At 37.7% G+C, this 134,262-nt stretch overlaps 7 protein-coding genes, 1 long non-coding RNA gene, 2 other non-coding genes and 1 pseudogene across 10 annotated transcripts; 7 read left to right on the top strand and 4 right to left on the bottom strand.

The window, feature by feature from the left end:
- The first annotated feature begins 9,211 nt into the window (after nucleotides 1–9,211).
- Nucleotides 9,212–14,623, top strand: LOC136281222 (uncharacterized). The gene is made up of 3 exons (XR_010717610.1): nucleotides 9,212–9,359; nucleotides 13,706–13,820; nucleotides 14,483–14,623. It is a non-coding gene; the product is annotated as an uncharacterized lncRNA (long non-coding RNA).
- Nucleotides 14,624–33,260: 18,637 nt separating this feature from the next.
- On the top strand, nucleotides 33,261–51,163 carry LOC136280712 (fibrillin-1-like). Its single transcript, XM_066166378.1, has 12 exons — nucleotides 33,261–33,419; nucleotides 35,751–36,013; nucleotides 36,996–37,110; nucleotides 37,776–37,898; nucleotides 39,107–39,229; nucleotides 39,481–39,606; nucleotides 40,469–40,714; nucleotides 44,464–44,878; nucleotides 45,128–45,394; nucleotides 49,336–49,442; nucleotides 49,734–49,859; nucleotides 50,790–51,163. Exons 1-12 carry the CDS (start codon nucleotides 33,347–33,349, stop codon nucleotides 51,161–51,163), a joined length of 2,358 nt encoding a protein of 785 aa, XP_066022475.1. The 5' UTR covers nucleotides 33,261–33,346.
- Nucleotides 51,164–62,576: 11,413 nt separating this feature from the next.
- On the top strand, nucleotides 62,577–73,742 carry LOC131786038 (uncharacterized). The gene is made up of 3 exons (XM_059103014.2): nucleotides 62,577–62,838; nucleotides 71,832–71,856; nucleotides 72,198–73,742. The coding sequence occupies exons 2-3, from the start codon at nucleotides 71,835–71,837 to the stop codon at nucleotides 73,280–73,282; spliced, it is 1,107 nt and encodes a 368-aa protein (XP_058958997.2). The 5' UTR covers nucleotides 62,577–62,838; nucleotides 71,832–71,834; the 3' UTR covers nucleotides 73,283–73,742.
- On the top strand, nucleotides 62,866–71,837 carry LOC131771700 (uncharacterized). The gene is given in 3 exon segments (XM_066167127.1): nucleotides 62,866–68,900; nucleotides 68,903–69,701; nucleotides 71,273–71,837. Coding segments are annotated over 3 exon segments (6,222 nt in total). The 5' UTR covers nucleotides 62,866–63,844; the 3' UTR covers nucleotides 71,640–71,837.
- On the bottom strand, nucleotides 70,329–71,020 carry LOC131785288 (uncharacterized; annotated as a pseudogene).
- Nucleotides 73,743–74,397: 655 nt separating the features above from the next.
- Trnai-gau (transfer RNA isoleucine (anticodon GAU)) lies at nucleotides 74,398–74,470 on the bottom strand. The gene has a single exon. It is a non-coding gene; the product is annotated as a tRNA-Ile (tRNA).
- A 278-nt stretch (nucleotides 74,471–74,748) lies between these two features.
- Nucleotides 74,749–77,577, top strand: LOC131799969 (uromodulin-like). The gene is made up of 4 exons (XM_066166377.1): nucleotides 74,749–74,760; nucleotides 75,123–75,237; nucleotides 75,876–75,998; nucleotides 77,191–77,577. Exons 1-4 carry the CDS (start codon nucleotides 74,749–74,751, stop codon nucleotides 77,562–77,564), a joined length of 624 nt encoding a protein of 207 aa, XP_066022474.1. The 3' UTR covers nucleotides 77,565–77,577.
- Nucleotides 77,578–97,982: 20,405 nt separating this feature from the next.
- On the top strand, nucleotides 97,983–105,907 carry LOC136281188 (uromodulin-like). The gene is made up of 7 exons (XM_066167442.1): nucleotides 97,983–98,075; nucleotides 98,487–98,661; nucleotides 100,561–100,823; nucleotides 101,762–101,876; nucleotides 102,529–102,651; nucleotides 102,917–103,042; nucleotides 103,965–105,907. The coding sequence occupies exons 1-7, from the start codon at nucleotides 98,070–98,072 to the stop codon at nucleotides 104,336–104,338; spliced, it is 1,182 nt and encodes a 393-aa protein (XP_066023539.1). The 5' UTR covers nucleotides 97,983–98,069; the 3' UTR covers nucleotides 104,339–105,907.
- A 2,189-nt stretch (nucleotides 105,908–108,096) lies between these two features.
- Nucleotides 108,097–109,692, top strand: LOC136281177 (uncharacterized). The gene has a single exon (XM_066167420.1). The coding sequence runs from the start codon at nucleotides 108,291–108,293 to the stop codon at nucleotides 108,981–108,983; it is 693 nt and encodes a 230-aa protein (XP_066023517.1). The 5' UTR covers nucleotides 108,097–108,290; the 3' UTR covers nucleotides 108,984–109,692.
- On the bottom strand, nucleotides 109,669–111,249 carry LOC131787485 (uncharacterized). Its single transcript, XM_066166376.1, has 2 exons — nucleotides 111,100–111,249; nucleotides 109,669–110,679 (listed from the first exon to the last, which is right to left on the bottom strand). The coding sequence occupies exons 1-2, from the start codon at nucleotides 111,247–111,249 to the stop codon at nucleotides 109,669–109,671; spliced, it is 1,161 nt and encodes a 386-aa protein (XP_066022473.1).
- A 13,778-nt stretch (nucleotides 111,250–125,027) lies between these two features.
- On the bottom strand, nucleotides 125,028–125,100 carry Trnaf-gaa (transfer RNA phenylalanine (anticodon GAA)). The gene has a single exon. It is a non-coding gene; the product is annotated as a tRNA-Phe (tRNA).
- Nucleotides 125,101–134,262: the final 9,162 nt, after the last annotated feature.

Below are 134,262 nucleotides of genomic sequence, written 5' to 3'. Positions count from 1 at the left end.
GCAAGACAAAGTCAAGCCAGCGATGTTTCCTACATAGAGCAGTCAACATTTGGAACAATTTAGACAAAGACTTTAAACAGCTATCTTTAACATCATTTAAAAAAAGTTGAAAACGCACATGCCAGAGAATTATTTCAATTGACCGCTTTTTATAATTTTATTAATGTTTTATTACAATGTTCTTTGCTGTTTGGTATTGGGAATACTAATAAAGTATGGGGAATACTTATAAAGTATGTAATGGAATGTAGTTGTGTTTTGTAAACAGACCCTTCCACGATATAAGGCAGGATGTAGTACCTTCAACACGTGGTTGATGCCATCTCTGCAAGGTTGAGATGCATGTTGCTGAACGGTATTCATCTGCCTCAAGTTGCAGTTCTGTGACACTTTTACAGTTATAAAGAGTGTAATTGTACACCTTTCACATCAAAGCTAGAACGTGTTTGCAAAATCCGGATCTCCAGGAAGTATACGAGGGGTCACAATTTGCAAAAACAACCTCTCTAGAAATTATACATAGAGCAACATTTAAATTGTGAGGACTTTCGTTCGTTTTAAAGCTATGAAAGTACTATTTTATTTATTTTATTTAATGGATTCGTACAAGCACAAGTACAGGTGCGTAACAATAGGACATAAGTCCCCTACTTGGTTAATACACCCACACCCAGCCCCGTAAAAAATATCCCGAAAAGAAATATCCCGAAAAGAGATCCCTTCCCTGATCCGACTAAACTACAATTCAAATAATCTAAATCACACACAACATTCTAAAGTATACAAATTAACAACTTAACTTAACTTAACTTAGCTTAACAAGTACAGACAGAAGAAGTATTTACACAGCGACACTTAGGACAAATTAATTTAAAAGAACGAAAATTGTCACCATCAAAAGCATTCAACAGTCTAGTAAAATAAAACGACTTGAGTTTACTTTTAAAAGAGCTTATAGTGTCTGAATCCTTGATATTTTGAAGTAAACTGTTCCACATCAAAGTTATTCTGTTGAAGTAAAAGTCTCGAAAGGAAGACGTACGACAGGCATTTAACTTTAAATGCAGCCCTGATGAAGCACGGCGCGTGTTGCCCTTTAGAAAAGAAAAACAATAACTAAATTCACGAGTGAAATCTATAAGCCCATCAAGGCACTTAAAAAAAGAAAACTAAGTCGAGATATTCTAACCAGTAACTTAGCGGTAATAACTTAAGCTTGATTTAACGAGTAGCTCTCCTTTGTACGTTTTCAACAAGGATTAAATTGCTGGTACTTGACTGGGGGGCTCATAACTGAGAGCAAAAACAAAAATGAGAGCGCACTAAAGAGCAGTAAAGACGCAAAAGAACAATACTACCAACAATACCCTAAATCCCCTGAAGCAATAACAGAGTAGTAGCGACCAAACACCAAGGACTTCATAAAATCAGAGAAATGACCAACAAACTGATCGTTGTTTGGAGGACGATAACAATTAATTAATAAAATGCTGCGGTCGTATTTGAAGTTATTAATTTCGACAACAACCATCTCCAAGCTTGAGAAGTCGGACGGTACTTTAAGTTGAAATGAAGAAAGTGAGCTTTTGATTGCAGTCATAACGCCACCGCCAGTTCGACCAACACGATCGCGTCTGTAGATGTTGTAAGCCGTAGGAAGAATCTCATGATCAGTAATTGCTTCATTCAACCAGGTTTCCGTCAAACAAATAACATCGAGATCATATCCATACGCTATGTCACGCAGGATACCAAGTTTAGATTCGTATGAAGATCCATCAACTAATTGAAAGGCCTTTAAACTTCTGACATTTTGCTTAAGGCAACTTAAGGTTTTCTGATGCGGTCCAGGATTAGAAGACACGTCGCCACAGCGTAAGAGGATCAGTCTATCCAGAGAAATAGCCAAACATAGACCGCCATGCTTGACAAACTTTACGAGTGGTCTGTTCAGCCTCGAAGATCCCTCTCTCGCAACGACAGCGTCATATAACTTAACTTGTAGAGTCAAGTGAAGTCCCGATGTATTTAGACTTGATTCTTGCCTTAAGAAAGATATATACAGTAAAATTAAGTACAATAACAAGCAAAGTGAACGGAGCTTTGCTTTGAACGGAGCTTTAACTGAGAATAATAAAAGTACTGATGGTCATAGTTTGTTTGAATATCGTGCAAATATTCATCTTCAAGGTAGTTTTTATCCTTTTTTTAAGCTTTGGGAACAGAACGATATGCACGTTTATCTCCACTGGTACGCTTCCCAGACTTTCCAATATGTCTGTCCATCTCTGCCCTTGTCAAAAGAGGCACTTTTTCAAAAGATGACCCCTAGCCGTCTGATGGAATTTTCAGTTTCCATTGTGTCCAAGCATTTATGTCGCCCACTGACTTTCCTAATTAAGAATTTGTTCATGGTTAGCGTGCGTATATCGAGTTCTGGATCACGCAGGAAGTTTGGAGATCACGAAAAATGCGTAAGAGTAGCTCGAGGCGCAGCCGAGAGCAACTCTAGCTTTTTGAGTGCTCTCCAAACTTCCCAAGTGCATCCATAACTCGATATGCGCACAGCTAAAAGCATGAGCAAATTCTTTTCTAACAGAGCAACAACAAGAATCTACGCGAAGAAGCCTTTTATTGTGATAGAGTGCAATTGTGATTGTTTTGGTTTTGGTAAATTCTCAATTAACAACTGCGTATTTTATTCCCCAGGTTGAACAAATTTAAAAACGACAGTAAAAACGGAAATTTTACCTTTAAATGTTGTTAATGACCAATTGGTTACTTTTTTTGTTCCCAGTGAATGTCTGTCTTTCGGCCAAAATTTGCTGCAGCTGGTCTTCCGACAAATTTTCGAAACGTGCAACTTGAGAGTTTTTTTTCGGCTTCATTTTTGTTCCTTGTTGGATCAGGACCTAAAAGGGCTCAACAGGACTTATATAGGGCAAGCACGCGCGCTATGTTGTAAATATGATTTTCATATATTTACAACCATTATTCACCACTTGGGAGGTTTAACTTGGCATGAAGAAGTTGTCTTAGCACCACGGGTGCCAAGTTACAATGGGGTCCCCGGCGAGGCTCAGTTTTAAAAGGAGGCAAAGGTTGATGTGGACGCGGGCTGTTAGAAACCTCTAAATTGGAAATTTTTTAAACAAACTGCGGCTTAGCATCGGTTTCACGGGGATGATTGAGTTTGTAGTGAATTGAAATGAAACTAAAGAATATGTGCTTGGATTCTTCGTTGGATTTGTGGCCGCCCGGTCATTTTGCGCTGGAATTTTTCGCTTCTCCAATCGGGCGTTCGGAAATGGAGTGTTCAGCCTTGAGTTTTTCTTATGTACGTTGAAAACCAAGAAATGCACGACTCGCTGAAATGCACTCTTTTCATCAAAGTAAGGGGTCAGATAACGTAAGGTGAGGTATTTTTTTTTGAGAACTTGACGTATTTTTTATTCCTTAAAGCGGTCGTATATATTCCCATACAAACTCTTATAATTCCGCCATGACTGTTCGTGCGCAAGATGATCATCTCATAGCTGGAACTTGGGCCGCCTGTGGAGAAATCAGGAATGTTGTACATATCAAGTGCGAATCCTTCAAAGTTTTATGTAGCTATATAATTTTTATCTTTTCGAAACTATTCTATTTTAAGAATTATTCGTTTCCTAGATGGAACCTCATTTGGTTTAATCCGATAAACATATATACTGTATTCTGTGGTAAGGATTTATGGTTCCCTAATTCAAAACACATTTTGGCTTAGTCTAAAATGAGTTTTTGATAATTTCTCATGTCCAAACATATTTACAGTACTCTGGTTAAGAATTTATGGTTCCTTGTTTCAAAACACATTTTGGCTTAGTGTGTAATAAGTTTTTGACAATTTATTATGTCAAAACATATTTACTGTATTGAAAAAGCGAATTTAATCAACGCTGCTGCGCTAGTTTCGGCGCTTTCTTCTCCAATTTGGGCTTTTCAAGGCGCGAGTGCATTCAAATCACCCTCTTCAATGTTAATGAATAATTAATGATGTCCAGGCATTCTGTGCGATGATTCTGTGCTGTTTAAAAAGTAACAGGAAGTAAATTTTCCCTTAGAATAATGGTGCGATATTTTCTCGTTCCATTTCTTAAATTTCGAGCTAGTGTTAGACCCTAACTATTTACACTTACAGCGACAAAAACACTGTAGTCGAACTTCTGTAATACAAAAGAACTTATGGACGAAGTAAAATGTCAGGATAAGAGATTTGTCCGTTTCATTACTAAGTTCAGTACGGTGTAACTCTTAAGATTGCAGTGTCTATAGAAACATAAACAGGAATGCTCGTGCTTCTTTTCTCTGGGTATCAAGAGACCATGATTGTCTGGGATTCAGCGTACGTTGTCCTTATTAGAGAGGGTCCATATCAGGATGGTTCCTTATTATAAGAAGAAGATATCAGAATTTGATCTGGATCTAAAAAAATTTCAGAGGTGTCCGTAAGGAAAAGTTCAACTATATCATAAGTGCTTTTGTATTTAACAAAAGTTCAAAAACTCTAGGTCCCCACGTGTTAGGTAAGTCAGTCTTCAATTTGTAGATTATTTCATCTGTTATTCTGATCCCTCACCATAAGTTCAACGCTTCAACTAATTTTTTGGAGGATTGCTAAAATGACTGAAAAAAAACGTGGTGGACAAAACTAAACTTATATTCTGTCAGACGAGGAGAGCAAAATGTAAAAGATTCGTTGAGATTTACATTGTACAATAAGGTAGCAACCCCAATTGTGTATATCAGTTTTCCGTAAATGGTTGGAGTAGTTTGATGCATAATTTTAAGACAAAGGGTAATTTCAGCAAATACTTGAGCTTGACGAACTTATTTCGACTGAAAATAAGTTACAACCGCGATTTGGTTGTCGGCCTGGAAAAAGTGGTGATTAGAGGAGGGAGTTGCCAAGGAAATCGAAAATTAGGAGCACAATTAGAACACTCTGCTCGAGCGATTCTACGCCGAAGTTAAAAACAAACATGGTTAAACCTCGCAAACGACGATTTCATTCAATCGAAAGTGACTCGGACACGGACTGAACAATTCCTTGAACTGTTTAGCCGGACTTTGAACTTTTTTGCGCCTTAAAGATGTGAAAACATCTAAGTATTTTATTGTTTAGATCGTACGCAATTGTTTTGACCGAACGCACAATGTCATTTGCAGGGTTTGAATAAATTGTTTTTGAAGTTGATGCGCGCGCTTTGCTTCTGCATAATTATGATAAGCTATCTCGTAGTTTTTCATGTGTATTATTAATACGTATCACATTATTTTTCTCGTAAATAAGCACTTGTAAATTTTGTACATTTTTTCAAAGACCGCAAAATTCAGTCGCCCTACGGGCTCGTGCAATTTTGTTAGTCTTTAAAAAAATTTACTCCTGCCTTTTATTCAAAATTGCACTCGAAATCATATGATTACCTATACTAATATAATAACTTTACTTGCATGACTGATCCTACTTGAATAATGAGGATTAATTGAAAAGCCATCATAATAAAACTTCTAACAATATACACCCACAGCTTGCTTACTGATATACACTGGCCTAAATGACTAAATCATGAAAATCATATATGTGAACTGCGGTGGAAGAGATAAGTATTGAAGTGACCTTCGCAGCATTGAACACTACTTAAGCAGTGGTGAAATTAAGGTCTGAAAAAAAGCCAGAATATCTCCATAAGGTGTCTGACGTCTACCATAACAATTACTTAATGCAATGCCTAAAGGTAATTTACGCAGATGGAAATAGATCTCTAATTCATAAACGTGAATTGTCTCCGTGGTACATCACACAGAGTCTTGTTCCAGGCGAGAAGCGTCTTACATTCTAGTAACGCGGTGCACGATTTTACACTTTGGTAAATTTGCAGGAGCAGTTTGGCAACATGTCTGGCATCTTGTTTCTTGGTACCTTCACTGTGCCGTGCTCTCTGATGTGTGTTGTGAAATGTAAAGAAGATGGGTAGATTTTTTATTAATATCAGGGAAAATTTTTAAAACTGGAAATTTATAATGCGTTTGAAGCAGGAATAAACGAAAGTAATTCACTTCGAATGCTCTATTGTTACTATTACCAAAATTCCCAAGTTTTCAAAATGTTCTACCTTCTAATAGGAGAGTACATTGTTTATAAAGCCATTATGAGGATATGTAAATCTCCTAAAAGACAGGTGGGATTTACCTCACGCAAGCTGTTTTAGGCAGGCGGTTGGGATAAAAGGATCACGAGGTTTAGGCTATAAATTCGGCACAAATTCATGTTGCACTCTTTTAGATTTGTTAGTATGCTTTGACGCTAAAGAAAAAACTCTCTACGTGCCGCTCACAAAATTTCATAGTATGACTATGGAATTTAGTCAGCTAAAGTGAAGCTTAATCATCCGTTGTTCTCTCAGCATATTAACACAAGGAAATAATTAAATAAATATAAAATTTCAAAAACCGCCCCCGGACTTCTAATTAGTCCTTTAACTGTTGTTTTGAAAATGATTTTCGATTAGGATCAGAAGCAAATATGTAGAATTGTAAAAACGGTCGAAATGTCGACACGACCTTTTTATCGCGTGAACTTCCGTCGAATACACTTAAATCTAAATATAGAAAAAGCTCCTTCTGAAAAAAATTTAAACGTTTTATGGCTTCAAATTTGTGGGTAAAGAATAAGTTTCGATTAAACAACGAAATAACTTTCAGTTATTTAGAGACTGGAATTCTGTATTCTGCACTGACATAATGAACTTGGAAAAACACTGGGCCTTTTATGAAAGTTGCCCACTAAATTTTTCTCCAATCTACATCCTAGATCCTAAATTGCTCGTCTCGATACTAACTTTTCGTGTCTTGAAATGCCAATTCTTCAACAAAATTTGCATCTTTCCAATTTGACAGGTACAGAATTGAAAATTCACTTATCAATTATTTTCAAAACAAATACACTTATGCTTAAATTAAAATCAACCCCAAAACTTTGTTGACTTCTGCGAAGTAGTTGAAAACACGAGCTTAAATGATCCCATAACTCATCACTGAGATACAAAAGGCAAAAGTCTCCCAAAATAAAAACTAAAACAAAACAAAACATAACAAAAACAAGATTATAAATTTCACCCCGCAAACATATAAATAAACTCTTTCAATAGGATAAGTGTCGATATTTATTTAAATAGAAGACAAAACAGGAAGCTTTAAACCTCTCCTGGGAAACCGTACAGGTTACACCTGCAGCCACTTCAAAAACAATATACTTCATTGTGGTACATACAACACAATCTAAGAACAGCAAACCTCGTGAGAATTTCGCAATTCTAAAGAAGTGCCCTAGAAAGCTCGAATATCTTATATTCGAGGTCCTCCTTATTAAAAAAGAAAAGACAAGAAAGTAACCTCACAGAACATACTCGATATCGTAGTATTCAGTCATGGCTTGTAGTTTTCATTGATCTCAAGTTCTGTTTACAAAATGACGGTAAATTAAATGCATCGTTTTTCTTGATGCTTTTTTTCTTCATTTATATTCTAACTTTTCTTGCAACATTAACATTAATACCAATATACACCCACAGCTTGCTTACTGATATACACTGACATAAATGACTAAATATATGAAAATCATATATGTGAACTGCAGTGAAATTGATAAATATGCAAGCGACCTTCGAAATATTGAACACTACTTAAGCAGTAGTGAAATTAAGGCCCGAAAAAAGTCAGAATATCTCAATAAGGTGTCTGACGTCTATCATAATAATTACTTAATGCAATGCCTAAAGTTAATTTACGTAGATGGAAATATATCTATAATTCATCAACGTTAATTGTCTCCGTGGCACATCACACTGAGTCTTCAGGAGCTCCAGGCGAGAAGCGTCTTGCATGCAAGTAACGCGGTGCACAATCTTACATTTTGGTAATTTTGCAGGAGTAGTTTGGAAAGATGCCTCGTATCGTGTCTCGCGGTACCTTCATTATGCTGTGCTCTCTGATGTGTGCTATGAACTGCAAAGAAGGTGGGTAGATTTTTTAATCAGTATAAGGAGAAAAAATGTCGACACAACCTTTTTATCGCGTGAACTTCCGTCGAATACACCTCAATCTAAATTTGAAGATAGCTCCTTCTGAAAGAAATTTACACGTTTTATGGCTTCAAATTCACGGGTAAGGAATTAGCTTCGATAAAACAACTTAATATCCTTTGGTTATCTTAAGACTGGAATTCAAAAGGAACACAATCATCTCGAAAGAAATAACCGAATTTAGTTTTGTCTCATATTTTTATCATCATTATCTGTATTCTACACTGACATAGTGAACTTGGAAAAATACCGTGACTTTCATGAAAGCTGCCCACTAAAATTTTCTCCAATCTACATCCTAGATCCTAAATTGTTCGTCTCGATACTAACTTTTCGTGTTTTGAAATATCAATTCTTCAACAAAATTTCCATCTTTCCCCTTTGACAGTTACAGAACTGAATTATCACCTCTCAATTATTTACAAAATAAATACACTTATGCCTTAATTAAAATCAGCCCCTTGTCAAAACTTGGGTGACTTCTGCGAAGTAGTTGAAAACACGAGCTCAAATTATCCCATAACTCATCAGATACAAAAGGCGACGCTTTAAGGACAAACGTGAAAATTATAAAATGAAACGAAACTTTTTTCAAGGCAACGTCTGTCGCAATCCTGCTTGTTTAAGTCTCTGAAAATAAAAACAAAGAAAAAAGAAAACATAACACAACAAAACTATAAATTTCACCCCCTAAACATATCAATAAACTGTCTCAATGTGATAAGTTTCGATATTTATTTGAAAAGAAGACAAAACATCACAGAGGGTCAAGAAAGAAGAAATTTTGAATGCATGCGTACACTCTTTGTATTCCGTCATTGCAGTTTCCTTTACCAATTTTTCTACTCCATCGCTTCCTTATTATTTATTTCTACCACTAAATCCGGTGTCCTTGTCAAATAGAGCATTTCCTTGTAACCAGTGGTATCATGTTCTTCCTATCGGAAAATACAATATTTATCATTCTTCTCTATAGACCAATGTCGTCAACTGGAGTTCAGTGCTGCCCTTGCATTTAGAGGAAAACGGCTGCTTAACCGCAAGATAAAAGAGATTGACAACGTCGCAAAGGACTTCTGTGGAGCATTGTGTTTCATGGAACCCAACTGTATCAGCTATAATATATTGGTATCCAATGATTCTCCCTCGATCACCAAATGTGAGATGAATAACGCTACACATTTTGAACAGCCGAGTGTTCTGGTGTCATTTCCAAACAGCACCTATCGTGGATCCAAGGTGTGTTTATAGCTGCAATGATTCAATTACAATTACAATTACAATACTTTATTCAAGAGAAGGAAAATAAAAATTGTAAAAGTATCTCTCGAAAGGGGATATTCTAGAGGTTAACCCTATATAAAAGATTCCCCGAATAAAAAGATCAAAACATTATATACAGATAATTAAAAACTATTTACCATCATCTCAATCAATATTCATGTAAATCTTTAGTCTGTTACGAAATAAAGTCAATGATCCTGCGTGTACAATATCTTTAGGCAAATTATTCCACATATTAACGATCCGTACAAAAAAAGAAAACTTGTAGCAATTTACGATAGCTATTTTTACGTAGAGCTTATAATCGTGATTGGCTCTAGTTCGATTACATTTAGTAAGTTCAAAAAAGTCCGAAAAATGAAGACTATCTATTTCCAGAACTATCTTGTAGCACTGGATCAGAGATAAAAACTCTCTTCGTTTCTCCAAAGTTTGCCAATTCAGTAGGCGGCAGCGGTCTTCATAGCTCATTTCTCCGCGTTTTTGCTTTAATGCCAACCGAGATGCCCTTCTTTGGACTTTTTCCAAGGATTCGATATCCTTTTTTTGGTAGGGGCTCCAGACGGGGACAGCGTATTCGAGTATAGGTCTTACTAACGACTTAAAGAGGCAGGAAAACGCATAGCGATTATCGTTTCCAAGTGATCGCCTAATTATACCCAACACTTTGTTCGCCTTGTTTACTATGTAGGAAACGTGTTTACCCCAAGATAGATCGTAGTTTATTGTGACCCCTAGGTCCTTGGCACTGTCGACAGATTTTAGTTGGGTACCAAGGGAATAACTAGGCTTGGATCTGTCTCTACTGTGCGTTACACGCATAACTTCACATTTTTCAGGATTAAAGCGCAACTGCCACTTGTTAGCCCAATGGCTTAATTTGTTCAAGTCCAGCTGTAAGGCTGGTATATCCTTATCAGGCTCCATGATCTTGCGATAGATTTTAGTATCATCAGCGTAGATTTTCACGGTTGATGCAATGTTTGCCGAAATATCATTTATATAAATAATGAATAGGATTGGGCCGAGTACTGTTCCTTGAGGCACACCTGAAATCACGGGTGACCAGTCTGAACAATTGCCCCTTAACACTACACGCTGCCTTCTATTCGTCAAAAAATTTCTAATCCACAGTAGTAGAGAGCCGTCTATCCCATACCGTTGTAGTTTCAGCAGCAAGCGCTCGTGTGGCACGCTGTCGAAAGCCTTGGAGAGATCTAAGAAGATGATATCCGTTTGTTGCGAGCAATTCCTAGCCTTTGCCCAGTCATTGTAACATGTAAGTAATTGTGCCAACGTCGATTTACCCCTTAGATACGCAAATTGGTCTGGATTAAAAAGATTGAGGTCTGACCAAAAGTCGACCACACGGGACTTTACCACAGCTTCTGCAATCTTGCAAACAATAAAAGTCAGTGATATTTGGCGGTAGTTCTCCATGAGATTTTTGCTCCCTTTCTTATGGACTGGAGTGATGTGGGCCGACTTCCATATACTTGGTAGTTGACCTTGAGAGAAGGATGTATTCAAAAATAAAGCCAGTGGAGATGACAACACTTGAGCACATTCTCTTAGGATGCGAGGTGATATGTAGTCGGGCCCGGGGGACTTGTAAATATTCAAATTTCTTAGCAATTTCTCAACTTCCGTGGCAGAACAAAAGATGTTACATAATTTCTCATCTGTAATATATTCAAGGTCGGGAAAGTTTTCGTGATCCTCAACAGTAAACACCGATGAGAAATAAGAATTCATACAATTGGCAATGCTCAGGTCGTCGTTAAGATACGAATCGTTCACCTTTAAGGACGCTAAATCACATTTGACTTTTCTCTTTGATTGAACAAAGTTCCAAAAAGGCTTTGAACTGTTTCCGGTCTTTAGTTCATCTGCCAGATTGTTTATAAATTGCCTACGTGCAGAGTTGCACTCCTTCTTCACATAGTTGTTGAATTTACGATATTTGTTCCAATCAGAAAGAGCACAGGTTTTTTTTTGCCCTTTTATAAAGCACTTTCTTTCTTCTACACAACTTAATTAGATCCCCGCTTATCCATGGTGCATTCGAAGTTCTCTTCACTGTCCGCCTTGGGATACACTCGTTGACAGCAGATAAAAACATATCAGACCATGCAGCCCAAATACAATCAATGTCAGTATCCATAAAGGCACAATGCCATGGAGTGTAATGTAAAAGATTCCTGAGGTGATTCCAATCCGCCTTCTTAAATGAATAGCTCAACTTCTGCGATTTCCTTTCAGAGAATGATTTTCTTGATAGTAGCATAGAGATCGAGTTATGGTCAGAGAAGGGAAGGCCAACTTTTAGATCGTAGACTAGGTCAAGAGACGTGACGAATACCAAGTCTAAGATATTTCCGTTGCGAGTTGGGTCTTTGACCAGCTGGAATAGAAAATTGTCGTGTATGATATCCGACAAAAAAGTAGCGTTAGGTGAATCCACAGAAGTGCAGTCGGTGTTCCAGTCGAATTCGGGAATATTAAAGTCGCCAACAAGGACCATCTCTGGGTTTTGTGATGAAGAAAGCACAGTATCAAGAGCCGTTTGTAGATCCAACAGGCAGTTAATGCTACTGTTAGGCGGCCTATAGAAGACACCTAGACTAATTTTTCTATTCGCCGGGAATAAAATATCGACAAATAATAATTCGGAATCGAAATTAACATCTTCTCTCACAGACGCACGCAACGTATCGCGTACAGCTATCAAAATACCGCCACCGCGTCGACCATTTTGAACACGATCACGCCTGAAAACCGTATAAATAGAAGGGAAGAGTTCACTATCCAAAATAGAGCTGTCCAAGTGAGTCTCCGTAAATACCATGAGATCATATTGATAGGTAGCAATCTCTAGTTCCAGCTGATTCATCTTGTTAACCAAACTCCTTGAGTTGGCGTAAAAGACAGATACATCTGACCTAGGATTTACATACGCCATGTTGTTCCCCTCACTGCTAACTCTCAAATTCCGATGACCAGTCTGTGGACCTGGATGGGGATGGATATCGCCGTGGCAGCAAATAAACTCGATGTTAAAGGTTGAAACATGGTTACTGTAATAAGGTAACCGGCTGTAGGTGTAACCTTTCTTCTTTCTTCGTATAAATCGATCGAAGTAACGAAGATGGCGGGCGATGCAGAGTTGTTCGGTACAAATTGTCTCCGTGAACAGCGAATGTCGCATTGAAAAGCTTCTAAAACCAGGCCTAACGTCCATACCACATTCGTGGCCGTAACAACTATGTTTCAGAGATAATACAGAGAAACCGCTAGCGCAAAAAAGGAAAAATATTACACAGGCGTGTCGTGAACGTCCGGTCGCATACATAATTGAACTTTTTGTGTTTTGTGTGATTCGGATAATACAGGTCTTCTTTTGGCCTATCCGTATGTCTTTGTTACAATTCATTTTTCTACTGGTTTATTCACATCTTTTTAATTTTGACTGTAAGTATATAAAAACCATATTTGTGAACTGCTAACGGTTAAAGAAAAAATTTGAAGGCGATCATCGCATTAAAGAACACTACTTAAGCTGTAGTGAAAATAAGGCCTGAAAAAATTCAGGCTCGTACGGGATTTGAACTCATGACCTTTGCGATACGGAGCTAACAAGCTACATGAGAGCTGGTCCGCAGTTCATAGATATGATTTTCATAAATTTACAGTTAATTATTCTTCCCTTCACGGGTTTGTTTGGAACAAACATAATGACTAGCTCCCAGTTGTGATACACGACAGTTAGGTTAAGTGCTCTCAACCATCATTGTTTGCAATTAACGTGATTGGTACAGAGACGTAGCTTACAAAATAACGCTTATGGTTACCTCACCGAACGTCAGATACGTTTACAAGCATGACTCAATTGCAACCTTGATTGATTCGATTGCTCTTTGAATAGGGAGAGTGTGGTACTAGGAAACACAGTTTATGCATTGGATGAAAAAAACACAAGTCATGAGCTGCTGTAATTTTAATTCCTAATCTACGAATTTATTTCAATTATTTGCCTTTCCTTCATTAGCTTTTAATTATTTGTGACCGATTTATTCACAAAGCAAGTACATGTTTATTTAATTTATTTTATTGTAAAAAAACCTTTACTGTTAAAGTTTCCTGGAAGTATTGCCAACACTTGATTATCATTTTAAACTCTCGTTGCCGCATTTATCTGTCCTCAGAATGGCTATGTTCATTTATCTCCCTACCCTCCCCTTCCCGCCTTGTAAGTTGCGTAGACATAGCCCTAACTTGTCCTGTTTTGTTTCTTTGTAAAGAACGCTAGCATAAAGAAGCCATGCCCAAGTAATGCGATCTGCCAGGCTGGTTTTTCCAGTGAGGGGTATAGATGTGTCTGCGTACCGGGTTACAAGGGTAAAGATTGCACAGAAGGTGAGGCAGATATGTGTCTTCAATATCTAAGTGTTAGCAGTCACTTAACGAGTAGGAAAGTCGGTGACCGTTTGTTTAATTTAAATTGTTTCGAACTCTCGTCGTGCATTTATTTTCTCGTCGAGGATAAAGAAGGATCAGCAGTAAGCTGTGAGAAAAACCTGAGGAAACGTCAGGGGAGGGGGGCGGGGGGAATGTTGGCTACAGGTGGAAAAACATTTATCGATGGAATAGCCTCATTGCCGCTTTCCGCAATGGAGACCTCGGTGAACCCCAGGTGCAACGCAATCCAGGCAGTAACTCGACGCGTTTACTCTTGCTGACGGTGCGACATCTTCCCTTGAGTTCAAAGTAAAACGTGATTACATTGCTGTGGAGGTTTCCCCGCTCGGAGGACGTGAACGTTAGTTATTTCACGTTTTTTTTTTTTCTTGTATGGGACAGCTAAGAAAAGTACAAGTTTTATAACGCACGTGCTACGTTATTTTTTTGCTCATTAGCTCTTTGGTTCGCTACGTCTACGGTCTACGTTCTGAAAATCCCTGGTAAAAATAAGAAATAGCGGACCCTCACTCCATGTAAGATATGAGTTATTAGTTGTCTGTGCATGGTAGAAAATCGATACCTTAGTAATTGAATTACTTCAAAATTTTTCCTTTAAGACGTTGATGAGTGCAGTCTGGGAGAACACAAATGTGATTCAAATGCTGAATGTAGAAATAACGTTGGATCCTACAGCTGCAAATGTAAAGAGGGATTTTCAGGGGATGGCCAAACGTGCTCAGTCGCTTCTGAGTTCCCGGATTTCAGTGATCTGGTGCCGAAATTACGGCGTGAGAACGAGGCTAAGTGCGAAGTCGCCCTCATCGGTATACAGATTAAAGAACTGCGTTAGTAAAAATGAGCGGAAATTTATCGAAATTCGATGTTGGAGAGTGAAAAATTATTCATGAGGAAAGAATCATTCAGCTTAGTGATGGCGGCAAATTAAAAAAATTAAAAAACCCGAACTGTTCAATTTAACCAATAAAACAGATCGAACAAGCCGCTGCTGACCAACTCGCATCAAACGAGAGACACTTTGTATGCGCAACTTACTTCCACTTTTGATAATTTTTCAAGCCGTTTTTATATGACCTGAGCGATAATTTTCCCCGTTTCGCTCTCGTTTAAACGCCCTAACCAAAATATGGGTCATCGCCAGAATTCATTTTCGATTCTGGTATGCCTTCAATACAAGGGTGGCGGGATTCTCGTTGTAAAAAATAATTTAGGGGACTGGCGCTCGCTCTATAGTTAATCTATTCTTCCAAGAAAAGAAAATAATTGGAAAGTCAGTGCCGAGCTGGTTCAAAATTTTCCGTATGTTTTACACAACATCGTTGCTGTAATGTGTCATGTGCCTGCTTTAATAAAAAAAAATGGAGGTAATAATGGATAAATAATCTTGACGATAAATGATGATGAGGTCTTGCAATCAAGGTCAAACTAAATACAATTTGATTATCATTTCCTTTTTGAATTACAATTAACTTTGCAGCCGACAGTTGTTATAACTACTCAACTCTGAGCGAAGGTGACCGAAAGAGAACTTACCTTACACCCACCGGAAGCGAAGGTGTGTGCGACAAGTTGCCACCTCTGGGATGGTATCGTTTTCAGGGAGCTGCAGGGACAAAAATGCCAATAACGGAAGTGCATGGTTTTCACTGTAATACAGTCTACCCAGGCTGGTTGAGTGGTGATGAACCTACCGTTGGAGATGGTGCAGTAGATAGGAAGGTCTGCTTCGCCAAACGTTCTACCACTTGCTCGCATTCAACACATGAAAAACTGTGGATCCTACTTTATCTACAAACTGGTTCCAACTTTAAAGTGTAATTCTCGCTACTGTGGCACAGACTAAACATGAAGTAGATAAATAGGAAAAAAGTTGCAAATGAAAAACCCAGCGGGCATTATTTGTTGTTTCTAATTCTTCTAAAATTTAAACTAGTTCTGTTGCGTTGCTATGTGCAGTAACTTCAGAATGACACTCTGATTTACTCCAATTTAGCACCATTTAAGCTGACGTAGACTACAATACATTGTGTAAATTATCAATTCATTGTATGTTATTATTGTGTTCGCCATCCCGAGCGAAGTCATATTTTTCTTTAAACTTTCGCCTGAGCCGCTTTTCAACGTACATGGTCATATGTGGTTATTTAATTACCTGCACTGAAAATGAAATTAAGCTAATTTGTGTTAAAAAGACACGATGGACATACCGAATCGTTCTCGAACATTGAAGAAGACGCGAAGACCTCGGCATTTACATTTATTTTAAAAGAAAAAGAGGTCATAAGAGATTGCGATGAGATTGCTTTGGTATAAATGAGTGTTTTTATCCAGTATTTAAGAGGGAAAAAGACTGTTCCTTTGACATCGTATGTGCTACAAAAAGAGCACATAAAAATGTCCCAACAACAATCGTTCACTCATGGTGCCTCTTAATGGCGAGATATTCTGCTTTGCTTAGAACTTTAGCGAGAAATAGTTTTCACTGACTTAGGCTAGTACAGTTCCGATATCTGACTCTTTGAGTCAGTTCTATGTATTCACATGCAAGACAAGTTTCTTTGAGTCAATTCTATGTGTTTGGGTTTTTTCTGCTATCCTGACCCCTCTTCTGTAAGTTCAACGTTTTAAACAGTTTTCCAAAGGATTGCTGGGATCTCGAATACTGCGGCCTACGTGAATAAAAATCGTAGCGGACAGATCTAAACTTGAGCGAGATTCCCTCTCTTTTAAAAGAGGAAAAAATGCAACCGGCCAGTTGACGTGTACGTTAAGATAACACCTCACATGCGTTGATCTTCAAATATTCGTATACGGTTGGAGTATTTTGAGGCATAATTTTAAGACTCATTTCGAGCATGCATTTCATTTCACGATAACATTTCGCTTTCAGCTATGTTGAAGAATACAAAAATTAATTTAATCCATGGCTCAAATAATTTATTTAGACTTTATCTGGGCAGAACATTAAACACATACCACATACGTTAACTCTGAAGGCCCTGTTTACGTAAGTTCAGGCTGCATTTCAGCAATGAATGGGTCAAAAAACTTTAAAAAATTTAAAGAAGTGAAACTCGTTATTTCTCTTTATTACAACAGATTTCAGACAAAACCTTATTGATTTATTATACAAAATAAATTTTCTGAAAGGATATAAAAGTGAAAGGCTTAAATATACAGGTACAGAAATAAGGTGATGTTTGTCATTTACACGTTTTTAAGGTACTTCAAGTAACATATACCATTCTGATTAAACGCTGTGCCTTCTAAGTACCCTACTTAGTTATAACTCATTTTTAGCAATAAAATCTTGTGGTCACTCAACTCGTTTTCCCCTTTTTTTATACCATAGTAACTTGTTTGGAAAAGTACTTAATATGTTTTGGCGAATATTGACCCGTGCTTAAACCCTTTATAACCTGAGATCGGGGTATATATTCTCCATACTGGTATCTATAGATCTCCAATGGCACTGATATAGAAAATTTGTTTAACTAGTTCGAGCTTCTCTGTTTGGGATCATCTTCCTTTATTCTCATGACTATATACTTGATTCAACAGTGTTGCTGTGAGGAGATATAAGATGTCCATCACTCCTAGGGATTAAAGGGTTAAGAGCAACCGATACCGAGTAGAATTATAAACAATTATTGGATGAGGTTTTCGTGATATCCAGAATAATCAAGGTCGAGGTAGGGGTTATTTGCCGAAGCCGAAGGCTGATAACCTTGATTATTATGGTTACCACGTACAAAAACCGAAACTAACAATTGTTTTATAATATATGGAACGAAAAAAAGATGGTAACAATAGTGAGACAGTATTTTTAAACGTAAAAAAATATACAAACCGGCAAGGAACACAAAGCGCGAGAACTTGACATAATTACTCATAGAAGTCACGCACCACGGTCATACATGACATGATTACCCGTGACCTTGAATGTCCTTGATACAATTATTGTATAATCGGTTAGATGACGTCCCAGGTGCTGATTTCGAAAATTCACTGGACTCTTTCGGCCAATCAGAAAAGAGATAAATGTAGTAGAAGACTCATGGAAGTAAAAGAAAATAGTGACTGCATCGCTTTTTTTCTTCACTTAGACAAAATTAATAATGATAAAGGGACTGACATTAATAGCATAGCACTTAAAAACCAAAAAAACTGCTAAGTAAGTTCATTTGTTCTCCTGGAAAATTGGCTGTGAAATCAAATTCCTACGGAATATGGAAGCGATCTTCGCAAGAAAAAACATTAAGTACGAATAATGAAAATAAGGCCTGAAAAAAATTCAGGCCTGTACAGGATTTAAACCCATGACCTCTGCGATACGGTGCAGCGCTCTACCAACTCAGCTAACAAACCAACTGGGAGCTTGTCATTAAGTTGATTCCAAATGAACCCGTGAAGTGATGAATGAATGACTGTAAATATAGGAAATCATATCTGTGAACTGCAGAGATGGAAATGTATATGGATGAGTTCAAATCCTGCACAGGCCTGAAATTTTTTCTGGCGTTATTTTTCACTGATGCTTAAGTAGTGTTCATTACTACGGAGGTTGCCTTTCAAATTCATACTATGGCATGGTTGCTGCAGCCATCGGTTTTTGAAATTCCCTACTAATGTAAAAGTATCCTGACTAGCTGAGGTAACAGGTTCACGTATCAGTCCTGATAATGGCTTCCAATCTCCCCCAACACAGCCATATTCTCTATCCATGCTTTCAGCAGATCACTCATAGTGTGCGTCAATTATAATGGTTCCTTCCACAAAATCATCTAGTTTTTATTTCCTGTTAACTCTTTTTGCTTCATAAAGGTGACACGTAATACCACAATGTTTGTGCTCACCCTCTAATTGTGGTGGCAAGATGCGCCACGATGCGTTGAATGACCAGCTGCTTAGTTTCTTAGGTCCTTTAAATTTTGTTTTATTACTGCTCTAGCTGTCATTTTCAATTTCAAGACCTATCAGATTCTCGTAAGAGCCTGGAAATTTGAATGATGTCACTATATTCAAGAAATTTTCTCCTATCGATGCGCTTTTCCCGTGCGATGTGGAAGTCAACTCACGCGTAACAGGGAGGGAACTTTAAAACCACTTTCTTGGTCAGTCTTCGAAGCATTAAAAACCGTCAGAATACTACGTCGATTCCGTGGACAACGAGGCGGACAACTGAAAAGTTCTTCCCGTTTTTCTACATCGTTTTCTTCATCGAAATTTAAAGTTTCAGCAAATGTAGTCGATGTGCACAAAACCTCTTCTGTCTCATCAAATATTCAAGTTCACACCTATGATGTCATCATGGAAACAATTCCTAATGCTGTTTCGCCTTATCCTTCTACCTCATCGAGCGGCAGGTCGACGTTTGAGTCTAGAACCATAAACGTAGCTTCTACGCCTCGAAGTCAACCTTCTAGTAGTTCTGCCCAGCGTAATTGTACAACATCAAAGCTCAAGATTGTCCACTTGAATATTCGTTCCCTCCGTAGTCCATCGCATTTAACTGAGCTCAGGGATTGGGCTGCAACAAATAAAACCGATGTGATTACCATCTCGGAAACTTGGCTGAATACCCCCGTTACCAACTCTGAGGTTAGTATTGACGGCTATAAGCTCTACAGACAGGATCGGTTACGTAAACGCGGCGGGGGAGTCTGTGCTTATATTTGCAAAGACATTACTGTGACTGTACTGAAGGACATTTCCCATTTATCTAAGAATTATTTCTATCAGTTTTGGCTAAATCTGCAATACAGGAATTGCGACCAATCGTGATTTGCATATCCTTCAGATCGCCTGATTGTCCTTTGTCCTGTTTTGATGAGTTGCTGAAACCGAGTTCATTCAAGCACTTACCATGAACAAGCCCATTACAGTCTTAGAGAGATCTTAACTGTAACGTCTTAAAGGAGAGCCCAGAGAGCAAACCTTTGTCTAATTTCTTGTCTGAGACTAACCTGAAGCAGATAATTATAACACCAACAAGGATAACAGACACTTTCGAATCTCTGGTTGATGTTATTTTAGTCTCATCTCCTGACCTCGTCCACGCGCGTGGCGTTATTAACACTTCTATTAGTGATCATTTACCTGTATACGTAGAGTTAGACCTGAAACTCCCTAAACCTCTACCTCCTTGTTATATCTCAACAAGGAGTTACAAGCATCATAACCCCGATCTGTTAACCGCAGACCTAGCAACTAAGTCAGACAAATTTCTTTCGATTTTTTCAGAGGAAGAAACTAGAACTAATTATAAACTCGCAACGTTTAATGACACTTTTCTTTCCACACAAGACGCTCATGCACCAATTAAGTCGATCAGAATTCGCAGTCGTCCCTGCCCTTACGTAACACCTGAAATTAAGGATCAGATGACCTTTAGAGATCAGCTCTTTCGTCGTTACCGACAAAGCTGATATGCAGACGCCTGGAAGGCCTACAAGGAAGCCCGGAGATGTATAAAACAACTTTTTAAGAATGCCCACATCCGCACAGAAGCCCAGTCACACAAAGATAACCCTGGATCTCTGAGGAAAATAATCAATACTTGTATTCCATCTAAAGAAAAAGGAACTCCGGTCTATAGTAGAAACACTGAGCTAGTTGCTTACGATTTCAACCAATTTTTCTCCTTTGTTGGAAGAAACGTTGCTCAAACTACTGCACAGCTGACCGTAGACAACAACATCAATATTTCAGATACATGCCTAATTTCACCACCAGCGACCAGAAACTCATCCGAGGAACTCTTTAATTTCAATCCTGTTACCTGTACACAGGTCGAACGTATTGTATCATCTATGCCTTCTAATAAGTCTCCAGGCCCCGACAAAGTCAGCATGCTCATCATCAAAGACTGCCTTCCCGTCATCCCTGGCCCGTTGACAGACATTATCAACTGTTCTTTCGCAACCTCTACATTTCCAAACTCCTGGAAAGCGTCTAAGGTCATACCACAGGGTGCCATACTGTCACCATTTTTGTTTTGCATTTATATCAGTGATCTTCCTCTCGCTCCACAAGCATGCAATCTCTAGTCCTACGTAGACGACTCTAAGATCTTCTTATCCTTTCCAGTCAAAGATACCGAATCTGCAGAACGTGCTCTTAAAGATTTAAGACGAGTGGCTGCCTGGTGCAGTAAAAATCAACCATTAATCAACCCTGAAAAGACAAGTTCCTTATGGTCGGGACACAACAACTACTGCGCAGGCTTCCTAACGAAATCAAGATCCCTTTCTTGGGGAAAGAGATCATACCTGTCTCCAGTGCCAAAGATCTCGGAATAATTCTACATAACAACTTAACCTATGATCAGCACATCCATCAACTTACCTCATCGTGCATGACCAAAATTTGTCAAATAAACAGGGTAAAGAACAGTTTTGATAGGGACACTCTACGCGCGATCATCTTGACTCTAGTCCTAAGCAAATTTTACTATTGCTCTACAGTTTGGTCAAACACAACTGCCACAAACATTAAGAAGCTTCAAGCTGTTCAGAACTTCGCGTGCAGAATCATCACAAAAACCAAGAAATTTGAGCACATAACACCTGCATTACGCGAGATCAAATGACTACCGGTAAGTGAGCATCTCCACTACAGAGACAATGTAATGACGTTTAGGTGCACGAAGGGCCTGGCCCCCACATACTTGAGTGGGTCTTTCCGAAGACGCAAGTCTATTCACCATTATAACACTAGAATTAGCGAATCCCTTGATATTCCTCCGAGCAAGACAAAGTCAGGTCAGCGATGTTTCCTCCATGGAGTAGTCAACATTTGGAACAATTTAGACCAAGACTTTAAACAGTTATCATTAACATCATTTTAAAAAAAAGTTGAAAACGCACATGCTAGAGTATTATTTTAATTGACCGCTTTTTATAATTTTATTCATTTTTTATTTACTATGCTGTTTTGTATTGAAAAACCCCCTGAGGAATACTAATAAAGTATGTGATGTAATGTAGTTGTATTTTATAAACAGACCCTTCCATGATATAGGGCAGGATGTAGTACCTTCAACCCGTGATTGATACCATCTCTGCAAGGTTGAGGTGCATCTTGCGGAACGGTTTTATCTGCCTCATGTTGTAGTTCTGTGACACTTTTACAGTTGTAAAGAGTGTAATTGTACACCTTTCACATCAAAGCTAGACCGTGTTTGCAAAATCCGGATTTTGTGGCCCCTCCGACACGAGGGGCCACAATTTGCAAAAACAATCTCTCTAGAAATTATACATAGAGCAACAATTAAATTTTGAGGACTTTTGTTCGTTTTAAAGCCATGAAAGTGCTAATGATAATAAAAGTACTGATGGTCATAGTTTGTTTGAATATCGTGTAAATATTCATTTTCAAGGTGGTTTTCATTCTTTTTTTAATGCTGTGGGAACAGAACAATATGCATGTTTATCTCCACTGATATACTTCCGAGACTTTCCAATATGTCTATCCATCTCTGACCTTGTCAAAAGAGGCGCTTTTTCAAGAGATGACCCCTAACCGTCCGATTGAATTTTCAGTTTCCACTGTGTCCAAGCATTCAGTCGCCCACTGATTTCCTAAATTGGTACGCAAACGGTGAAGTTTTCGTTTAGTGTAAATCATCTCGAGATCTGGATCGACAATATTTTGATCCAAACTTCTTGTTCCATATTCCTCCACCCTGAAATGAAAGAATTAAAACCTTAATTCGGTATAACTCATACGGCAAACATTTCTGGTGAATAAATCAGCCTTAACTTTAACGAGCTGAGCTTTGGTTGACAGTCCTTTGCACGAGTCACCCCAACAGCGTAACCAGAACTTTCTTTCGGTGTCCTTCTGTGTTGACGGTTTTCTTCCGGCAAGAGCACTTCCCCAGAATATCTTCTTTGATTAGTAAATGGGGACCATACAAGGCATGTTGCGATGTTTTCTCTTCCTTGTCGTAAGAGGTTTGTACTTTTGCCCGAAACATTTTCGGAGAAACTGTAAATATTTCAGATTTGGCCCTCATGACCTCGTTTCCGTGACTCGTCCCACTTTTTACCGGACGGCGGCCTTTTCGGAATAAAGTGTATTATTCAATTATTTTTACGAGTCCTTAGGGGTAAACACGGTTTTTGAATCAAGAGAAAGATATTGCAACAATTTTTCATTTACTGCACCGTTCCACTAACACTCTTCGTCAGTATAGCATCACTGAAAGGATTCAGAGACTGAGAACCAGAATCACTTTGTTTTCTTCACATTTATAAATAAGCGGATGATAACGATAGAATGATAAAACTAATAGGACTGGTGCTTATGTTAAGAAAATTTCCTCCGTCCTCCTGTCTCCATGTAGCTCAGATCCATCTGAGAGGGAAACAAATGTCTCATCTCCCTTAGTAGAGGTGTCTTCTCCCTGCATATTCACAAAATATCTTGAGGAAATAAAGCGCTATCCGCTCTATATTTTAAATGCGGCGGGAAACAAAGCAATTTCAGCCGGTATCTCGTGGGTGCTGTATCCTTGCACAAGCAAGATTAAATCCCAGTGCGTTGCTTCATGATTTTATCGTAGAGTGCAGAGACATAACCCATGTAGCACTGGTGAACTTCTTTAGCCACAAGAACCAAAACCTTAAAGAAAATGGCAAAAAAAACATACTCATTATGAACCAAACATTTATATTTTACGACGCATCTAAATGAAGTTGAACGTATGTTGCACACTTTTGAAGGAAACTTTATCGAAGGAAAACAATCCCTTGAGAAATTTCTGGTCATTTTCAAAGGCAAATATTTACCTTAAACGGTTATTTAGCTCAAAAGTAATTCATAAATCAGTTTTTGGACTTGCCAATAGAGAACAATCACCTTTAATAACTCAGATAACCTTAACGACTGGATTAAAAAATCACCAAACGCCGAAAAAGGTAAGAGCTAGAGGGGAGGGGATTACCTTTATCACAATTAGGCCTACCTCACGTGGCGAAAGGGGTTCGTGTGGACACAACCGATTTCCAAAAGTTATCTACGGATTAAATCTCACAGCACAAAAGCCTGTATGTACACATAAATAGCAGCAGTTGATGCTCTAAAATTGGCGTCAAGCATGCGTCGTTTTGAACTTGATCAGAATTTTTGATACAACTCTTTCCACTCACAAGCGGGATTAAATATCTCTGAAACCATGCATATTATCTGGAAATGGTCCTTCCCAAATTCATGTCAACGAGCTATATCAGTTAAAAACTTTTCACCGAGGCTTGGTAAATACCCACCGCCAGTCACCGAAACTGAGATAAATATTTTTTTAGTGTAGATTAAAACAGTGAAATAATAGAACAAAACAAGGGGATTTTAACTCATTTATTCCTGCGACGATTACAATTTTTTCGGACGCAAAGGATATTCGGAGATTGAGTAGCCAATCAGAGCACGCCTTCGACGAAACAAATTTTATACTTTGCTAAATGTCAGTTGATAAAATATAAACAGTGTACTTTAGAAATACACTGAAAGCATCTTTATCTTACTGGCAGAAGTTTTGATCTGAAACCATTCCATCTTTAAGGGCTACAGGTATATCCTAATTATCTGTCATATCCGTCTATTCTTGTGATTTTTCACTCGAATTGAAATGCAGTATCTTCAACTGACCAGCATACTGGTCCACTGGCTCTATACTCAGCGTCGCTGAGTGTCAGTGGGACCCTGATTTTCGCCGGCTCCGGCAGCTTCACATCATTCCAGCAGGAAATATTAAGGATAGGACCCAAAATCAATGCTTATAAAGTGTGTTTAATGCTTGGCGCTTCTTGGTCCTCAAGTTTAGAGAAAAGACAATCACATCAGATGGTTGAGTTGATAGAATGCGCTTTTGGTGGCCAGCAGTGGTTTTCCAAATGAAATAAGAACATTAAAAAAAAAAAAAAAAGAATTACGAGAGTTTAGCCTAAGGAGCAGAAATTGTGTATTTGATTTTTGTTGACCTTCCACACTTTTTAAGAACAAAATGACAGCTCAGCATCTACAAATTTTATTCTACGGCCGTTATAAGTTTTATGCTTATCCACCATACTGAGACAAGGGGGATCTCACTCTATGCAAAATTACACAATATTTGCGATACGAAGTTTAGCATATATTTGTATTGTGTGGGTTTTTGGATCCGTTCATCAGTAGATGTCGTATCAGGATGGGCGTTAACTAGTATGGTATGTAGTCTCTTGGGTTTTTCTTATTAGTGAGTATTTAAGGAGTGTTTCGTCTTAAATTTTTCTCTCAGCATGTTACCAGCACTGATTTAGTTTACTTTTCCTGTTTTCGCAAATGTTTCTTTTCCTTTTTAGTGTTGGGATTTTGACCATTTAACGCGTAATTGTCCAAAATCTGTGTCCAATTCTTCATCTTCGGACGTCCGCCCAGCTTGTTTTGACCATCTATGGGCACTGTTTCTGAAATGGATGTGGGCATTGTAAAGACTGATAAGTACCCGTTCATTATTGAGTATTTGATTAGTGAGGCCGAGTTTATCGAAGGCCCCCCTAGGATGAAAGGCCGCCTGAAACAGTGTGTTATTTATTGGAAGTCTGCCATTGGTGCCCCCCGTTTTGTGCTTGATGTGATTTCTGAGCGTTATAAGTTACCTTTCATTACAGTTCCTGACCCATGCCTTATTAGAAATAATCGTTCAGCCGAACTCCATCCCAGCTTTATTAAAGAAGCCATCATCAAGCTGTTGGCTGCTGATTGCATCGAGGAGCATTTAGAGCCGCCTTACTGTGTGAATCCGTTGTCAGTAGCTGAGGGTAAAAAGTTAAGGCCGGTGATTGACCTTCGGCATGTTAACCCGTGAAATTCATAGGCATTCATTTAAGTAGGAGGATTTACATAGCCTTTCCAGAGTTTTCGAGCAGAACTTTTGGTTTTTTACCTGGGACCTTGAGTCAGGGTACCAGTGGGCATCAGAAGTTCTCAGGGTTTTCCTGGCTCTTTAGCGGTAAGATTCGTTTTTTCACTTTCAGGGTCCTTCCATTCGGTTTGAATTCTGCTTGTTCTTGTTTTATGAAGTTGCTAAGGCCTTTAGTTAAGCTTACGCGTTCAATGGACCATTGTTGTTTTTTGTATTTGGACGACGGTATCTCGAGGCTTCCAAAGAGGATTTCTGCGTTCGCAGAGATAGTTGGGTCTATCAAAAGGACTTGAAATCGTGTGGCTTAACATTGAACAGGGAAAAGTCGAAGTTGGAGCCTATGCAAGTCGGGCTGTGGTTGGGCTTCGTTACTGACACAGTTAGGATGCAGTTTAGAGTTCCTCCTAAGAAATTCGCCAAGCTTAAGAGCAATCTCGATTTCATTATTTCGTCGCGTACCGTTACTTTTTAGAGATCTCGCTCGGGTAGCCGGTTTCATCAAATCGCTATTTGTAGCAGTGCGCTTGAATAGCAGACTCATTCTGCTATTCAAGTGCACTCTGGCTGGGACTGTTCATTTCCTATTTCTGTTAATCTACTGGAGGAGTTGCGTTTTTGGTTTCCTTATATTGAGGCCTTTAACGTTTATGGGACTCAGCTAAAGTTCTCCCCCGGAGCAGTTATTTTTTGCAACGCCAGCGACTATGCTTTCGGCGGTTTCCAAGTTGGGTTCAACGATCAGCCTGTCAGTGGAATGTTTACTCCTTTCGAGAGGTAGCAGAGTTCCACTTTTAGGGAACTCAAGGCCATTTTCTACGTCATTCAAGCTCATGTTGTTTCTGTAAGGCGAAAGAAAGTAAAAGTTTTCACTGATAATGAGAACGCTTCCAGAATTGTTGAAAATAGGCCCTGAAAAAATTCAGGCCCGTACGGGATTTGAACCCATGACCTCTGCGATACCGGTGCAGCGCTCTACCAACTGAGCCTACAAGCCAACTGGGAGCTGGTCGATAAAACTTCCAAGTGGTGAATAATGGCTGTAAATATATAAAAATCATCACTGCGAGGATCGATTCTATATTCGTTTCTTCAACCGCACTGAATATTTAAGAATTTGTTCATGCTTAGCGTACGTATATCGAGTTTTGGATGCACACGGGAAGTTTGGATAGCACGAAAAATGCGTAAGATTAGCTCGAGGCGCAGCCGAGAGCAACTCTAGCTTTTTGAGAGCTCTCCAAACTTCCCAAGTGCATCCATAACTCGATATACGCACAGCTAAAAGCATGAGCAAATTCTTTTATAATAGAGCGACAACAAGGATCTGCGCGAAGAAGCCTTTTATTACGATTGTTTTGGTTTTGGTAAATTCTCAATTAACAACTGAGTACTTTATTCCCGAGGTTCAACAAATTTAAGAATAACAATTAAAACGGAAATTTTACCTTTAAATGTTGTTAAGGACCAATTGGTGACTTTTTTTGTTCCCAGTGAATGTCTTTCGGCCAAAATTTGTTGCAGTTAGTCTTCCGACAAATTTGCGAAACGTGCAAATTGAGAGTTTTTTCGGCTTTATTTTTGTTGCTTGTTGGATCAGGACCTTAAAGGTCAACGCCAAAAGGAAAATTGGCCAGTTCTTCTCTGGTTTCTTCCATATTTCAAAGAGAAAGAAAACTGCACTGCAGCTTAACAGGACGGAGACTCTGAAGCCAGGTAAATAAAATGCTCACGTCATCTTATTTACGCACGTGCGTGCGTAAATGAAGACTTTGTTCATAGCGGCTCAATAGGACTTATATAGGGCAAGCACGCGCGCTATGATTTTCATATATTTACAGCCATTATTCACCACTTGGGAGGTTTATTTGGATCCAACATAATGACCAGCTCCCAGTTGGCTTGAAGGCTCAGTTGGTAGAGCGCTGCACCGGTATCGCAGAGGTCATGGGTTCAAATCCCGTACGGACCTGAATTTTTTTCAGGCGATTTTTCAACTACCAGTTCATAAGTGCGAGGTTAATTCTATATTTGTATCTTCAACCGCACTGCACATATATGATTTTCATATATTTACAACCATTATTAACCCTCTGAGGTGTTTCATCTCAGGAAAAAAAAATAAACGGCTTCTCTAGAAGCCACCAAATCAAAGAAAGTCTTTGTCTGCGAGTTGTCTTGTGAATGATAAAAATCTGCGATTATTTTTCCATCCCAACCAGTTGACAAGTTATTTTCAAATATTTCTTATGATTATTTATCACAACCCACCCCCAGTCTGGGCCAACGTGAGCCAGCGTTTTCTCATGCGCAATATTGCCCATCTACCGCTGATCGGGTTGTTAGTCTGTTTTTAAACAAGGATATACACTTGGAAAGATTTCCAGTCTTTTCAAGAAAGATCTTGAGAAATCACAGGCGGCCCAAGCTCCAGCTGTGAGATGATAATCTTGCGCAATAACAGTCATGGCGGAATTATAAGAGCTTGTAGGGGATTATTTACGACCGCTCTAAGGAATAAAAAGATACGTCATATTCTCAAAAAAAAATCTCACCTTACTTCCATAGCGTATTGCTTGTTATCTGACCACTTACTTTGATGAAAAGAACACATTTTAGCGAGTTGTCCATTTCGAGGTTTCCAACGTACATAAGAAAAGCCCAAGGCTGAACTTGGCAGGAAGAAATTGTCTTGGCACCACGGGTGCCAAGTTACAGTGGGGTCCCCGGCGAGGCTCAGTTTTAAAAGGAGGCAAGGTTACCTAACTGGTTTTCAACGGTCGTGTGTCAAGGTTGATGTGGACGCGGGCTGTTAGAAACCTCTGAACTGGAAATTTTTGAAGCAAACTGCAGCTTAGCGTCTGTTGCACGGAAAAGATTGAGTTTGTAGTGAATTGAAATGAAACTACAGAATATGTGCTTGGATTCTGCGTTGAATTTGTGGCCGCCCGGTCATTTTGCGCTGGAATTTTTCGCTTCTCAGATCGGGCGTTCGGAAATGGAGTGTTCAGCCTTGGGCTTTTCTTATGTACGTTGAAAACCTAGAAATGCACAACTCGCTGAAATGCGCTCTTTCCATCAAAGTAAGCGATCAGATAGCAATCAATACGTTGTGGAAGTAAGGTGAGGTATTTTTTTTTGAGAATTTGACGTATTTTCTTATTCCTTAAAGCGGTCGTAAATATTCCCATACAAACTCTTATAATTCCGCCATGACTGTTAGTGCGCAAGATGATCATCTCATAGCTGGAGCTTGCGCCGCCTGTGGAGAAATCAGGAATCTTGTACATATCAAGTGCGAATCCTTTATAGTTTTATGTAGCTACATAATTTTTATCTTTTCTGAAACTATTCTATTTTAAGTTAAAGAATTATTCGTCTCCTCGATGGAACCTCATCTGGTTTAATCCGATAAACATATATACCGTATTCTGTGGTAAGGATTTATGGTTCCCTAACTCAAAACACATTTTGGCTTAGTCTAAAATAAGTTTTTGATAATTTCTCATGTCAAAACATATTTGCTGTACTCTGGTTAAGAATTTATGGTTCCTTGTTTCAAAACACATTTTGGCTTAGTGTGTAATAAGTTTTTGACAATTTATTATGTCAAAACATATTTACTGTACTGAAAAAGCGAATTTTATCAACGCTGCTGCGCTAGTTTCGGCCCTTTCTTCTCCAATTTGGGCTTTTCAAGGCGCGAGTGCATTCAAATCTCCCTCTTCAATGCTAATGAATAATTAATGATGTCCAGGCATTCTGTGTGATGATTCTGTGCTGTTTAAAAAGTAACAGGAAGTAAATTTTCCCTTAATGGTGTGATATTTTCTCGTTCCATTTCTTAAATTTCGAGGTAGTGTTAGACCCTAACTATTCACACTTACAGCGGAAAAAACACTGCAGTCGAACTTCTGTAATACAAAAGAACTTATGGACGAAGTAAAATGTCAGTATAAGAGATTTGTCCGTTTCATTATTAAGTTCAGTACGGTGTAACTCTTAAGATTGAAATGTCTATAGAAACATGAACAGACATACTTGTGCTTCTTTTCTCTGGGTATCAAGAGACCATGATTGTCGGAGATTCAGCGTGCGTTGTCCTTATTAGAGAGGGTCCATATCAGGAAGGTTCCTTATTATAAGAAGAAGATATCAGAATTTGATCTGGATCTAAAAAAATTTCAGAGGTGTCCGTAAGGAAAAGTTCAACTATATCATAAGTGCTTTTGTATTTAACAAAAGTTCAAAAACTCTAGGTCCCCACGTGTTAGGTAATTCAGTCTTCAATTTGTAGATTATTTCATCTGTTATTCTGATCCCTCACCATAAGTTCAACGTTTCAACTAATTTTTTGGAGGATTGCTAAAATGACTGAAAAAAAACGTGGTGGACAAACCTAAACTTATATTCTGTCAGACGAGGAGAGCACCACCATAAACTGAATAGCCACCATAAACACTCTGCTCGAGCGATTCTACGCCGAAATTAAAAACAAACATGGTTAAACCTCGCAAACGACGATTTCATTCAATCGAAAGTGACTCGGACACGGACTGAACAATTCCTTTAACTATTTAGCCGGACTTTGAACTTTTGTGCGCCTTAAAGATGTGAAAACATCTTTGTATTTTATTGTTTAGATCGTACGCGATTGTTTTGACCGAACGCACAATGTCATTTGCAGGGTTTGAATAAATTATTTTTGCTTTTGATGCGCGCGCTTTGCTTCTGCATAATTATGATAAGTTATCTCGTAGTTTTTCATGTGTATTATTAATGCGTATCACATTATTTTTCTCGTAAATAAGCACTTGTAAATTTTGTACACTTTTTCAAAGACCGCAAAATTCATTCGCCCTACGGGCTCGAGCAATTTTCTTAGTCTTTAAAAAAATTTACTCCTGCCTATTTATTCAAAATTGCACTCGAAATCATATGATTATCTATACTAATATAATAACTTTACTTGCATGACTGATCCTACTTGAATAATGAGGATTAATTGAAAAGCCACCATAATAAAACTTCTAACAATATACACCCACAGCTTGCTTACTGATATACACTGGCCTAAATGACTAAATCATGAAAATCATATATGTGAAATGCGGTGGAAGAGATAAGTATTGAAGCGACCTTCGCAGCATTGAACACTACTTAAGCAGTGGTGAAATTAAGGTCTGAAAAAAAGCCAGAATATCTCCATAAGGTGTCTGACGTCTACCATAACAATTACTTAATGCGATGCCTAAAGGTAATTTATGCAGATGGAAATAGATCTCTAATTCATAAACGTGAATTGTCTCCGTGATACATCACACAGAGTCTTGTTCCAGGCGAGAAGCGTCTTACATTCTAGTAACGCAGTGCACGATTTTACACTTTGATAATTTTGCAGGAGCAGTTTGGCAACATGTCTGGCATCTTGTCTCTTGGTACCTTCACCTGCTGTGCTCTCTGATGTGTGTTGTGAAATGTAAAGAAGATGGTTAGATTTTTTATTAATATCAGGGAAAATTTTTAAAACTGGAAATTTATAATGCGTTTGAAGCAGGAATAAACGAAAGTAATTCACTTCGAATGCTCTATTGTTACTATTACCAAAATTCCCAAGTTTTCAAAATGTTCTACCTTCTAATAGGAGAGTAAAATGTTTATAAAGCCATTATGAGAATATGTAAATCTCCTAAAAGACAGGTGGGATCTACCTCACGCAAGCTGTTTTACGCAGGTGGTTGGGATAGAAGGATCATAAGGTTTAGGCTAAAAATTCGGCACAAATTCATGTTGCACTCTTTTTAATTTGTTAGTATGCTTTGACGCTGAAGAAAAAACTCCCTACGTGCCGCTCACAAAATTTCATAGTATGACTATGGAATTTAGTCAGCTAAAGTGAAGCTTAATCATCCATTGTTCTCTCAGCATATTTACACAACGAAATAATTAAATAAATATAAAATTTCAAAAACCGCCCCCGGACATCTAATTAGTCCTTTAACAGTTGTTTTGAAAATGATTTTCGATTAGGATCAGAAGCAAATATGTAGAATTGTAAAAACGGTCGAAATGTCGACACGACCTTTTTATCGCGTGAACTTCCGTCGAATACACTTAAATCTATATATAGAGATAGCTCCTTCTGAAAAAAATTTAAACGTTTTATGGCTTTAAATTCGTGGGTAAAGAATAAGTTTCGATTAAACAACGAAATAACTTTCAGTTATTTAGAGACTGGAATTCTAAAGGAACACAATCATCTCGAAAGAAATAGCCAAATTTAGTTTTGTCTCATCTATTTATCATCATTATCTGTATTCTGCACTGACACAGTGAACTTGGAAAAACACTGGGCCTTTTATGAAAGTTGCCCACTAAATTTTTCTCCAATCTTCATCCTAGATCCTAAATTGCTCGTCTCGATACTAACTTTTCGTGTCTTGAAATGCCAATTCTTCGACAAAATTTGCATCTTTCCAATTTGACAGGTACAGAATTGAAAATTCACCTATCAATTATTTTCAAAACAAATACACTTATGCTTAAATTAAAATCAACCCCAAAACTTTGTTGACTTCTGCGAAGTAGTTGAAAACACGAGCTTAAATGATCCCATAACTCATCACTAAGTCTCCGAAAATAAAAACTAAAACAAAACAAAACATAACAAAAACAAGATTATAAATTTCACCTCGCAAACATATAAATAAACTCTTTCAATAGGACATATTTGTTTAAATAGAAGACAAAACAGAAAGCTTTAAACCTCTCCTGGGAAACCATACAGGTTACACCTGCAGCCACTTCAAAAACAATATACTGCATAGTGGTACATACAACACAATCTAAGAACTGCAAACCTCGTGAATATTTCGCAATTCTAAAGAAGTGCCCTAGAAAGCTCGAATATCTTATATTCGAGATCCTCCTTATTAAAAAAGAAAAGACCAGAAAGTAACCTCACAGAACGCACTCGATATCGTGGTATTCAGTCATGGCTTGTAGTTTTCATTGATCTCAAGTTCTGTTTAGAAAATGACGATAAATTAAATGCACCGTTTTTCTTGTTGCTTTTTTCTTCATTTATATTCTAACTTTTCTTGCAACGATGAAACTACTTGAGTAATGAGAATCAATTGAAAAGCCGCCATAATAAAACTTCTAACATTAATACCAATATACACCCACAGCTTGCTTACTGATATACACTGACAGAAATGACTAAATATATGAAAATCATATATGTGAACTGCGGTGAAAGAAATAACTATGCGAGCGACCTTCGAAATATTGAACACTACTTAAGCAGTAGTGAAATTAAGGCCTGAAAAAAGTCAGAATATCTCCATAAGGTGTCTGACATCTACCATAACAATTACTTAATGCGATGCCTAAAGTTAATTTACGTAGATGGAAATAGATCTCTAATTCATCAAAGTTAATTGTCTCCGTGGCACATCACACTGAGTCTTCAGAAGCTCCAGGCGAGAAGCGTCTTGCATGCAAGTAACGCGGTGCACAATCTTACATTTTGGTTATTTGGCGGGAGTAGTTTTGCAACATGTCTCGCATCGTGTCTCTCGGTACCTTCATTATGCTGTGCTCTCTGATGTGTGCTATGAACTGCAAAGAAGGTGGGTAGATTTTTTAATCAGTATAAGGAGAAAGTTTTTAAAACTGTTATTTTATAATGTGTTGGAATCGGGAATGAACAAAACAATTCATTGCGAGTGTTCTATTGTGACCATTACAAAAATTCCAAGGTTTTCAAAATGTTCTACCTTCTTATGGGAGAGTAAAATGTTTATAAAGCTATTATGAGGAGACGTTAATCTTCAAAGACAGGTGGGATCTACCTCACACAAGTTTTTTTAAGCAGGCGGTTGGGATGAAAGGCACAAATTTCATGAGTATGACTATGAATTTAGTCAGCTAAAGTGAAGCTTAATCATCCATTTTTCTCTCAGCATATTTACAAAACGAAATATATAAGTAGAAATTTCAAAAACCTCCCCGAAAGTCTAATTAGTCCTTTAACTTTCGCTTTAAAAATGATTATCGATTAGCATCAGAAGCAAATATGTAGAATCATAAAAATGGTGGAAATGTCGACGCAACCTTTTTATCGCGTGAACTTCCGTCAAATACACCTAAATCTAAATTTAATCGTTTTATGGCTTCAAATTCACGGGTAAGGAATTAGTTTCGATAAAACAACTTAATATTCTTTAGTTATCTAAAGACTGGAATTTAAAAAGGAACACAATCATCTCGAAAAAAATAACCGAATTTAGTTTTGTCTCATCTTTTTATCATCATTATCCGTATTCTGCACTGACATATTGGACTTGGAAAAACACTAGGACTTTCTTGAAAGCTGCCCACTAAAATTTTCTACAATCTACATCCTAGATCCTAAATTGTTCGTCTCGATACTAACTTTTCGTGTTTTGAAATATCAATTCTTCAACAAAATTTGCATCTTCCCCTTTGACAGGTACAGAACTGAAATATCAACTATCAATTATTTACAAAATAAATACACTTATGCCTTAATTGAAATTAGCCCCATGTCAAAACTTGGTCGACTTCTGCAAAGTAGTTGAAAACACGAGCTAAAATTATCCCATAACTCATCAGATACAATAGGCGACGCTTTAAGGACAAAGGTGAAAATTATAAAATGAAACGAAACTTTTTCAAGGCAACGTGTGTCGCAATCCTACTTGTTTAAGTCTCTGAAAATAAAAACAAAAACAAAAACAGAAAACAGAACACAACAAGACTATAAATTTCTCCCCCTAAACATATCAATAAACTCTTTCGATGTGACAAGTTTCGATATTTATTTGAAAAGAAGACAAAACCGAAAGCTCTAAGCCTCTCCTGGGAAACTATACAGGTTACACCTGCAGCCACTTCCAAAACAACACACTGCATAGTGGTACGTACAACACAATCTAAGAACAGCGAACCTAGTGAGAATTTCACCATTCTAAAGAAGTGCCCTATAAAGCTCGACTATCTTATATTCGAGATCCTCCTTATGAAAAAGAAAAGACCAGACATTAACCTTACAGAACATTACTCAATATCGTGGTATTCAGTCATGGCTTGTAGTTTTGATTGATTCTAGGTTAACTTTACCAATTCATGTAAGACCATAAAGTCTTGGGAGGGCCATCCACCCTCGTTAAGTTTATGCAACGACATGATTTCGAGTGCAATTTGGTGTAAATAAGCACGAGTATATATTTTTCAAAGACAACAAAATTGCACGAGCCCGTAGGGCAAGTGCGATTTGTAGTCTGAAAAATTTACAAGTGCTTATTACACCAAATTGCAGGAGGAATCATGTTATAACTTGTTACAATGTACATTACAATGTACATTACAAGTGCTTATTACACCAAATTGCAGGGGGAATCATGTTATTACTTGTTGCAATGTACATCGTGTTACAACTATGCACCTGCGTTATAACGTTGCGGTCGTGTTACATAAGAATGTACTCGTTTTCAGCCAATCAGAAGCACGTAATTTTTTTATGTACATTATTAATAAAGTTATTTATTTGGAACACTTACTCAGACTCCATTCGTGTGAAATTGTTTGTATGAATACAAAGTTCACTTTTAAGTTCTGTTCTCATTGAAGAAATCATTTATGTACCTTAGCATTTCTATACATATTTACACATAGTACATCAATTATGCCAATCCCTTTCAATTTTGACAATGATAACAGGATATAATCGAAACCTCATGTTACGGTTTTTTCGTTGATTTAAATTCGTCCCCTTTTTGTATGACGTTGACTGCAGTTTCCTTTACCAATTTCTCTACCTCCATCCCTTCCCTATTATTTACCTTTACTACTAGATCCAGTGTCTGTCAAATAGAGCATTCCCTTGTAACCAGTGGTATTATGTTCTTCCTATCGGAAAATATCCTTCTTTTCTATAGACCAATGTCGTCAATTGGAGTTCAGTGCTGCCCTTGCATTTAGAGGAAAACGGCTGCTTCACCACAAGATAAAAGAAGTCGACAACGTCGCAAAGGACTTCTGTGGAGCATTGTGTTTTATGGAACCCAACTGTGTGAGCTATAATATATTAGCATCCAATGATTCTCCCTCGATCACCAAATGCGAGATGAATAACGCTACACATTTTGAACATCCGAGTGATCTGGTGTCATTTCCAAACAGCACCTATCGTGGAACCAAGGTGTGTTTATAGCTGCAATGATTAGGATAACAGAGGTCTTCTTTTGGACAATCCTTATGTCTTTGTTACAATTCAACTTTTTACTGGTTTATTCACATCTTTTTAATTTTGACTGTAAATATATAAAAACCATATATGTGAACTGCGGTTAACGAAAAAAATTTGAAAGCGATCTTCGCTTTAATGAACACTACTTAAACTGTAGTGAAAATAAGGCCTGAAAAAAATTCAGGCTTGTACGGAATTTGAACCCATGACCTTTGCGATATCGGTGCAGCGCTCCATCCACTGAGCTAACAAGCCATGTGGGAGCTGTTCCGCAGTTCATATATATGATTTTCATAAATTTACAGTTATTTATTCTTCCCTTCACGGGTTTATTTGGAACCAACATAATGACCAGCACCCAGTTGGCATACAGGACAGTTAGGTTAAGTGCTTTCAATTATCATTGTTTGCAATTAACGCGATTGGTTCTGAGACGTAGCTTACAAAATATCGCTTATCGTTATCTCACCGAAGTTTCGATATTTGCCGAACGTCAAAGATACAATTATAATCATGAGTCAATTGGAACCTTGATTGAATTCGATTGCCCTTTGAATATGGAGAGTATGGTTTTAGTAAACGCAGTTTGAGCGCCGGATGAAAAAAACACAAGTTTTGGGCTGCTGTAATTTTAATTGCTAATCTACGAATTTATTTCAATTATTTGCCTTTCCTTCATTAGCTTTTAATCACTTGTGACCGATTTATTCACAAAATACATGTACATTTAATTTATTTTATTGTAAAAAAAAGCATGCAATATTAAAGTTTCCTGGAAGTATTGCCAACACTTGATGATCATTTTAAACCGCTCTAGTTCTTTCATTTATCCACCCTCAGAATGGCTATGTCAATGTACCTCCTTACCCTTCCCTCCCCGCCTTGTAATTGCGTAGATAAGCCTTGACTTGTCCTTTTTTGCATCTTTGTAAAGAACGCTTGCATAAAGAAGCCATGCCCGAGTAATGCGATCTGCCAGGCCGGTTTTTCCAGTGAGGGGTATAGATGTGTCTACGTACCGGGTTACACAGGTGAAGATTGCACAGAAGGTGAGGCAGATATATGTGTTCAATATCTAAGTATTAGCAGTCACTTAACGATAAGGAAAGTCGGTGACCGTTGTTTTGAATAAATTCTTTAGTACTCTCCTCGTGCACTTTTTTTTTTTTCTTTGAGGATGAAGAAAGAGCAACGGTCAACTATGAGAGAAAACTAGGGAAGGAAGTATTGGGGGAAGTAGGAGGGGAGGGGGGGGGGAGGTAGGTAACGATAGGTCGAAAGGCGTTTATCCGGAGGAGGATATCCTTATTGCCGCTTCTAGCAATGGAGAACGCGATGAACCCTCTCTGCAATGCAACCCTGCCAGTAGCTCGATGCGTTTACCATTCCTGACGGTGCGACTTCTTTCATTAAGTTCAAAATAAAAAGTGACGTAATTGCTAAGAGGACGTTAAAGTTGGCGATTTCACAATTTTTTTCTGTATGAGGTGGCTAAGAAAGGTACAAATTTTTATAACGCACGTGTTGCACAGTTGCTTTGCTCATTAGAACTTTTGTTCCGCTACGTTTTATTTACTGTCGTCGTCAAGGTTTTCTTTAAGTCCCTAATAAATTAAAGATATGCAGATCCTAACTCATTGTGTTCCGTGCTTTACTAGAAGTCTGTGGTCTCGAAATCTCTGTAATTGAATTTCTACATGTTCTTTTCTCTAAGACGTTGATGAGTGTAATCTAGGAGAAAACAAATGTGATTCAAATGCTGAATGTATAAATACCCGTGGATCCTACGACTGCAAATGTAAAGAAGGATTCACAGGAGATGGCCAGACGTGCACAGGTGGGTGTTAACTGATAATCACCAAATAAAAAGTACATTATCCATCAGCCATTCTACATGCAGGCCGGGCCTCATTCCTGCCGCAACACAAGCAGGGCTATGAGCCCTATTATTCAGCTTTTTACATACTAGTGCATGTGGCATTTACTGTATGGTTTAAATGACTGTTAGAAATAAAGGAGTCTTTCTTTTTATTTTTCAGTCTGTTTCTCCCTCTCCCTCTCTCTCTTCCCCTTTTTCCCTTTTTCTCTCCCTCTCTTCTTAGTCCAATGCTCTCTCTCTGTCATAATCCCTATCATTAGACTGTCTGTGTGTCTGTCTTTTTGTCTGTCTGTCTGATTATTTGCACGTTCATTTTGTTCGTCTATTTTTTCTAACTGCTTGTAATTCTTTATTAACATTAAAACGTAAAAATCGGAATTCAGTTTCATTTTCATTCTATGATAAGAACAGTAACGGAAATAACTGACAAGGGCATGTTTTCTGACAAAAGGATTAATTTTCTGCAATCTGAGCCTTAATTTGATCGACGATATTCGTTACTCCTGAGCTACTTCTAGCGCCAATATTAGCAAAAACTACCAAAAGTGAGAGGTACTCAAATTCATAATTTGCCGTTGAAAAGTTATTTCATGTTAGCTTATTTAAACTTTTTTGAGGTGAATCCTTAGCTGTGAATTCAAGTTCCTAGTTCCTTTAAACGTCCTTTTTAAGTTTGAAACTGTGATCGCCGAAAAAAGAAAAAAAATATTATTCTTGTGCGCCTTTCGGAAAGAAGCGAAAATCACAGGGTACGAAATTTGCATACCCGTAAAGCATTAAGAATCTTGAACTTCAATCAATTCTTGAAAGTTCTAAATTGTTTCTGACGGTGCGACATCTTCCCTTGAGTTCAAAATAAAACGTGATCAAATTGCTGCGGAGGTTTCCCCGCTAGGAGGACTTGAAAGTTAGTTATTTTCACGTTTTTTTTTTTCTTGTATGGGACAGCTAAGAAAAGTAAAAGTTTTATAATGCACGTGCTACGTTATTTTTTTGCTCCTTAGCTCTTTGGTTCGCTACGTCTACGGTCTACGTTCTGAAAATCCCTGGTAAAAATAAAAAATAGCGGACCCTCACTCATTGTAAGATATGAATTATTAGTTGTCTGTGCATGGTAGAAAATCGAAACCTTAGTAATTGAATTACTTCAAAATTTTTCCTTTAAGACGTGGATGAGTGCAGTCTGGTAGAACACAAATGTGATTCAAATGCTGAATGTAGAAATGGCGTTGGATCCTACAGCTGCAAATGTAAAGAGGGATTTTCAGGGGATGGCCAAACGTGCTCAGGTGAGTGTTGACTATTATCCATCAGCAATTCTATACAAAAGCCGCACCCCATTCCTGTTGTAACACAAAAATGTCTATATATGAGTCCTTTTCCTGTTCATGTGCCATCTATTTTATAGTTTGAATGACGGGTAGAGCTTTATTTATAAACAGCGACGAAATTAGCTATTTGAAAATAAAAACCGTGTAGAAGCTAATGTGTGTTATCCATTCCACCAGGCCTCTAATCAATGTCTTTCTGTTATTTTCAGATATCGACGAGTGTGCTTTGTATGATAATAATTGTACCAAGGGTGGCGCCAATTGTTCCAACACTGTGGGGTCATTCAACTGCACCTGCCAAATTCACTATTTCTGGAATGGAATTGAATGTGAAGGTTTGTTTTCTTTACCTCTATCTTGCTCTATGGAAATGTCATTTCATGGAGTTTCATTGCTAAAATTTTTAAACCAATCTTTCTGGTTGTCTGTCTGGTTGTCTGAGCCTTCATTTCTTCGTCTTTTTGTGTGTCCATATGTTCGTCATTTTGCATTTCTTTTGAAACGTTGGAAAAGGCCACTTCCGAGGTCTTGGACTTCAGTGATCTGGTGCGAAATTGCGGCTTGAGAACAAGCGAAGAGCGAAGTCGCCCTCATCAGTATACAGAATAAAGAGCCGTGCTAATGAGCGAAAATTTCCCGAAATTCGGTGTTGGAGAGTGAAAAATTATTTGTGGGAGAGAAGCATTTAGCGTAGTGATGGCGGAAAGCCGAACTGTTCAATTTAAGCAAGAAAACAGATGAAACTAGCCGCTTCTTCCAAACGCCTCGCAGTAAACGAGAAACACTTTTAAATGCACAACTTACTTCCACTTTTGATAATTTTTCATGCCAACTTTATTTGACCTGAGTGATGATTTCCTCGTTTCGCCCTCGTTTAAACGCCCTAATCTACATATGGGTCGTCGCCAAAATTCATTTTCGATTCTGGTGTGCCTTTAATACAAGGGTGGCGGGATTCTAGCTCGTTGTAAAAAATAATTTAGCGGACTGGCGCTCGCCCTATAGCGAATCTATTCTTTGAAGAAAGAAGGTAATTGGAAAGTCAATGTCGAGCTGGTTCAAAAACTTCTGTATGTTTTACACAACATCGTCGCTTTTATGTGTCAAGTGCCTGCTTATATGAATGATGATGCAATCAAGGTCAAATTGAAACCATGTGATTACCATTTCCTTTTTGAATTGCAATTAACTTTCCAGCCGACGGTTGTTATAACTACTCAATTCTGAACGACGGTAACAGAAAGAATAGTTACGAGACGTCCCCGGGAAGAGAAGTGTGTGACAGCGTGCTATCTGAGGGATGGTATCGTTTTGAGGGAGCTGCAGGGACAAAAATGCCAACAGAGCGTGTGCCAGCATACAGATGTGGTACAGATTGGTCAGGTTGGTTGGATGGTGCTCATCCTACAGTGGAGGATGGTGAAGTTCGCAGGGATGTCTGCGGTAGCGATCGTTCTACCGGTTGCAAACATGAATTCAAAATTTCAGTCAAAAATTGTGGATTCTACTTTATCTACAAACTGTTTCAACCACCAGGTTGTCCTATGCGCTACTGTGGGACTGATTAAATGAGGGGCTAAAAGTTTAAAAAAATAATTGAAAATGAAGGATCTATGAATTCCTTTGTAAATAAATCTGTTATTTTATATTCGTATAAATTTTAGCTGGTCTTGTTAGCGTGCAATGATTGAATGTTTATGTTTTCCTCTTATTTACCGCCCTTCAAATTGAGATTGACTTAAAGTCATTTTATTTTTAATCATTTCATTGCATGTTATTTTCTCGTTTGCAAGTCTCTCCCGAAGTCACAGTTCTCTTCGAAGTTTCCCCTAGACGACTCTTCAATGATGGTGCGTCTTAATATCGAGATAATTCTGTGCTGTTAACAGAAAGCAAATTTCCTCTTTGAATAATGGTTCGATGACTTCTCGTTCCATTTCTTTATTTCCGAGCTAGTGTTCGACCCTAACTCTTTACACTTACGGCGGCAAAAACACTGCAGTCGAACCTCTGTAATGCAAAAACCTTATGGACAAAGCAAAATGTCCGTATAAGAGATTTTTTCGTTTAATTAAGTTCAGTACGGTGTAACTTTTAAAATCATTTGAAGAGTCTATAGAAACATGAACAGCATACTCGTGCTTCTTCTCTCTGTGTACAAGAGACCATGATTGTCTGAGATTCAGCGTGCGTTTTCCTTATTGAGGAGGGTCTATATCAGGAAGGTTCCTTATAAAAAAGAGAATACATCAGAATTTTGATCTGGATATAGAAAATTGTCCACCGTACTTATTGGCGAGGTGTCGGTATTGCAGAGGTGTCCGTCAAGAAAGGTTCAACTGTACCATAAGTGCTTTTGTATGTAACAAAAGTAAACTTTTCCTCGATATTTTTATAACATCAAAAAATGTAGGTCCTCACGTGTTAGGTAAGTCAGTTTTTAAGTTGCAGATTATTTCATCTGTTATCCTGATCCCTCGCCATAAGTTCAACGTTTCAACCGATTTTTTCAGAGGACTGCTAAAGTGACTGAAAAAATCGTGGTGGACAAACCTAAACTTAAATTCTGTCTATACAGACAAGGAAAGAAAAATGCTAAAGATTCGTTGAGGTTTACATTATACGACAAGGTAGCATCTCAATTGTATATATCAGTTTTCCGTAAACGGTTGGAGTAGTTTGATGCATAATTTTAAGAAAAACGGTAATTTCGGCAAATACTTGAGCTTGACGTACTTATTTCGACTAAAAATAAATTACAATGATTCACTTTCAGCTATGTTTAAGAAAATTCAAGAATTGAATCATTCCATGGCTAAAATTTTCCACACAGACTCTATCAGGGCCAAGAATTAAACACATATTAAAAAAAATTAATTCATTAATACCATTTTTTAAAAACATAATTGAGATAATGGTTTTTAAACTATTATGAATAAATAAATTTTCTGGAAAGATTAAAAAAAGTGCAGGGCTTAAATGAATATGGTGATTTTCGTAGTTTATTCATTCAGATGGTCATTCTAGTAACTCTACCAATTCTGATTAAACTTTACGCTTTCCAAATACCCTAAATCTAGCAATCACCGAAATCATTTTTATGTTTAAACTTGTTTTACATCATTGGATCGGTTTCCATATTCTCTATACTGATCTCTACACATTTACAATGGTATTTATATGGAGAATTTTTCCACCAATTCGGCTTTCCCGGTGGCGGATCATTTCCCTGATTTCATGACCTTTACGAGTGACCATTTTTCTTATTCTCATGACGTTAACTTTTGACTCAAAGTGTTACTCTCAGGAAAATAGGATGTCAATCACTCTTAGGGATTAAAAGGTTGAGAGAAACCGATACAGAGTAGAATAAATAATGATAATTGAATTGAGTGGAGTGCAATTTTTATAGGTAATCACATAATTTCGAGTGCAATTTGGAATAAATAAGCACGAGTAAATTTTTTCAAAGACTAACAAAATTGCACTCGCCCTACGGGTTCGTGCAATTTGTGGTCTTTGAAAAAATTAACAAGTGCTTATTTATTCCACATTGCACGAGAAAAATCATGTGATTACGAATAACAATGTACATGAAAAAATACGAGATAGCTTATCATAATTATGCAGAAGCAAAGCGCGCGCTTCAAGTGCAAAAATAATTTATTCAAACCCTGCAAGTGACTTTTGCGATTTCAAAACGGATGTAAGAAAGTGGTAATTGAACCTCGTGCCTTGCAATTTTGGTCTGAAATCATACTTGTGATTTCAAATCGAACTGGAGCTGCGCACTTGTTCAATTTTGAAATTACGCGTATGATTTTAGCCCTAATAATAGACATAAAAAAAATTACTCAGTTCTGATTGGTTAAGATAAATGCAGTTTTCAGGTAATACAATGCAGAAGAGGGTTAATTCAGTGCAAAAAAAGTAAAAAACAAGACATTCTGATTGGCCAACAATCAAAGAAACTCACAGATAGCCAATCAAATGTGAACAAAGGATGTCGCAACATTTGGATACGCTGAAAATTTGCGAGCAAAACAATGGCCGACAATTCAATAAGGTTTCCTTTCGCCACCGTCACAACAATACAGCAGCTGAGAAACAGCTCTAACAATGAAGACACTGTAAAAAGCATTGCTCTTTGGTTGTCGGTTTGGTAAAAGTGGTGTTCAGAGATGGGAACTGCGAAGGTAATCGAAAATTACGAGCCGACCCAGCTTAACACTTTGTTAGAGCGATTCTACGCCGACATTAAAAACAAACATGGCTAAACCCGCAAACGACGATTTCATTCTATCGAAAGTGATTCGAACACAGACTGAACAATTCCTTGAACTGTTTAGCCGGAATTTGAACTTTTTTGTGCCTTAAAGATGTGAAAACATCATTTTATTTTATTGTTTAGATCGTGCGCGGTTGTTTTGACCAAGCGCACAATGTCATTTGCAGGGTTTGAATAAATTATATTTGAACTTGACGTGCGCGCTTTGCTTCTGCATAATTATGATAAGCTATCTCGTAGTTTTTCATGAATATTATTTATACGTAACCACATGTTTTTTCTCGTGCAATTTGGAATAAACAAGCACTTGAAAATTGTTTCAAAGACCACCAATTGCACTCACCCTATAGGCTCGTTCAATTTTGTTAGTCTTTGAAAAAAATTAACTCATGCACATTTGTTCCAAATTGCGCTCGAAATCATTTGATTACCTATACTTATATACCAGCTTTACTTGCAACACTGACTCTACTTGAATAATGAGGATCAATTGAAAAGCCACCATAATACAACTTTTAGCATTAATACTAATATACACCCACAACTTGCTTACTAATATACACTGGCATAAATGACTAAATACATGAAAATCATATATGTGAACTTCGGTGAAAGAGATAAGTATGGAAGCGACCTTCGCAGTATTGAATATTACTCAAGCAGTAGTGAAATTAAGGCCTATAAAAAAGTCAGAAAATCTCCATTAGATGTCTGACGTCTACCATAACAATTACTTAATGCAATGCCTAAAGGTAATTTACGCAGATGGAAATAGATCTCTAATTCATTAACGTCAGTTGTCTCCGTGGTACAACACACAAGAGGGGAAACCGGGTCAGCGGCGCCAATATGGCGGCCACGAGGATTTTAGCTCCTCTTCTTCTGTTACTATGTCTCCATTTAGAAAAACCTATAATCCAAGAAAGTTTGCCTAGCTTCTTGCTAAGCGTTCGAAAGGCCTGTTGTGGGGATTCTGGAGTTAGAGATGACGCGGTGTTTCGGCATGGTCCTTGTTCATGTGTAAGATTCGTAACTCGGCGCTCGCGACATGCCCGTCTTCGGTATTCTGTATTGGTATGGCACAAACATGGCTTGTTAACCATCGCTTCAATTGAACAGGATATCTATCTGGACATATGCATTTGTATGGACCTGGAGTCGAATCCAGGGCCAGACAACCGCTTCGAGTGTGAGAGTCATACGACTCGACTTATTACGTATACGAAACAAGACCTTCTGAGACTCCGCAAATTTCCAGCAAGCCGATTGAAACCTATGCCTTCTGTGGTTCAGAAACTGAAGATGTTTAATCTTTATCGGTATAGAGGCTGTCGGGGAGGCAGCTGACGACGTGAACTGGGAGTGGACGTGGGTAAGGTATCTTCTGGTGAAAGCCGTGATGAGAAATCTATTCCGGTCATTTTTAGTATTCGAGGAGATGTGAGCTCATCTATCAGGGCCAGGGATATGAAGAACCTTGTCCCAATCCCTAAACGGAAGCAGAACCCCATCTCGCGAACTGTTTCTGAATTTGCAATACCAAAGTTTTTATTTACAAATATATGCAGTCTGGCCAAAACCAAGAACAGAGTTCGAGCGGCAGTGGCGCTGGAAGCCGATTTCAATAATAAGGTCGTTGATGTCTGTAATGTATCAGAGACACATTTAAAACCAGAAATGCCGGATGCTATCGTCAACATTCCTGGCTATTCTATTTTCAGACGGGATAGAAACTGGTCGGGACTGGATAAAAGAAGTAAGGGAGGGATTGCTATCTACGCCAGGAGTAACTTAAACATCATCGATGTTTACAGATCAAAGCTTTACGAGCTCCTGTATGTGATTCTTAAATTACCCTCGGGACATTTGTTATTAACGGTGGTATTGATTAGTAAGAACAGATTAGTAAGAACGGAAGAACACTCGCAAAGGCACCTGTCGGATCCAGAGAATGGTGGAAGCACGTAGATAACTTGTCCCAACAACGCAGCATTTCTGCTAACGTGACATTGGACATTAAATCACATTGGACATTAAATTGTGGATAAGAGCTTAGAAGCCCCTCAGATATCAGAAAGACACGTGTGGAATTTCTCACAACATCTGAAGAACACCGCTATGGGATCAGACCTCATTCCCTTTTGGATTTGGAGGGATCACGCTGCGATCTTCACAAGTGTCATTCATAAGATCTGGAATGTTTCCCTGAAAACTGGCAAGTGGCCCTCCTCGTGGAAAAGGGCCCACGTGACGCCCCTCCCTAAGATCGACATCAAGCAGGACTTCAGAGGAATTAAGATCACGCCTGTAATTGCACGCGCGTTCGAGAAATCTGTGTATAACACCCATGCACGAGACATTGTCGAACAGCATCTGAGTTCAACACAGTTTGCTTATATGACAGGGGAGAGTTGCACTGATGCGCTCTTGAGCATGCAGCATATACCATCTACAGCTATTCAGACGAGCAAGACTGCAAAGCCGTCCGAGTATTTGCAATGGATTTTAGTAAAGCATTTGACTGTGTCAATCATGAACTCCTGTCATCTAAGCTTAGGCAGTTTCCATTGAATCCCCTTAATGTGAACTGGTATTTAAGCTTTCTCGAGAAACGCCAGCAGCGAGTTGTTTATAATGGTTTTGAGGGACAGTGGCGTGAGGTTAATAGGGGTACGACACAAGGTAGTGTTAGTGGGCCATATCTTTTCAACGTGTTTATTAATGACTTGGAGATCAATCTAGAAGGTCGCTGAGCCTTGTTTAAATATGCTGATGATTCTACAATTATCGTCGCTTTTTGGGGAAACGGCCAGTGTTGCACTGACTTGGTGGATCAGTTTCTTAGCTGGTCCAGCCGCAATCGCATGACATGCAATCCAACAAAATGCAAGGAGATTATTTTCCGTAAGAAAGGTTTCAGTCAGGACATCGCGCCAGTTATTAATATAAACAAACCTTTTTGAAGGCAACGTCTGTCGCAATCCTGGTTGTTTAAGTCTCTGAAAGTAAAAAAATTTTGAAAAGCGTGCGCACGCTATTTGTAATTTGCTCTCGTGTTACAACTATGCACCTGCGTTATAACTTTGCACTCGTGTTACATAAGAATGCACTCGTTTTCGGCCAATCAGAAGCGCGTAATTATTTCATGTGCATTATTGATAAAATTATTTACTTATAACACTTACCCGGACTACATTCGGGTGAAATTATTTGTATGAATACAGAGCACACTTTCAAGCTTTGTTCTCGTAAGAAATCATTTATGTGCCTTAAAATTTCTATACATATTTACATGTAGTACATCAATTATGTCGATCTCTTTCAATTTTTACAATGATAACAGGATGCAATCGAAACGTCATGTTATGCTTTTTTCGTTGATTTAAATTCGTACACTGTTTGTACACATTTTGCTGTTCAAGGTGCAATTGATTGTGCGTCTCTATGCAAATTGTATTATTGCATGTCTCTAATACGCAACTGATTGTCAGACCATACATTTGATTTCTATTAGTGTTCATGATCAACCATTGCGCGAGATTGAAAGTATATATTTGTTATGTTTTATTATCCAAAGGTGCAACTGTTCATCCGTTAATGCTATTGAATGTTAATACACCTGCAATTAGCGTTATTGAAGTTTGTTCGCGTTCACGAAGTTCATGGAAGTGCTAATGAATTTATATTTGCCGTGCGGTTTCAACTGTTGACGTAAATGAATGAGCATTTTGCGTTAATGAACAGCAAAAGGTGTATTACGTTGATTGCAGTTTCCTTTACCAATTTCTCTACCTCCATCCCTTCCCTATTATTTACCTCTACCAAAAAATCCGGTGTCCTTGTCAAATAGGGCATTCCCTTGTAACCAGTGGTATCATATTCTTCATCGGAAAATAAATTATTCATCATTCTTTTCTATAGACCAATGTCGTCAACTGGAGTTCAGAGCTGCCCTTGCATTTAGAGGAAAACGGCTGCTCAACCACAAGATAAAAGAAGTTGACAACGTCGCAAAGGACTTTTGTGGAGCATTGTGTTTCATGGAACCCAACTGTGTCAGCTATAATATACTAGCATCCAATGATTCCCAAATGCGAGATAAATGACGCTACACACTTTGAACGCCCGAGTGATCTGGTGTCATTCCAAACAGCACCTATCGTGGATCCAAGATGTGCCTATAGCTGCAATGATTAGGATAATAGATGTCTTCTTTTGACCTATCCCCAAGTCTTTGTTACCATTCAAATTTTTACTGGTTTATTCGCATCTTTTTTTATTTTGACTGTAAGTGTATAAAAACCATATATGTGAACTGCGGTTAGGAAATAAATTTGAAAGCGATCTTCGCATTAATGAACTCTACTTAAGCAATAGTGAAAATAAGGTCTGAAAAAAATTCAGGCTTCTACGGGATTTGAACCCATGACCTTTGCGATACTGAGCTAACAATCCGACTGGGAGCTGGTCCGCAGTTAATAGATATGATTTTCATAAATTTACAGTTATTTATTCTTCCCTTCACGGTTTTATTTGAAACAAACATAATGACCAGCTCCCAGTTGGCATACACGACGGTAAGGTTAAGTGCTTTCAACTATCATTACTTGCAATTAACGCGATTGGTACAGAGACGTAGCTTAAAAAATAACGCTTATGGATACCTCACCGAGCGTCAAAGATACGTTTATAAGCATGACTCAATTGCAACATTGATTGATTCGATTGCCCTTTGAATATGGAGAGTATGGTACTAGGAAACACAATTTAAGCACCGGATGAAAAAAAAGACAAGTCTTGCGCTTCCGTAATCTTAATTCCTAATCTACGACCTTATTTCAGTTATTTGCCTTCCTTCATTAGCTTTTAATTACTTGTAACTGATTTATTCACAAAGCAAGTACATGTATATTTCATTTATTTTATTGTAAAAAAACCTTTACTGTTAAAGTTTCCTGGATATGGCTATGTTCATTTATCTCCTTACCCTCCCCTTCCCACCTCGTAAGTTGCGTAGACATAGCCTTAACTTGTCCCTTTTTGCTTCTTTGTAAAGAACGCTTGCATAAAGAAGCCATGCCCGAGTAATGCGATCTGCCAGGCTGGTTTTTCCAGTGAGGGGTATAGATGTGTCTGCGTACTGGGTTACACGGGTGAAGATTGCAGAGAAGGTGAGGCAGATATACGTGTTTAATATCTAAGTTTTAGCAGTCACTTAAAGATTGGGAAAGTCGGTGACCGTTTGTTTTATTTAAAGTCTATATTACCTGAGGAAACGTTGGGGGGGGGGGGGAATGTTGGCTACAGGTGGAAAAACATTTATCAAGAAGGGAATAGCCTCATTGCCGCTTTCCGCAATGGAGACCTCGATGAACCCCTGCTGCAACGCAATCCAGCCAGTAACTCGACGCGTTTACTGTTTCTAACGGTGCGACATCTTCACTTGAGTTCAAAGTAAAACGTGGTTACATTGCTGCGGAGGTTTCCCTGCGAGGAGGACGTGAAAGTTAGTTTTTTCACGATTTTTTTTTTCTTGTATAGGACAGCTAAGAAAAGTACAAGTTTTATAACGCACGTGTTACGTTATTTTTTTTCTCATTAGCTCTTTTTTTTCGCTACGTCTACGGTCTACGTTCCGAAAATCCCTGGCAAAAATAAAATGTGCAGACCCTCACTCATTGTAAAATATGAATTATTAGTTGTCTGTGCATGGTAGAAAATCGAAACCTTGGTGACTGAATTCAAAATTTTTTCTTTACGACGTTGATGAGTGCAGTCTAGGAGAACACATATGTGATTCAAATGCTGAATGTAATAATAACGTTGGATCCTACAGCTACAAATGTAAAAAGGGATTTTCAGGAGATGGCCAAAAGTGCTCAGGTGAGTGTTGACTATTATTCATCAGCAATTCTATACAAAAGCCGCTCCGTATTCCTGTCGTTGCATAAAAAGGTCTACATGTGAGTTCTTTTCTTCAACTTATGCATGCTTGTTCATGTGCCATTTATTTTATAGCCATTTATTTTATAGTTTGAATGACAAGTAGAGCTTAGATTATAAACAGCGACGAAATTAGCTATTTGAAAATAAAAACCGTGTAGAAGCTCATGTAATCTTTTAGTGTTATCCATTTCACCAGACCTCTTATCAATGTCTTTCTGTTATGTTCAGATATCGACGAGTGTGCTTTGGTTGATAATAATTGTAGCAAGGGTGGCGCCCATTGTACAAACACTGTGGGGTCATTCAACTGCGCCTGCCAAACTCAATATATCTGGAATGGAATTGAATGTGAAGGTTTGTTTTCTGTAACTCTATCTTGCTCTGTGGGAGTATCATTTCATGAAGTTTCATTGATAAAATTTTACAACCATTTAGAAATAACCGGCTGTTTGGCTGTCTTTCTGGTTTTCTGAGCCTTCATTTTTTCGTGTGTTTGTGAGTCCATATGTTCGTCATTCTACATTTCCTTTGAAACGTTGGAATAGGCCATTTCCGAGTTCTCGGACTACAGCGATCTGGTGCCGAATTTACGGCGTAAGAACGAGGCTAAGAGCGAAGTCGCCCTCATGGGTGTACAGAATAAAGAGCCGTGCCAGTGAGCGAAAATTTCCAGAAATTGGGTGTCAGAGAGTGAAAAATTGTAGGAGAGAAGCATTTAGCTTAGTGTTGGCGGCAAAGTGAGAAAATAAAAAGCCGAACTGTTCAATTGAAGCAAGAAAACAGATAAAAAACAAGCCGCTTCTCCCAAACACCTCGCAATAAACGAGAGACACTTTCAAATGCACAACTTACTTCCACTTTTGATTATTTTTCAAGCCAACTTTATTTGACCTGACTAATGACTTCCCCGTTTCGCCCTCGTCTAAACGCCCTAATCTACATATGGGTCATTGCCAAAATTCATTTTCGATTCTAGTGTGCTCTTAATACATGGGTGGCGGGATTTTAGCCCGGTAAAAAATAATTTAGCGGACTGGCACTCGCCCTATAGCGAATCTATTTCTTGAAGAAAGAAGGCAATTGGAAAGTCAATGCCGAGCTGGTTCAAAAATTTCCGTATGTTTTTACACAACATCGTCGCTGTAAAGTAACAAGTGCCTGTTTATATTAAAAGAGGGTGGTAATGATGCATCAATAATGCTGATGATGAATAATGATGCAATCAAGGTCAAATTAAAATCATGTGATTATCATTTCCTTTTTGAATTGCAATTAACTTTCCAGCCGACGGTTGTTATAACTACTCAATTCTGAACGACAGTGACAGAAAGAATACTTACAATACACCCACCAATGGTGAAGTTTTGTGTGATAACTTGCTACCTAAGGGATGGTATCGTTTTGTGGGAGCTGCAGGGACAAAAATGCCAACAACGCGTCTGCCAGCATACAGATGTGGTACAGACTGGTCAGGCTGGTTGAAAGGTGCTCATCCTACAGTGGAAGATGGTGAAGTAAAAAGAAAGGTCTGCTTTAGTGGTCGTAGAACAGGTTGCACAGGAAAGAGAAATATTCTAGTGAAAAACTGTGGATCCTTCTATATCTACTATCTCCATGAAACACCACAATGTAGTTGGCGCTACTGTGGGACTAAATAATGAGGGGCTAAAAAGTTGAAAAAAAATTGAATGTGAAGGATTTATGAATTCCTTTGTAAATACAACTGTAATTTTATAACTGGTCTTGTTAGCGTGCAGTGATTCTGAATGAATTTTTATGATTTGCTCTTATTTACCGCTCTTCAAGTTGAGATGGACTAAAAGTCATTGTATTTTTTATCATTTCTTTACATGTTATTTTCTCGTTTGCAAGTCTCTCCCATAATCAGATTTCTCTTCGAAGTTTCGCCTAGACTGCTCTTCATTGTGCATGGTTATCAATCTGGTCATATGCAGGCATTTAAAATTTACTTTTCCTAATTTGTGTCGAAAAGACATGATTGACATTATCGCATATAATCGATCGCGAAAGAAGACGCGAAGACCTCGACATTTTACTTTACTTTCAAAAATCGGAGACCAAGTGTTGCAACGAGATTGCCTAGGTGACTAATTGGTGTTGGCCAGCATTTGAGCGGAAAAGATTATAATTGTTTTTGGCGTAAGGGCGCAGCATAAGGGCTCAGCATAATAATATCCTTATAACAATTATTTACTGATGGTACGTCTTAATGTCGAGATAATTGTGTGCTGTTTAAAAAGTTACAGAAAGTAAATTTTCTCTTTGAATAATGGTTCATTAACTGCTCGTTCCATTTCTTTATTTTCGAACTTGTATCGGACCCTAACTGTTTACATGTACAGCGGAAAAAACACTGCAGACGAAGTTCTGTAATACAAAAACCTTATTGACAAAGCAAAGTGTCCGTATAAGGGATATGTCTGTTTCATTAAGTTCAATACGGTGTAACTCTCAAGATTGAAGTGTCCATAGGAACATGAGCAGGCACACGAGTGCTTCTTTTCTCCGAGTATAAAGAGACCATAATTGTCTAACGCTCAGGGTGCGTTGTCCTTATTGTCCTCTATATCAGTAAGGTTCCTTATTAATGAAGAGAATATAGCAGAATCTGATCTAGATATAGAAGATTGTCCGCCGTTCTTATTGGCGAGGTGTCGGTATTGCAGAGGTGTTCGTATGGAAAAGGTTCAACTGTAACATAAGTGGTTTTGTATTTCCCAAAAATTAAACTTTTTCGCAATATATTAATAGCATAAAAAAAATCTAGGTCCCTACCTCTTAGGTAAGTCAGTTTTAATTTGTAGATTATTTCCTCTTTTATCCTGATCCCTCGCCCTAAGTTCAACGTTTCAACCAATTTTTCAGAGGATTGCTAAAGTGACTGAAAAAATCGTGGCGGAGAAACCTAAAATTAAATTATTTCTATGTAGACAAGGAAAGAAAAATGTGAAAGATTCGTTGTCATAATTGGATTCTTTACATTGTATGATAGGGAAGCATATCTATTGTGTATATCAGTTTTCCGTCAACGGTTGGAGTAGTTTGCTGCATAATTATAAGACGCACTGGAATTTCAGCAAATGCTTGGGCTTGCATGCTCATTTGGAATCAAAATAAATTACAAAGATTCGTTTTCAGCTAAGTTTAAAATAAAATTAAAAAGTGCATTAAATCCATGGCTCAAATTGTTTATTCCGACTTTATCAGGGCCAAGAATTAAACACATACTTTTAACTTTAAAGGCTCTCTGTTTACGTAAATTCAGGCAGTATATTTCTGCAATTACTGGATAGAAAAAATCAGAACGTATTAACTCCATTTTTTAACAACAGAATTGAGATAATGGTTTTAAAACTATTATGAACAAATAAATTTTCTGGAAAGATATGAAAAGTGCAAGGCCTAAATGAATAAGTACAAAAATAAGGTGATTTTCGTCTTTTTATGTTTGTAAGGTAATTCAATTAACACATGGAGTTCTGATTAAAATTTTACGCTCTCTAAGTACCCTAAATCTGGCAGTTATCGAAATCGTTTTTACGCTTGAACTTGTCTAGACAAGTGTACTATGTCTGAAGAAAATGGAACCATTCTTAAACCCCTCACATCATTGGATCAGTATGCATATTCTCTATACTAAATGAATAAAGGGGTACGTTTCTAAAGAAACTGTGCTACTGCGTCGGTGGGGGAGTATAGCAGGTAATTTAGTGTTAACAACTGAGTTGAAAACGTAAATTAGCCATCGTAAAGGGTAAAAAAGCTCACGTTTCGAGCGTTAGCCCTTCGTCAGAGCGATAGGAAGGGCTAACGCCCGAAACGTCAGCTTTTGTACCCTTTACAGTGGCTAATTTACGTTTTCAACTCAGTTGTTAACACTAAATTACCTGCTATTCTCTGTACTGATCTCTACACATTTACAATGGTATTTATATAGAGAATTTGTCCACCAATTCAGAGCCTTTCCGGTGGCGGATCATTACCCTGATTTCATGACCTTTATGAGTGATAACTTTCTTTATTCCCATGACATCAACGTTTGATTCAAAGTGTTACTATAAAGAGAAATAAGATGTCAATCACTCTTAGGGATTAAAAGGTGAAGAGAAACCGATACAGAGGATAATCAAATGCGGTAGATGATTCATCGTACCAGTCAGTGCTGCAAGAGTTTGCGAGTCATCCCAAGTTCTTTTAAAAATAATGGTAAATAAAATGTATAGTTTTTCATGTTGCCTCTTTTCTTCCATTGTATACTAACTTAACTTGCATTACTGCCACTACTTGAATGCTTGACGAACAACTGAAAATGAACCATAGCTTACACTTAGAAATAGACACCCACAGCTTGCTTACTGAGATACATTGGCATAAATGACTGTAAATATATGAAAATCATATATGTGAACTGTGGAGAAAGCAATAAGTATGGAACCGACCTTCTCAGTATTGAACACATCTTATGCAGTTGTGAAACTACGGCCTAAAAAAAAAAATCAGGTCTGCACAGGACTTCAACCCTTTAACTATGCGATAACTCTCAACACTTTACCAACTGAGCTTAAGAACCAACTGGGAGCTGAGCATTACGTCGGTTTCAAATAAATCCGTGAAGTATAAATATATGAAAATCATTTATGTGAACTGCGGAGAAAGAAATGAATATGCATGAGTTCAATTCCCGTATGGGCTTGAATTTTTTCGAGCCTTATTTTCACTACTACTTAAGTAGTGTTCATTACTGCGAAGATCGCTTTCATATTCATACATTAACATGGTTGCGGCAGCCATAGGTTTTTTAATTTCCCTACTAATGTAAAAGTACCCTGACCAAGTTCACGTATCAGTCTTGATAATGGTTTCCAATCTCCCCCAACACAGCCATCTTCTCTATTAATGCTTTCAGCAAATCATTTACAGTGTGCATCAATTATAATGGTTCCTTTCACAAAATCATTTAGTTTTTTTTTCCTGGCCTTACTTCACAAAGGTGACATGTAATACCACAACTTTTGTGCTCACCCTCTAGTTGTGTTTTGGAAACAGACCCTTCCATAACATGTGGCAAGGTGAAGTGCCTTCAACCCGTGGTTGATGCCACCTCTGCAAGGTTGAGGTGCATGTTGCTGAACAGTTTTCATCTGCCTCGTGTTGTAGTTCTGTGACATTTTTATAATTATAAAGAGTGTAATTGCACACCTTTGGCATCATAGCTAAAACGTGTTTGCAAATTCCGGATTGCAGTCTAACTAAGCGCCTTTAAAACTCGGACTGTCCATTTTCGTTTTCTCTTTGAGGATTTTCGTCTCTGCTCACGTTTTAATAACGTAAATTACGACACCTAGAATGTTTATAAACCTTTGTTTGGTTTTTCTGTTGCTACTTTCCGAAATTTCACTTTCAGTTATCGGAAAAAGCTAGAGAATAGTCCCGGAGAAGGTCGGACATAGTACAATTTGGCAGATGACGTGACAGCTTTAGCTCAGGTCTGTGCTCTATACTATCATAGAGCACGCTCTTTCAACCAATGACAGCGCGTGTTTTATCCGTACTTTATTATAATATGTACTCATCGTTTATATCTAAATTAAAAACAGTGTACACCGAAAACATCTGTATATTACGCGCAGAAATTTTTGAACTGAAACGTCACTTTTCTATCGTTAAGGACTGCAGGCATATCCAAATCATCTGTGATATCCGTCGATTCTTGTGATTTTACACTCGAGTTGAAGTGCATTATCTTCAACTGACGAGCATACAGGTCCATTGGCTCTATACCACCGTCGCTGAGTGTCAGTGGGACCCTAATTTTCGCCGGCTCCGACAGCTTAACATCATGCGAACAGGAAATATTAAGAATCGGACTCAAAATCAATGCTTCTACAGTTTGGACAATGCTTGGCGCTTCTTGGTCCTCAAGTTTAGAGAAAAGACAATCACATCAGACGGCTGAGTTGATAAAATGTGCTTTTGATAGCCAGCAGTGGTTTCCCAAATGAAATAAGAACATTTAAAAAAAAAAAAGAGTTATGGGAGTTTAGCCTAAGGAGCAGAAATTGTGTATTTTATTTTTGTTGACCTTTCACAATTTCTAAGAACAAAATGACAGGTCAGCATCTACAAATTTTATTCTAAGGCCGTAACAAATTTTATGCTTATCCACCACACTAAGACAAAGTGAATCTCACGTTATGCAAAATTACGCTGTTACTTCAAGCTAACCACAAACGATTAATTCAACTCAAACAGTGTCTAGCATCTAATTTCTCCTTACAGTGTCCTGAATCAAAAATCAAGAATAATAGCACAATATTTGTGAAACGAAGTTTAGGATATATTTGTATTCTGTGCGTTTTTGGATCCGTTCATTATTTGGTGTCGTATCGGGTTGGGCGTTAACTAGTATGGTATGTAGTCTCTTGGGTTTTTCTCACTAGTGAGTATTAAAGGAGTGTTTCTTCCTTACTTTTTTTCTCTCAGCGTGTTACCAGCCCTGATTTAGTTTACTTTTTCTGTTTTCACTAATGTTTCTTTTCTTTTTTTAGTGCTGGGATTTTGGCCATTTAACGCGTAATTGTCCAAAATCTGTGTCCAGTTCTTCGTCTTCGGACCGTCCGCCCAACCAGTTTTGACTATCTGTGGGCACTGTTCCTGACAAGGATGTGGGCATTGTGGAAACTGATGAGTACCCGTTGATTATTGATTATTTGAGTAGTGGGGCCGAGTTTATCGAGTGCTCCCTTGACGTGAAAGACCGCCTGAAACAGTGTGTTAATTATTAGGAATCTGCCACTGGTGCCCCCCGTTTTGTGCTTGATGTGATTTCTAAGGGTTTTAAGTTACCTTTCATTAGAGTTCCTGACCCATGCCTTATTAGAAATAATCGTTCAGCCGAACTCCATGCATCCCAGCTTTGTTGAAGAAGCCGTTATCGAGCTGTTGGCTGCTGATTGCATCGAGGAGCATCTAGAGCTGCCTTACTGTGTGAATCCGTTGTCAGTAGCTGAGGGTAAAAAGTTAAAGCCGGTGATTGACCTCCGGTATATTAACCCGTGCCATTTTAGGCTTTCGGGTAAGTACGAGTGTTACTGCGACATTCCCATTTAGTGATTTCTTTCCTCTTACGTTCCTAATTACATTTTTTTGCTTTTGCACGCACATTTTTCTTATTGTTTTCGCGTTCTTTTCACTCACGGCAATTTGTATTCTGTTAGATTTTTCGCATAATTCTGCTTTGTTTAATTTCATTCGTAAAAGTTTCTCAGAAAAACAATTGAACATTGGAGTGTCAGAGTGCATTAGATTAACATCGATTCCTTCACTGCAATGTAGTTTTTCCGTCCTTCGGAAAAGAGAGGGTCTATATCAGGAAGGTTCCTTACTATAAGAAAAAAAAAATGTCCGCCGTATTTACAAGCGAGGTGTTGGTATTTCAGAGGTGTCCGCAAGGAAAGGTTCAACTGTATCATAAGTGCTTTTGTATTTAACAAAAATTTAAAAACTTTAGGTCCCCACGTGTTAGGTAAGTCAGTCTTCAATTTGTAGACTTTTTCATCTATTACTCTGATCCCTCGCCATAGGTTTAACGTTTCAATCAATATTTTAGAGGATTGCTAAAATGACTGAAAAAGTCGTGGTGGACAAACCTTAACTTAAATTCTGTTTATATATACAGACGAGGAAAGAAAATTGCAAAATATTCGTTGAGATTTACATTGTACGATAAGGTAGCACCTCAATTGTGAATATCAGTTTTCCGTAAACGGTTGGAGTAGTTTGGAGAATAATTTCAAGACGAATGGTAATTTCAGCAAATACTTGAGTCTGACGAACTCATTTCGACTGAAAATAAATTACAATGATTTGCTTTCAGCTATGTTAAAAAAAAATACAAGAATTTATTCAATCCATGGCTCAAATTGTTTATACAGACTCTATCAGGGCCAAGAATTAAACACGTATTTAAAAAATAAAGATTAATTCATTAATTCCAATTTTTAAAAACGTAATTGACGTGATGGTTTTTAAGCTATTATGAAAAAATTAAATTATTTGGAATGATATAAAAAAAGCTAGGCTTAAATGAATAAGGTGATTTTCGTAGTTTTTACATTAACATGGTAATTCAAGTATAACTCATTCAATTCTGATTATACTTTACGCTTTCTAAATACCCTAAATCTAGCGTTTGAACTTGTTTACATCATTGGATCGGTATGTATATTCTCAATACTGACTTCTACACATTTACAATGGTATTCATGACCTTTATGAGTGATCATTTTCTTTATTCTCATGACCTTCACGTTTGATTCAAAGTGTTACTGTAAGCGATTCTACGCCGAAATTAAAAACAAACGTGGTTAAACCTCGCAAACGACGATTTCATTTCATCGAAAGTGATTTGGACGTAGATTGAACAATTCCTAGAACTGTTTAGCCGGACTTTGAACTTTGTTTGTGCCTTGAAGATGTGAAAACATCATTGTATTTTATTATTTAGATCGTAAGCGGTTGTTCTGACCGAACTCACAATGTCATTTGCAGGGTTTGAATGAATTGTTTTTGCACTTGATGCGCGCGCTTTGCTTCTACATAATTATGATAAGCTATCTCGTAGTTTTTCATGTATATTATTAACATGTGATCACATGATTTTTCTCGTGCAATATGGAAAAAATAAGCACCTGTAAATTTTGACCGCAAATTACACTCTCCCTACGGGCTTGTGCAATTTTGTCAGTTTTTGAAAAAATTTACTCGTGCTTAGTTGTTCCAAATTGCACTCGTTTGATTACCTATATTTATATACTAGCTCTACTTGTTATACAGTAGAGCTAGTATATAAATATAGGTAATCAAACTTTACTTGCAACACTGACACTACTTGAATAATGAGGATCAATTGAAAAGCTACCATAATAAAACTTCTAACATTAATACCAATATACACCCACAGCAGCTTGCTTACTGATATATACTGGCTATATATAATTGACTAAATACGTGAAAATCATATATGTGAACTGCGGTGAAAGTATGGAAGCGACCTTCGCAGTAGTGAACACTACTTAAGCAGTAGTGAAATTGAGGCCTACGACGTCTACCATAACAATTACTTAATGCAATACCTAAAGGTAATTTACGCAGATGGAAATAGATCTCTAACTCATTAACGTCAATTTGTCTCCGTAGTACATCACACAGAGTCTTCAGTAGTTCCAGGCGAGAAGAGTCTTACATTCTAGTAAGGCAGTGCACGATTTTACATTTTGGTAATTTTGCAGGAGCAGTTTGGCAAGATGCCTCGCATCTTGTCTCTTGGTACCTTTACTGTGCTGTGCTCTCTCTTGTGTGTTGTGAAATGCAAAGAAGGTGGGTAAATTTTTTTTTATTTATATCAGGGAAAATTTTTATTTTATTTTTTAATTTATAATGCGTTTGAAGCGGGAATAAACGAAAGTTATTCGTTTCGAATGCTCTATTGTGACTATTACAAAAATTCTTGAGTTGTCAAAATTTTCTGCCTTCCCATAGGAGAGTATATAAAATGTTTATAAAGCTATTAAGAGGAGATGTGAATCTTTAAAGACAGGTTGGATCTACCTCACGCAAGCTGTTTTAAGCAGGCGGTTGGGATAAAAGGATCATAAAGTTTAGGCTATAAATTGGGCACAAATTCATGTTGCACTCTCTTTAATTTGCAAGTATGCTTTAACGCTGAAGAAAAAACTCCCTACGTGCCGCTATTATTATGAGTATGACTATGAAATTTGGTGAGCTCAAGTGAAGCTTAATCATCCATTTTTCTCTCAGCATATTTACACAACGAAATAAATATGTAGAAAATTTCAAAAGCCTCCCCCGAAAGTCTTATTAGTCCTTTAACTGTCGTTTTGAAAACGATTATCGACTAGTAGAGTTGTAAAAAGAGTCGAAATGTCGACACAACCTCTTTACGCGTGAACTTTCGTCCAATACACCTAAATCTAAATTTAGAGATAACTCCTTCTGAAAGAAATTTAATCGTTTTATGGCTTCAAATTAACGGGTAAGGAATTAGTTTCAATTAAACAACGGAATATCATTCAGTTATCCTTTAGTTATTCTCAAGGAACACAATCATCTCGAAAGAAATAGCCGAATTTAGTTTTGTCTTATCTTTTTAGCATCATTATCCGTATTCTACACTGATATAATGAACTTGAAAAAACAGTGGGCCTTTAATGAAAGCTTTCCACTAAATTTTTCTCCAATCTTCATCCCAGATCTTAGATCCTGAATTGTTCGTCTCGATACTACCTTTTCGTGTTTTGAAATGCCAATTCTTCAACAAAATTTGCATCTCTTCCCCTTTGACAGGTACAGAACTGAAAAATCACCTATCGATTATTTCCAAAAAAAATTAAATTTATGCCTTAATCACATCAAACTTTTTTTTTTTCACTCACCTAATGCGACTATGAAGATTTTGTTTGAGAATTTTTGGCTAAGAATAAAATCACTGAAATGGAAAAAAGTGCGAAAATCGCACCTTTTGTTTTGCCTTCAACGGCGATGTTTACTTGCTTCAATAGACCAAAAAACAAAAACGCGAGGCCTGACAATAGTCTAAGCAAACCCGCCTCTTCACGCACTCTCGACATCGAGCGCTGTCTTCATTCCTTTTTTTTTTTTTTCTTTTCTTTTCTTTTCTTTTCTTCTGTTAGCAGTGGAACAATTAGCCAAAAGCGAAATCATTTAAACGTAAAAAGGTGCAAAAGACAAAATAGTCTTCTTGCCGATCAATGTAGATCCAGGCGCAATTGGTCAAATAATTATTAAGCCATGCACGAAGTAAATTTAAACAGAAGTCATTTTCAAAGAAGCATAACGCATAAGGCGTATTAAACTGAGATAATGCATAGCAGCCGCCCGTTCTCATCGCTTCCAGCTACTCACCGCCGCTTGCTTGCGAAAACATGAGCTAAAACATAAACTTACACGGATATAATACAACAAGCTGTATTCTAAGTGTTAATTATTTTACTTGACGACTGAAATAAAAGTACAGTACAGTTAGGCTGAGTAAGGCCGAAACATACGCGCGCGGTATGACAAAAGTTTAGTCAAAGCAGTTGGCGTACTCTTGAAATTTACTGACTCACCCCCTGTTGGTTTGTCTTTGGTTTCCAAAGTAGGCTACCGTTGGGAAAAAATGTAATCAGTGACACTTTGCCGACTGAATCTGATTTGACTCGAGTATAATTTCGCGAAACCGGACAAAAAAATCCCTAAGGCCAGACAACAAAAGGATCATTGTCTTAAAAAATTTAAACCATAACAATAGGTAAAGTTTGAGATGTCGAAATCAGTCCCATGTCAAAAGTTTGGTGACTTCTGCGAAGTAGTTGAAAACGCGAGCTTAATTTATCCTATAACTCATCTCTGAGATACAAAAGGCGACTCTTTAAGAACGTACGTGAAAATTATATAATGGAACAAATGTTTTTCAGGGCAACATCTGTCGCAATCCTGCTTGTTCAAGTCTCTGAAAATAAAAACAAAAACAAAAGAAGCCAGAAAATAACAAACTTATAAATTTCTCCCCCTGAACATATTAATAAACTGTTTCAATGGGGTAAGTTTCGATATTTATTTGAGAAGACAAAACAGAAACCTTTAAGCCTCCTGGGAAACCATACAGGTTACACCTGCAGCCACTTCAAAAACAACACACTGCATGGTGGTACATATAACACAATGTAAGAACAGCAAGCCTTCGTGAGAATTTCGCAATTTTAAAGAAGTGCCCAAGAAAGCTCGATTATCTTACATTCCAGATCCTCCTTATAAAAAAAAAAAGACCAGACATAAACTTTACAGAACATTACTCAATATCGTAGTATTCAGTCATGGCTTGTAGTTTTGATTGATTCTCGGTTAACTTTATCAATTCATGTAAGACCATAAAGTCTAGGGAGAGCCATCCACCCTCGTTAAGTTTAGGCAACGACATGATTTTGAGTGCAATTTGGTGTAAATAAGCACGAGTATACTTTTCAAAGACAACAAAATTGCACGAGCCCATAGGGCAAGTGCAATTTGTAGTCTGAAAAATTTACAAGTACTTATTACAACAAATTGCAGGGGGAATCATGTTATTACTTGTTATAATGTACATGAAAAAACACTGCAGAAGGTCAAGACAGACGAAATTTTAAAAGCGTGCGCGAACTATTTGTATTTTGCGCTCGCGTTACAACTATGCACCTGCGTTATGACTTTGCATTCGCGTTACATGAGAATGCACTCGTTTTCAGCTAATCAAAAGCGCGTAATTTTTTTCATGTGCATTATTAATAAAGCTATTTTTTTATAACACCTACCCAGACTCCATTCGGGTGAAATTACTTGTATGAATACAAAGCACACTTTTAGGCTTTGTTTTCATTGAAGAAATCATCTATGTACCTTAGCATTTCTATACATATTTACATATAGTACATCAATTATGCCAATCCCTTTCAATTTTGACAATGATAACGGGATATAATTGAAACCTCATGTTCTGGTTTTTTCGTTGATTTAAATTCACACACTTTTTGCATGACGTTGATTGCAGTTTCCTCCACCAATTTCTCTACCTCCATCCCTTCCCTATTATTTACCTCTACCACTAAATCCGGTGTCTTTGTCAAATGGAGCATTCCCTTGCAACCAGTGGTATTATGTTCTTCCTATCGGAAAATATAATTCTTTTCTATAGACCAATGTCGTCAACTGGGGTTCAGTGCTGCCCTTGCATTTAGAGGAAAACGGCTGCTTAACCACAAGATAAAAGAAGTTGACAACGTCGCAAAGGACTTCTTTGGAGCATTGTGTTTTATGGAACCCAACTGTGTGAGCTATAATATATTAGTATCAAATGATTCTCCCTCGATCACCAAATGCGAGATGAATAACGCTACACATTTTGAACATCCGAGTGATCTGGTGTCATTTCCAAACAGCACCTATCGTGGATCCAAGGTGTGTTTATAGCTGCAATAATTGCCAACGAGCCAGCCGAGCGAAGACGCGAGGCTGGCGAGGCGGCAGCATTATAGAGCCGTGCGAGAGTATTGTACAGGCGGAAAAAATCTCGAGTGATTGTAAGATGTCTGTAAGGTAAGATTCCTGAGATTCCAATGACGTAATGTGAATAGGCTTTGTTTTGCAACGGACCAATGGTAGCGCGCAAAGATCGTGACGTCAAGTCCACATGGTGCTTATCGTGGACGCTTAGCAGCTTTGTCATTTATCGAGCGGAGGAGCGAGCAAGTTTGAGGTAAGAAAATTGTATTTTTCACCTACCTTTGTAAGTTTTATTTCCAATTCTGCGTGAGTGCACTTAAGTTAAGTGCCTTTGTGGTATAATTATCGAGTTAGCAAGCTCAGTAACCGGCCAGTGTGCCAAAGTCGGCCAGTGTGCCAAGTTGACGAGTGTGTCAAAGTCGGCAAGCGTGCCAAATGTAGACAACGCCAGCAGGCATAGAGCAATCAAAGAAACTGAGAAACCACCGAATTAAACAAAACAAAGCTCAAACAAACGATAATCGTAGCAAACTAGCGGCCAGTAAGCCAACTTTGACACCATTAGCGAGCAGAAAGCAATCAAAGTTGTAGCAAACTAGCGGCGGCGAACGAGCCACACGTGAGAGTGCCAAAGTCGGCAAGGGTGCCAAATCTAGACAACGCCAGCAGGCATAAAGCAATCAAAGAAAGTGAGAAACCGCTTGAAACTGTATTCAAACAAAACAAACGATAGTTTTAGCAAACTAGTGGCCAATGAGGCAACTTTGTCACCATTAATAGCGAGCAGTTAGACAACGCCAGCAGGCATAAAGCAATCAAAGAAACTGAGAAACCGCTTGAAACTGTATTCAAACAAAACAAACGATAGTTTTAGCAAACTAGTGGCCAGTGAGGCAACTTTGTCACCATTAATAGCGAGCAGAAAGCAATTAAAGTTGTAGCAAACTAGCGGCGAGCTAGCCACGAAAGAGTGCACTCGTCATTGGCCACTGAACCAACTTTGTCACCCCACAAACAAGCTGAAAACAATCGAAGCAACTGAGATTCAACTTAACTTAAGCTTGAGTTAAATTCAAAGGAAACCTAACGCGGCGGAAGTGCATTGGAGAGCGAGCAAGCTGCAATAATCAACTGTCAGCTCGATCAATTCTTTCGACTGTTATTAATATCAAGCGTATCACGAATTTTTGAAGCACAGACTTTTTGCCCACTAAAATACAAGGTACACCTAGAGCAATAAACCGCACAAAAGTTTGAAAATGATGTGGCTATTGTTTATGTTGCTACTCTTTCCCAATCGTACTGCCCACAATAATCTGTTAGAATTGGGGAGTGTGTGCCCAAAATGCAGCATGATCTATTTCAGATTTAGGGGGAGATACTTGTCAAGGCGAATAGCTTATCCTTCTAATGGTAGTTTTAATCCCTTCGTTATTTCAAACAAGGAGGCACACATTGTGAATGGGAACATAAATTCAGAAGTGTTGGAAGAAAAACGCAATGCAATATGTAATAGCACTGATAGTAATTCTACATACATGTGTGAAGGATCAAATGTAAGAGATCACTTTCGTAATTATTGTTTGACCAACGTAGGGAAGTTTTCTTGTGCAGTTGATTGCTTTCTTGAGCTATGTTATTTTGTTTTTCGCAATCATCTTCAAAACATTACATGCAATGATTTTTTTCAAGTTATCTCTGAGGCGTGCAATCAAAGGGCAATTGTTGGTGCTGTTGATGTTGTGCGAGAGCCTATATGGTCACTGATCAGAGGTCATTGCCCATCATTTTCTTCAATGACTGCAAATGCTGTTTTTAGTGACATATTTACCATGCAAGCATTTGGGGATTTAACCAGTGATTTGAAATCATTATTTCTTATTCAACAATGTAATCAGACTTGCTGCACCCTGTGTAACAATCAAATATTGAAAACTACTAGCACTATTGTCTTGTATATTACTTGTCCAAATATTCTGCCCACTGAATTTGAAAACTGTGTTTCAGAAGCTGCTTTGCCTAATAGCAGCCCACTTTTTTGTGATGCATGTCAAAGGCATTCTGGTGATATTTCAGGTTTGCAACATTTTGTTACCATGCCAAAATTTTTACACATTGAATTATCATCAATTTCTTTTGGTCAAACTGTTCTACCAGCAAGTATGGAACTCTTAGGTACATTTTACTTATTAAAAGCTGTTGTGCGGTGTGCAAGCCACCATTTCACTATTGCTATAAACAATGGTCGTTATTGGTTTTATTATGATGATCTCTGTAGTGCAGTTCAGCAATATGCTACATTTCAAGATATTTTGAATGTTTACGCCAATGGATGGTATTTTGCTGTTTATGAAAGCTCTGTTGATAACATTATTAATATACATCAAGGCATTGATTCCTGTACATTAATGCCAGACCATTCTTATTCAAAATTAGAGGATAAAGAACGCCAAGCCTGTGATGATTTTGGGAAAGAAGTTTGCACACCCAGAAAACGACAAAGACCAGAAACAAATACTGACAAATTGATAGATAGAAAAAGAAAGCTGAACTTAAATGTAGTAAATCCACATTTGAAGAATTACAAAATTGCTAAAAAAGCCAAAGAGACAGAGAGTGAAAAACTTTCTAGACAAAAAAAGCAAAAAGAATATATGAGGGCATACAGAAGGAAAATAAAGGATTATGAGACAGGGGAGGAGAAGCAAGCACGATTGATAAAACAAAATGTGCAAAAGTGGAACTCTAGACAGAAAAAGGAAGACAATACATTTGATGTAATTAAACCAGTAGGAAAATTTACAGCTAAAAAAGCCAAAGAGACAGAGAGTGAAAAACTTTCTAGACAAAAAAACCAAAAAGAATATATGAGGGCATACAGAAGGAAAATAAAGGATTATGAGACAGGGGAGGAAAAGCAAGCACAATTGATAAAACAAACTGTGCAATTTAAGTGGAACTCTAGACAGAAAAAGGAAGACAATACATTTGATGTAATTAAACCAGTAGGAAAATTTACAGCATGGCAAAAAGTAGATAAACCACTGCATAATGTTGACAAAGAAGCATATTTATCTCAATTTGACAGTATAAACACTGGACCAATTCATGTACAGAAGTGGGCTATCAAAAACATGGAAGACTTTCATAATTCACTTAAATTCAAAATTTATATGTGTGAAGTTTGCCATGAGGCATGGCCATTATCATCAAAAGGCAAAAAGAGATCTCCTTATATGTGTTCAAGATGTTCACGTGACAAGAATGGAGTGAAAAAATTTTCATCTCAGAATGGAATGATTCCTTCACAAGTCCCAAATGAATTGCAAGGTTTAACGCAATTAGAGGAAATGTTAATAGCTCGTGTTTTCCCAGTAATTTCTGTTTATACAAAACCAGGTGGACAAAAAGCATATAAAGGTCATTGTATTAACTTCTCTCAAGATATCCAAGAGTTAGCCAATTCATTGCCAAGAAACCTAAGTGAAATGCCAGTAATAGTTGTGTCAGTCAAAGGCAAAGATAATACTTATAAAGATCTCACTGTGAGACGTGAAAAGGTCAGCTGTGCTCTGCACTGGTTAGTTCAACATAACCCTGTATATAAGGATATCACTATTGATTATGAATTGTTGGCTTTCTTGCCTTCTGATGGCATTCCCACTGAGCTGCGTAAAATTTATTGTACTGAGAACAGTAAAGATGATGAAATTGATCCAGACAGAGGTCCTCTTGATGAAATACCTTTCAATGAAGACACAGAATTGAGTAGCACAATTCTTAACCCTGTACAACTAAAGCCACAGAAGCAGCTGATAAAAGATGAGTTATTACAAAACAGTAAAATCAATTGGCCTAATAGGAATTCAAGTCCTCTCAATGAGTTTAAAATTGAATATTTAGCTACTATGGCATTTCCTACTTTGTTCCCAGATGGTAAAGGAGATCCTACTAACAGTGCTACAATGCGTGATGTGACCCTTGGAGATAAAATAAAACATTTGATTAAATTTGCTGAATATAATAATGGTAAATGGGCTTATAGGTTTGCAAGTCACCCACGGTTTGCTTATTGGGCATTCAACATGATTCAGAGGCACAGACTCCTTAGTCAGGGAAATATTTTTTTAAAGCAAAACCCTGGTGAAGCTAAGTTAACTGTAGAACAACTTCAACAAATGCTTCAAACAAATACGTATTCTACTTTAATGTCAAAACTTATGCATTATGCTAAAAATGTTACTGGTAGCAATAGCTATTGGCACAAAGCTAAAGAGGATTTGCGAGCAACCATTGCTCAAGTAGGACCGCCTACTATATTTTTTACTTTATCTTGTGCTGAGTACCATTGGCCTGAATTTCATGAACTCTTTTGTGACCCTCACTCTGAAACACTTCAACCAGCAATCAGGCAGCAAAATGTTCTTCAAAATCCACATATCTTGGATTGGTTTTTTACTGAGCGAACAGATCGTTTTGTCAAGTTTTGGTTAAAAGAGTCATTAGGGGCTTCTTGGCATTGGTACAGATACGAGTATGCAGTTCAGAGAGGTTCAATTCATTGTCATGGAGTTGCAAAATTGAAAAATGATCCAGGACTTTGCGAACTGACAGAAATTGCATTGCAAGGTTTTTTAGCATCAAAGCATATCAATGAGAACAAAGGAAATTTGTCAGAAGAAGAAATATTAGAACTGGAGACTAAGATAAATCAAGGTATACAAGCAGAGTCTGTTGTTTGTCAGTATGTTGACTTTATACTAACAACTTGGAATCCATGTTCCCCAGAAGAAGGGTGGTCCAAACCAGATTCTCATCCATGTCAAACCCAGTATCTGTCTTTGAATGGCAAACAAAAAGAGGAAGACTATGTGAATTTATTAAACTCTGTTGAGAGACATACAATGTGCAGTACTAAGTATTGTCTAAGGGAAACTAGCAAAAATGAATTAGCCTGTAGATTCAAATTTCCTTTTGAAAATTGCCCAAAGACAAGAATAGATTTTGAACCAATAAACACTAAATCAGGCCAAACCAAGTATAGAGCAACCATTGTTACTAAGCGAAATGATTCAAGATTAAATCGTCACCAACCACTGCAGCTCCAAGGATGGAGGGCAAATTGTGATATTCAAATTATTATAGATTATGTGGCATGTTTGGAATATCTTGTGAAATACACATCAAAAGGAGAAAAAGCTTCTTCAGTTCTAAATAATGCATTCACCAATGTAATTAGTAAAGCATCGGACGAAAGTGACATTCATAACATTTTGAAGCAAATTATGATCAAAAGTGTCGGACAACGAGATTATTCAATCCAAGAAGTTATGCATCATTTACTCTCACTCAAATGTGTAAGTGCAACACATGAAGTAATAAATACATCTCTTGATGGTTCACGAAGAGTACAGGTGTCCAAAAATAAGGATTTTTGTACAATCCCATCCATGTTGGATATTTATGCTGAACGAGAGAAGTTTATTAAGACATTTCCAGACATACTGACATATAATTTTTTGCAATTTACCTCCACATTTGTAAGCAAAAACTCAAAACTGGAGAAAAGGAAGCAAGCTGTAATAGTTAAAACTTATCCCAAATTTTCTTCAAATCCTCAAAATCAGCAGTATGGGCTGTTCTGTAAATATCAACTGCTAAAATATAAACCTTGGCAACATGTAGCAGACAATGCATGGGACAATCTTGAACAGTGTGATGAAACTTATAAAGCATGTTGGATGAACTTTTTGTGTAGTGATTGTGGGAAGAACAGTGTTCCTGACTGGGAATTGCAATTGAGCAGCTTAAAAGCAGCCATTAATCTGGAAAATGAAAATGAAAACATGGAAATTATAGAGGAAGAAAAGGAAGAGTGGATGTTTATGTCAGAACTGAATTTACAGGAGTTGAGCACAGATACTGAATATAACTCGACGTTAGCTCCTGAAGGATATTGGCACAATGTTAGTGAACATTTTGACGATGTTGATCTACTTTCTGTTACTTCTTGGTTAAATACTCAGAAAAATAAAAATGAACCAAGTTGGCACATATCATCAAGAGTAATAGATATTTCAAGTTTTAGTAGCGATCAATTGTTGGCATACCATATCATTCTAAATCACTTCAACAGCAGTAATGAACTGCCTTTGCATCTACTTGTTAAAGGAATTGCAGGTTCAGGAAAAAGCTATGTTATTGATGCTGTAAGAAATGTTCTTAAGGAAAAATGTCAAGTACTAGCATATACTGGAAAGGCCTCTTTTAATGTCAAGGGTGTAACACTGCATTCTTTCCTCAAACTACCAATTGGTTCAAAAGACTCTTCGAATTGAAAGGAATAGCTTTGCAACAACTTCAAACTAATTTACAAAACATTCAGTATTTGATTATAGACGAATATTCATTTGTTGGCCAGAGCTTATTTGGGTGGATAGATTGTAGATGCAGGCAAGCTACAGGTTTAGCTGATCAAGCTTTTGGTGGTCTTTCTGTTATTCTGGTCGGTGATATAGCACAGTTATCCCCAGTTGGTGATAAACCACTTTTCCATTCTTTGCCAAAATCAGAAAAACAGATTCAGGGTCACCTCATATATAAAGAGTTCAAACAAGTCGTCACATTGTCAGTGAATCATAGAGTTGATGGCAAAACTAATGCCCACAGCTGCTTTAGAGATCTCCTCATTAGAGCACGAAATGGAGAATCCACTTTGGCAGATTGGCAGACATTGTTATCTAGAACTCCTGAAAATGTAACAAATATTGAAGAATTCCTAACATCATCTGTAAGGCTATCCTATCTGAAGGCAAAAGTTGCAGAAATGAACTTGATCAAATTAAAAAATCTAAACCAGCCAATAGCAACAATCAAAGCCCGTCATTCTGGTGGTGCTCAAACACTTAGCTCTGATGAAATGGGAGGATTAGAACCTGTCATATATTTAGCTAAAGGTGCTAGAGTTATGCTCACTATGAACATGTGGACAGAAGTTGGTCTTTGTAATGGTGCACTAGGAACTGTATTAGATTTTGTATATGCTGATGGGCAAACTCCTCCAGCCCTGCCTATTTGTGTTCTTGTACAGTTTGATGAACAATATAATGGACCTTCTTTAACCCATTGAGCCCCACACCTTAGAGCTCAGACCACCCCCTGAAATTCCAGAGAAAATGGCTGCCACAGTGAACACACAGACCACTGCCAAAATAATTTAAGATTTTAAGGTCTTCATTTCACTCTACTGAAGGGAAACTGCACAAAGTTGCATATTAAATAATATACTTTCCCCTGTCAAATTTTATTTTCAATTTGAGCATCAGGCTCTCTCAAAAAAAATTCTAAAGCTAGAGAACGGATTCAACTTCATGATGTACAGCGAGTCATTGGCAAGGTTGCCTTCAGCTTTGAAAGTATTTATCAGTATGATGACTCTCTTTTGCACTCTTATTCCATCAGAATTATGTAAAAAGGTTTCCCTCAAATACAACACCAAAAGACAGATCGGAAATTCCTCCTCAACAAAAGGAATCCTAAACTTTCTAACGCAGGTCAATTTTGAATTTGCCCGCCATAGCGACATCGCGACATGTCACAAGGCGCAGCTATAAAATTACTTTTTGCGAGTCATGAGCAAGAACAAACCAATTTTTACGCCTAGATGAAAAGTTTCACTTTGAACAATGCATATATTTTCTTCGCTTAGGCAAACTTTTGCTCCAAGCGAGTTACAAGGGGGCAAACTTTGCAGAGGAGATCGTTTCGGTCTTCTGCAGTCGGGTCAGCAAGATGTAAATATTTCCCGAGAGTCATGAAGCGGTGCTCTGGGATCGTTTTTTTAAGCAATCAACTCCAACAAACTCGTCAGAATCCCAGTACATTGCCAGCTGAGGAAGTTGATGGATTCCAATGAGAATGTTTAGCCCGAGATACGCTGAAATTTTCGCTTGGGTAGATGTGAACGATCGATCCCCTTTCGAACGAGCGTACGCGACGGTGTATCGGACGTCTTCGTCAATGTAAGCATCGTCGATAAATACATTAAAGAAATCTTTGGCAGTTGCATTTTCTCCGAGATCTGGTCGGGCCACGACGAATGGAGAATTCCTCAACATTAATTTGTCGCAATTAGCTAGACCATTGAAGAGCATTTGGTCGGCTTTCTTCTGCGGCAGATTCTTCATCACTACTAGCGTCGCTTTCTTCTTACTCTTCACTAGCGTATAGCTCAACATCGGAATCGCTTCCCATTTCTTGCGACCATAGGTCGAAAAAGTCTTCCATCTCGTCATCCACATTTCGAAGCAAGTTTTGTTCATGCTGTGCTTGACGAGCTTGTCGCTTTTTTCAATTTCTTCGATGATAAATCCAGCGAAGACTTCTTGCTCTTCATCGGATGAAAATTAACTTTCATCAATTCTTCCAGAAGCCATGTCTAAGACCACGACATATTTTTGAAAAATTTGGAAAAAATCGCACGGTAAACGTGTAATAGTGAGTTTGGTCTCAAACGAAAGCTTATTTTTTGCATGTCACGTTTCACTGCTTTTCAATACCCAGGGGAGTTTTGTTTCTAAGCTACAGCCAATCAAAACAAGCCAATTTTGACAGGGCGCATGAGGGCGCATTGGAATTTCAGAGGGGTTTTATTTCTGGGCGCATGAGGGCGCATCGGATGTCAATGGGTTAACTGCAAGTGTTCCAAGATGCGTTCCAATTTGTCCAATAACCCAAATTTCACAAAACATAGGTCACACATGTGAAAGACAACAACTTCCTTTAAAGCTAGCATGGGCTATGACTATTCACAAAAGCCAAGGTCTGACTCTTAAAAAAGCATGGATAGATCTCGGCCCTTCAGAGAATTCACCTGGTATGACATATGTGGCTCTTAGTAGAGTAAAAAGACTCCAAGATCTCATAATTGAGCCAATGACATTTGAAAGGTTGCAAGCTTACAAAAAATCAAATTTTTTGAAATATAGGTTAATTGAAGAAAAGAGACTTGATTCTTTATCTCTAAATGCTTCTAAAAATGGTCATCATGAGTAACTTTGACTTAATACAGTAAGCATGTTCTCCAAAAGCTAAACAAGACATCCAAATACCAATTATTGTGTTCCCCTGTTTTTCTTTGTTTGACTTGATTTAATTATTGTCTTTGAAAAGCCTCTGGAGGAAAGTCAATAAAATATGTATCTATGTGTGATGTATTTTTAATTTGTAAAACATTTTTTGTTGCAGACGATGGCAAGCAAAAGGACTTATTGTAAGTACTGAATATAATTATTTTATCTTATAAATACAGAATTCATGCCCCTTTAAGTAGTCTAAGACTAAACAGGGACAACTGGTGTCCCTGTTATTTTGCAGCAACTCAGCCCCTAGCACCTGACTACTGTATCTGTGAAAGGTAGAGGCAATTTTGTTCTTGGTTATTGTTGTTCACTCATAATAATGAGTACATGCTGACTCCTTTATATTTCAAGCTTTACCTGCAATGTGTCATTTTCTTGAAATATCCAACCCCCCAAATTATTTGACATTACCATGCCAATCAAACATAATTCTCTTATGCATATTCTAACCATCTTAATTGTTTACTTGCAGCAAACGACCATGGGTTTATTCACAACCTCAGTCCAATTAAGAAGTCCCTTAAGTCAAAGCATCAGTGGTATGAATTTCAGCTTCAAACTTCACCCACTAAAGTGAAACGTTTGGTAGGATTTAATCTCTATGTCCATGATTCCTTAAAACATTTTGAGGAAACCAAGAGCCCAGTACAGCTCAAGAACATTATTGTAAAAGACGACAATGAATGTATTTTCAATCAACAATCTGCCGTACATAAAGCAGGCTTGTCAGATGTATCATTTTGTTACACCGAGCAGCCAAAGCTTGAAAGTGCAGGTGAATCAAGTGCTGCAAAGTCAGTTACTGTGTCGAATGTAAAAGGTTTGCACCCAAACCAAAAAGTCAATGTCAGTGGTTCCCTCACTATGGGAAAAGAAGACCTCAAGGCTGTTGTTCTCAGATCCACTGGAGCAACAGCCCATGTGAAGGAAGATTGCGTGTTGGAGGACAACACTGGGTCATCAATGATTCACATTTGGGAACCCCTTGTCCATACCTTGACAACGGGTAAATCATACTGCTTCACCAACCTGACAGTAAAGAATTTCCAAGGGTCGACGTATCTAAGTACATCGCCAAACACAACAGCAAACCTTACAACACAAACAGTGCAAACCCTGACTGGACCAGATATGCTCAAAAGTCCAGAAAAGGAAGTAACTGCTTCAGAATTCAATTTGGTGTCAAAGCTAAACATCTTTTGTTCCTGCAAAGTGTGCAGAAAACGCTTAAATGATGTTGAATCATTCACTTGCACCACACTGAAGTGTAAAAACTGTGGTACACGTCAAAGATCAAGAGATATCAAACTGCAGGCTTCAGCAAAAATTTCTATCACTGAATCAGAAGGTGACAACAGCAAAGAGATGTGGATCCAGGCTTTCACTGAGCAACTAGAAACCCTGCTGGCAGGATCAACCTTATCCCTAAAGGATAAAATCGATGACATTGAAGTTTATCTTATGTCTCTGGAAGACATTTGTTTGGTATACAATGTCCAAACAACAAACATTACAAAGATTCTCTCCTTTAAACGTCCAGAAGTACACTCTGATTAGCACATTGTCTGTGAACAGTCCAATACCCTTGTGTGATTGTCTCGGAGGACGTTGGAAAGTTAAAATTGTTGTTTAATACTGATGTAACATGTGTAGTCTCGGACTGGCCCATGCATCCCAAAGCTAAAAGATGTGCATCTGCTTTCCCAGGTGTTTGACTTTGAGGAACGTTATAGCAGTGAATGAAAAATATTTTGTTACAGTTTAGATTCATGTGTTAGAGATTTCGCTCTATACATCCCTTAATTAAGGATAAAATTAATGACGTTGAAGTTTATCTTATATTGTCTCGAAGAAAATATTTGTTTGGTCAACAATGTCCAAACAATGAACAATACAAAGTTCTTTCCTTTAAACGTCCAGAAGTAAACTCTGATTAGTTCATTCTGTGTGAACAGTCCAATAACATTGTGTGACTGTCTCGAACGATGTTGGAAAATTAAAATTATTGTTTAATACTGATGTAGCATGTGTTATCTCAGACTGGCCCATGCATCCCAAACTTAATAGTTGTGCTATCCCAGTTGAATGACTGTGAAGAAAAAATTTATTTAGTGATTCAGAAATATTTTGTTACAGTTCATATACAATTAAGAGTTGTTATTGTGGGTTCATTTTTGTTCTGTATTACCTTATATTATTCAGTTTTACACATAATTTTTAGAAAGGGAAGAAAACACACTTGGCTATCATTGCAGCACAAACTTTTGTATTGCAATAATGTAAAATCAAGAAACTTATTTTCGTTTTCACCATATTCACCTCAAAATTTAAAACATTTCACGTTGGTTGGAATACTTCACTACTAAAATTTACACCCACAAAACATGACTCCATTTTTTAACATTACCAATGAGTATTTCTTTTCATTGGTTGCTCGTTGGCACTTAGCGATAGCTATATCTAGTTAGGATAATAGAGGTCTTCTTTTGGCCTATCCGTATGTCTTTGTTACAATTCATTTTTTTACTGGTTTATTCACATCTTTTTAATTTTGACCATAAATATATAAAACCATGTATGTGAACTGCAGTTAAAGAAAAAAATTTGAAAACGATCTTCGCATTAATGAACACTACTTAAACTGTAATGAAAATAAGACCTGAAAAAAATTCAGGCTCGTACGGGATTTGAACCCATGACCTTTGCGATATCGGTGCAGCGCTCTATCCACTGAGCTAACAAGCCATGTGGCGATTCATTGTTAATACAAGTTATTTATTCTTCCCTTCACGGGTTTATTCGGAACCAACATAATGACCAGCACCCAGTTGGCATACACGACAGTTAGGTTAAGTGCTTTCAATTATTATTTTTTGCAATTAACGCAATTGGTTCTGAGACGTAGCTTACAAAATAACGCTTATCGTTATCTCACCGAAGTTTCGATATTTACCGAACGTCAAAGATACAATTTTAAGCACGAGTCAATTGCAACCTTTATTGAATTCGATTGCCCTTTGAATATGGAGAGTATGGTACTAGTAAACGCAGTTTGAGCACCGGATGAAAAAAACACAAGTCTTGAGCTGCTGCAATTGCTAATCTACGAATTTATTTCAATTATTTGCCTTTCCTTCATTAGCTTTTAATCACTTGTGAACGATTTATTCACAAAGCAAGAACATGTATATTTAATTTATTTTATTGTCAAAAAAGCATGCAATGTTAAAGTTTCCTGGAAGTATTGCCAACAGTTGATGATCATTTTAAACCGCTCTCGTTGTTTCATTCATCCGTCCTCAGAATGACTATGTCAATGTACCTCCTTACCCTTCCCTCCCCGCCTTGTAATTGCGTAGATAAGCCTTGACTTGTCCTTTTTTGCGTCTTTGTAAAGAACGCTTGCAAAAACAAGCCATGCCCGAGAAATGCGATCTGCCAGGCCGGTTTTTCCAGTGAGGGGTATAGATGTGTCTGCGTACCGGGTTACACAGGTGAAGACTGCACAGAAGGTGAGGCAGATATACGTGTTCAATATCTAAGTATTAGTAGTCACTTAACGATTATGAAAGTCGGTGACGGTGACTTTAGTACTCTCCTCCTGCACTTTTTTTATTTTTTTGTCGAGGATGAAGAAAGAGCAGCGGTGAACTATGAGAGAAAACTAGGGAAGGAAGCATTGGGGGAAGTAAGAGTGGAGGGGGGGGGGGGGGGGGGGTTGGGTAACGATAGGTCGAAAGGCGTTTATCCGGAGGAGGATGTCCTCATTGCCGCTTCTAGAGATGGAGAACGCGATGAACCCTCTCTGCAATGCAACCCTACCAGTAGCTCGAAACGTTTACCGTTCCTGACGGTGCGACTTCTTTCATTAAGTTTAAAATAAAAAGTGACGTAGTTGCTAAGAGGAAGTTAAAGTTGGTGATTTCACGTTTTTTTTCTGTATGAGGTGGCTAAGTAAGGTTGCATAGTTGCTTTGCTCATTAGATCTTTTGTTTCGCTACGTTTTCTTTACTGTCGTTGTCAAGGTTTTCTTTAAGTCCCTAATAAATTAAAGATATGCAGATCCTAACTCATTGTGTTCCGTGCTTTACTAGAAGTCTGTGGTCTCGAAATCTCTGTAAGTGAATTTTTACATGATCTTTTCTTTAAGACGTTGATGAGTGTAATCTAGGAGAAAACAAATGTGATTCAAATGCTGAATGTATAAATACCCGTGGATCCTACGACTGCAAATGTAAAGAAGGATTCATAGGAGATGGCCTGACGTGCACAGGTGGGTGTTAACTGATAATCACCAAATAAAAAGTACATTATCCATCAGCCATTCTACATGCAGGCCACGCCTCATTCCTGCCGCAACACAAGCAGGGCTATGAGCCCTATTATTCAGCTTTTACATGCAAGTGCATGTGGCATTTAATTTATGGTTTAAATGACTGTTAAAAATGAAGGAATCCTTCTTACTATTTTTCGGTGTGTTTTTCCCTCTCCCTCTCTCTCTCCCCCTTTTCCTCTTTCTCTCCCCCTCTCTTCTTAGTCCAATGCTCTCTCTGTCATAATCCCTATCATTAGACTCTCTGTGTGTCTGTCTTTTTGTCTGTCTGATTATCTGCACTTTCATTTTGTTCGTATGTTTATTTTCCAACTGCTTGTAATTCTTTATAAACATTAAAACGTAAAAATCGGAATTCAGTTTCATTTTCATTCTGCGGCGAGAACAGTAACGGAAATAAATGACGAGGGCATGTTTTCCGACAAAAAGATTAATTTTCTGCAATCTGAATCCTAATCTGATCAGCGAAATTTGTTACTCCTGAGCTACTTCTGGCGCCAATATTAGCAAAAACTACAAAAAGTGAGAGGCACTCAAATGTATAATTTGCCGTTGAAAAGTTATTTCATTTTAGCTTATTTAAGCTTTTTTGAGGTGAACCCTTAGCTGTTCAATTTAAGCAAGAAAACAGATCAAACAAGCCGCTTCTTCTGACCACCCCGCATTAAACGAGAGACACTTAAAATGCACAACTTACTTCCACTTTTGATAATTTTTCAAGTCAACTTTATCTGAGCTGACCGATGATTTCCCCATTTCGCCCTCGTTTAGGCTCCCTAATCTACATATGGGTCATCGCCAAAACTCATTTTCGATTCGGGTGTGCCTTCAGTGCAAGGGTGGCGGGATTCTCGTTGAAAAAATTAATTTAGAGGACTGGCACTCGCCCTATAGTGAATCTATTCTTTCGAGAAAGAAGGTAATGTAATTGGAAAGTCAATGCCGAGCTGGTTAAAAAATTTCCGTATGTTTTACACAACATCGTCGCTATAATGTGTCAAGTCCCTTTTTATATTAGAAAGGGTGGTAATAATGCATAACAATCCTAACGATAAATGATGATGAGTTCTTGCAATCAAAGTCAAAAAATTTTGATTAGCATTTCCTCTTTAAATTACTATTTACTTTCCAGCTAACGGTTGTTATAACTACTCAACTCTGAGGGACGCTAAGAGAAAGAGTACTTACGAAACACCCAGATATAGTGAAGGTGTGTGTGACAACTGGCTATCTGAGGGATGGTATCGTTTTGAGGGAGCCGCAGGGACAAAAATGCCAACAACGTCAGTGGATGATTATCACTGTAATACAGTCTTCTCAGGTTGGTTGAATGGTGCTGAACCTACAGTGGGAGATGGTGAAGTGTTTAGGACGGTCTGTTTCACCAGAGGTGCTGACACTTGCAAGCATTCAATTACAATCGTAATGAAAAACTGTGGATCCTACTTTATCTACAAACTAGTTCCACCTCCGGCTTATAATTATCGCTACTGTGGCACAGACTAAGCAAGAAGCAGGTAAATGGGAAAAAAGTTGCAGGTGAAAAACTCAGTGGGCATAATTTGTTGTATTTAGTTCTTCTAAAATTTAAGTTGATTCTCTTGCTTTGCTATGTGCACTAACTTCAAAATGAGTACTCGTGATATACTCCAATTTACCACTATTTAAGCTGATGTAGACTACAACACATTACATAAACCATTAGTTCAATGCTGTATGTTATTATCGTGTTTGCCAGCCCGGCGGAAGTCATATTTCTCTTTAGACTTTTGCCTGAGCCACTTTTTAACGTACATGGTCATATGTGGTTATTTGCCTGCACTGAAAATGAACTTAAGCTAATTTGCGTTAAAAAAACATGATCGACATGACCGAATCGTTCACGAAAGAAGACGCGAAGACCTCGGCATATATATTCCATGGTCATATGTGTTTTTATCCAGAATTTAAAAGGGAAAAAGACTGTACTTTTGGCATCGTATGTGCTACACATTCAAGCACATAAAAATGTCCCTGAACAACAATCATTCACTGTTGGTGCCTCTGGCGAGATGATTCTGCTTTGTTAAGACCTTTAGCGAGAAAATAGTTTTTACTGACTTAGGCTATTACAGTTCCAACGTGAAACTGCTGATAGAATCTTATTTTTCTGTTTAAACAGATTGTTAGCTTTGAAATCTGGGAAAAAGTCACGACATCACATAAAAAAATTAGAAAAAAAAAAATTAAACAAAGGTTTAAAAACTACTTGTTCCTTCTTTTCATTTTCGAGCTAGTTAAAGACCCCAACTGTTATAATTGCAGCGCCGAAAAACAGCAGTCGAAACACTGTAATACAAAAACCCAATGGACAAAGCAAAATTTCCAAATAAGAGATTTGTCCATTGCGTTCATTACGGTAAAGTCACTCAGATTGAAGCGTCTGTAGAAACATGAACAGGTATGCGCTTCTTATCACATGAATGTCAGATAAATGTGAAGACAACATAAATGTCTGAGATTTAGAGGATCCGTATAAAACCGATTTTTTCTAACAAAACATACATGTATTTCATTTGCTCTCCGTAAGGAATTAGCGAGATACCCGTATCACAAAGATGTTCGTAGGGAGAGGTTCAGTCGCAAAACATTTTGAATTCAACAGAATACATTTTCTAAGTATTTTTATAGCATGAAAAGTATGAGTCATCACATGTATGGAAAGTCTCTTTTTTCGATTCTATGTATTTGGGTTTTTTCTGCTATCCTAACCCCTCTCCTATAAGTTAAATGTTTCAAACAGTTTTCCAAAGGAATGCTGGGATGTCGAATACTGCAGCTTACGTGAATAAAGATCGTAGCGGACAAATCTAAACTTGAGCGACATTCCCTCTGTTTTCCGTGAGGAAAAAATGCAACCGGCCAGTTGACATGTACATTAAAATAACACCTCACATGCGTATATCTTCAATTCTTCGTATGCGATTGGAGTATTTTGAGGCATAATTTTTAAGACCCACTGGGATTTCAACGAACGCTGGAACTTAGCTTGCATGCTCATTTCGAGCATGCATTTCATTTCACGACAACATTTCGCTTTGTTAAAGAATACAAATGCTATGTTAAAGGATACAAAAACTAATTTAATCTATGGCTCAAATAATTTATTTAGACTTTATCTGGATAAAACATTAAACACATACCACATACTTTTAATTGTGAAGGCCCTGTTTATGTAAGTTCAGGCTGTATTTCAGCATTGAATGGGTCAAAAAACCACAATTTAAACAAGTGAAATGCGTTATTTCTCTTTATTATAACAGTTTTCAGACAAAACTTGTCTGAAAGACAAAACTAAATGTAGTGGAAGACTCATCGAGGTAAAAGTGTTACAAACATTTCAGTATCACCTTTAATTCTAGGAAAATGGTGACTGCATCTTTTTTTTCTTCATTTGTACAAAATTAATAATGATAAAGGGACAGAGAGGAGCCCTTTTCAGTTTGTAATCATACGAGTGATAACAAAATCGAACGATTACGCAGCGGAAGTCCCATTTTTTATCACGGGTATGATTACAGACTGAGTTGGACGACACGAAGTTTTATTATCCATTAATCAAAAACATTATAATTTCCGAGAAAAGGAGAATAACCAAGTTATCAAAGAAAGGAAAAATTTGGTTTAAAAGATTGACAAAGGAGGCGTAAATTAATTAATGGTGTGACTGGTTGATCTAAACTACACCTTTGAAAGTGATTGGCTTGTTGAACTGTCCGATAACAAACTGTCCGATAACAATTTACAAGTGAATTAGTGGAAAATATTAATTTTCTCAACCAATCACAATCGAGGGAAATGTAATTTTTATAATTAAAACATTTACATCACTAACATAACTTACAATGCTAACACTACCTAAATAATGAGGATTACTCAATAAACAGGCCAAACTTATACTACCAACTTGACATTAATACCTAACTTAAAAGCATAGCTTGCTTATTAACACTCACTGATTTACATACATTATTTTCACAAACATCTATTTTACCCGATGTGTCAAATTTAAAATTTTGAAAACCTTACAATGGCAACACCGCTAACCAAAAAATTCAAATAAACGAATAAGACTTAGAAAAAGAATAAAACAGCAGCATAACTGGAGATTTATGTATTTGTGACCTAACACTACACGTGTTTATGTTAGTAAAAGCTATATACGATACTAAGAAATAAAAATCATTAACTTTTCCCAAATTTTCTGAAACGTGTGTGACGATTTGCTAGCAATATCAAAATCGTTGAATTTTTCAGTTTCCTTTCAATACAATAAGAAAGCTTTGGAAATTCACATCGTCAGCGCACTTGCTTGTGCAGAAAACGCAACATTTTACGACTAAAATGGAAATGTTTACAGCCTGTCACCCATACAAGATTTTATTGTACCGATAGTGTCACAAAGGGTACTCGTTGCTCTGAGAATGTAGGGAAAAGAAGAGAATGAGTTCAATGCTCGCAGTGCTAAATGTAGCAGAAACGTAAGGTAAGGATGTGTATTCATTTTTGCGTCCTAGTAATAAAACTCCACCGACATGGAGGTTACTAATGGTGGATATTTACTGAGCCGTGAAGCTTCAAGGTGAATATCCACCACAAGCCACCGACACTGAGGTGAATAGTAGTTTTAATGTATACTGTTGGTAGAATCTAACCGACTGAAAGAACACCTTACCCCCAGAGACTCAACTACTTTATTAAAAGATGTGTAATATTCTTACTTAGAAGCGACTCCAATAAACAATACAGTAATAATCCTCAATAAACTCACTAAAACCCCCTACAGACTATGACTCAGCTCTCCACAGACACAAATCCACAGTTTTCTATAAAGCTCCTTAAAATGAACAATCCTGCGCAGTAGCTCTCTCTTGGTATAGCTTTCCAAACAGTCTGTCACTCCCGACAGCAACAACTCTCAGTACTAGCTATAGACGAATGAGTCCCTATATATATTTGAAAAAAAATATAGAACATTCCAAAAGCTTACAGCGCGACTTTTTTATTAGTATTAAATCATGACTATGTGAAAAGGTTCTAGACTTGGTTCCATGTTTTTCATACCAGCATGACTAAGCATTCTAAAAATTTCTAGATATTTATCTTTACAGGTATTATGCATAGCAATACTAAAACAGCGAGATAATACAGCACAAAAAGATGATTTTTTTTCATTTATTTCGGTAGCAATTACAATATTTTCAAGCACGAGTTGCTTAGAGGTGGATAGCAAAGGACATTCGGAGTTTGCGGATTAGCAAATCAGAGCGCGCCTTCAATGCTGTCCACTGTTTTAGTATGTATACTTATGACATTAACAGCATAGCACTTAAAAACCAAAAAACCTACGAGGTAAGTTCATTTCTTCTACTGGAAAATAAGCTGTGAATTCAAATTCCTACGGAATATGGAAGCGAGCTTCGTAGTAAAAAACACTAAGTAACAATAATGAAAATAAGGCCTGAAAAAATTCAGATCTGTACAAGATTTGAACCCATGACCTCTGCGATACGTTGCAGCGCTCTACCAACCTAGCTAACAAGCCAACCGGGAGCTAGTCATTATGTTGGTTCCAAATAAACCCGTGAAGTCATGAATAAATGACTGTAAATATATAAAAATCGTATATGCGAACTGCGGAGATAGAAATGCATATGGATTAGTTCAAATCCCGTACAGGCCTGAACTTTTTTCTGGCGTTATTTTCACTGTTGCTTAAGTAGTGTTTATCAGTTTTTGTCACTTTCAAATTCATACTACGTCATGGTTGCCGCAGCCATAGGTTTTTTGAAATTCCCTAATAATGTAAAAGTACCCTGGCCAGCTGAGGTAACAGGTTCACCTATCAGTCCTCATAATGGCTTCCAATCTCCCCCAACATAGCCATATTCTCTATCCATGCTTTCAGCAAATCACTCACAGTGTGCGTCAATTATAATGGTTCCTTCCACAAAATCATTTAGTTTTTATTTCCTGTCAACTCTTTTTGCTTCATAAAGGTGACACGTAATACCACAATTTTTGTGCTCACCTTCTAATTGTGGTGGCAAGATGCGCCGGTTGAATGACCAGCTGCTTAGTTTCTTAGGTCCTTTAAATTTTGTTTTATTACTGCTCTAGCTGTCATTTTCAATTCCAAGACCTTTCAGATTCTCGTAAGAGCCTGGAAATTTGAATGATGTCACTATATTCAAGAAATTTTCTGCTATCGTTGCGCTTTTCCCGTGCGTTGTGGAAGTCACCTCACGCGTAACAGGGAGGGAATTTTTTTAAAACCGCTTTCTTCGTCAGTCTTCGAAGCATTAAAAACCGTCAGAATACTACGTCGATTCCGTGGACAACGGGGCGGACAACTGAAAAGTTCTTCCCGTTTTTCTACATGGTTTTTTTCATCGAAATTTAAAGTTTCAGCAAATATAGTCGATGTGCACAAAACCCCTTCTGTCTCATCAAATATTCAAGTTCAAACCTATGATGTCATCATGGAAACAATTCCTAATGCTGTTTCGCCTTATCCTTCTACCTCATCGAGCGGCAGGTCGACGTTTGAGTCTACAACCATAAACGTAGCTTGTACGCCTCGAGGTCAACCTTTTAGTAGTTCTGCCCGGCGTAATTGTGCAACATCAAAGCTCAAGATCGTCCACTTGAACATTCGTTCCCTCCGTAGTCCATCGCATTTTATTGAGCTCAGGGATAGGATTGCAGCGAATAAAACCGATGTTATTACCATCTCTGAAACTTAGCCGAATACCACCGTAACCAACTCTGAGGCTAGCATTGACGGCTATAACCTCTATAGACAGGAACGGTTACGTAAACGCGGCGGGGGAGTCTGTGCTTATATTCGCAAAGACATTACAGTCAGAGTACTGAAGGGCATTTCCCATTTATCTGATAATTATTTCCACCAGTTTTGGCTAAAACTGCCATACAGGAAATTGCGATCAGTCGTGATTTGCATATCCTACAGACCGCCTGATTGTCCGTTCTCCTGTTTTGAAAAGTTGCTGAAACCGAGTTACATTCAAGCACTTACCATGAACAAGCCCATTACAGTCTTAGGAGACCTTAACTGTGCTGAAAAGCTTTGTCTAATTTCTTGTCTGAGACTAACTTGAAGCAGATAATTACAACACCAACAAGGATAACAGACAGCTGCGAACCTCTGATTGATGTTAATTTAGTCTTATCTCCTGACCTCGTCCATGCGCGTGGCGTTACTAACGTACGTGGAGTTAAAGCTGAAACTCCCTAAACCTCTACCATGTTATATCTCAACAAGGAATTACAAGCATTATAACCCTGGTCTGTTTACCGCAGACCAAGTTTCTTTCGATTTTTTCAGAGGAAGAAATAAATTTCAAACTTGCAACGTTTCATGTCACTTTTCTTTCCACACTGGACGCTCATGCACCAATGAAGTCGATCAGAATTCGCAGTCGTCCCTGCCCTTACGTAACACCTGAAATTAAGGATCAGATAACCTTTAGAGATCAGCTCTTTCGTCGTTATCGACAAAGCCGATATGCAGACGCCTGAAAGGCCTACAAGGAAGCCCGGAGATGTGTAAAATGACTTCTTAAGAATGCCGACTGTGACCACATCCGCACAGAAGTCCAGTCACACAAAGATAACCCTGGATCTCTGGGGAAAATAATCAATACTTGTATTCCATCTATCAAAAAAGAAACTCCAGTCTATAGTAGAGACACTGAGCTAGTTACTAACGATTTCAAACAATTTTTCTCCTTTGTTGGGAGAAACGCTGCTCAAACTGCAGCACAGTTGGCCATAGACAACAACATCAATATTTCAGACACATGCCTAATTTCACCACCAACGACTAGACACTCATCCGAGGAACTCTTTAATTTCACCCCTGTTACCTGTTACGCAGGTCGAACATATCGTATCATCTATGCCTTCTAATAAGTTTCCAGGCCCCGACAAAGTCAGCATGCGCATCATCAAAGACTGCCTTCCCGTTATCCTCGGCCCGTTGACAGACATCATCAACCGTTCTTTCGCAACTTCTACATTTCTAAACTCCTGGAAAGCGTCTGAGGTCATGCCACTACTGAAAGACGGAGATCACGAGGAGCCATCAAATAATCACCCCTTTCGATGCTTACCGTTGCTTCAAAGATCTGCGAGAAGGTAGCACTTCAACAGTTCAGCAATTATTTACAACGTAACGGCCTCCTTAATAAACATAATTATAGTGGTAATCGTAAATACCACCCTATAGAGACTCTTAATATTATGATCAGCGACTTCTTATTAGGTGCTATGGACAATAAGAGACTGTCAGCCCTGATACTATTACATCTATCGAAAGCTTTTGACAATATTAGCCATTCTATATTATTACAGAAGCTGAGCCTTGTTGCCGCCGACAAAACCACGAAATGGTTTGAGAGTTACCTGACTGACAGAACTCAGGTGGTCCATATTAGTACATCTACATCTACGCCCCTCCCTATCACCCATGGTGTACCACAGGGCGCCATACTGTCACCACTTTTGTTTTTTATTTATTTCAGTGATCTTCGTCTCGCTCCACAAGTATGCAATCTCGATTCCTACGTAGACGACTCTAAGATCTTCCTATCAATTCCAGTCAAATATGCCGAATCTGCAGAACGTGTTCTTGAAAAAGATTTAAGACTAGTGACTGCCTAGTGCTGTAAAAATCAACCATTAATCAACCCTGAAAAGGCCAAGTTCCTTATGGTCGGGACCCAACAACTACTGCGCAGGCTTCCTAACGAAATCACGATCTCTTTCTTGGGGAAAGAGATCACACCTGTCTCCAATGCCAAGGATCTCGGAATAATTCTAGATAACAACTTAACCTATGATCAACACATCCACCAAACATCAAGAAGCTTCAAGCTGTTCAGAATTTCGCGTGCAGAATCATCACAAAAAAAAAGAAATTTGAGCACATAACACCAGCGTTACGCGAGATCAAACGACTACTGGTAAATGAGCATCTCCACTACAGAGACACTGTAATGACGTTTAGGTGCGTGAAGGGCCTGGCCCCCACATACTTGTGTGAGTCTCTCCGAAGACGCAAGTCTATTCACCATCATAACACTAGAAACAGTGAATCCCTTGATATTCCTCAAAGCAAGACAAAGTCAAGCCAGCGATGTTTCCTCCATAGAGCAGTCAACATTTGGAACAATTTAGACAAAGACTTTAAACAGCTATCTTTAACATCATTTAAAAAAAGTTGAAAACGCACATTCCAGAGAATTATTTCAATTGACCGCTTTTTATAATTTTATTAATTTTTTATTACAATGTTCTTTGCTGTTTAGTATTGGGAATACTAATAAAGTATGGGGAAAACTTATAAAGTATGTAATGGAATGTAGTTGTGTTTTGTAAACAGACCCCTTCCACGATATAAGGCAGGATGTAGTACCTTCAACACGTGGTTGATGCCATCTCTGCATGGTTGAGGTGCATGTTGCTGAACGGTATTCATCTGCCTCAAGTTGCAGTTCTGTGACACTTTTACAGTTATAAAGAGTGTAATTGTACACCTTTCACATCAAAGCTAGAACGTGTTTGCAAAATCCGGATCTCCAGGAAGCATACGAGGGGCCACAATTTGCAAAAACAACCTCTCTAGAAATTATACATAGAGCAACATTTAAATTGTGAGGACTTTCGTTCGTTTTAAAGCTATGAAAGTACTATTTTATTTATTTTATTTAATGGATTCGTACAAGCACAAGTATAGGTGCGTAACAATAGGACATAAGTCCCCTACTTGGGTAATACACCCACACCCAGCCCCGTAAAAAATATCCAGGAAAGAAATATCCCGAAAAGAGATCCCTTCCCTAATCCGACTAAACTACAATTCAAATAATCTTAATCACATAAAGTATACAAATTAACAACTTAACTCAACTTAACTTAGCTTAACAAGTACAGACAGAAGAAGTATTTACAAGGCGACACTTAGAACAAATTAATTTAAAAGAACGAAAATTGTCACCATCAAAAGCATTCAACCGTCTAGTAAAATAAAACGACTTGAGTTTACTTTTAAAAGAGCTTATAGTGTCTGAATCCTTGATATTTTGAAATAAACTGTTCCACATCAAAGTTATTCTGTTGAAGTAAAAGTCTCGAAAGGAAGACGTACGACAGGCATTTAACTTTAAGTGCAGCCCTGATGAAGCACGGCGCGTGTTGCCCTTTAGAAAAGAAAAACAATAACTAAATTCACGAGTGAAATCTATAAGCTCATGAAGGCACTTAAAAAAGAAAACTAAGTTGAGATATTCTAACCAGTAACTTAGCGGTAATAACTTAAGCTTGATTAAACGAGTAGTTCTCCTTTGTATGTTTTCAACAAGGATTAAATTGCTGGTACTTGACTGAGGGGCCCATAACTGAGAGCAAAAACAAAAAATGAGAGCGCACTAAAGAGCAGTAAAGACGCAAAAGAACAATACTACCAACAATACCCTAAATCTCCTGAAGCAATAACAGAGTAGTAGCGACCAAACACCAAGGACTTCATAAAATCAGAGAAATGACCAACAAACTGATCGTTGTTTGGAGGACGATAACAATTAATTAATTAAATGCTGCGGTCATATTTTAAGTTATTAATTTCGACAACAACCATCTCCACGCTTGAGAAGTCGGACGGTACATTAAGCTGAAATGAAGAAAGTGAGCTTTTGATTGCAGTCATAACGCCACCGCCAGTTCGACCAACACGATCGCGTCTGTAGATGTTGTAAGCCGTAGGAAGAATCTCATGATCAGTAATTGCTTCATTCAATTAGGTTTCCGTCGAACAAATAACATCGAGATCATATCCATACGCTATGTCACGCAGGATACCAAGTTTAGATTCGTATGAAGACCCATCAACTACTTGAAAGGCCTTTAAACTTCTGACATTTTGCATAAGGCAACTTAAGGTTTTCTGATGCGGTCCAGGATTAGAAGACACGTCGCCACAGTGTAAGAGGATCAGTCTATCCAGAGAAATAGCCAAACAGACTGCCATGCTTGACAAACTTTACGAGTGGTCTGTTCAGCCTCGAAGATCCCTCTCTCGCAACGACAGCGTCATATAACTTAATTTGTAAAGTCAAGTGAAGTCCCGAATTTAGATTCTGCCCTTGTCAAAAGAGGCACTTTTTCAAGAGATGACCCCTAGCCGTCCGATGGAATTTTCAGTTTCCATTGTGTCCAAGCATTTATGTCGCCCACTGACTTTCCTAATTAAGAATTTGTTCATGCTTAGCATGCGTTTATCGAGTTCTGGATCACGCAGGAAGTTTGGAGATCACGAAAAATGCGTAAGAGTAGCTCGAGGCGCAGCTCTAGCTTTTTGAGTGCTCTCCAAACTTCCCAAGTGCATCCATAACTCGATATACGCACAGCTAAAAGCATGAGCAAATTCTTTTATTAGAGAGCAACAACAAGAATCTACGCGGAGAAGCCTTTTATTGTGATAGAGTGCAATTGTGATTGTTTTGGTTTTGGTAAATTCTCAATTAACAACTGCGTATTTTATTCCCCAGGTTGAACAAATTTAAAAACGACAGTAAAAACGGAAATTTTACTTTAAATGTTGTTAATGACCAATTGGTGATTTTTTTTGTTCCCAGTGAATGTCTGTCTTTCGGCCAAAATTTGCTGCAGCTGGTCTTCCGACAAATTTGCGAAACGTGCAACTTGAGAGTTTTTTTCGGCTTTATTTTTGTTGCTTGTTGGATCAGGACCTAAAAGGTCAATGCCGATAGAAAAATTGGCCAGTTTTTCTCTGGTTTCTTCCATATTTCAAAGAGAAGGAAAACTGCACTGCAGCTTAACGGGACGGAGACTCTGAAGCCAGGTAAAAAAAATACTCGCGTTATCTTATTTACGCACGGGCGTGCGTAAATAAGGATTTTGTTCATAGTGGCTCAATAGGACTAATATAGGGCAAGCACGCGCGCTATGTTATAAAATTGGTATTCAAACGGTGACGTTTTCGTTTAGTGTAAATCATCTCGGGATCTGGATCGACAATATTTTGATCCAAACTTCTTGTTACATATTCCTCCACCCTGAAATGAAAGAATCAAAACCTTAATTCTGAATAACTCACACGGCAAACATTTCTCGTGAATAAATCAGCCTTAACTTTTTACGAGCTGAACTTTGGTTGAAAGTCCAGTTGCACGTGCAAATTTACCAGTAGTCATTTGATCTCGGCTAACGCTGGTGTTAGGTGCTCAAATTTCTTTGTTTTTGTGATGATTCTGCACGCGAAATTCTGAACGGCTTGAAGCTTCTTGATGTTTGGTGGTGTATTGATCATAGTTTAAGTTGTTATCTAGAATTATTCCGAGATCCTTGGCATTGGAGAAAGGTGTGATCTCTTTCCCCCAGAAAGAGATCGCAATTTCGTTAGGAAGCCTGCGCAGTAGTTTTTGGGTCCCGACCATAAGGAACTTGGTCTTTTCAGGGTTGAATAAAGTGTATTATTCAATTATTTTTACGAGTCCTTGAGGGTACACGCGGTTTTTGAATCAAGAGGAAGGGATTGCAACAATTTTTCATTTACTGCACCATTCCACTAACACTCTTCGTCAGTATAGCATCAGTGAAAGGATTCAAAGACTGAGAGCCAGAGTCACTTTGTTTTCTTCACATTTATAGACGAGCGGATGATAACGATGGAGTAATAAAACTAACAGGACTGGTGCTTACGTTAAGAAAATTTCCTCCGTTTTCCTGTCTCCATGTAGCTCAGATCCATCTGAGAGGGAAACAGATGTCTCATTTCCCTTAGATAGAGGTGTCTTCTCCCTGCACATGCACAAAATATCTTGAGGATATATAGCGCTATCCGCTCTATATTTTAAATGCTGCGGCAAACAAAGCAATTTCAGCTAATATCTCGTGGGTGCTGTATCCTTGCACAAGCGAGCTTAAATCCCAGGGCGTTACTTCATGATTTTATCGTAGAATGCAGAGACAACCCCATGTAGCACTGGTGAACTTCTTTTGCCACAAGGGCCAAAACCTTAAAGAAAATGGCAAAAATAACATACTCATTATGAACCAAACATTTACATTTTACGACGCATCTAAATGAAGTTGAACGCATGTTACACACTTGTGAAGGAAAATTTATCGAAGAAAAACAATCCCTTGAGAAACTTCTGGTCATTTTTAAAGGCAAATATTTACTTTAAACGGTTATTTAGCTTAAAAGTAATCCATAAATCAGTTTTTGGACTTGCCAATAGAGAAAAATCACCTTTAATAACTCAGATAACTATAACGACTGGATTAAAAAATCACCAAACGCTGAAAAAGGTAGGAGCTAGAGGGGAGGGGATTACCTTTATCACAATTAGGCTTACCTGACGTGGCGAAAGGGGTTTGTATGGACACAACTGATTTCCAAAAGTTATCTACGAATTAAATCTCACAGCACAAAAGCCTGTATGTACACATAAATAGCAGCAGTTAATGCTCTAAAATTGGCGTCAAGCATGCGTCGTTTTGAACTTGATCAGAATTTTGATACATAATCTTATTTTTGACAACCCCTTCCACTCACAAGCGGGATTAAATATCTCTGAAACCATGCATATTATCTGGAAATTGTCGTCCCCAAATTCATGTCAACGAGCTGTATCAGTTAAAAACTTTTCACCGAGGCAGCGTAGTAAATACCCACCGCCAGTCACCGACACTGAGGTGAATATTTTTTTTAGTGTAGATTAAAGCAGTGAAATAATAGAACAAAACAAGGGGATTTTAACTCATTTATTCCTGCAACGATTACAATTTTTTCGGACTCAAAGAATATTCGGAGATTGAGTAGCCAATCAGAGCGCGCCTTCGACGAAACAAATTTTATCCTTCGTTAATGTCAGTTGATAAAATATAAACAGTCTACTTTAGAGATACGCTGAAAACATCTTTATCTTACCGGCAGAAATTTTGATCTGAAACGTTACCATTCCATCTTTAAGGACTACAGGTATATCCAAATTATCTGTGATACTCGTCCATTCTTGTGATTTTTCACTCGAATTGAAATGTAGTATCTTCAACTGACCAGCATACAGGTCCACTGGCTCTATACTCAGCGTCACTGAGTGTCATTGGGACCATGATTTTCGCCGGCTCCGGCAGCTTCACGTCATTTCATCAGGAAATATTAAGGATCGGACCCAAAATCAATGCTTATATATAAAGTGTGGTTAATGCTTGGCGCTTCTTGGTCCTCAAGTTTAGAGAAAAGACTATCACATCAGACGGTTGAGTTGATAAATTGTGCTTTTGGTGGCCAGCAGTGGTTTTCCAAATGAAATAAGAACATTGAAAAAGAAAAAAAAGAATTATGAGAGTTTAGCCTAAGGAGCAGAAATTGTGTATTTGATTTTTGTCGACCTTCCACACTTTTTAAGAACAAAATGACAGCTCAGCATCTACAAATTTTATTCTAAGGCCGTTATAAGTTTTATGCTTATCCACCACACTGAGACAAGGGGAATCTCACTCTGTACAAAATTATACAATATTTGCGAGACGAAGTTTAGCATATATTTGTATTCTGTGGGTTTTTGGATCCGTTCATCAGTACATGTCGTACTAGGATGGTCGTTAACTAGTATGGTATGTTGTCTCTTAGGTTTTTTCTTATCAGTGAGTATTTAAGGAGTGTTTCGCCTTAATTTTTTTCCCTCAGCGTGTTACCAGTACTGATTTAGTTTACTTTTCCTGTTTTCGCTAATGTTTCTTTTCTTTTTCAGTGTTGAGATTTTAAACATTTAATGCGTAATTGTCCAAAATCTTTGTCCAGTTCCTCATCTTCGGACCGTCCGCCCAGCTGGTTTTGACCATCTATGGGCACTGTTTCTGACATGGATGTGGGCATTGTAGAGACTGATGAGTACCCGTTCATTACTGAGTATTTGATTAGTGAGACCGAGTTTATTGAAGGCTCCCTTAGGATGAAAGGCCGCCTGAAACAGTGTGTTAGTTATTGGAAGTCTGCCATTGGTGCCCCCCGTTTTGTGCTTGATGTGATTTCTGAGTGTTATAAGTTACCTTTCATTACAGTTCCTGACCCATGCCTTATTAGGAATAATCGTTCAGCCGAACTCCATCCCAGCTTTGTTGAAGAAGCCATTGTCAAGCTGTTGGCTGCTGATTGCATCGAGGAGCATTTAGAGCCGCCTTACTATGTGAATCCGTTGTCAGTAGCTGAGGGTAAAAAGTTAAAGCCGGTGATTGACCTCCGGCATGTTAACCCGTGCAATTCATAGGCATTCATTTAAGTACGAGGATTTACTTTGGCCTTCCAAAGTTTTCGAGCAGAACTTTTGGTTTTTTACCTGGGACCATGAGTCAGGGTACCATTACGTAGATATTTTTAACGGGCATCAGAAGTTCTTAGGGTTTTCCTGACCCTTTAGTGGTAAGGTTCATTTTTTCACTTTCAGGGTCCTTCCATTGGGTTTGAATTCTGCTTGTTTTTGTTTTATGAAGTTGCTAAGGCCTTTAGTTAAGCGTAGGCGTTCGATGGGCCATTGTTGTTTTGTGTATTTGGATGACGGTATCTCGGGGCTTCCAGTGAGGGTTTCTACGTTCGCAGATTGTTGGGTCTATCAAAAGGACTTGAAATCGTTTGGCTTAACATTGAACAGGGAAAAGTCGAAGTTGGAGCCTAAGCAAGTCGGGCTGTGGTTAGGCTTCGTTACTGACACAGTTAGGATGCAGTTTAGAGTTCCTCCTAAGAAAATCGCCAAGCTTAAGAGCAATCTCGATTTCATTATTTCGTCGCGTACCGTTACTTTTAGAGATCTCGCTCGGGTAGCCGGTTTCATCAAATCGCTATTTGCAGCAGTGCTCTTGAATAGCAGATTCATTCTGCTATTCAAGCCCGGTCTGGCTGAGACTGTTCATTTCCTATTTCTGTTCATCTATTGGAGGAGTTGCGCTTTTGGTTTCCTTATATTGAGGCATTTAACGGTTATGGGACTCAGCCAGAGTTCTCCCCCGGAGCAGTTATTTTTTGCGACGCCAGCGACTATGCTTTCGGGTTTCCAAGTTAGGTTCAACGATCAGCCGAGGCGCAGTCGAGAGCAACTCTAGCTTTTTGAGTGTTTTCCAAACTTCCCAAGTGCATCCATAACTCGATATAGGCACAGCTAAAAGCATGAGCAAATTCTTTTATAACAGAGCGACAACAAGGATCTGCGCGAAGAAGCCTTTTATTACGATTATTTTGGTTTTGGTAAATTCTCAATTAACAACTTTGTACTTTATTTCCCAGGTTGAACAAATTTAAGAATAACAATTTAAACGGAAATTTTACCTTTAAATGTTGTTAAGGACCAATTGGTGACTTTTTTTTGGTCCCAGTGAATGTCTTTCGGCCAAAATGTGTTGCAGCTGGCCTTCCGACAAATTTGCGAAACGTGCAACTTGAGAGTTTTTTTCGGCTTTATTTTTGTTCCTTGTTGGATCAGGACCTAAAAGGGCTCAGCAGGACTTATATAGGGCAAGTACGCGCGCTATGTTGTAAATATGATTTTCATATATTTACAGCCATTATTCACCACTTGGGAGGTTTAACTTGGCATGAAGAAGTTGTCTTAGCACCACGGGTGCCAAGTTACAGTGGGGTCCCCGGCGAGGCTCAGTTTTAAAAGGAGGCAAAGGTTGATGTGGACGCGGGCTGTTAGAAACCTCTAAATTGGAAATTTTTTAAACAAACTGCGGCTTAGCGTCGGTTGCACGGGGAAGATTGAGTTTGTAGTGAATTGAAATGAAACTACAGAATATGTGCTTGGATTCTTCGTTGGATTTGTGGCCGCCCGGTCATTTTGCGCTGGAATTTTTCGCTTCTCAGATCGGGCGTTCGGAAATGGGGGGTTCAGCCTTGAGCTTTTCTTATGTACGTTGAAAACCTAGAAATGTACAACTCGCTTAAATGCGCTCTTTTCATCAAAGTAAGCGGTCAGATAACAAGCAATACGTTGTGGAAGTAAGGTGAGGAATTTTTTTTGAGAATTTGACGTATTTTTTTATTCCTTAAAGAGGTCGTAAATATTCCCATACAAACTCTTATAATTACGCCATGACTGTTCGTGCGCAAGATGATCATCTCATAGCTGGAGCTTGGGCTGCCTGTGGAGAAATCAGGAATCTTTTACATATCAAGTACGAATCCTTTATAGTTTTATGTAGCTACATAATTTTTATCTTTTCTGAAACTATTCTATTTTAAGTTAAAGAATTATTCGTTTCCTAGATGGAACCTCATTTGGTTTAATCCGATAAACATATATACTGTATTCTGTGGTAAGGATTTATGGTTCCCTAATTCAAAACACATTTTGGCTTAGTCTAAAATAAGTTTTTGATAATTTTTCATGTCCAAACATATTTACTGTACTCTGGTTAAGAATTTATGGTTCCTTGTTTCAAAACACATTTTGGCTTAGTGTGTAATAAGTTTTTGACAATTTATTATGTCAAAACATATTTACTGTATTGAAAAAGCGAATTTTATCAACGCTGCTGCGCTAGTTTCGGCCCTTTCTTCTCCAATTTGGGCTTTTCAAGGCGCGAGTGTATTCAAATCACCCTCTTCAATGCTAATGAATAATTAATGATGTCCAGGCATTCTGTGCGATGAATCTGTGCTGTTTAAAAAGTAACAGGAAGTAAATTTTCCCTTAGAATAATGGTGCGATATTTTCTCGTTCCATTTCTTAAATTTTGAGCTAGTGTTAGACCCTAACTATTCACACTTACAGCGGCAAAAACACTGCAGTCGAACTTCTGTAATACAAAAGAACTTATGGACGAAGTAAAATGTCGGGATAAGAGATTTGTCCGTTTCATTACTAAGTTCAGTACGGTGTAACTCTTAAAATTGCAGTGTCTATAGAAACATGAACAGGCATGCTTGTGCTTCTTTTCTCTGGGTATCAAGAGACCATGATTGTCTGAGATTCAGCGTGCGTTGTCCTTATTAGAGAGGGTCTACATCAGGAAGGTTCCTTATTATAAGAAGAAGATATCAGAATTTGATCTGGATCTAAAAAAATTTCAGAGGTGTCCGTAAGGAAAAGTTCAACTGTATCATAAGTGCTTTTGTATTTAACAAAAGCTCAAAAACTTTCCCCACGTGTTAGGTAAGTCATTCTTCAATTTGTAGATTATTTCATGTTATTCTGATCCCTCACCAAAAGTTCAACGTTTCAACCAATTTTTTGGAGGATTGCTAAAATGACTAAAGAAATCGTGGTGGACAAACCTAAACTTATATTCTGTCAGACGAGGAGAGCATAATGTAAAAGATTCGTTGAGATTTACATTGTACAATAAGGTAGCAACCCCAATTGTGTATATCAGTTTTCCGTAAACGGTTGGGGTAGTTTGATGCATAATTTTAAGACGAACGGTAATTTCAGCAAATACTTGAGCTTGACGAACTTATTTCGACTGAAAATAAGTTACAATGATTCGCTTTCAGCTATTTTAAAAAAACTACAAGAATTTAGTCAATCCATGGCTCAAATTGTTTACACAGACTCAATCAGGGCCAAGAATTAAACACGTATTCAAAAAATAAAAATTAATTCATTAATTCCATTTTTAAAAAATATAATCGAGGTAATGGATTTTAAACTATTATGAAAAAATTAAATTTTCTGGAAAGATATTAAAAGTGCAAGGCTTAACTAAATAAGGTGATTTTCGTAGTTAAGACATTTATATGGTCATTCAAGTAACTCATTCAATTCTGATTAAACTTTATGCTTTCTAAATACCCTAAATCTAGCAATCATTGAAATCATTTTTAAGTTTAAACTTGTTTACATCATTGGATCGATATGCATATTCTCTACACTGATCTCTACACATTTACAATGGTAAATATGGAGAAACTGTCCACCAATTCAGAGCTTTTCTGGTGGCGGATCATTTTCCCGATTTCATAACCTTTATGAGTGATCATGATCATTTCCCTTTCAATGCATAAGAAGAGGGTTAATTCAGTGCAAAAAAAGTAAAAAACCAGACATTCTGATTGGCCAATGATCAAAGAAACTCACAGATAGCCAATCAAACGCGAGCCTTGAATGTCGCAACATTTAAACACGCTGAAAATCTGCAAGCGAAACAATGGCCGGAGCTCTAAGTAGGTTTTCTTTCGTCACCGAAACAACAATTTTGTCGCTAAAAACAGCTCTAACAACGAAAATACTGTAAAAAGCACCGCTTTTTGGTTGTCTGCTTGGAAAAAGCGGTGATTAGAGGAGGTAATTGCTAAGGAAATCGAAAATTAGGAGCACAATTAGAACACTTTGCTCGAGCGATTCTACGCCGAAATTAAAAACAAACATGGTTAAACCTCGCAAACGACGATTTCATTTCATCGAAAGTGACTCGAACACGGACTGAAAAATTCCTTGAACTGTTTATCCGGACTTTGAATTTTTTTGCGCCTTAAAGATGTGAAAACATCTTTGTATGTTCTTGTTTAGATCATACGCGATTGTTTTGACCGAACGCACAATGTCATTTGCAGGGTTTGAATAAATTATTTTTGCACTTGATGCGCGCGCCTTGCTTCTGCATAATTATGATAAGCTAGCTCATAGTTTTTCATGTGTATTATTAATACGTAATCACATGATTTTTCTCGTAAATAAGCAGTTGTAAAATGTTAGTCTTAAATTTACTCGTGCCTATTTTTTCCAAATTGCACTCGAAATCATGTGATTACCTATACTTATATACTAACTTTACTTGCATGACTGACACTACTTGAATAATGAGGATTAATTGAAAAGCTACCATAATAAAACTTCTAACAATATACACCCACAGCTTGCTTACTGATATACACTGGCCTAAATGACTAAATCATGAAAATCATATATGTGAACTGCGGTGGAAGAGATAAGTATTGAAGCGACCTTCGCAGCATTGAACACTACTTAAGCAGTGGTGAAATTAAGGCCAGAATATCTCCATAAGGTGTCTGACGTCTACCATAACAATTACTTAATGCAATGCCTAAAGGTAATTTACGCAGATGGAAATAGATCTCTAATTCATAAACGTGAATTGTCTCCGTGGTACATCACAGAGTCTTGTTCCAGGCGAGAAGCGTCTTACATTCTAGTAACGCGGTGCACGATTTTACACTTTGGTAATTTTGCAAAAGAAGTTTGGCAACATGTGTCGCATCTTGTCTCTTGATACCTTCACTGTGCTGTGCTCTCTGATGTGTGTTGTGAAATGTAAAGAAGATGGGTAGATTTTTTATTAATATCAGGGAAAATTTTTAAAACTGGAAATTTATAATGCGTTTAAGCAGGAATAAACGAAAGTAATTCACTTCGAATGCTCTATTGTGACTATTAACAAAATTCCCAAGTTTTCAAAATGTTCTATCTTCTAATAGGAGAGTAAAAATGTTTATAAAGCCATTATGAGGATATGTAAATCTCCTAAAAGACAGGTGGGATCTACCTCACGCAAGCTGTTTTACGCAGGCGGTTGGGATAAAAGGATCATGAAGTTTAGGCTATAAATTCGGCACAAATTCATGTTGCACTCTTTTTAATTTGTTAGTATGCTTTGACGCTGAAGAAAAAACTCCCTACGTGCCGCTCACAAAATTTCATAAGATGACTATGGAATTTAGTCAGCTAAAGTGAAGCTTAATCATCCATTTTTCTCTCAGCATATTTACACAACGAAATAAATAAATATAAAATTTCAAAAACCTCCCCCGAATATCTAATTAGTCCTTTAACTGTCGTTTTGAAAATGATTTTCGATTAGGATCACAAGCAAATATGTAGAATTGAAAAAACGGTCGAAATGTCGACACAACCTTTTTATCGCGTGAACTTCCGTCGAATACATCTAAATCTAAATTTAGAGATAGCTCCTTCTGAAAAAAATGTAAACGTTTTGTGGTTTCAAATTCACGGGTAAGGAATAAGTTTCGATTAAACAACGAAATATCCATCAGTTATCTAGAGACTGGAATTCTTAAGGAACACAATCATCTCGAAAGAAATAACCGAATTTATTTTTGTCTCATCTTTTTATCATCATTGTCTGTATTCTACACTGACATAATGAACTTGGAAAAACACTGGGAAAGTTGCCCCCCTTAATTTTTCACCAATCTACATCCTAGATCCTAAATTGCTCGTCTCGATACTAACTTTTCGTGTTTTGAAATGCCAATTCTTCAACAAAATTTGCATCTTTTTCGTTTGACAGGTACAGAATTGAAGATTCACCTATCGATTATTTACAAAATAAATACACTTATGTCTTAATTAAAATCAGCCCCATGTCAAAAGTTTGTTGACTTCTGCAAAGTAGTTGAAAACACGAGCTCAAATTTATCCCATAACTCATCACTGAGATACAAAAGGCGACGCTTTAAGAACGCACTTGAAAATTATAAAATGGAACAAATCTTTTTCAAGGCGATGTCTGTTGCAATCCTCCTTGTTTAAGTCTCTGAAAATAAAAACAAAAACACAACAAAACACAACAAAACAAAATTATTAATTTCTCCCCGTAAACATATAAATAAACTCTTTCAATAGGATAAGTTTCGATATTTATTTAAAAAGAAGACAAAACAGAAAGCTTTAAGCCTCTCCTGGGAAACCATACAAGTTACACCTGCAGCCACTTCCAAAACAACGCACTGCATAGTGGTACATACAACACAATCTAAGAAAAGCGAACCTACGTGAGAATTTCGCAATTCTAAAGAAGTGCCCTAGAAAGCTCGACTATCTTATGTTCGAGATCCTCCTTATAAAAAAAGAAAAGACCGGACATAAACCTTTCAGAACATTACTCAATATCGTAATGTTCAGTCATGGCTTGTAGTTTTGACTGATCGCAAGTTCTGTTTAGGAAATGAAGGTAAATTAAATGTATCGTTTTTCTTGTTGCTTTTTTTCTTCATTTATATTCTAACTTTACTTGCAACACTGAAACTACTTGAGTGATGAGAATCAATTGAAAAGCCACCATAATAAAACCTCTAACATTAATACCAATATACACCCACAGCTTGCTTACTGATATAAACCGGCATAAATTACTAAATATATGAAAATCATATATGTGAACTGCGGTGAAATTGATAAATATGGAAGCGACTTTCGAAATATTGAACACTACTTAAGCAGTAGTTAAATTAAGGCCTGAAAAAAGTCAGAATATCTCAATACGGTGACTGACGTCTATCATAACAATTACTTAATGCAATGCTTAAAGTTAATTTACGTAGATGGAAATAGATCTATTATTCATCAACGTTAATTGTCTCAGTTTTACATCACACTGAGTCTTCAGAAGCTCAGGCGAGAAGCGTCTTGCATGCTTGGTGCACAATCTTACATTTTGGTAATTTGGCGGGAGCAGTTTTGCAACATGTCTTGCATCGTGTCTCTCGGTACCTTCATTATGCTGTGCTCTCTGATGTGTGCTATGAACTGCAAGGAAGGTGGGTAGATTTTTTAATCAGTATAAGGAGAAAGTTTTTAAAACTGTTATTTTATAATGTGTTGGAAGCGGGAATAAACAAAAAAATTCATTGCGAGTGTTCTATTGTGACCATTACAAAAATTCCAAGGTTTTCAAAATGTTCTTTCTTATAGGAGAGTAAAATTTTTATAAAGCTATTATGAGGGGACGTTAATCGTCAAAGACAGGTGGGATCTACCTCACGCAAGTTTTTTTAAGCAGGCGGTTGGGATGAAAGGATCATGAATTTTAGGCTATCAATTCGGCACAAATTGGTGTTGCACTCTCTTTAATTTGTTAGTATGCTTTGACGCTGAAGAAAAAACTCCGTAAGTGCCGTTATTTTCATGAGTATGACTATGAATTAAGTCAGCTAAAGTGAAGCTTAATCATCCATTTTTCTCTCAGCATATTTACAAAACGAAATAAATAAGTAGAAATTTCAAAAACTTCCCCCGAACATCTAATTAGTCCTTTAACTGTCGCTTTAAAAATGATTATCGATTAGCATCAGAAGCAAATATGTAGAATCGTAAAAACGGTCGAAATGTCGACACAACCTTTTTATCGCGTGAACTTCCGTCGAATACACATAAATCTAAATTTAGAGATAGCTCCTTTTGAAAGAAATTTACACGTTTTAAGGCTTCAAATCCACGTGTAAGGAATTAGTTTCGATTAAACAACGAAATGTCCTTTAGTTATCTAGAAACTGAAATTTTTAAGGAACACAATCATCTCGAAAGAAATAACTGAATTTAGTTTTGTCTCATCTTTTTATCATCATTATCTGTATTTTGCACTGACATAATGAACTTGGAAAAAGACTGAGACATTCATTAAAGCTGCGCACAAAATGTTTCTCCAATCTACATCCTAGATCTTAGATCCTAAATTGTTTGTCTCGATACTAACTTTTCGTGTTTTGAAACGTCAATTCTCGAATAAAATTTGCATCTTTCCTCTTTGACAGGTTCAGAACTGAAAAATCACCTATCAATTATTTACCAAAAAGTGTACTTACGGTATGCCTTAATTAAAATCAGCCCCATGCCAAAAGTTTGATGACTTCTGCGAAGCGGTTGAAAACACGAGCCATAACTCATTAGATACAAAAGGTGACGCTTTAAGGACATACGTGAAAATTCTAAAATGGAACAAATCTTTTTCAAGGCAATGTCTGTTGCAATCCTGGTTGTTTAAGTCTCTGAAAATAAAAACAAGAACAAAAACACCTTAAAATAGCAAAACTATAAATTTCTCCCCCTAGACATATCAAAAAAATCTTTCAATGTGATAAATTTCGACATTTATTTGAAAAGAAGATAATACAGAAAAATCATAAACGAAACTTTAAGCCTCTCCTGGGAAACCACACAGGTTACACATGCAGTCACTTCCAAAACAACACACTGCATAGTGGTACGTACACCACAATCTAAGAACAGCGAACCTACGTGAGAATTTCGCAATTCTAAAGAAGTGCCCTAGAAAGCTCGACTATCTTATATTCCAGATCCTCCTTATAAAAAAGAAAAGACCAGACATTAACCTTACAGAACATTACTCAATATCGTAGTATTCAGTCATGGCTTGTAGTTTTGATTGATTCTTGGTTAATTTTACCAATTCATGTAAGACCATAAAGTCTAGGGAGGGCCATCCACCCGCGTTAAGTTTAGGCAACGACACGATTTCGAGTGCACTTTAGTGTAAATAAGCACGAGTTCCTTTACCAATTTCTCTAGCTCCATCCCTTCCCTACTTTTCACCTTTACCACTAAATCCGGTGTCCCTGTCAAATAGAGCATTCGCTTGTAACCAGTGGTATCATGTTCTTCCTATCGGAAAATATATTATTCATTATTCTTCTCTATAGACCAATGTCGTCAACTGGAGTTCAGAGCTGCCCTTGCATTTCGAGGAAAACGGCTGCTTAACCATAAGATAAAAGAAGTTGACAACGTCGCAAAGGACTTCTGTGGAGCATTGTGTTTCATGGAACCCAACTGTATCAGCTATAATATACTAGTATCCAATGATTCTCCCTCGATCACCAAATGCGAGATGAATAACGCTACACATTTTGAACACCCGAGTGATCTAATGTCATTTCCAAACAGCATCTATCGTGGATCCAAGGTGTGTCTATAGCTGCAATGATTAGGATAATAGAGGTCTCCTTTTGACCTATCCGTATGTCTTTGACATAATTAAAATTTTTACTGGTTTATTCACATCTTTTTAATTTTGACTGTAAATGTATAAAAACCATATATGTGAACTGCGGTTAAAGAAATAAATTTGAAAGCGATCTTCGCATTAATGAACACTACTCAAGCAGTAGTGAAAATAAGGCCTGAAAAAAATTCAGGCCTGTACGGGATTTGAACCCATGACCTTTGCGATACTTAGCTAACAAGCCAACTGGGAGCTGGTCCACAGTTCATAGATACGACTTTCATAAATTTACAGTTATTTATTCTTCCTCACGGGTTTATTTGGAACAAACATAATGACCAGCTCCCAGTTGGCATACACGACAGTTAGGTTAAGTGCTTTCAACTATCGTTGTTTGCAATTAACGCGATTGGTACAGAGACGTAGCTTACAAAATAACGCTTATGGTTACCTCACCGAATGTCAAAGATAAGTTTATGAGCATGACTCAATTGCAACCTTGATTGATTCGATTGCCCTTTGAATACGGAGAGTATGGTACTAGTAAACACAGTTTAAGCACGGGGTGAAAAAAAAAGTCTTGAGCTGCCGTAATGTTAATTTTTAATCTACGAATTTTTTCAATTATTTGCCTTTCCTTCAGTAGCTTTTAATTACTTGTGACCGATTTATTCACAAAGCAAGTACATGTATATTTAATTAATTTTATTATAAAAAAACCTTTACTGTTAAAGTTTCCTGGAAGTATTGCCAACACTTGATTATCATTTTAAACTCTCGTTGCCTCATTTATCTGTCCTCAGAATAGCTATGTTCATTTACCTCCTTACCCTCCCCTCCCCGCCTTGTAAGTTTCGTAGACATAGCCTTAACTTGTCCTGTTTTGTTTCTTTGTAAAGAACGCTTGCATAAAGAAGCCATGCCCAAGTAATGCGATCTGTCAGGCTGGTTTTTCCAGTGAGGGGTATAGATGTGTCTGCTTACCGGGTTACACGGGTGAAGATTGCACAAAAGGTGAGGCAGATATATGTTTCCAATATCTAGGTTTTAGCAGTCGCTTAACGATTAGGAAGGTCGGTGACTGTTTGTTTCATTTAAAGTGTTTAGTACTCTCCTCGTGCATTTATTTTCTCGTCGAGGATAAAGAAGGATCAGCAGTAAGCTGTGAGAAAAACCTGAGGAAACGTCAGGGGAGGGGGGCGGGGGGAAAGGTTGGCTACAGGTGGAAAAACATGTATCAAGAAGGAATAGACTCATTGCCGCTTTCCGCACTGGAGACCTCGATGAATCCCTGCTGCAACGCAATCCGTCAGTAACTCGACGCGTTTACTGTTACGACATCTTCCCTTAAGTTCAAAGTAAAATGTGATTAAATTGCTGCGGAGACTTCCTCGCCAGGAGGACTTGAAAGTTAGTTATTTCACGTTTTTTTTTTCTTGTATTGGACAGCTGAGAAAATTACAAGTTTTATAACGCACGTGCTACGTTATTTTTATCTCATTAGCTCTCTTGTCTCACTACGTCTACGGTCTGCGTTCTGAAAATCCTTGGTAAAAGCAAAATGTGCGAACCCTCACTCATTGTAAGATATGAATTATTAGTTGTCTGTGCATGGTAGAAAATCGAAACCTTGGTAATTGAATTACTTCAAAATTTCTTTTTGAAGACGTTGATGAGTGCAGTCTGGGAGAACACAAATGTGATTCAAATGCTGAATGTAAAAATACCGTTGGATCCTACAGCTGCAAATGTAGAGAAGGATTTTCAGGAGATGGCCAAACGTGCTCAGGTGAATGTTGACTATTATCCATCAGCAATTCTACACAAAATCCGCACCGCATTCCTGTCGTAACACAAAAAGGTCTATATATGAGTCCTTTTCTTTAACTTCTGCATGCTTGTTTACGTGCCATTGAATGACAGGTAGAGCTTAGAATATAAACAGCGACGAAATTAGCTATTTGAAAATAAAGAATATTTATAACAAGTAATGTAATCTTTTAGTGGTATCTATTCCACCAGGCCTCTTATCAATGTCTTTCTGTTATTTTCAGATATTGACGAGTGTAACTTGGTTGATAATAATTGTACCAAGGGTGGCGCCAATTGCACAAACACTGTGGGGTCATTCAACTGCACCTGTCAAACTAAATATTTCTGGAATGGAGCTGGATGTGAAGGTTTGTTTTCTGTACCTCTATCTTGCTCTATGGGAATATTATTTCATGGAGTTTCATTGATAAAATTTTAAAATCATTTAGAAATAACTGTCTTTCTGGCTGTCTGTCTGGTTGTCTGAGCCTTCAATTTACGTCTGTTTGTGTCCATATGTTCGTCATGCTGCATTTCCTTTGAAACGTTGGAATAGGCCGCTTCCGAGTTCTCGGACTTTAGTGAACTGATGCCGAAATTACGAGGCTAAGTGCAAAGTCGCCCTCATCGGTACACAGAACAAAGAGCCGTGCTGATGAAAATGAGCGAAAATTTCTCGAAATTCGGCGTTGGAGAGTGAAAAATTATTCGTGGGAGAGAAGCATTTACCTTGGTGATAGCGGCAAAGTAAAGAAAAAACCGAACTGTTCAATTTAGGCAATAAAACAGATCAGACAAACCGCTTCTGCCGACCACCTCGCATTAAACGAGAGACACTTTTAAATGCACAACTTACTTCCACTTTTGCTAATTCTTCAAGCCAACTTTATTTTACCTGACTGATGATTTCCCTGTTTCGTCCTCGTTTAAACGCCCTAATCTACTCATGGGTCATCACCAAAATTCAATTTCGATTCTGGTGCCCCTTCAATACAAGGGTGGTGGGATTCTCGTTGTAAAAAATAATTTAAGGGACAGGCGCTTGCCCTATAGTCAATCTATTCTTTCAAGAAAAGAAGGTAACTGGAAAGTCAATGCCGAGCTGGTTCAAAATTATTTTTTTTACAAAACGTCGTCGCTGTAATGTGTCAAGTGCCTGCTTACATAAAAAGAGGGTGGTAATAATGCATAAATAATCCTAACGATGAATGATGATGAGTTCTTGCAATCAAGGTTAAATTAAAACCATGTGATTATCATTCCCTTTTTGAACTACAAATAACTTTCCAGCTGACGGATGTTTTAACTATTCAACTCTGAGCGAAGCTAACAGAAAGAGTACTTACGTTATACCCTACGGAACTTTCGGTGAGTGTGACGACTCGCTACCTGTGGGATGGTATCGTTTTGAGGGAGCTGCAGGGACAAAAATGCCAACTACGTCAGTGGGAAGGTTCCACTGTAATACAGCCTTCCCAGGCTGGATGAATGGCGCTCAACCTACAATGGAGGATGGTGAAGTAATTAGGACAGTCTGCTTCACCAGAGCTTCTCACCCGTGCAAGTTAACAAATAAAATCAAAGTGAAAAACTGTGGATCCTACTTTATCTACAAACTGGTTCCAGTAACGACTTGTAAATCTCGCTATTGTGGCAGTGGATAAATAAGAAAAAGTTGCCAGTGAAAAACCCAGTGGGCATAATTTGTTGTTTTTAATTCTTCTAAAATTTAAACTGGTTCTGTTGCTCTGCTATGTGCAGTAACTTCAGAATGATACTGTCTTATACAGGCCTGAATTTTTTCAAGCCTTATTTTCACTACTGCTTAAGTAGTGTTCACTACTGCGAAGATCGCTTTCATATTTACAAGATTGCTAGGTTTGAAATCTAGGAAAAAGTCACGGCATCACTTAAAAAAAAAATGAAATAAACGTTCGATAACTGCTTGGTCCTTTTTCTTTTAATTTTATTTTGGAGCTAATAAAAACGTAAATAACAGGCATCGTCTTCTTATCACATGAATGTCAGATAAATGTAAAGATAACATAAATGTCTGAGATTTAGGGGATCCGTATAAAAAGATGTTTTTTTCTAACAAAACATACTTGGATTTGATTTGCTTTCCGTAAGGAATTAGCGAGGTACCCGTATTACAAAGGTTTTCGTAAGGAGAGGTTCAGCCGCACCTTAAAAACAATTTGAATCTAACAAAAAACATTTTCTCAGTATTTTTATAGCATGGAATGTATGAGTCATCACATGTAAGGCAAGTCTCTTTTAGTCAATTCTATGCATTTGAATTTTTTCTGCTCTCCCGACCCCTATCCTATGAGTTAAACGTTTTAAACAGTTTTCTAAAGGAATGCTGGGATGTCGAATACCGCAGCCTACATGAATAAAGGTCGTAGCGGACAAATCTAAACTTGAGCGAAATTCTCTCTCTTTTACGAGAGGAAAAAATGCAACCGGCCAGTAGACGTATACATTAAGATAACACCTCACATGCGTATATCTTCAATTCTTCGAATACGGTTGGATTATTTTGAGCCATAATTTTAAGACCCACGGGGATTTTAGCAAATGCTGGAACTTGGCTTGCATGCTCATTTCGAGCATGCATTTCATTTCACGATAACATTTCGCTTTCAGCTATGTTAAAGAATACAAAAATTAATTTAATCTATGGCTCAAATTATTTATTCAGACTTCATCTGGGCAAAACATTTAACACATGTCATATAAAGATTTAGATATATGAAAATTCACATATTTGCACTGCGGTGGAAAGATGAAATTAGAAGATCCTCGCAGCTAAAAACACTACTGAAACTAGTAGTTGCAAGTAGGACCTGAAAAAAATTTCAGGCCCGTACGGGATTTGAACCCATGACCTCTGCGATACCGGTGCAGCGCTCTACCAATTGAGCTAACAAGCCAACTGGGAGCTTTCATGTCCTACTTGCAACTACTAGTTTCAGTAGTGTTTTTAGCTGCGAGGATCTTCTAATTTCACTTGTCATATACTTTAACTTTGAAGGCCCTGTTTAGGTAAAATCAGGCTGCATTTGAGCATTGAATGGGTCAAAAAACCACAATTTAAAGAAGTGAAATGCGTTATTTCTCTTTATTACAACAGATTTCAGACAAAACTTATAGATTAATTACACAAAAATAAATTTTCTGAAAGGATATAAAAGTGCAAGGCTTAAATATACAAGTACAGAAATAAGGTGATGGTTGTCATTTACACGTTTTTAAGGTAATTCAAGGTAATACAATTCTGATTAAACTGTGTGCTGTCTAAGTACTCTACTTAAATATAACTCATTTTTAGCAATAAAATCTAGTGGCCACCCAACTCGTTTTTACGTTTTGACATAACAATAACTTGCTTGGAAAAGTACATAATTATGTTTTGCGAATATTGACCCATGCTTTTAACCCTTTACAGCCTGAGATCGGGATACATATTCTCCATACTGATCTCTATACTTCTCCAATGGTACTGATATGGAGAATTTGTTTAACAAGTTACAGCTTCTCTATTTGGGGATCATTTTCCTTATTCTCATGACCTTATACCTGATTCAACAGTGATACTGTAAGGAGAAATCATAATCATGACCTATGCGATACGGTGCAGCGCTCTACCAACTGAGCTAACAAGCCAACTGGGAGCTGGTTATTATCTTAGTTCCAAATAAAACCATGAAGTGATGAATTGATGGCTATAAATATATGAATATCATATATGTGAACTGCGGAGAAAGAAAATATATGGATGAGTTCAAATCCTGAACTTTTTCTGGCGTTATTTTCACTACTGCTTAAATAGTGTTCATTACTGCGAAGATCGCTTTCAAATTCATACTATTTATTTGAGAAGAAGACAAAACAGAAAAATCATAAACGAAACTTCAAACCTCCCTTGGGAAACTATACACACTTAATGTATGGTCCCGTGGGAAACAGTAAGTCTTTTTTCCCCACGACCTCGTCTCGGGAAACATCAGGACTCTCGGGAAAACAAAACAATCTAGTTTCCCACGGGACCATACATTAAGTGCTCTATTAGATATTTAGACTTGCCCTTAAACAATCATATGGCAAAAACATACTGTTGTACTCGGCGCGCGGGCAACAACTGCGTAATACGCTTAATTCCAAAATGGCGGCCACCGCGGATGGTCTGGGCCGAGTTGACACGAAAGCGAGGCATCGAGGGCCAACGCCAAAGACAACAGAAGATGGCGTCTCTTGTAAACACTCTTGTGTACGGTCCTCCGTTTTTAACTGAAGACGATATTCCGGGAAGTTCATTAAACGGAAGAGATCCGAATCGTTTAAAAAATTCTGAGCTGAAGTTTTGGTTGAAATGTCGCGGGGATAGCTGTAAAGGATTATCGACCAAAGCGCAACTTTGCAAGCGATAAGATATGTGTTTATGTTGACTTCAAATCATTGCTGTGGTTGCTATGGCCTTGAATCTTACTGGATTCATTCCTTTACAGAGTCAACGACTACCTCCAAGCAAATGTTGCTCATCTCCTTGTGGATCCGGATGAAAACTTTATCTACACAAGGCGTAAACAGAATCGTAACAGAGTCTGTACTGAGGACCAAAGAGCCGAATCCGCCGATTCCGACTTGTCGACTCCGCCGGACCCGGACAACACAAAGAACATCGCTTTTCCTGCGAACGGATGGGGTACATCCCTTGCCAAAGGCCCGATGTTTACTCGTGCAGAATTAGAGAAACATATAAGTGATTCTGGAAAAAAGCATGGACATGGTGAGCATCATTCGCTGCCCACAGGATTACAAAAAGCCAAGCAGTTTCTGGCTGATGAGTATTTGCATGAAATACAAACGCACTCTGATCAGAGGTATTTTTACTTCCGTGCTAAGTGTTTTCATAGTTTCAAGGTCAATGAAGCACCGCACAACTTAAAACTAGCACTCTGTATGGTGACAGGAAATGTGGAGTATGCCTACTGTGGGCCAAGTTGTGCTGCAGGTAAATCTGGTTTTTGCAATCACATTCTGGCTTTAATGATAAAAGTTTGCAAATACACTATTTATAATTGCAAAGATGTGCGAGATTTGAAGGATGAGGAGGATGAAAATCCAACCAGTGCATGCACATCAGCTTTGCAAAATTGGCACAAATCAAGACTAGAAGGTATCCGCTCCCAGCCTGTCATGGATGTGGTTGTTTCAAATCCTGCAAATAATGCTGAACGTGTCAAAAAAACAGGAGTAACTTGTCTTCTGACAGAAGCAAGAAAGGGAGAAAGTGATCAGAAGAGGAAGCTTGAACAATTACTACATTCTCTTGAGCAGCATAGCTCAACGCTTGGCATAACTCAAGTGGTTGATCCCTCAAGTATTGATACATTACCTGTTGTTGACACTCGTTTTGGGCAATGCCCAGTTGGGTCATTTGGATCGTATCAGCTTTCCTTTACTGAATCGAACTTCACATTTGTAACCTTGTTTGATGGATTTGACTGTACAGAACACTGCACAGCAAATGAATTCCCGGCCTACCCTTCGTTCCCATTGGATGATTTCTGCGGATCATTTCAGACCCCTGACAACCTCACTGTTAAAGAAATGGAACTGCTGAAGAGCTTGACTGTTGGTGTTATAGAGGCAAACAAAATGGAAGAGAAAACCAGAGAGCAAGCAAGTTGTGAGGAATGGATGCGAGAAAGAAAATTGAGATTCACTGCCTCTAATTTTGGAAAAATTTCTCGAAGACAGAGGAACCACACCAAATTTGTGGAAGATCTTTTAGCACAGAAGACATTTTCTTCAGCTGCTGTAGAACATGGCAAAAAGTATGAGCCGGTGGCACTGAAGGAATATGAGAAACATATGAGGAAAATGGGAAAACCTGTAAAAGTGTTAAAGAGTGGACTGTTTGTTTCTCCGAAGGTTCCAATTTTAGGATGTTCCCCAGATGCCAAAATCATTGACTTGAGCTGCAAAGACAGGTTTGGGCTTGGTGAGGTAAAATGCCCATCGTCGAAATTCCATGTGACTCCCCTCGAGGCTTGTGATGACCCTGGCTTCTTTATGGAAAACAAAAATGGGAAGCCATCTTTAAAAAGAAGCCATGTTTACTACGATCAGGTGCAAGGACTTATGGGCCTATCAGGGGTACCATGGTGTGACTTTATTGTTTACACTAGTAAAGGACTAAGTGTGGAGAGGATCAAGTTTGATCAGGACCACTGGAACAACTTATGTGGAAAACTATGTGACTATTATTTCAAGCACTTTCTTCCAGTTGCTGCTCTGTAAAACATAGCCAAAAAATACAAAGCAGTATGTTACAAATTTTATTGTCTAATGAATACTCATGATCTATTCATATGAAGTTAGTCGTGATCATAAATGTGTAAAGAAATCAAGACTACATTTGACTCAGATAATTGACGAACCCTCTCTAACTTACCGCTAACTCGAAGTAATTTACATTTTCCTTCAGGTCATTTTCTATATGATTTTTACCCTCGATAACTCAAATCATTGCTATTTCCCTGAGGGTTCAAGTAATCGGGAGCCAACTGTAGTTTTTTTTCTTTTTCTTTTTTTTTTTATAGAAACCAAATACCCTGACAAAGACAACTGGCCTTTTATCATAATTTATTGTAATAATAAAAAATACTGGCAAATATTTCAGTGTCAGTTGAGACTATTGAATAGAAAAATATTTGCAAAATTACTATATATTGGATTGCAATTTTGTAATCATAGCGCAAGTCTCTACGGTGTCTACATCACGTGGCAATGCACAATTTCAACAAACATCGTGCTGTTAATTAGCCCAAAAAGTTATTTTACAACTTACTTCTTGAAAATTTTACATACAAAATAAAAACTAAAAGGATAAGAATTGAATTAAAAAATCATTTGCCAAGAGATTTCAACACCAGGGCCTTTTTCAGTTTTCCCTCAAACATAAATATTTTGCTATCAAAACAAGTTATGCACTTATGATACTGTTCTGAAAATTGCATAGCATGGCACATACCGCCCACATTTGGTTTACAACCCCAAACAGGGTGAACGGTACTACACTATCCCATATATGAAAATTTTTAATTTTATTTATTGCCCTTTCAACATGAATCCGAACAGAAGCGATCGACTGTGTCTCAACAACTTCTGCTGCGCTCATTTGACCCTTGCTTCCCAAAAAAGGTGGAATATTTAGGGACACTCCAAGGGGTAGAAGGTCCTGAATAGTAAAGCCTTTATCGGCCATGACAGAATCTCCCCTATTAAAAGGCAGATTCAGAAATCCTGATCTTGTAACAATTTCCCTGTCAGAAATATGACCAGTGTATAGCTGGCTGATGAAGGTAATAGCACCTCCTGGTGAGATGCCAATCAAACCTTTAAGAGTTGTGTGGTTTTTGTAAGAACTAAAAAGTTCACTGTTAAGGCGTAGACTCTTGGGCATCTGGCATCGTACCTCAGTACAGTCAATAACGACCCTAGTTGAGGGGTATTTGTCTTTAAAGTCAGCAGGCATGCACAAATCCACTTTTGCTCTTGATGGCCACACTGGAATTACACTGAATTTTAAGAACATAAAATTTATCCATGAAATTATTATTCTGCTTACTGTTGTCTGTGAGACTCCATACAAGTGGCTTAAATGCTCCTCCTTGAACCCCTGCCTTAGTTTGCAAAGGGTCAAAAAGAATTCTTCCTTTGGGCTCAATTGGCGTGGCCTACCCTGCTTGGGAATATCTTCCTCATCCCTCTGACAGGGTGGGGAGGGGACATCACATGGTGAATCCGAGTGCCAGTAATTTATATTTTCCCCTTTCTTACCAGGATCTAAAAACGCGAAAACACTTTCTAAGACATTTTTGTTTGGGAACCCCGTATAAAAAGCGACATCCTTCTCCGAGGGCAAAAATTTCTCAATGCAGAACACTCTTGACTGCAAGGAATCGTTCCGGCGTTTAAGTTCCTCTACTTCCGACTGGAAATTGTTATTTGAAATAGTGATTTTACGGATTTCCCCGACAAGCCGTTCATTTTCAAGTTTAAGTTCGCAAATAAGAGCTTCCAGATCCTCAGATGGTTCTTCTACTGTGGTGCTTGCCGAATCTGCTAGTGTTGACGGGGAGGAAGCGCGAGATTCTTGAAATGTCACTAGATCTCACGTGGAACAGTTGTCGACTCGTGCTGGCGCAATTGTCGTCTCCTGTGATTTTGTCGCGGTTTTTTTCAAAATCAGAGTTCTTTTCCTCGGTGATTTTCGCTTGATCGGCGAACCCTGCTTCCAAGGAAACAAAGATGGGACTGCCATGGATTTCAAACTCTTTTTACGGCCTGTGAGTGACGGTAGATAATCTGACGATTTGAAATGTCGCGAGCAAACTCTCGTGTGTTCTGTCACCTTGAAATCTTTATCCTCATCTCTTCGAATGGCAACGATCCACTTCATAAATAAATCTCTATTTTCAGGAAACTTGTGGTAAGAGATCTTAATACCATCTTCTTCGTAAACTTTCTTAGTGCAGCCAGGGACACAGCAATTTTGCGGCATGATGCGCTTTTTCTTTGCCATTAATTTACATACGTAAACACGAGACTTGGCCCTCGATGCCTCGTTTTCATGCTATTCGATCCAGACTCTCATCGGCCGCCGCCATTTTGGAATTAGGAGTATAGTATCCCGGTCGGGAATCAACCAATCACAGTGCTCGTTGTGTTGAGTGAAAGTCTAGGTATATAACAATACAGGTTACACGTGCAGCCACTTCCAAAACAACACACTGCACAGTGGTACATACAACACAATCTAAGAACAGGGAACCTACGTGAGAATTTCGAAGTTTTAAAGAAGTGCCCTAGAAAGCTCGACTATCTTATATTTGAGATGCTTCTGGTTAAAAAGAAAAGACCAGACTTTAACCTCATAGATCAATACTCAATATCGTAGTATCAGTCATGGCTTGTTTTGATTGATTCTAGGTTAACTTTATCTATTCATATAAGACCAAAAGTCTAGGGAGAGCCATAGGTTTGTCAGTCTATGGCTATGAAGTGTTTACCCGCGTTAAGCGATTAGGCAATAACACGATTTCAAGTGCAATTTGGTGTAAATAAATACGAGTAGATTTGTGAAAGGCAACAAAATTGCACTCGCTCTACGGGCTCGTACAGTTTGTATTCTTTGGAAAATTTACAAGTACTTATTACACCAAATTGGAAGAGTAATCATGTCATTACTTGCTAACAATATACATGAAAAAACATTGCAGAAAGTCAAAACACACGAAATTTTGAAAGCGAGCGCGCGCTTCTGTTAATTTGCGTTCGCGTTATAACTTTACACTTGTGTTATATGAGAATGTACTCGTTTTCAGTCAATCAGAAGCGCGTAATTTTCTCATGTAGTTGTTTCCTGACGGTACGACTTCTTTTATTAAGTTCAAAATAAAAAGTGACTTAATTAACTAAGAGGACGGTAAAGTTGGTGATTTCACCTCTACCGCTAATACTAGCAAAAACTACCTAAAATAAGAAGCACTTAAATGCATAATTTGCTTTTGAAAGGTTACCTCGTGTTAGCCTATTTTAAGCTTTCTTGAGATGAATCCTTGGCTGTGAATTCAAGTTCCTAGTTCCTTTAAACGTTCTTTTTTTTAGTTTGAAACTGTCATCACCGAAATAAATTTAAAAAATTATGATACTTGTGCGCCACCTGGAAAGGGAAGTGAAAATCATAGGGTACGAAATTTGCAGATAATAGGCGCTCGCCGAATTGCTTACTTTCCCTTTCGGGCAAGGAAATGTAATTGCAGAGTTGGTGGAAATTTACCTGCTGTTTTTTGAAAAAGTGCATGGTATACCTGTAAAGGAGTAAGAATCCCTAATTGCAATTAATCCTTGAAAGTCTTAACTTTGATAAACACGATTATCATTTCTCCTTTGAATTATCTTTGATTTTCTAGTCGATGTTTGTTACAACTACACAAATCTGACAAAGGCTGACAGACAAAAGCGGTAACGTTACACCCTTACTTGGTCTTTCACTGTGTGACGATAAGCACAATGAGAGATGGCATCGTTTTGTAGGAGCTGCAGGAACAAAAATGCCAATAACGTGTGTGCCAGTATACAGATGTGGTACAGACTGGTCAGGTTGGTTGGATGGTGCTCATCCTACAGTGGAAGATGGTGAAGTCAGACCGGTCTGCTTTAGTGATAGTTCTACAGGTTGCAAAAAAACGATAATATTCTTGTGAAAAACTGTGGATCCTTCCCTATCTACAATCTTCTTCAAAAACCAAAATGTAATTTGCGTTATTGTGCGACATTTGCGTGAATTTTAACTGGTCTTGTTCGCGTGCAGTGATCCAGAATGAATGTTTATGATTTCTTCTATTTACCGTTCTTCAAGCTTAAGTTGACTAAAAGTCATTGTATTTTTATCTTTTTCCTGTATGTTATTTTTTAAAATTATTTTTGCTATTCATTTATTTTTTAAAATAAATATTTATTAGTATATTTGAAAAATCAGTACATTGTTGCACTACATACATTACTTACAGGTTAATTACTAACATGAATATTAGATAACTTACAATTTTTTTTTGACTACGTATATTACTGCGTAATACAAATCATTACAATTTACTTATCAATAAAATAAAATAGCAATAGATTACAAAAAAAAGATAAGGGAAAAAATTATTCTATCAACTATTTAGAGTTACAATATAGTTTAAAATTATTTTAATTCTTTTCAGGTTTTTCGGACGACGAATTTTTTGAAGCACACACAACAAAGAAAAATTTCAAGATATTAAACCATTTAAAAAGTCATTTCCCCAAACATTTTCCATTTTTTGTTAAACAAATTAATCTTACTAGAATTGAAAGCGATGTATCTTTCAGTTCTGTATTTCTTTTTCAAAATTATTTTAGAGTGTCTTATGTTTGGCCTATTGATTTCTTGTTTACAGGTCCAAAGGTAGACTTGTCCTAAAATTATTATATAGTTGTCAAGATCCATTCCCTCCTTCAAAATTCCAATAATCACACTAAGTAACGAGAGACACCGGCAACTACTAGCTTTATTCAATATGTTAGTAAGAACCTCATTCCAGAAGGACTTTGAATGAGAACACTCAAACAGGATGTAGTTTATTGTTTCGCGAGTCGCTTAACAAGGGAAAAATTCGGATTTGAAACATAACCTATTTTATTTAAAAGTTCATTTGAAAATAGGATAGAGTTTAACACTTTGTATCGGAACGAGCGTACATACGGTTCGCTAGCAACTCTAAACGGTAGGAGGTATACTTCTGAGTGTTGATTTTCCCTTAATTCAAACTCCTCAGTCAGCTTAGCCCATTTCCTTGGCTTTTCATATTTATTTTCATTAGATAACATTAATAATAATAGTATTTTAAGTTTTCTAAATCAATAGCCACTTCGAAAATTGTTTTTATAGATCGTAGGGTCCAACGGCACAGCTTTTCTCCAACCTGTCCACACTAAAATTTTTATCTTTACTGACTAAACCTCTTCTTACAATGGTAAATGACTCGATATTTGTCCTCTCGAAAAGAAGGTCTTTTGTGTAGATAATGTTATTGTCGTAATAATGTCTATAAAAAAAACACTCCTACCCTCAATCAAAATTTCCTTGTTATTTTGTAACCAATCAGCGAATCAGCGGTTTCTCTCAAATCCAACCACCACTGTAAGAGCTCATAATAAAAAGTTGATGGAATATTTATTTGGTTTATATCATAGTTGCACTGAAGTAAGAAAAGCCCTCGAAGTTCTCTCAAAAGATCGTTAAGGTAAAGCTTCCAAAAACCAGTAGAGTCAACATAAATTACGTGTTTTAACAATCTTAGCGTTAACGCCTATACCATCTCTTCGTAGCTGATCATTTTGAGACCACCAGACTCGTAAAGAGCATCCGTTGAGTGTTGTGTGATTTTGTCTTTTTCGTTCCACAGGAAATGAAACACCAGAGTGTTAAATTCTTTTATGACGGTGGAGTACATAGAACAGAGCTGAGATAAATCATTTTTGGGAGCAAGATCACCTTGATAATATTTACTTTACCATAAATAGAAAACCCTCTCGATTTCCAAAGATTTTTTAATATTTTAATTTTCTTCAATCTTTGCTTGAAGTTTTTCCCAACAAGTTGCTTAGCATCATATGTAACAAATATTCCTAAGAACTTAACACATTTTTGCCATCTGACACCAAGCAGTTCATCTTCACGGTTCTGAAGGGACCCGATCCACATTGCCTCTGTTTTTCTTACATTCAGTTTTAATCCTGAGACTTCCTCGAAAGCTTCTAATGTTTTTAACAGAGCACAAGCAGAATTCAAATCTGATAAGACAGCAGTCGTGTCATCAGCAAACTGTAACAGCTTGACTTCCGAACCATTTATTTTGATACCTTTAACATTTTCGTGATTTCTCACAGCGATCGCAAGTATTTCTACAGAAATAACAAAGAGGTTAGGAGAAAGAGGGTCTCCCTGCCTCACTCCACGTTCTATATTAAAATAGAGGGAGCACAAACCATTGTTGATTACACAGCTTTGAACATTCATATAGAAAGTATTGACCCATCGTATCAGGTCAGGCCCGAAATTAGAAAGCTGCAAGTAGCGGTTTAGATAGTCCCATTCCAGACTGTCGAATGCTTTTTCAGAGTCTATAAATATTGAAATACCTTGCAATTTTTTGGCTTGCGCATATTGCACTATCCATCTACCCGGAATGTATCCTGATTGATTATCATGTTTCAGTTCTGGTAGCAGTCGTTTCATTCTCTCAGCGATAACTTTCGAAGCTATTTTAGCATCGACATTTAAAGCGAAATTGGCCTCCAGTCTTTTAGATCACAACGATCCTGGTCTTTTTTTTCAGTAAGCGTGATTACAGCTTGTCTTTGTGTTGAACTCATTTCACCCTTGGCGAATGATTTATTAAAGCACTCCACTAAAATTTTTCCAATGGAATCCCAAAACATTTTGTGAAACTCAACTGGCAACCCATCGTTTCCTGGAACTTTATTCAAAGGGAAAGGATTTTGTTGTGTCGTCTAGACTCAATCAAGTTACTTCTTTCATTGCTATTGCTCAACTGAATTTTATTAAAGAATCAACAAGCTATATTCACAATACAGTACTAGGAATCAGTAATACTACTTTTACATAGGAATGTACTTTTACAATCATGTACCGATCGTGTCTTACAGGATATAGCGTGACTATAGTAACGCTTAGGTAACGCAATACACTACAGATTTAAAACCCTAATACACTCCTTCAAACTAAAGATTTTAGATATATGAAAATTCACATATTTGCACTGCGGTGGAAAGATGAAATTAGAAGACCCTCGCAGCTAAGAACACTACTGAAACTAGTAGTTGTAAGTAGGACCTGAAAAAAATTTCAGGCCCGTACGGGATTTGAACCCATGACCTCTGCGATACCGGTGCAGCGCTCTACCAATTGAGCTAACAAGCCAACTGGGAGCTGGCCAATGAATTGGGTACAAATAAACATCCGAGTGAATGAAGATTTTAGATATATGAAAATTCACATATTTGCACTGCGGTGGAAAGATGAAATTAGAAGACCCTCGCAGCTAAGAACACTACTGAAACTAGTAGTTGTAAGTAGGACCTGAAAAAAATTTCAGGCCCGTACGGGATTTGAACCCATGACCTCTGCAATACCGGTGCAGCGCTGCACCGGTATCGCAGAGGTCATGGGTTCAAATCCCGTACGGGCCTGAAATTTTTTTCAGGTCCTACTTACAACTACTAGTTTCAGTAGTGTTCTTAGCTGCGAGGGTCTTCTAATTTCATCCTTCAAACTAGTTTTCCCTTCAGTGCTTTGTCTTTTGTTCATCAGTAAGAGTTGGTGACCCATAAGTCCTCGTATTTATTTCGTATTTTGCTGTGAACAGGTCCGTCGTTAAAATTTCAAAATGATCTGTTGTAATGACATCACTTCTATAAAGTTTCCTGATGTGTTTCCTTATGTGATTTATCTTCTCCAGCTTTAAAAAATATTTAGAGTTTCTTTCACCATGCTCATGCCATCTTGCTCGAGATCTCACATTTACTCCTTTGACTTTTTCCTCATAATACTTTTCAGTCCGTTCTTTCAATGAATTTAAAGTGGCTAAATTTTCTTGAGAGGGATCGTTTTGGGATATTAAGAACGCATCTTGAAAGTCTTTGTTCAACAACTGCTCTTCTGCTTTTCTTTGTTTATAATTGTTTGTTGAATACTTTCTAGAGTGTTTTTTGATATCATATTTCACCCATTCCCATACTGACCTTGGGTCGTCAAGATCCTTTTTTCCTTCCCGTATCCATGTAGAGATAGGAGAATTTATTTGCTCCACAAATAAGTTATCGCTAAGCAAGGAGCAGTTAAATTTCCAAATACCAGGACCCTTGGCCTTATCACCGAGGTCTTGAAATTCTATTACTATAGCCGAATGATTTGTTTTTGTAGAGGGTATTATATCGACAGAAGATACATTATCTGATAAAGAATTTGAAGTAAGCCAATAATCTAACCTAGAGAAAATTAAAGTTCAGACTGGCTCCAAGTATAGCTACGCGTCGTTTGATTTTTCAGCCCAGATATCGTGAACATCCAGTTTTGATTGTATTTGTTCAATAGCGACAATTACAGATCTTCTCGGAAAAAAATATTTCCACCTCTTTTGTCAACAGCGGGGCTAAAGGACAATTAAAATCACCTCCGGAAATGATGTTTTCAATCGAGTCAAAACCTTTTTCAATAATAGTTTGCAAAACTGTATTATAGAAAGGAACTAAACCGTCATCACGATTTAGGCCATAGATGCTAACCAGAAGAGTTTGTTCTCCACAAAGCACTTTACTTTCAAGATGAGAAATCTGCCTTGCGCAACGGCCACTATTTCTTCAACTAAACAATCAAATTATTTATTTTTAAAATTGTAACCCCACGAGCATTGCTTGCCCCATGAGAGCAAAACAAAGGGGCACCCCATTCCCTTTTCCACTGCACTTCAATTCCTTCTTTAGAATGAGTTTCCTGCAGGAAAATAATGTCTGCTTTTTGCCTTTTGCACCAAGTAAAGATTGTCCGTCGTTTTCGATAGTTGCTGATGCCTCTGATGTTAAGAGAAATTAATTTACCCGACACCATTTTCAAAATAAAATAAATCTACATATATATTGAAAGGAGGTGGGCGGGATCTTGATGTAATAATTTTATAACATACTAATACATAAATTACCAAGTTATCTAAACTATTATTCTTGATCGAAGTTTGGGAAGCTGATGAGTTATGCGGTGCATTCGGAAATTAAAACATTTAAGTCCCCACGTATTAGGTAGATCAATCTTAAATTTATAGATTATTTCATCTGTTATCCTGATCCCTCGCCATAAGTTCAACGTTTCAACCAATTTTTCAGAGGATTGCTTATGTGAGTGGAAAAATCGTGATGGACAAACCTTAACTCAAATTCTGTCTATACAGACGAAGAAAGAAAAAATGCCAAAGATTCCTTGAGATTTACATTGTACGATAAGGTAGCAGCTCAATTGTGTATATCAGTTTTCTGTAAACGGTTGGAGTGATGCATAATTTTTAAGACGAACGGTAATTTCAGCAAATACTTGAAGCTTGACGAACTCATTTCGACTGAAAATAAATTACAATGATTCACTTTCAGCTATGTTAAAAAAAAATACAAGAATTTATCAGGGCCAAGAATTAAGAGGCTGTCTCTCTTATTTCCACCCGGTCAATTTTGCGTCAAAAATAATTTTGCCTGAAACTCTGTTAACAGAAAGACTTTACCTAGGAAAGAACTAAATTAGATTTGGTTTGATTCGAAATAATTTTCTGACTGCATTACGGGCCATAATTATTTCCCAGTCCGTAGGGACCGTCGCAACGTCTCGAAAATTGAAAAATAGGCATATTTTGTAACGTTGTAAAATATTTGATTCGCATAGTTAAGCCACAGAATTTATATCAGATTGCTTAAAATCCTTTCTAGTTTGCCAAGAAAGTTAGAATTTGCCCTCTCAACAAATTTGAAAAGGCGAATTTTAGCATATTCTGACCACTAGAAATCGCCATCGGCCGATGGCCGTAAATAACCTTGATTTAGACGCTAAGTTTTGGGATTTGGGACCTGGTTGACGATTCTATCCTACACAGCCGTTAAGTTTAGACCTTTATAAGCAAAAATATGCAAAAACCCCTGTACGTTTTCGATTTTTCAAAAGTTATGACCGTTTGAATCAGCACATGTACGAGCATTCGCGATTTTTTCGCCTACACCAAAATCGAACCACTGGAGCAGATTTCGTCATAAATACAGCTTACCCGCTTTGCAGCTCGGCTTCATGGCTCACTTCAGAATTTTTTCTAATAACCAAATTGGTGAAATCCATGATAACTTCAACAAATAGCTAGGTATTGCCCTCGAAAAGTAGGCGGCATCCATCGTGATTCGTGGTATCAAAACAAATGCCGGAATTGGCCACATTTCGCGGTGAATCACCCATTTAACATCGCTGCAAGGCTGAATTTTTTCCAAAATCAGAATATAAACTCTCCATGTCTGGAAGCTGAGGGAGAAATGAAGGTTTTAGGCTTCTGAAGTGAAGTAATAATCGCTTAAAGCCGGGCTGCAAAGCGGGTAAGCTGTATTTATGACGAAATCTGCTCCAGTGGTTCGATTTTGGTGTAGGCGAAAAAATCGCGAATGCTCGTACATGTGCTGATTCAAACGGTCATAACTTTTGAAAAATCGAAAACGTACAGGGGTTTTTGCATATTTTTGCCTATAAAGGTCTAAACTTAACGGCTGTGTAGGATAGAATCGTCAACCAGGTCCCAAATCCCAAAACTTAGCGTCTAAATCAAGGTTATTTACGGCCATCGGCCGATGGCGATTTCTAGTGGTCAGAATATGCTAAAATTCGCCTTTTCAAATTTGTTGAGAGGGCAAATTCTAACTTTCTTGGCAAACTAGAAAGGATTTTAAGCAATCTGATATAAATTCTGTGGCTTAACTATGCGAATCAAATATTTTACAACGTTACAAAATATGCCTATTTTTCAATTTTCGAGACGTTGCGACGGTCCCTACGGACTGGGAAATAATTATGGCCCGTAATGCAGTCAGAAAATTATTTCGAATCAAACCAAATCTAATTTAGTTCTTTCCTAGGTAAAGTCTTTCTGTTAACAGAGTTACAGGCAAAATTATTTTTGACGCAAAATTGACCGGGTGGAAATAAGAGAGACAGCCTCTTAAACACATACTTAAAAAATAAAAATAAATTCATCAATTATATTTTTTAGCGACATAATTGAGATAATGGTTTTTAAACTAATATTCTGGAAAGATATGAAAAGTGCAAAGCTCAAAGAAATAAGGTGATTTTCGTAGTTTATACAATTATTTGGTAATTCAAGTAACTCATATAATTCTAATTAAACTTTACGCTCTCTAAATACCCTAAATCTAGCTATCACCGAATTAATTTTTATGTTTAAACTTGTTTACATCATTGGATCGGTATGCATATTCTCCATACTGATCTCTAAACATTTCAAATTTTATTTATATGGAGAATTTGTCCACCAATTCAGAGCTTTTCTGGTGGCGGATCATTTCTCTGGTTTAAGAGTGATCATTTTCCTTATTCTCATGACCTTTACGTTAGATTCAAAGTGTTACTGTTAGGAGAAATAAGAGGTCAGTCACTGTTAGGGATTAATAAGAGTTTGGAAACAAAAGTTGCAAAATTCGCTACATGACACTCTTTGTCTTTCATTTTCCTGCAATTTGATTGGTACTTTAAACAAGCCTGGAAATCTAATTGGTTGTTTTGTTTGTAGTGTAGCCTGCTCATTAGCTGGGAAAAAGATGTAATTCAAAGTCAAAAATAGTGCGATTCGGGAATAATTGCACAAATTAGAGCCAATCAGATTACAGGGACCACCAGTGATTTCAAAATAGTGTAATAAAATGCGGTAACAGCAACAGTGCTGCAAACGTTTTAGAGCCATTTCAAGTTATGTTTAGAAAATGACGGTATCGTTTTTCTTGTTGCTTTCTTTTTCTATTAATAATCTAGATGAAAAATTACTCACTTCTGATTGGTTAAGATAAATGCACTTTTCAGGTAATTCAATGCAGAAGAGGGTTAATTCAGTGCGAAAAAAAACTAAAAAACTAGATTTTCTGATTGGCCAAAGAAACTCACATATAGCCAATCAAATGCGAGCCTTGGATGTCGCAACATCTTGACACGCTAAAAATCTGCGAGCGAAACAATGACTGGAGTTTTAGATAGGTTTTCTTTCGCCACCGAAACAACAATTTAGGAGCTGAAAAATAGCTTTAACAACGAAAACACTGTAAAAAGCACCGCTTTTGGTTTTCGGCTTGGAAAAATGGTGAATAGAGGAGGGAATTGCCTACCCAGCTTAACACTTTGCCCGAGCGATTCTACGCCGAAATTAAAAACAAACAAGGTGAAACCTCGCATTATGAAGATTTCATTTCATCGAAAGTGATTTGGACACAGACTGAAAAATTCCTTGAACTGTTTAGCTGGACTTTGAACATTTTTGCGCCTTAAAGATGTGAAAACATCGTTGTATTTTATTGTTTAGATCGTGCGCGGTTGTTTTAACCGAACGCAGAATGTCATTTGCAGGGTCTGAATAAATTATTTTTGCACTTGGTGCGCGCCCTTTGCTTCTGCATAATTAGGATAGGCTATCTGGTAGTTTTTCATGTATATTATTAATATGTAATCACATGATTTTTCCACTGGAATTTGGAATAGATAAGTGCTTATAAATTTTTTCAAAGACCACAAATTGCACGAGCCCGTAAGGCGAGTGCAATTTTGTTAGTCTTTGAAAAAATCTACTCGTGCTTATTTATTCCAAATTGCACTCGCAATCATTTGATTTTAATTACCTATACTTATATACTAACTTTACTTGCGACACTGACACTACTTTAATAATGAGGATCAATTGAAAAGCCACCGTAATAAAACTTCTCACATTAATACCAATATGCACCCACAGCTTGCTTACTGATATACACTGGCCTAAATGAATAAATACATGAAAATCATTCATGTGAACTGCGGTGAAAGGGATATGTATGGAAGCGACCTTCGCAGTATTGAACACTACTTAAGCAGCAGTCAAATTAAAGCCTAAAAAAAGCCAGAATATCTCCATAAAGTATCTGACGTCTACCATAACAATTACTTCATGCAATGTCTAAAGATAATTTATGCAGATGGAAATAGATCTCTGATTCATCAACGTCAATTGTCTCCGTGGTACAACACACAGTCTTCAGTAGTTCCGGGCGAGAAGCGTCTTATACGCTAGTGACGCAGTGCACGATTTTACATTTTGGTAATTTGGCAGAAGCAGTTTGGCAACATGTCTCGCATCTTGTCTCTCGGTACCTTCACTGTGCTGTGCTCTCTGATGTGTGTTGTGAAGTGCGAAGAAGGTGAGTAGATTTTTTTATAATGCGTTTGAAGCGGGAATAAACGAAAATGATTAATTGGAAATGCTCTATTGTGACTATTACAAAAATTCCCATGTTTTCAAAGTTTTCTACCTTCCTATAGGAGAGTAAAAATGTTTATAAAGCTATTATGAGGAGACTTTAATATTCAAAGACACGCAAGTTTTTTTTTAAGCAGGCGGTTGGGATAAAAGGATCATGAAATGTAGGCTATAAATTCGGCACAAATTCATGTTGCACTCTCTTTAATTTGTTGGTATGCTTAAAGGCTGAAGAGAAAACTCCCTACGTGCCGCTATTTTTATGAGTATGACTATGAAATTTAGTGAGCTAAAGTGAAGTTTAATCATCCATTTTTCTCTCAGCATATTTACACAACGGAATAAGTAGAAAATTTCAAAAACCTCCCCCGAACGTCTAATTAGTCCTTTAACTGTCGTTTTGAAAATGATTGTCGATTGGCATCAGAAGCAAATATGTAGAATTGTAAAAATAGTAGAAATGTAGAGACAACCTTTTTCTCTCGTGAACTTCTGTCGAATACACATAAATCTAAATTTAGAGATAGCTCCTCCTAAAAGAAATTTAAACGTTTTATGGCTTCAAATTCACGGGTAAGGAATTAATTTCGATTAAACAAGGAAATATCTTTCAGCTATCTAGAGACTGGAATTCTAAAAGAACACAATCATCTCGAAAGAAATAGTCGAATTTAGTTTTGTCTCATCTTTTTATCGTCATTATCTGTATTCTACGCTGACATAATTAACTTGAAAAAAACACTGGGACTTTCATAAAAGTTGCTCGCTAAATTTTTCTACAATCTAGATCCTAGATCTTAGATCCTAAATTGATCGTCTCGATACTAACTTTGTTGTGTTTCGAAATGTTCAATTCTTCAACAAAATTTGCATCTTCCCCTTTGAAAGGTTCAAAACTGAAAAATCACCTATCAATTATTTACAAAAAGAATACACTTATGCCTTAATTGAAATCAGCTCCATGTCAAAAGTTTGGTGACTTCTGCGAGTTAGTTGAAAACACGAGCTCAAATTATCCCATAACTCATCAGATACAAAAGGCGACGCTTTAAGAACACACGTGGAAATTATAAAATGGAATGAATCTTTTGCAAGGCAATGTCTGTCGCAATCCTGCTTGTTTTAAGTCTCTGAAAATAAAAAAAAACAAAAACAAAAACAAAAGAAAATATAACATAACAAAACTATAAATTTCTCCCCGTAAACATATCAACAAACTCTTTCAATGTGATAAGTTTCGATATTTATTTGAAATGAAGAAAAAACAGAAAGCTTTAAGCCTCTCCTGGGAAACCTTACACCTGCAGCCACTTCCAAAACATCACACTGTATAGTGGTACATACAACAAAATCTAAGAACAGCGAACTTACGTGAGAACTACGCAATTCTAAGGAAGTGCCCTAGAAAGCTCGATTATCTTATATTCGAGATCCTCCTTGTTAAATAAGAAAAGACCAGACGTTAACCTTATGCTTATTCTGACTACATTCAATGATATTCAATGTGAAAGTTTATTTAAGATGAGTCAACAAGTCTTATAGTCTACAGTCCTACTATAATCTGCAATGTGCTGCAAGTATTCTGAAACTGAAGAGTTATACAAAGATAGGGTGTACTACGCCAGATACAAAACACTAGTCTTCAGAAGTGGCCAAAAAATATGTGGAAACGTATTCCTCAACTAAAGCAGCAGCACTACACCCCGAGGAAAGGGTAACTAAAATAAACCTAGTTACACTAATCACACAGAAAATTTAATGAAAGCAGTGATATTTTACAGAGAGTTGTAAAACAAAATTAAACTAAACAATAATAATAAAAAAAAAGAAAGTGGTCAAACCTAAGACTGACCGACGTAGAATGACTTAATTTTCCCCGCGAAACGCTTAAATAATCCGAAACTACCGTGTTACCATGCGAACCTCTTCAACGTGCCTTCAGAATATTAACTTCTGACTAATTCGTTCCCATGTCACTCAAACGTCAGAAATTACATTTTTCGTTGATTTAAATTCGAACACTTTTTGTATAACACTGATTGCAGTTTCCTTTACCAATTTCTCTAACTTCATCCCTTCCCTATTTTTTATCTCTACCTCTAAATCCGGTGTCCTTCTCAAATAGAGCATTCCCTTGTAATCAGTGGTATTATGTACTTCCTATCGGAAAATATATTATTTATCGTTCTTTTCTACAGACCAATGTCTTCAACTGGAGTTCAGTGCTGCCCTTGCATTTAGAGGAAAACGGCTGCTTAACCACAAGATAAAAGAAGTTGACAACGTCGCAAAGGACTTCTGTGGAGCATTGTGTTTCATGGAACCCGACTGTGTCAGCTATAACATACTAGTATCCGATGATTCTCCCTCGATCACCAAATGCGAGATGAATAACGCTACACATTTTGAACGCCCGAGTGATCTGGTGTCATTTCCGAACAGCACCTATCGTGGATCCAAGGTGTGTTTATAGTTGCAATGATGAGGATAATAGAGGTCTTCTTTTGGCCTATCCGTATGTCTTTGTCACAATTCAATTTTTTTACTGGTTTATTCACATCTTTTTTAGTTTGACTGTAAAAGTATAAAAACCATATATGTGAACTGCGGTTAAAAAAAAAAAAAAATTGAAAGCGATCTTCGCATTGATGAAGACTACTTAAGCAGTATTGCAAATAAAGACTGAAAAAAGTTGAGGCTTGTACGGGAATTGAACCCATGACCTTTGCGATTTCGGTGCAGCGCTCTACCAACTGAGCTAACAAGCTAACTGGGAGCTGGTCCGCAGTTCATAGATATGATTTTCATAAATTTACAGCCATTAATTCTTTCCCTCACGGGTTTATTTGGAACCAATATAATGACCAGCTCCAAGTTGGCATACACGACAGCCAGGTTAAGTGCTTTCCGCTATCATTGTTTGCACTTAACACGATTGGTAAGGAGACGTAGCTTACAAAATAACACTTATCGTTATCTCACCGAAGTTTCGATATTCACCGAACATCTAGATACGTTTATAAGCATGACTCGATCACAACCTTGACTGAATTCGATTGCCCTTTAAATATGGATTAATTCCTAATCTACGAATTTTTTATATTATTTGCCTTTCCTTGATTTGCTTTTAATTACTTGTGACCTATTTATTCACAAAGCAAGTACTTGTATGTTTAATTTGTTTTATTGTAAAAAAAGCATGTACTGTTAAAGTTTCATGGAAGTATTGCTAACACTTAGTGATCATTTTAAACTCTCGTTGTCCCATTCATCTGCCCTCAGAATGGCTATGTTAGTGTACCTCCTTACCCTCCCCTTCTCGCCTTTTAAGTTGCGTAGACATAGCATTGACTTGTCCCTTTTTGCTTCTTTATAAAGAACGCTTGCATAAAGAAGCCATGCCCGAGTAATGCGATCTGCCAAACTGGTTTTCCAGTGAGGGGTATAGATGTGTCTGCGTACCGGGTTACACGGTAAAGATTGCACAGAAGGTGAGGGAGATATACGTTTTCAATATCTAAGTGTTAGCAGTCACTTAACGATTAGGAAAGTCGGTGACCGTTTGTTTTATTTAAGAGAGGATGTCAGCATCCATCGAGCAAATTTGAAATATTGTGGCGAGTCGCCCAAAATTCGTTTCCTCTCCTACTTTCATATTTTATAGCCCACTAGATTCTAATAATTGTGGTGTAGTTTTTTTGTGAAAATATATTTCAGTTTTCGAGAAATAACTTTTTTCGTTCGACCGCTCAAATATGCAAATTTTCACCGTGAATATTACCCAAGGTGTGTGACCTCATGTGACGAATGTACTAGACCTACGGTATTTCTGTTAACATAATCATTTGTTTTATCATCTTAACTTAATCCCCTGTCGTTATTGAAGCTGGAAAAGAAACATTTATTTTTTGGTGAATATTTTTGTCCGACATACTTTTCCTATGTCGAAAAGTAACATCAAAACAAAGACAGTTTTAACAATGACCGATATGACACAATCTACTGAGCTTCAAGCTTTCATAAGACCAAAGGATGGTTATAAAGTTACTGTAAAAATTTCCTTGTGTTTTTGTGTTGTTCTATCTTGAGACGAACTCAAAGTCCGGCAAAATTTACTTTATAGCGACTATGAAATATACATGGTGCGCCTACTTGTCGCCACCGTTAATTGGCATAAATCACTACAATTTGTAAAAAGTCTAAGGTAACACTCTTACCTTATTTATTTATGATTTTATTAGCCGTTGCTATTATTATATTACGTCTGGGTATTACTTTTTCACAGGAGCTCAGGTTTTGCGTTGCGTTTTCCCCTCCCGCATTTATATCATAAGCTAGTCACTCAGTAATTGATTCCAACACAAGTGAATATTTACCATTTATAAAGATTTTCGTTTACGTTGAATTGAAAATATTGAATTATGTGCTATCTTCACTAATCGTTGTTTCAGCGGCAGCGAAGCAGTTAAAAGCGGGTTGTTGCTTCAACGCTACTGAAATTTTTAGTATTCAGACAGGCAAGCAAAGCGTGATGCTCTGGGAATAAAAATTTTTAGGGGCCTTTTACATGATATCCGAATGAGTTTTGTACAAGAACGAGATCATACCGGTTGCCACATAATAACCAGCGTAAAATTTATTCGAAATGAGTCATTTCTGAGTGAGTTTATTGGGGTTTTTATTACAGAACGAAACACTCATTCTGGACGACCAATTCTACCTGTACAATGTAAACGCGGCGCGGCTCTCATATTTGTATGAATCCTCTGTAGGAGCAAGGGAAGCATTGAAAAAGACAGAAAAGGAAATAAACACTTGTTTTTACAGGCTAGTTGTTACCACTCCCACACTGTTAAGACTTAAGCACCTTTTATAATTTTATAGCGGTCGTTTTTTAAATTCCAAGGGGTCCCCGGGGGTGCTAATACGTGCAGCACACTTGAAATTAAGCAAGGACAAATTCTGATGTGATTTTGGCGAAGAGAAACATGTTTTGTCAGCGTCTAGTGGCTAGTGCGGAAGGGCCCTTTACCACCGCGTGCATAATTACGCGTCCCCCTAGACGGCGGAAAGCCAACAAAGTGTTCAGACCTTAGTTCAGAAAACTCCGCCTCTGTCTGAATTTTTGGTAGCCTATTGACCAATTTCCAATCGAAACTTAACTCTGACGTCACGCGTAATTTTGCTCACGGTGGTAAGTAGCCTTCTTACCGAAGCTAGATTGTACGAATTTTCCAGACATCTTGAGTACTATCTGTGATACACGCTTGCCAACTCCCCTATCAGCTTTTGGAATCGACTTAACCCTACCTTCACCATGGCCGGACATTTCTTTTGGCACCCTACATCTGCTATTGGAGCCACGATTCCACCCAACACCGAGATATGATCTCTGAGTGGGGCAATTTGTAAAATCATCGATATCTTTTGGCGTCTCGAAGATGCCGGTATCACAGCGGATTTGGACCCCCCTGGTCCAAATCCGCTAGCGGATATGGACCCCCCTGGTCCAAATCCGCTAGCGGATATGAACCCCCCTTCGCAGATTTGGCGCCCCCTACCAAACTTTCCTTTTAAGCATCCTTTGTATCATATTTGGTAACTAATTCTATTTGCAAGCTTTTTTGTCGATGTTCTTTTCAATCACAACACAACATTTCCTCAATAAAGGTAAAAAAAAATAACTCAGTCTGATTTTCAAAAATAATAACATTAAACAGTTTTTGAACAAGAACGAAGAAACTACTCGTACTACAAGTCGTTCATAAAGCCTATGATAAGTAAAAATGTTTCTATTCTGAACTATTGGAACTCTCAGCTTATTTTCAGACGCAAATCAACGTTAATGTCAACGTCTTAACAAAAGTGGAGACTATTACATCGAACTTAATCTTATTTTCTAATTTTAACGATTATTAACTGTTGAGGGATCCGAAATAACACCTTAACAATTACGAAGTCTGGCAATCTGCAGACAATGCAGAGCCACTCGTCCTCCGAGGCAGTCTTAAATCCCTCGCACTCTACCATGTCGTCCCAACACTCAGCCATTGAACAATGACAAAATAAATTAGTGTCACAAGTTTGTTTCTTATTGAATCTAACGGTGTTCGACTATCGCGGAAAAGGTTCAAAAACGACCTCTCTCCAGACATTAAACTAAATTCTTGCCCATTTTCCCTTGGTCAAAAGAAATATCCGACGGGATGCCAGTTCGTATGCATTAACGATACGCATGTTTTGAATTGAAAACATACTTTAGTACGCTCTGGAACGTAAAGTATCACCAATTTTTACTAGAACGTCAAGGATGATGTTTTCACTCAGTTTTGTTGAGGGCTCCAAATCCGCGGAGGGGGGTCCAAATCCGCTAGCAGATTTGGACGGGGGGGGGTCTATATCCGTTAGCGGATTTGGACCGGTGGGGTTCAAATCCGCTGGACACCGGCACGCGACAAAACAAGATCAACTTCATTTTCTGGACCTGAAAACTTGCAACTCCGCAAGTGAATTGAAATGTCTTTTTAACAATCACGCAAGGGAACGACTTGGTCTTCTCGATAACTAAACCCACAAGTTGCACCAGCGAACGATTTAACTAAATAGCAAATCTCCATATTAGCATGTAAGATGAGACACTTATAAAACAGATCAGTTAGCTAAATCAGTATCTAGCTTGTCAGTCAAATTGACTACTGTAACCATACTTTGACTTCAGCCGGCAAAGGAATCATTGATGGATCTGGACATTTTAGTTTTCTGAATGCAGTAATTCCTGAAAGGTTTTTCTAGATGTCATGCAAAGAGGAAAAAAACCCATCTCTTGGTATTTCGGAGGTTGATTCATCTTTGAAATTCTGTGTCACGCTTGTCACACAACTGATATAATAAGTTACAGAAGATATATAAACTGGAACTCAAATCTGGCTAGAATGTGGTAGAGCATAATTAACGTGATCATCGAAACAGCTAATAAAATCATAAGTAAACAAGGTAAGAGTGTTATGTTAGATTTTTTTGCAAATTGTAGTGATTTATGCCAGTTAACGGTGGCGACAAGTAGGCGCACCATGTATATTTCATAGTCACTATAAAGTAAATTTTGCCGGACTTTGAGTTCGTCTCAAGATAGAACAACACAAAAACACAAGGAAATTTTTACAGTAACTTTGTAACCATTCTTTGGTCTTATAAAAGCTTGAAGCTCAGTAGATTGTGTCATATCGGTCATTGTTAAAACTGTCTTTGTTTTGATGTTACTTTTTGACATAGGAAAAGTATGTCGGACAAAAATATTCACCAAAAAATAAATGTTTCTTTTCCAGCTTCAATAACGACAGGGGAATTAAGTTTAGACGATAAAACAAATGATTATGTTAACGTATGTCTAGTACATTCGTCACATGAGGTCACACAACTCGGGTATTATTCACGGTGAAAATTTGCATATGTTAGCGGTCGAACGAAAAAAATTATTTCTCGAAAACTTTCTCTCCTTGTACATTAATTTCTCGTTGAGGATAAAGAAGGACCAGCAGTAAACTGAGAGAAAAACCTGAAGAAACGTCTGGGGAGAGGGCCGGGGGGAGGGTTGGCTAAAGGTGGAAAAACACTTATCAAGAAGGGAATAGCCTCATTGCGGCTTCTGGCAATGGAGACCTCGATGAACCCTTGCTGCAACGCAATCCAGCCAGTAACTCGACGCGTTTACTGTTTCTAACAGTGCGACATCTTCCTTAGAGTTCAAATAAAACGTGATTACATTGCTGCGGAGGTATCTACGCAAAGAGGACGTAAAATTTGGCTAGTTCACGTTTTTTTTTTTTTCTTGTGTGGGAAAGCTAACTAAAGTACAAGTTTTATAACGCGCGTGTTACGTTATTTTTTTGCTCATTAGCTCTTTTTTTTTGCTACGTCTACGGTCTACATTTTGAAAAATCCCTGGTAAAAATAAAAAATAGCGGACCCTCACTCATTGTAAAATATGAATTAGTAGTTGTCTATGCATAGTAGAAAATCGAAACCTTGGTAATTGAATTACTTCAACATTTTTTCTTTAAGACGTTGATGAGTGCAGTCTGGGAGAACACAAATGCGATTTAAATGCTGAATGTAGAAATAACGTTGGATCCTACAGCTGCAAATGTAAAGAGGAATTTTCAAGAGGGATGGCCAAACGTGCTCAGGTGAGTGTTGACTATTATCCATCAGCAATTCTATACAAAAGCCGCACCCCATTCAACTTCTGCATGCTTGTTCATGTGCCATTTATTTTATAGTTTGAATGACGGGTAGAGCTTAAATTATAAACAGCGACGAAATTAGCTATTTGAAAATAAAAACCGAGTAGAAGCTAATGTAATCTTTTAGTATTATCCATTCCACCAGGCCTCTTATCAATGTCTTTCTGTTATTTTCAGATATCGACGAGAGTGCTTTGGATGATAATAATTGTACCAAGGGTGGCGCCAATTGTACAAACACTGTGGGGTCATTCAACTGCACCTGCCAAACTCACTATTTCTGGAATGGAATTGAATGTGAAGGTTTGTTTTCTTTACCTGTATCTTGCTCTATGGGAATGTCATTTCATGGAGTTTCATTAATAAAATTTTTAAACCAATTAGAAATAGCCATCTTTCTGGTTGTCTGTCTGGTTGTCTGAGCCTTCATTTCTTCGTCTTTTTGTGTGTCCATATGTTCGTCATTTTGCATTTCTTTTGAAACGTTGGAATAAGCCACTTCCGAGATCTCGGACTTCAGTGATCTGGCACCGAAATTACGGCGTGAGAACGAGCTAAGAGCGAAGTCGCCCTCATCAGTATACAGAATAAAGAGCCGTGCTAATGAGCGAAAATTGCCCGAAATTCGGTGTTGGAGAGTGAAAAATTATTTGTGGGAGAGAAGCATTTAGCTTAGTGATGGCGGCAAAGTAAGAAAAAAAAAGCCGAACTGTTCAATTTAAGCAAGAAAACAGATCAAACTAGCCGCTTCTTCCGAACACCTCGCAGTAAACGAGAAACACTTTTAAATGCACAACTTACTTCCACTTTTGATAATTTTTCATGCCAACTTTATTTGACCTTAGTGATGATTTCTCCGTTTCGCCCTCGTTTAAACGCCCTAATCTACATACGGGTCGACGCCAAAATTCATTTTCGATTCTGGCGTGCCTTTAATACAAGGGTGGCGGGATTCTAGCTCGTTGTAAAAAATAATTTAGCGGACTGGCACTCGCCCTATAGCGAATCTATTCTTTGAAGAAAGAGGGTAATTGGAAAGTCAACACCGAGCTGGTTCCAAAACTTCCGTATGTTTTACACAACATCCTCGCTGTTATGCGTCAAGTGCCTGCTTATATTAAAAAAGGATGGTAATAATGCGTGAATAATCCTGACAATGAATGATGATGCAATCAATGTCAAATTGAAACCATGTAATTACCATTTCCTTTTTGAATTGCAATTAACTTTCCAGCCGACGGTTGTTATAACTACTCAATTCTGAGCGACGGTAACAGAAAGAATAGTTACGAGACGCCCCAGGGAAGTGGAGTGTGTGACAACGTGCTATCTAAGGGATGGTATCGTTTTGAGGGAGCTGCAGGGACAAAAATGCCAACAGAGCGTGTGCCAGCATACAGATGTGGTACAGATTGGTCAGGTTGGTTGGATGGTGCTCATCCTACAGTGGAGGATGGTGAAGTTCGCAGAGATGTCTGCGGTAGCGATCGTCCTACCGGTTGCAAATATAAAGTCAAAATTTCAGTAAAAAATTGTGGATTCTACTTTATCTACAAACTGTTTAAACCAACAGGTTGTCCTATGCGCTACTGTGGGACTGATTAAACGAGGGGCTAAAAGTTTTAAAAAATTGAAAGTGAAGGATCTATGAATTCCTTTGTAAATACATCTGTTATTTTATATTCGTGTAAATTTTAGCTGGTCTTGTTAGCGTGCAGTGATTGAATGTTTATGATTTTCTCTTATTTACCGCCCTTCTAATTGAGATTGACTTAAAGTCATTGTGTTTTTAATCATTTCATTGCATGTTATATCCTAAATAATAAAAGGGGTAAGTTTCTAAAGAAACTGTGCTACTGCGTCGGTGGGAGAGTATAGTAGGTAATTTAGTGTTAACAACTGAGTTGAAAACGTAAATTAGCCACCGTAAAGGGTAAAAAAGCTGACGTTTCGAGCGTTAGCCCTTCGTCAGAGCGATAGGAAGGGCTAACGCTCGAAACGTCAGCTTTTTTACCCTTTACGGTGGCTAATTTACGTTTTCAACTCAGTTGTTAACACTAAATTACCTGGTATTCTCTATACTGATCTCTTCACATTGACAATGGTATTTATATGGAGTATTGTCCACCAATTCAGAGCTTTTCTGGTGGCGGATCATTTTCCTGATCTCATAACCTTTACGGGTGATCATTTTCTTTATTCCCATGATCTCAACGTTTGATTCAAAGTGTTACTGTAAGGAGACGTAAGATGTCAAACACTCTTAGGGATTAAAAGGTTAAGAGAAACCGATATAGAGGAGAATCAAATGCGGTAGATGATTCATCTTACCAACAGTGCTGCAAAAGTTTGCGAGTCATCCCAAGTTCTTTTAAAAATAATGGTAAATAAAATGTATCGTTTTTCATGTTGCCTCTTTTCTTCCATTGTATACTAACATAACTTGCAATACTGACACTACTTGAATCCTTGACGAACAACTGAAAAGCAACCGTAGCTTACACTTAGAAATAGACACCCACAGCTTGCTTAGCGAGATATATTGGCATAAATGACTGTAAATATATGAAAATCATATATGTGAACTGCGGAGAAAGAAATGAATATGCATGAGTTCAAATTCCGTACGGGCCTGAATTTTTTCGAGCCTTATTTTCACTACTGCCTAAGTAGTGTTCATTACTGCGAAGATCGCTTTCATATTCATACATTAACATGGTTGCGGCAGCCATAGATTTTTTAATTTCCTTACTAATGTAAAAGTACCCTGACCAGTTTCACGTATCAGTCCTGATAATGGTTTCCAATCTCCCCCAACACAGCCATCTTCTCTATTAATGCTTTCAGCAAATCACTTACAGCGTGCATTAATTATAATGGTCCCTTTCACAAAATCATTTAGTTTTTATTTCCTGGCAAATTTTGTTACTTCACAAAGGTGACATGTAATACCACAACTTTTGTGCTCATCCTCTAGTTGTGTTTTGGAAACAGACCCTTCCATAATATATGGCAAGGTGAAGTGCCTTCAACCCGTGGTTGATGCCACCTCTGCAGGGTTGAGGTGCATGTTGCTGAGCAGTTTTCATCTGCCTCGTGTTGTAGTTCTGTGACATTTTTATGATTATAAAGAGTGTAATTGCACACCTTTGGCATCATAGCTAAAACGTGTTTGCAAATTCCGGATTGCAGTCTAACTGAGCGCATTTAAAACTCGGACTGTCCATTTTCGTTTTCTTTTTGAGGATTTTCGTCTCTGCTCACGTTTCAATAACGTAAATTACGACACCTAGAATGTTTATAAACCTTTGTTTGGTTCTTCTGTTGCTACTTTCCGGCTTGCTTGTTCCGAAATTTCACTTTCAGTTATCAGAAAAAGCTAGAGAATAGTCCCGGAGTAGGTCGGACATAGTACAATATGGCAGATGACGTGACAGCTTTAGCTCAGGTCTGTGCTCTATACTATCATAGAGCACGCTCTCTCAACCAATGACAGCGCGTGTTATATCCGAACTTTATTATAATATGTACTCATCGTTTATATCTTTCTCTACATACTTTGAGCACTTTTAGCACACTAATAAATCAACGGATATTACTTGAACGGCACTTTCGACAATAGTGTAACATCCAAACAAAATTATTACAGGCAGAAATTTTTTACCTCAAACGTCACTTTTCTATCTT

This window comes from Pocillopora verrucosa, chromosome 5 (assembly GCF_036669915.1).
Source record: "Pocillopora verrucosa isolate sample1 chromosome 5, ASM3666991v2, whole genome shotgun sequence".
Classification (NCBI taxonomy): Eukaryota; Metazoa; Cnidaria; class Anthozoa; order Scleractinia; family Pocilloporidae; genus Pocillopora; species Pocillopora verrucosa.
This window is presented reverse-complemented; position numbering and strand designations above follow the sequence as displayed.

Bases quoted from the DNA above. Each gene is read 5' to 3' on its own strand.
- LOC136281177 (XM_066167420.1), top strand. From the start codon at position 108,291: ATGGAACTGCTGAAGAGCTTGACTGTTGGTGTTATAGAGGCAAACAAA.
- LOC131799969 (XM_066166377.1), top strand. The intron at 75,238-75,875 runs GTGAGGCAGATA...CTTTTCTTTAAG, and splicing joins AGGTGAAGACTGCACAGAAG to ACGTTGATGAGTGTAATCTA. The intron at 75,999-77,190 runs GTGGGTGTTAAC...TTTACTTTCCAG, and splicing joins AGATGGCCTGACGTGCACAG to CTAACGGTTGTTATAACTAC.
- LOC131786038 (XM_059103014.2), top strand. From the start codon at position 71,835: ATGGCAAGCAAAAGGACTTATT. The intron at 71,857-72,197 runs GTAAGTACTGAA...GTTTACTTGCAG, and splicing joins GGCAAGCAAAAGGACTTATT to CAAACGACCATGGGTTTATT.
- LOC131787485 (XM_066166376.1), bottom strand. From the start codon at position 111,249: ATGCCGCAAAATTGCTGTGTCCCTGGCTGCACTAAGAAAGTTTACGAA. The intron at 110,680-111,099 runs GTGACAGAACAC...AACAATTTCCAG, and splicing joins ATGAGGATAAAGATTTCAAG to TCGGAAGTAGAGGAACTTAA.
- LOC136281188 (XM_066167442.1), top strand. The intron at 100,824-101,761 runs GTGTGTCTATAG...TTCTTTGTAAAG, and splicing joins GCATCTATCGTGGATCCAAG to AACGCTTGCATAAAGAAGCC. The intron at 102,652-102,916 runs GTGAATGTTGAC...TGTTATTTTCAG, and splicing joins AGATGGCCAAACGTGCTCAG to ATATTGACGAGTGTAACTTG.
- LOC136280712 (XM_066166378.1), top strand. From the start codon at position 33,347: ATGTCTCGCATCGTGTCTCTCGGTACCTTCATTATGCTGTGCTCTCTG. The intron at 36,014-36,995 runs GTGTGTTTATAG...ATCTTTGTAAAG, and splicing joins GCACCTATCGTGGAACCAAG to AACGCTTGCATAAAGAAGCC. The intron at 45,395-49,335 runs GTATGTGATTCT...TGATGAGTGCAG, and splicing joins TCAAAGCTTTACGAGCTCCT to TCTAGGAGAACACATATGTG.